The following is a 144,179-nucleotide window of genomic DNA, read 5'->3' on the forward strand; positions in this document are numbered from 1 at the left end:
TGTCGCGCCACATCTCCCTCTACATCGTCCATTGCGGGACCATTAATGTTACTTCAGGTACATTTGTCTCATATCAACGTGTCTGCATTTAACTAAAGAATTATTACATGGTCAATTAATATATTCAAATACAATTTAATTACAGCTATGGGCGTGGGAACGTATACCAACAATGCGCCCGGATCGAGTGCACCCGTTAGATCACTATCCTGGTCCATATGGAGCTCGGTATGTATATGAAATAATCGTCTATAATACTAATACAAATCAATTGACGACTTCATGACACAGGCTCAACTTCGTTGCCGCAGGTGGAATGTTCAATTTGATGTACACAGAGTGGCAAGGCATGTTGTATCTATTTTTCGAGATCAGTTGACGGGCTTACGTGCCCGAGAGGTACACTAACATCCTGTGATGCTTTTGTGATTGGACTTTGCCGTTATTGCAATGTATTTTTCCATGAAAATTAGGGTCATATGTTAGTTGCTCGGTTATGTCATTCAATCATTATTGGTCTTGCAGTTCGTATGGCAGCCATACTCGGATGATATTCTCGCTTCTCTGCCTGCATATTGTACTGCAGGACGCCGCATTTGGAGATCTGTCACGTATCTCATATGTTGGGAAGTTGTCGAGCCACATCTTCCGAATCGGGTAATGAGACAGTTCGGATATCATCAGCCCGTGCCTGATCTAAGATTGACCGAAAATCAACAGGCACTGCATTCTCTTGATCGTCGTGGCAAGGGGAACCAAGACTGGATAACTTCACATGGAGCATATGTTGACGTGTGGACTGATCGTCATTCACACGTGGAAGATGGTGTTGTAGCTGACGATCTTACATATCCATCCGATGAGTACCGTCAGTGGTATCGCGAGCGGACAGTGCTATATATTTCAAATCCTACTAGGCAGCTCAATTTTCCGGAGGGCTTTCAGGGTGATAGCGCCAGAACCCAATATCTGGTAAGTTTTTCTTACATTCACACGTGAAATAGATTGTCGGACAAGTTGTCGATGCAGATCGCATACACCTATTAATCGATATTTGCACTGTAGATGGATGCTATGACTCAGGTGTATTACATGGCAGAGACCTCTATAACACAGAGTGACGAACAGCACGCGAATTATTTTAATGCAATGAAGGATTTTGCATCCATGACATTGGAAACTGTAGGGGAGTCATCCCGACTCGCATTTCGACCTCCACGAGTGCCACAGCAAATTCCACAGTCAGCCGACCCCCGTCGCGTTGAAAGAGCTCCTAGGAATGTTTACGGAGGACAGCATGGCGGTGGACGCCGTCGTAGATTCCGATCACCAGAACCTACCGTCCAAACTGGAGTTGATGGAAGGTCACAGGCTACTGAGCACCAGGGCACCTCAACGGGACCTATTGGTCATTCCAGGTCCCCAGTACTTATGGCGGAGTCTACGCCCAATACAGACGAGCAGCATGGCAGTGGTGAACAACACGTGGGAGGTACAGATACAGGCCAAAATACCCAAACACTTGATCAAAGCCTTGAGTCACATATTACGCAAGTCGATATAGTGATGCCAACCCAGCCACGTCGCACACAAAGAGTACACAAACCCAGAGGATGTGGCACTCATGGAAAACTTGGACATCATTGATGAACATTAACTGTAATTGTGTGCTCGTGTTATGAAAAATATGTCTAAGTGGCAGTGGGAGAAAAATGTGTGGGACTTGTAGTAGTTTAATGTTCTGTACTTGGACATCTGATCGGAAATATTGTTTAGATTAAATGTTGTATATTTTGGATTTGTTGGCAGGGAGTTTAGTCCACATTTAAGGGGAGATTCTGTCAAATTTTTTTCAAAATATAGTAGATGTATATATATAAACATATATATCCATATATATATATATATATATATTTATGGAGGAGCATTCCTACAATGTGCATTTTCATGAATGTTCAAGTGAGTTTCAGTGATAAAATGTTTATAATAGCTCATGGAGTCATTCAATGTGCATACGGGACCTAAAGGTGTCCTTTTGATGTAAATGTGTAGAAAATCATCAAAGAACGTCACCCCTTCATCGGGTATTTTAGCTGTATGTAAAATGATTTAAGATGGTTATGTGCTTGTTTTTGGGTTTTGCTGGCAGGAATTTTAGCCTTTTTTCAAGGGGAATCTCTGCCGAAATTTTCTTAACTCATTATGACAATTGTGTTTGTTATGTTTTGTATTGCTTCTAATTTGTGTTGAGTAAATATTTGTAATCCAGGCATCATGGCTCGCACACGAAGGACAGTGATTCGCACTCCTACACCTTCATCGGGTGAGGAACATACACCCTCTTTACAAGAGGGGTCGCCTGAAGAGGAATCTCCTTCTCCTCAGTCCCCACCTCGTTCTAGGCATAAGACGACATCTACCAGTCGTGACGAGCCACCTCCGGACTACGATACCACACGTTTCACATCAATCGAGAATCAGCAGTGGTACGAAGCCGGTTTAGACAAAGAAATAATAGTTGAGAAGCACTTGGCGCCGGAGGTGGATGACCATTACAAGATCTCCACGGCCTTCAAGCGACTTGGTTGGGAGGACATCCTCAATTTGCCCAAGCATTACTATCCTAACCTGATTCGAGAGTTTTATGCCAATGTGGAATACAAACAGAGCCATAGTGGCAATCTGATCGAATCCTGGGTCCGAGGCAAACGAGTGGCTCTCACTCGAGACAAAGTTGCCAAGTGGGCCAAACTCAAAGACTCTGGAGAAGATATCAAATTGACTAAGGAGTTCAAGGCACGTGACCCATGGCAAGTGGGAGAAGCTGTGGCACGTCTTAAGGGTCAATACCGTGAGCGAGGAAGTTCGAAAAAGCTCACCGTATATGCCGATTCCTTCGAGCATAGGTACCACCTGATTTTTTATCTTTTTGCCTTCAATGTGGTACCCAAAAAAAGTGGAAAACGGGAGCTCCGCAACAGTGACCTATACTTCCTCGACAAAATGATGCATGGTATAGGTAATCATATGACTGGAATTCCTCTGCCCAGCATCATTATCAGTTACATGAGGACTACAGCTCGCATGAGGGCCGGTGATACATGTTTCGGGTTCCCTCGTCTCCTCTCCCTTATTTTTGAGAAGTTCAAGGTTCCTCTTGGAACCGAACGAGCAGTGGTGACTCGGTCTGCTGAAGAGGTCAATGCCTCTATACTCAAGGTTTTAGGCATTCCTACGGATTTTGGAGCTGCTCTAGTTCGGCACACAGGAGAAGCTTCGACCTCCACTCAGCCTCCACCTCACACTGAACCACAAGAGCAAGCTCAACAGACGGAGGCACAGCAGACCCTTCCTCCTCCCACTCCACGGCCACAGCCTCCGCCGCGATCCAAGTTGCAAGACATCCTCAATGCCATCTGCTGCATGGAGACACGTGTCATGGAGCGCATTGACCAGACCGAGCGGATGATGACTGAGCGACTAGACAGGCAGGACCGTCGTCTTCGAGCGATGGAAGATCATTTCCACATTCACCGCTCACCTACTCCTACCCCTCATCAAGAGGAGGGGCCTACTGGTACATCTCAGGGAGCTGAGGAGGCAGTGGACCCTCGTTCTGCGCAGTCATGAAGACCTTTCGAGGATTCCATCTTTTATTGCTTTATTTTTCTTTTATGATGTTCGGTTCAAACTTTGTTGTTTTCTTATTGGATTTTCTTGTACTACTTACACTGTTTAGTACCCTTGATGTTTCAAGCATGACAGAATTTGGATGGTCGTGAGGATTAAGGGCTTGAAACTGCATCACCACTTACCAAGTGGGAAGTTTTGTTTTCTTGTACCTTCATCTACAATGAGGACATTGTAGATTTTAAGTGTGGGGGAGGGATTACTTTATTGTGTTCTGATTGTGTCTTGAAATGCATGAATTTGATTGTCTATGGCTTAAACTTTTATTTGGAAATATTGTCTTGAGGTTGTTGGCAAGGAGTTTTGTCCATTTTTATGGGGAACTCTGTCAAAATTTTTCTAAAATTTTTTTCCAATATTAATGGCCAAAATGTTCACATTTTAAGTGCTCAAACTCTTCCATTGGATAGAATGCTACATGTACTGTGATCAGGTTTAGTCCTTATTATGTTTGGAAATAATTATTATGCTTAGAAAGTATATTCGGTTAAATAAGAAAAATTATGCTTACAAATTTGCAAGGTTAATGATATTTCTCATTTTGACTTAATTTTATAAGTAAGTGATTGATATAGTCAAAACAAGGCCAAATTCTTCCTTTAATGATGTTAGAGGGAAAAGAAATCATTTCAAAAAAAAAAAGAGAGAGAGAGAGAAAAAATATGCATATTAATCTTCTACTCCAATGATTCACATACCGAGTAACCGGGGGTTGGCATCTACAAATATCGACATTCGTGTAAAAAGGTATCAGAATTAAGAGTATGCTTAGCAATTTGAATAAGTGAAATGTTGAGTAACCGGGATTCTTCACTTAAAAGTGTCGATTTTCGCGTAAAAAGGCATTTTCACTATTAAAATAAAATGGAGTATGAATACATCCCTCTCATTAGTTAAGTTTTTATGCTATAAATGCATAAATGTATATAAATATTTAAACAATAAAAATTATAAATTACAAATAATATTAATTATACATTTATACATAATATTAACATATATATTTATAAATTATAATTTATAGATTTATATAATATTCATTTATAATTTATACATTTTTATTAATTATACATTTATAAATATATTTATATTACGTATTATATATAATATAATACATTTATACATTTACAGATTTTTTTATCAATACATAAATACATTTATTTACAACTATTTATAAATGTATTATAAATGTCATTTAAGAAATTTTACTTTTCCACTAAATAATAGCCAATTAGAGAAATTGATTAATCAATTATTAGTAGTATCAATAACAAAAAAATAAAATACTATTCTTGTTCATTCTTATTTTTTATTTCACTATAAATAATAATTGCTAACTTTTCTTTTTTATGTGGTAGATAATATGTTACTTTTAATATAAGTAGTTGAGTAACTACGAATTCTCAATTAGTTTATAGATACTTAAATTATTGAATAACTAGATTAATACACTTTGCAAAAATTGTTGACGTACTAGTTTAATACACTTTACAACATCAGCTACATATATTTTTTAACAACAAAGAGTTTATGGTAAATTATTAAGAATGCTTTTAACAAATAAAAAAATTTAAAAAGTAATTTGAAAATTATTAGAATTTTTTAATGCAATTTTCTAGGACCCTCCATTTATCGGATGCAAGATAAAGTCCAACCAAAAAGCTTGCTAGATTGGTTAAGATTTATTCCCCCAAATTATTATCAACTATTGATGTCAATATTATGGGATTTTTTTTTTCCAGTTGTGATGAATTTAGAGCCTTAAGTAGTAAAATTTGTAGAAATTTGCATTTTACAATTTGCAATGAATTCATAAAGCAACAGAAAATGGCATTATGGAAATGCGAGGTAGATGACCTCGCATTTCAGAAATGCGAGGTACACATAACTCGCATTTCTGAAATGCGAGGTCATCTATTTTTTTTGATTTTTTTTTTAAATTCGGTGGTATAAAGATTAAGGAGAGTTCGCATTCATCAAATGCGAGCTCAAGGAACTCGCATTTGATGAATGCGAAGACCCCAAAAACAGAATCCAGTACACAAATTACCCCCTTTGTAGAAATTTTTTAAAAATCAGCACAATTTTAGAAATTTCTCGATTATGTAGTCACTAATTAAAAAGGTTGATAATCTAGCTATCGCTCTGTAGTTTGTAATCAATCTAAGGCTTTGTTTCACAATCCAATTTAATCCTTAAACTTAATGAGTTCATATATTTTGACAAAAAAAATAATGGGTTCAGGTTTTAATATATTTAGATGCATTTGATAACAAAAAATAAAACATTTGAATGAATTAATTGGCACTGAATTTCCTAAACATACTTTGCTTCAAAAATTAGTGATAAGCTATTCACTTATCACTTAATATAATATATACTCAAATGTATCAAATTAGTACTTAACAATTCAGTAATTCAACGGAATTCAGGTTTCAGATTTTAGAAGTCAGTTTTCAGATTTTAGTTTTATCGAACGTACCCTAAGACAAAAATTTAGCTACCAAAACATGGTACCTGATTTAAAATGGGACTACTGAATTGGAGGAAACAAATAAATCATCTACCAAATGTATTAAATATAAAATAAAATCATTTGATGTTGATATCACTTAATCCACCAAACAATCCTGGCTCTGTATCTGCTCCAAAGTCGACTCTAGAGGGTGTTGTTTAGGATTCCTTTGTCAGGCGTTTCCAGACCTCACAACCTTTAAAAAAAAAAAAAAAAAAAAAAAAGACCTCACATACTTTTGTGAAGATGCTCACAAGATGCCTGGATAGACAACATACAAGGTTTACATCATAATTTTATTAATTTAAATCACCTTCTGTGTTTACATGCCTACGTAGAAATTTCCTCAAAGTGCAAACTAAATATTTGTACCAAGAATAGGTATTTTCATGAGGATAAATCTTTCATGAGTCCACGTATAAAATGCAACTCTAAATCACCATATTCTTAAGTGATAGATATAAATATGGAAATCTTTTAATCAAAGAAATGGGTCATTCTTTAGTTTGTTTCTATTGCTTAAAATATATGTCTTTTAATATAGAATTTTCCATCTTTCATAAATGAGTGAATGGCCCAAAAGGTCACTAAACTATTGAAAATGGCACCCTTTCGTCATCAAACTTTTTTTGTGGTCCAAAAAGTCACTAAACTCACAAAAACGCACTAGCGAGGTCATTTTACTGATTTTTAGCAGTTTCTCATCCGGTGGCACTGGCAATGTGGAGTGGAGGAATATTTTTTAAGGGGCAAAAATGTCCAATAAAATATGACAGACCTGTTTTGTCCCCGCAAGCCGTGCCCTTAGATCTAAAACTTCATTGAGCCCTTCTTTCGTCTATTAGACAAATCTTCTTTCATCTTCCCCACTCTTGCGGCTCACCACTTCAAAATCTACTCTTGTGGCTCTCAGAATGCCATGACTATAATAGACTCCGACAAGACTCTTATTTGCCTCCGCAACGCCTGCAATTTCGTCGGCAACCTCGTCAGGTTAAAAGGGCAGTTTCTTTTCGTCAACACCAACACCCTTTTCGACGAAATCATCGAGGAAATGACGAAAGCCATTGGGATTAAGAATGACAAGTCGTGGCGTCTTGAGGGCTTTTTAACAAACAGTTCGAGTCCCAAAAAGTTTCGCGGCCGGAATAAGAAGTTGAACTTGGGAGCCATTCACGCTCCTGATTGTGTGGTGATTTTCGATACGGAGAGGAAGTCTTCGGTTATTTTGGAGGCTGAATGGTTGCAAGTTCCGATTGTGGGGCATGTTGATTCGAGTATGCCGTGGGAAACTTATAAGAAGATTACTTATCTGGTGCGTGCCAATGATTCAGTTCAATTTGTTTACTTGTTTTGTAATTTGATCACTAAAACTTTTTTGTATGAGCAAAGAAAAATGAAGACTGCACAAGGGGCAGATGATTTAACCGCTGGGACTCGGTATGAACTCTACTAATTTTACTTTTTGTGTTCATTTTTTAAGAAAGAAGATTTCTCTCTGAATAGATGAAAGAGAGACTCAATGAAGTTTTAGATCTAAGGGCACGGCTTGCGGGGACAAAACAGGTCTGTCATATTTTATTGGACATTTTTGCCCCTTAAAAAATATTCCTCCACTCCACATTGCCAGTGCCACCGGATGAGAAACCGCTAAAAATCGGTAAAATGACTCCGCTAGTGCGTTTTTGTGAGTTTAGTGACCTTTTAAGCCACAAAAAAAGTTTGATGGCCAAACGGTGCCATTTTCAATAGTTTAGTGACCTTTTGGGCCATTCACTCTTCATAAATTGATAGTATTATACATTAGAGAGAATTTTGATGCATGTTATATGTACAAAATTTAGAGTTGAAATTCAAATTGAAATAATATTACATATATTTAGATCCTCTGATATATATATACAGTCAATATTAATCCATTCTCAACACAATAGCAAATGTACAACCTATTCCTACACTATGCGCAGGAGGACCAATTGGATTGTGGAGAACTAGAGTAGGAGAACCCTTAACAAGTGACCATTGCACCTATTGGATTTTTCTCAAGGAAAATCCTATAAAAATGCAGGTAGGGAGTTTAAAACCTGTCACCCTACATCAAGAGAAATCCCGACACATGAACTATAACTATTGGCAAAAAACACATGAGTATAATGGAAACAATTTTGATACATATAAAAATATATGCGAAGAGGAGGAGAATAAATAAACAATCAAATACTCAAAAATTTTATGAACTCAAAATCTCACAACTTGACTTGACTCAACTTTTCAAATAACAATATACTAGCCTATTAATATTTACAGACGGTTAAACTTTCGAAACAAATACAATTGTAAGTCGAAACTTATTTGGAAATTGACTTGAGATTTCCTAAACTAATATGGAAACTAAACAAATAGGACGCAAAGACAAGAAACTAAAAGAATTAGAAAACTAAATACTAAAATAGATTGGTTTAATTTCCTTCATTATCTCCTTTAAACTAAATCTTCATTATGGTTATTTCCAATACCATCTCGAACTTGATTCTCCATGAAGAATTTCGCCTAAATACAACATTCAACCCAACTTATGATTGGGTTTCAACTTCATCTTCACACGTAGTAGTGGATGAAACTTGTATTTTTCAAACAGTTTCTTAACTTGATCATTTTTGTCAAAAAATTCAAACATATTCACCCATGCTCTACCAAATATTTCATAACTCAATTCATCAATATCATCAAGAAAATCTTGCAAAACAAAAAAAATATAGTTGCCACTGCTAATATTTTCAACATCACCTTACTTTTTTGTTGATTGATTCACATTAACAATCGCATCAATTTTATCACTACCACTATTTTTAACTAAATCGTCCACTCCATAATTGATATCAACCAATTCAACTATTTGATTTTTTTTGTCCTTCAAATAATTCATCAAGATTTTCTATCTCATCACAATCTTCAATCACAGCTTCCAAATCACCAACGACTTCACTTTTTTTTTTTCACAATCACATGTGAAATTTCTTTTTCAGCCATAAATTCTTCATCTTTAAGTGCATCCACAATTTCTGCAATTTTTTTTCTTTGCCTCATCAAAAAATTCTTTTTCTTTTTTATCATCACAAATTTCTTCTCCATCATGACCATAAAAATTCATCAAAAATTTCCAAACCTCCTTTGCCGTTTGTGCATGTATGAATTTTTTAGTTACATGCAACTGGACTTTGTTACAGAGATAATGAAATGAGGTACGATTTAACTGTCCAATTCTTTAACTGCACTACTCGATAATTTCGCACCTTGTGCAGGTTCCGTGAACCCCTTTGGACAATATTCCAATGGCCAATAGCTTGAAAAATGTCTTCATCATCCAACTCCAAACATCAAAATCGTTTTTACTATCAAAGTTAAAAATGTCACAACTTGGTAAATGATAGGAATCCGTACTTCAACTTCACAAATAAGCCTCCAGGATCAAAATTCAGAGCTTTGATACTACTGATTGGCACAAAAATACACGAGCACAGTGGAAGCTTGAAACATATAAAAATATTTGGAAAGAGGAGGATAATAAACAAACAACTAAATACTCTATAATTTTATTAACTTAAAATTCAACAATAACAATATCAAGTTGTAACCTTTCACTTGCCATGACTCACAACTCTTAGAAGCTTTCCCTCTATCTTACGACTTGATTCAGCTCCACTCTTCAAATAACAATTTATTAGACTAGTAGTATTTGTAGACTGCTAAACATCCTAAACAAACACAATTATATACTGAAACTTATTTGAAAATTGATTTGAAATTTCCTAAACTAATACGGAAACTAAACAAAGAGAACACCAAAACAAGAAACTAAAAAAATTAGGAAACTAAATACTAAAATAGCTTGATTTAATTTTCTTCAATAACCATGCAAGAAAAAATTGTACCAATGCAAATTTGAGATCAACCTCCATGATATAACTGCAGAATGGAAGTATGAAGGTCAAACCTGGTTTGTAGCAATTAGATAAACATGATGACAAGACAGGCCAGCAAAAAAAGACATGGCTGCAAAACTAATGTCAATGCCAGTGTCTCTGGGTAATCTCTTAACAATCCAATCACCCCATCTCCATCTCCTAACAATGTGATGTAATGTTTTACATGAGAAGATAAATGTGAAGGTAAATAAAAGCAATCCTGTAAATAGAAACATAACAGAACGATAATTTATCTGCATTGAAGAAAAAATCAAAAGAAAAATAGTTCGTAAATTCATTTTAATGCCAGATGGAATTGCAAAGTTGTGATCATATATACCAGCCCTAAGCAATGACCAATCCTGGGGCAGTGATCGAATTGTTGGATGTAGTCGTTACCAGTTGCACAAGGACAACTTCTTGGTGAGCATAAATGTTACAAATCTTACAATACTTTAACTTCACCTCTCTCCCATTTATGACAACAACCCTTTATCTCCTTCTCCTTTTGCCATCTTCAATTGTTCCTAGATCACGTGAATATTGATTATTTCTAGGAATAATTCCAGCATCAATTGTACTGACAAGTCCCAACTTGATAAGAACCTGCATTATTAAGGTCAATATTTATGTGGTTTCGTTAGCAAAAGGGCATCCAATTACGTGCATAACTTTCACAAACATATACGTGTCAGTGTGTCTGCGCGCGCGCATTTAATTTCAGAACTAACAATTGTTGCCAGAATTGAAGATGCTATGGTGATGGCCGGGTTCACTTGCAACATGAAGAGCAAATGTCCAACTTGATAGACCAATGGAACTGACAGTTGGAATCAGCCCTTTTGGATCCGGACCACATATTAGTCTCCCTCTGAACAAGAATACCTGCATTTGGAATAAAATGACAACCATCAAATCCTCAATTTCTTTCTTTGTTTTACAATAATTTTCCAAAACCCATTTCAATGATATTTGAATGTAAAGTGAGATCAAATGATGAATTACATTATTTCCAGGCCAAAAACCTTAAACTCTTGTTCATTCAATTTTCTTTGGAAAAATTGGATGCATTTTTCGTGAAGGACCCTTTCCAATCTGGTTATTTTGCCCCAAAAAGAGGTGAGAAGTTTCTTACTTTCTCCCATAAAACTAACTCGAACTTCAGAATTCTTTTGGGATGACAAACTTTCTGTGGATTGATCAATTTCTAACGAAGTAGAATTATCTAAATCTTGACGGAATGACAAATTCATGCTGTCTTCTTTCTCTTCAGTCGCCATTCAATCCGTTCTTTCTGACTTGTACCATCTTGATTAAAAAAAGGACTCTAATTTGTAAATAATGACCAACTGGGATGAAGGTTACCAAAAAAAAAAAAACCAATGGAAAAAAAAACTTGGATGAAACTTTTGGCTGGAAAAAAGATTTCAAAATGCTAGAATAGGTTATAGATTGTGAGCAAGGTTTGTAAAATCGGGATCCTACGTAGGATCGATTTTAGTTTCATAGAATCGGATCGTAAGATCTCACCAAAAGTTCATAAATTTACTAAATTAATGAATTTAAAATTCATATACCATTTTGTATCTCCTAAAAGATATCAAATAAATAAATTACTCATAAATATATAGCATTTTTTACTTACTATATGACAAGTAATAAAGAAGAGAATATAAACCTGTTATCTATCATGATTTTAAGTCTTAAAATCAAATGCTTTACAGTTTACATAATCATAATATCCAAATATAAAATAATTATCAACCTCCAATGATGAAATCTAAACACATGGCTGCCATCTAAGCAATGACATCTGTTGGAATACCTTGAATCAGGTCTTTAATCTATGACAATTCGACTATGTTACGTGTCGCTGAGCTGTTCGGGGTTTCAAAACGCTAGAATAGGTTATAGATTGTGAGTAGGTATTGGGCCCAATGGCCTGGACCTGTGTGTTTACAAGAAGTGGCTGAATCATGAATGGAAAGAAGCCCATCACCTCAGTGGTCCATTTTTTCCACTGTTGATGATGGGTTGGGCAGTTAGACAACTACTATTGAATCTGTTTCACAGGCCTGTTTTAGAAGTGCAGAATTTGTTCAATGCAACATCTACACTTTACTTTTGACAAAAAAGAAAAAAAAAACATCTACACTTTACTCTAAATTAAAAAACCTCAAATTTTAGAAAAACATCAAAAAAAAAAAACATTAAATAGGGTACCAGTATCGGAGGTGAGCATTGATGGTAGGTGGCAGAGATTGCTACTGTTGGGGGAGGAGGAGGGAGGAAATTTTTTTGGAAAAATATAAATATTTTCTTAAAACAAAATAGAGTAAGCTATATTAAAATTTTAAATAAACATCTGGAAAACACAAAAATCCTAGCTCACCCAATTAATCATTGACAAACACAAATGTTATTACACTCCACTATAAAGATGTTTACCTAACTCCGTTTGTTTTCTTCGATTCACTATTAGAGATCAGTACACGGCCCGATTTGGCAAATGAGATGGGCTCTAATCTGGACTGTCTCAAACAATTTTAAATGGGCAACCCAATTCAAACCAGCCTCATTTGGTAGATTAGGGCCACAGACGGCAGGCTGCAGTTGTAGTTACCCTGATTCCACCAATACTAGTTGTGAATACACTAATACGAGAAGGAAATAAGAGTTTGTTTGATATAAGAGTCTTATAAAAAGAGTAATTAAGGGGGACAAGAAATAGATAAATGTACGAAGAGTAATTAAGAGGAACTAGAAATAGATATGCATGTTGGGAGAGGGGGGAGGGGGAGGAGATTAATCTATCTTAGATAAAATGTGTTAGTGCCTTTAGGATTATTCCGAAAGTTTTGGGGGTTGTACACAAAGGGGCTGCACCTCCCCAGCCCCCCTGTTCCATCCTTGGTTGAATCATAAGGGATTTGTGAGGTATTAACAACATACACATGCAAATTTGGTGAACTTAAACAAAAATATAGATTATCAAAATTGTTGAGGTACATCAATTTGATTTTGACTATTACTTATTGTGATTTTTGGTTAGTTGTCTTAAATTGCGTTGAAGACAAATTTTGTTTTAATCGAAATATTGGGGACCAAAACTGTACTTTTGTTGCACATTAAACTTTTGATTTCTTGGTTTAATTTATCAATGACCTTGTCTGCATAACTTTTGGAAATAATCTAGAATTCTGCTTCAGGCTGGCTGCTGCTGCACTTGCCTCAATGATCTTGTCTCCATAATTTTTTTAAAAATAATCTACAATTCTGTTTCGTTTCGGACCGGCTGCTTCTGCTGCTGCACTTGCACTTGCACTTGCGAAGATGTCAGAGTCATTAGTTGGCCCGCAAATATAGATGTCACCTAATCATGATGAAATATATGAAAATGTACACGGTAAAGCGTCAATAAATAGATTAACTTGAAATGTTCATTAATTAAATATTCATTAGGGATTAGTGCCACCTAATTTTTTTCATATATATGTCCAAAAATCCAAAAAGATTCATCAGATAGCACTCGTCAATGTGTCAAGAATAGGACCAAAAAGAAATATAATCTTTTATATAAAATACCAATATAACCCTAGTTTCCCTCAATAAGAAAAATAGTTCAGTTATAAAGGGGTTTCAGGGTAGGCTTGTACAGGAGATATAACCAAGGGTGTTTGCTTATAATTAACCAAGAATATTGTGTTACATAAACTGCGGAACGGTTAGATTTTGTACATAGTCATACCATAAACCAGAAATATTGTTCTACAATTGTTCCAAAATTTACATAATTTTAGTGTCCATTTGACATGAACTTTAACAAAATGCCAAGAAATTGGAAAAAAATTGACAATTTTGGCCATAGGTTACTGAGCTAATTTCTCCTCATGTTGAACCTGAATCTCAAAGTTCTTTCTATGCAAACTGATTTTAAGAAGCTTGAAATGCTAAGCATGTTATCTCATCAGGCCGGACAACTAAATTAAGATTTTGAATAGATTAAGTAACCAATGGAGCACTTTACCCTAGTTTTAGATATCAACTTCATGTTTCCAACACCCCCCCCCCCACTCCCCCCTCCCCAACAAAAACAAAAAATGTTATGATTAAGTTCTCAAACCACTTGAACAAAGACTTAGGGTCTGTTTGATAACATAAAAAAGTGCTGAATCTGAATTGTTTCAGACATTCAGATGTTTTGAGTGTTTGATAAATGAAAATCAATTTGCTAAACTTGTTAAGCAGTGTTGAACCTGTGTGTATTTTTTTCAGCACAAGAATCCTAACTGAATGCTTAATTCTGATAAGAATCAATAGAATTACTTCAACTACCTTATCTTATCTACCAAATCTATCCTTGTTTGTTAATTATGTTCAAAATTCTTATTTAATTAAATAACCTAATATTCTCTATCTAACGATTTTTAGTTTCTCTTTCTCCCTTTTTAATGACTTTCACATCTTCTCCATACTCCTCATATAATATATTTCATCTTTTATATTAATTTGATTTAAAAATAAATATTGTCATTTTCATACCTAACAAATTTAAACTAATTAAATCATAGATTTTATTTTTATTTTTGAATGAAAGGATATAAGGGCAAAATTGTCAAATTAAACTTATTAAGCATTCAGCTATAAATATTTATCAAACAATATAAATAGGTTTAGCATTAAAATTCAGACATTCATATATTTTTTTCAGTGCTTAAAATTCAGCAAATTAATTGTTTCAGTATTCAGATTTCAGAATTCAGACTTCAGAATTCAGATTCAGTTTTATCAAACGGAACCTTACACAACATGTTAATTAAAATTTTCTTAAGTGATGATTTTCTTATGTGACTTAAAACATCCCAAAGGATTTGTCTCGTAACATTTAGAATTGTGTCCGTAATAGACCTGATAGATCATAATTTGTTGCTAAATTAATAATTATTTTTCCTTTGATTTTAGCCAAATATTATTTTAATTGATAGATTCTACTTATATTTGGTTAATGGTACCAATTGTAGGAAGGTGGAGCAAAAAGAAATAAAAGATGTGATTTTTCAAGAGTTTCCCAATTCAAAATGGAGTCTACGTAGATTATTGGCGGAAGATTAGGAGGAAGTTTATTTGGTTTCAAAAAACTAAAAATTAGGAAAATGATAGGATGGCCGGCCCGTGTGATTAATACTCGAAGGAGTCAGCAGCGTGAGTGACTCTTTGGTGGGCGCCAAAAATTGACAGGTTGTCAGCCTGTGCAATAATAAAAACTTGCTCAACTAAAGTTAATTTCTGTAGATAGTGGTAAGCAGGGTCGAATCCACAGGGACTGGGTGTAACTGTTTCTTTTCAAATTCATAGTAACAAAGGGGGTGTTTTTGTTCAGAAGGTGGCGATCTAAGAAATTCAAATAAAATCTAAGAAGCTACTAAAAATTAAATAACAATTTACTAAAATCAAATAAATAATAATTAAGGTTCTAGCCAAGAAATAACTTCAACAATGGTTCACCTAATTGATCATCGATACAAAAGCAATTCCAATTATTTACTAATAAATAGGTTATAACTGTCAAACAAGCAATGACAGCCAACCCCTCCTTACTGTGTCGGTGACTAAGGTACGCCCGTTAATCACTGCTCTAATTGAGAAATAATCCTAGGTACGCCCGTAAGATTTAATTCCCCAATTGCCTTACGTATTAGAGGAGCCCCATTCTAACCAAATAACACACTATCAGGGTTATTTTAGATTAGTCCGCGTATTCTCCTGACACAAACCTAATCATGCCAGTTGTCACTATTTTGAGGCAATCAAACAATTACGGATTTAATGTCCCAATTGACAATAGATTATTCAATTAACTAATTATCCGGATCCAAGACAATCAATTAATTAAATAATCATAAGTACTGCAATCAAGGAATATGCGAATATCAATAAATAAAAGGAAAAGAATAAATTAAATTGATCTCACAATTTTTAGGCGAACCAAGGCCTCTGATGTTCCTTAACTAGAGTAAGGAAATTAGTTCATCCTTGATGAACAAAGCCCACAGGAAATTGTAAAGAAAGCCGCGGCCATTGTCCCTTGAAATTGGAGAAATTCAATTCGTCCGTACAAAGAAAGAATAACACGTTTCCAGAGAATGACTAAATTGATTAGCCCTTGTCCTGACATATGGAGGAAAGCTACTACGAAAGCAAGAAAAGAAGAATCAAAGTTCTTCCATTTGATCCTGACATGCGTAAGAATCAAAAGCAAAAAGAGATCCTAAGGTAAAAGTGAACAAAAGCTCAAGGCTCCCTGCTCCTCTGCCATCCCTGGTTTTTATCTAATGCTTTCTCTTATCCTCTTGTGCGGCAGCCCACACCAGGAAAAAACGAGGACTTCGGCCCACTTGTCCAAAAAAGGGCCTGCGTCTCTTTTGTTCCCAAAAATGCCCCTTGTATGCCTTCCATTTGAATTCTTTCCCAATGACGGTTAAATTGACCTTGGTTGTGGTATTTTCGTTCTACTCCCTAAAATAAATGCAAATTATGAAAAGTGAGTAGAATCGAATAATTAATCCATATCAAGTCAGGTAATAGGAGAAATTAATAATAAAATAAATGATAAAATTGCAACCTATCAATTCCCCCCACACCTAAACCATACTTGCCCTCAAGTATGAGAACAGCAAACAAGTGCCAATATTTGATAATGGTCATTGCTCCATCTACCACATTGCCAAGATAGCAAGAAAAACATATATCAAGCATCAGTGATCAATACCCAAGAAACATCACCCCGATTAACTTCTAAATCACAAACTCCTTCAATTCTAGGTTAACTAATCTAAGAAAAAGAAATGGCACACAACATTTATCAGCAAATGATCCAGTTATTAACCAAAATCTCAACATTAAATCCACAAATCGGCAAGCTGATTTTTATCACACACTAACACAACTTTCACTTCTTTTTTTTTTGTTATTTATTTATTTTTTTTTCTTTTTTTTTCAATAGCACAAAGGACTTAGTCTCTAGCCGTCGGAGCCTTTTGACGCGAACTCCAATATTTGCCAGATGAAGGAGCCCGGTTACTTAGCTCCTATCGCTATACGACCACGTACTCATAAAAATTACTACCTTTTGAAGCGAGAATCGACACTTTTGGTGAAGACCCCCGGTTACTCGGTAGTAACTAATAGCGGAGTACAATCAACCTTATTTACAGCCACATAGCACAATAACGCAAAATAACACTGTTAAAAAATAAGAATAGGAGCAGTTAGGCTCATTATTGCCCAACATGGAGTATTAGAGTTAATATTGGACCAATTCACATGAAAATGCCAACAATCATTCTCTCTACCTAGAAAAGTTAACAAAGAAATCAAAAGAATTAAGCAATCACCGATATTCACCAAAAAGATGTTTTTGGATTCAACCACATTAACTTGATACATTTTATTAATAAAACTTGGCAACAGTGAAGTTAGAGGCAACAAACCAACATCAAACTTTGGCAGTCATAGGAGAGCTAGACAGGTGAATGACAAAAAAGTAACGAAAACTAGACAAATGCCAAACTAAAAATAAAGGAAAAACACCTAAAAACTAAAAAGTACTAAAAACTAGAACCACAACTGATCCCCCCCATACCTAAACAATACATTGCCTTCAATGTGACAAATTAACATCAAAAGTAGGGGAGAGGGTAACAAAACTTCCCTGAAGTGGGGTCAAAGTGGTGGGTGATACCCAAAATGAGGCATAAGACCCGCACGCTGCATGAATGCTGCCAAATTCTCCACCCGTCAATTTGTTTGACAGGTGGTGATGGCGGACAGCGTCTGTAGTAGTGGCGGCGACGAGCTGGAGCTTGGGTGAGCTGTGCGACGGAGAAGGAGAAGACCGCAGGGTCTGCGCACGGCTGCGAGCGTTGCCTAGACGGAAGAGCTGCTGGCTAGGCTTGAAGGAGAGCTGGTTGTGGAGTGGTCGTGCGGCCGTGAGCAGGGGCGAGACGCGCGTGGGAGCTGCGCTGCTGGATGGCTCGCCGTGCGCGAGGTTGGATGGCGGAGTTGGCGGCTTGGGCGGCAACTGGAGAGAGAGAGATTCGGAGGAAGAAGGAGAAGCGGCGCGCGGCAGTGGCGTCGAGCAGCGGGCGGCGTGCGAACTTCAGGCGACATAGAAGGAACAGGGGAGAAAGAAGAAAGAAAGAAGAAAGAAGAAAAAGAAAGAAATAAAGAAAAAGAAAGAAAAGAAAGAAAGAGAGGAAAAGGAGGAAAAAAAAAAGAAATTGGATTTCTTTTTTTTTCATTAAAAATATTTTTTTTTGAATATTATTATTATTACAAAACTCATTTTCGAAATTCAAAATTAGAGACTAACACGAAATCAATAACCGCCCTCGAGTTTTTGTTTTTTTGAATACTTACCTTTCCTGAGAACGTGATGTGGGCACGTCAAGAGGGAAGGAACCCTTCTGTCTATGAGCTTTCCCTACGACTTGACGCGGGCGCGTCATGACAGAAGAACACCTACAAATCACCAAAAAAGAAAATTTAAAACGTGAAATCAATCAAACTTAAGGAAAACATATTTAAACTATCACACAAAACCAAACAAACAATTAAAAGAGATTGGGTTGCCTCCCAATAAGCGTCTTTTTTTAATATCTTTGGCTAGACATTATTATGTTTTGTTCATGGAGGATAAAATCTTGTGGCTCGTTTTAATGTTTCTTCCTCTATATGGTCCTGATAGCCCTCGTAAATAGAGTAATCCTTAGGCACACGAGTTATGGGCTTCTATGGACTAGTAAATGACGCCAAACAAGTCAACGATAATTTGCATTCTCCATTCACTCCCCCCTCACGTGCATTTATTGGTCCAAGATATCTTGTCATCACTACTCTTAATTTATTCCTGTCATGAAATTTAAAATTTTTTGGTATAATAAAGTCAATTTCATTAACAGGAATTAAAGAATAAGAATCAGGAGAATATTGATTAAGGACTAGAGGAGATGTCACCGCATTTGGAGATTGTTCACTGGATTCATTCACCTGGACGAGTTGATACTGGGGCTTCATTTCTTGCACTTTAGCTTTCTTTTCAACTGCATCTTTAGATCCGTTTCCTTGAAACTCTTGCAGTTCCATGTCATTTGGCCGGATAATTGCACTCTCATCTTCTTCAAGGTCGATATTGGTTTGTGAGGGCAATTCTTCAAGGTGAGAAGCTAATCGCGTTATCCCGGATGTCAATAGTTGCACTTCATTCGTCATCGCTTGGGTCTCCTGCTAAATTCGATATGCATTAGCAACTAGTAATTCAATCATCTCTTCAAGAGACATACCTAACACGGATGATGGTTGTTGAGAGTCTTGCTGTTGAAAATCCATTGGTCCGGTCGCATAATTAAAATTGAAATTTGCCCACCATTCTAGATCATACCTGTTTGAGTAAGGGTCATACCACGTTTGATATTGAGGTGAAAAATCTCCAAAAGTATTGATTGGAGCACTTAGGCCATCTTGAAATGCGGGGCATATGTCGGTTGAATAACCTGAGGCAAAATAAGTTTCATAATTTGCAACAGCCCATTGATCATTAGGAAAAACACGAGTCTCATAACCCCATTCAGGAATAAAGTCCAGTCTATCATCAAAATACGAAATGTTAGCAGCCATAAACTATATAAAAAAATAAGAGAAAAATAAATAAAAAAATAAAAAACAAGATGAACTCAAAAAAAAATAAATTAATCTGGCATCAGTCCCCGGCAACGGAGCCAAAAATTGACAGGTTGTCAGCCTGTGCAATAATAAAAACCTGCTCAACTAAAGTTAACTTCTGTAGATAGTGGTAAGTAAGGTCGAATCCACAGGGACTGGGTGTAACTGTTTCTTTTCAAATTCACAGTAACAAAGGGGGTGTTTTTGTGCAGAAGGTGGTGATCTAAGAAATTCAAATAAAATCTAAGAATCTACTAAAAATTAAATAACAATTTACTAAAATCAAATGAATAATAATTAAGGTTCTAGCCAAGAAATAACTTCAGCAATGGTTCACCTTATTGATCATCGATACAAAAGCAATTCCAATTATTTACTAATAAATAGGTTATAACTGTCAAACAAGCAATGACAGCCAACCCCTCCTTACTGTGTCGGTGACTAAGGTACGCCCGTTAATCACTGCTCTAATTGAGAAATAATCCTAGGTACGCCCGTAAGATTTAATTCCCCAATTGCCTTACGTATTAGAGGAGCCCTATTTCTAACCAAATAACACACTATCAGGGTTATTTTAGATTAGCCCGCGTATTCCCCTGACACAAATCTAATCATACCAGTTGTCACTATTTGAGGCAATCAAACAATTACGGATTTAATGTTCCAATTGACAATAGATTATTCAATTAACTAATTATCCGGATCCAAGACAATCAATTAATTAAATAATCATAAGTACTGCAATCAAGGAATATGCGAATATCAATAAATAAAAGGAAAAGAATAAATTAAATCAATCTCACAATTTTTAGGCGAACCAAAGCCTCCGATGTTCCTTGACTTGAGTAAGGAAATTAGTTCATCCTTGATGAACAAAGCCCACAGGAAATTGTAAAGAAAGCTGCGGCCATTGTCCCTTGAAATTGGGGAAATTCAATTCGTCCGTACAAAAAAAAGAATAACACGTTTCCAGAGAATGACTAAATTGAGCCCTTGTCCTGACATATAGAGGAAAGCTACTACGAAAGCAAGAAAGGAAGAATCAAAGTTCTTCCATTTGATCCTGACATGCATAAGAATCAAAAGCAAAAAGAGATCTAAGGGAAAAGTCAACAAAAGCTCAAGGCTCCCTACTCCTCTGTCATCCCTGGTTTTTATCTAATGCTTCGTCTTATCCTCTTGTGCGGTGGCCCGCACCAGGAAAAAACGAGGACTTTGGCCCACTTGCCCAAAAAAGGGCTTGCGTCTCTTTTGTTCCCAAAAATGCCCCCTGTATGCCTGCTATTTGAATTCTTTCCCAATGACTGTTAAATTGGCCTTAGTTGTGGTATTTTCGTTCTACTCCCTGAAATAAATGCAAATTACAAAAAGTGAGTAGAATCGAATAATTAATCCACATCAAGTCAGGTAATAGGAGAAATAAATGATAAAATTGCAACCTATCAGCCTGGCCGCACAAGGGACAGGAGGTATCAGCTTTTCTTTATGCTGTTTCTTGCCGAAAAGAGAGGAGGCAATTCCTTCAATTTTGGGGTGGAATCAACGTGAAAAAGGATTTGCACTTTCCTAAGTCTTTGATTTTGTTTGGTTTCTAAAAGACAATTAAGGAGAAACCAACGAGGCAAACCGCCGTTGTTGACTATTGGCTTTTGGCTTTTTACCTTGGAAAAACACAATTGGAGAGAAAAAGGAGTCTCTCTCATATGTCACGAATTGGTGGCAATTGTAAGTTTCGAATAGCTTGTTCTCCATCAATGGAGAACTAGCTTCTTAATTCTAGTCAAGGGGGCAACTGACAAATTGGTTCAGCAATTACTGTGAGATCTAAACCGCTTTTAATTATTTTTTTCATTTATTGGTATTTATATGATTCTTGCTTTTAATTGTTATAGCTCTTGTATATGATTGATTAGTGCGCAATAATTAATTATTCATATAGGCTATTTTGCTAAATAGGGGTAATTGAATCCGTAATTGTTCGTTATCTCTATCCCTGGAGCAACTGGCGTAATTGGTTTTATGTCAGGGAAACATACGATCTAACTGAAACAAACCCTCGTAGCGTGTTTGTTAGTTAGGATTAGGCATTTCTAATTCTTAATGCAATCTAGAAATTAAATCCTACGGTCATACCTAGGGTTATTTTTGGATTAGAGAAATAATTAACAGTCGTACCTTAACTACCGAGAAATTAAGGAAGGGTTAGTTGTTTATCGCGTGCATGACAACTATAACCAATCTATTAATAAATGTAGAATTATCAGTGAATCGATGATCAGTGCATGAACCATTTCTGAAGTGTACCCTTGGCTAGAGTTTCCCCGATTATTTCTTCCAATTAATTATTTTGCACATTTAATTTATTTAGTTAGCAATTCATAAGCATTTAACCCTAAAACCCCCCATATTTCGAATTCTAGAGGAAACGAATTATCCCCAATCCCTATGCATCGACCCTACTAACCGCTATATACAAAATCTGTATTTTTCTTGAGTAGATAATTATTATTGCACAAGTTTGGCACCTGTCACTTTTTGGCGTCGTTGCCGGGGACTGGTGCCTGATTAATTTATTTTTTTTTAGTTTATCTTGTTTTCATTTTTTTTAATTTTTTTAAATTTTTTTAAGGGTTAAAAACAAAAAAGCCTCCTGTGCTAAACCTAATAAACAAATAAACCCCATGTGGTTTCAAAATATACAACGCGATACCTCATGCTTTGGACTAACTTGTAACCCTGACGGAAATCGGTAAAATTAACGGGAACTGATGAAAGGACCAAAATACCGTTGTATAAATAACCAAAAGCATATTGAACACAGTCAAATTATTCTTTCTCCATTCTCTCTTCCTTCAGTCTAGCAACTTTCTTGGCCAAAACTTTTGCAAAAGAACAAACATGCACCAGTTCACTCCTCATTCAAATTAAAAGCATTACAGTATATTAAAAGCATTACTGTTGGCCTGAGCCGCAGCAAAAGAGAATTCTCCACAAAAATGCTTCTCAAGATCTTTGTACCAAATCGAGGGGTCATCTTCCTCGCCTAACATAGTGATACTAGCATCTTCATTGTTAATATTGCGGTTGCTATTATCATCCCTGTTCATACGTACATATTGACTCAAAGGTCGCCAACAAGCTGACACTGTTTTCCCCAACGACGAAGACATGTTTCATTTCCCTATATCTTCTTGGCTCCTGGCTTTTTTCAAGACTGATGATTTTAAGCCACCAATCCCACTAATTCCCTGGTATCGTCGAAATTCAAGGAAAGCGCATATAAAATTTTGATCAAGAAACAAAAACCCAGTAAGAATTGTAGAGCTGAAATTAAGGACTGGAGCAGTTACTGCAGCAAAAGAAGAATTCAGGGGGGAAATAATATCACAAAAGAGAAAATTTAACAGAAGCCCACTAAAACCCAAATGGAAATATCGATAAAAAAACCGAAGCCCAGACAGGATTGATCAATGTGATGAGTAGCAGGCGTTAGAATTCAAGGCTGGAGCAGTTAATGCAGACAAAGAAAAAAAATCAGGGACACAAATTCAAGAAAAGAATGAGTCTGGAGTCTTTTCGTATAAAAGTGGAGTGGAAAAGAATCAGAGAGTGACGAGCAAGAGAACCCAAATAGGGATTCTCATGAGTGCAGACGTAAAAAACTGGAAAGATACTGGAAAGGGGAGTATGAATGGATGTACGATTGCTGCTGGTTGTTTGGTTTTTTTGGGAGAAAAGGGGAAACAAAAGAAGATTTCTTTTTCTCTCAATCAAGTAGAAAATCGATTTCTGTACACAAGCATCGCTAGGAGTTTTATTGGGAGTTAAGGGGTACAATAGGAATATTTGCTAAAAATTAAGTATAAAGAATTTGTATTTAGCTTTCAGTACATCAGTCCCGTTAATTTTACCAATTTCCGTCACGATTACAACTTAGTTCAAAACATGAGGTATCGCGTTGTATATTTTGAAACCATAGGGGGCTTATTTGTATATTAGGTTTAGCACAGGAGGCTTTTTTGTTTTTAACCCTTTTTTTAAATATATAGTTTATGGCTGCTAACATTCCGTATTTTGATGATAGACTGGATTTTATTTCTAGAAGGGGTTATGAGACTCATGCTTTTTCTAATGATCAATGGGCTGTTGCAAATTGTGGAACTTATTTTACCTCAAATCATTCAACCGACATGTGCCCTGCATTTCAAGATGGTCTAAGTGCTCCAATAGATACTTTTGAAAATTTTTCACCTCAATATCAAACGTGGTATGACCCTTATTCAAACAGGTATGAGCGAGGATGGTGAGATGATTCCAATTTTAATTATGAACAAAGGCCAATAAATTTTCAACAGCTAGAGTCTCAAGAACCGTCATCCATGTCAGGTATGTCTCTTGAAGAAATAGTTGAATTAATAGCTACTAACACATCAAATTCAACAAGAGACACATCAAATTCAACAGGAGACACATCAACTTCAACAGGAGACAATGAATTTTCATTAGGAGACACAAGCGAGCATGCGTAACCTGGTAGATCAAATGGATCAATTGACATTTACGATAACGCAATTGACTTCTCGAATGAGTGAAGAATTGCCCTCAACGACTATTATCGACCACGAAGAAGATGAGGGTATAATTATCTTAACAAGTGACATGGAACTGCAAGAGTCTCAAGAAAAAGAATCTAAAGATGCAGTTGAAAAGGGGATTGAAGTACAAGAAATGGAACCCCAATATCAAAGTGTTCAAGTGGACGAATTCAGTGAACAATCTCCAAATGCGGTGATATCTTCTCCATTCCTTGATCAATATTCTCCTGACTCTTATTTTTCAATTTCTGTTAGTGAGATTGAGTTTATTATACTAGATGATTTTGAATTTCATAACAGGAATAAGTTAAGAGTCACGATGGCAAAATATCTCGAACCAGTAAGTGCTTGTGATGGAGGAGTGTGTGAAGACTTAAGATCATTACTTGTTTGTTTGGCGCCATCTACTAGCCCATGGAAGACCGTAGCTCGTGTGTTCAAGAATTACACTATTTACGAGGGCTATCAGGATTACATAGAAGATGAAGCACTGAAACGAGCTACACGATTTTATCCTCCGTGAATAAATATGACAATGTCTAGCCAAAGACATTAAAAAAAGGCACTGCTTGAGAGGTAACCCAAGGCCTTTATTTTAGTTTTCTTATGTTTCCAGAGTTTTTGTTAAATGTTAGTTGCATTTAATGATTTGTTACTTTTGTGGTAGGAAACTGACAGTTAGACGTGCCCACGTTAGGTGGTCACGCCTAAGGAAGGAAGTTTTAATTTGGCGGATAGAACACTACCCAACAGTTAGGCGTGCCCACGCCAGATGATCACGCTTAAGGAAAGTAATTTTCGTCGGCGGTCAGAAGACTCTATAGTAATTAGATGTGCCTACGCCTAGTGGTCACGCTTAAGGAATTCAATTTTAAAAAATTGATCAGAAAACTCTCTAGTAGTTAGGCGTGCCCTCACGCTTAAGGATCTTAATTTTCGTGAGGTGGTCAGAAGATTCAAGGGCAGTTAGGCGTGCCCACGTTTAACGCAATGGTTTAAAAAAAAAATTCCTTTCTTTTCTTTTTCTTTCTTTCTTTCTCTCTTTTCTTCTTCTCTCCCTTTCCTTTTTATTCCTTTCTTTTTTTTTTCTAGCTGCAAGACCGCAACCAAAGGACTTCAAATTTCACTGCCACCGTTGCACTGTTCAATGTGGATCGTCAGTTCCTGATTATCACTGCTAATCGCGCATAATTCTTCCTCATCTATCGTGAGCCACCTGACATCCTTAGCTGCCGATCATAACCTTCATCGTCATCAGTTTTGCCATTGAGCTCTACATGTCTTTTGCTTCTCACCTACAGCTGTGCCACAACCCCCCTTTGATGATCAGGAAAGTTTCATTGTCCCTTTTTGTTTTAAATTGTATTCTTTATTGCTTACATTGGGGACAATGTAAGATTTAGGTGTGGGGGGGGGATAGTATATTGGTATTTTATTGAAAAAGTGCAAGTGTAGGTATTTTTGTTGGAATTTTTTGTTTGATTTAGTCGAATTTTATCCAATTTTTGCCTATCTTTGTGCATATTTGTGATTGTTCCTATTTAACGATGGTTAGATGTCTCAAATTTTTCTATTGCCAAGATTTTACACTCTAAGGTGTTAAATATGACATGGTTGAGTTTAAGGGTATCTTTTTTGTGAATATTTGAGATTTTGTGACTTTTGCACTTTTTGGTTAACTTCTCTAAGTATTGTAAATATTTGTATAGCATTTTTTTATGCAAATTGGTTCAACTATTAATCTTAGTTCTCCATGTTTAGGAAACGAAGCGGGTTTGTGTGGTATTTAATTTTATTTTTGGTGCTTATTTATGAATAATATTAGACTATACTCCGCTAGTATCGTTGCTGAGTAACCAGGGGTCTTCACCACAAGTGTCGACTTTCGGGTCAAAAAGCGACGATAGCTATGAGTATGTGGTTTTTAAGCGATGATGACTGAATAACCGGGCTCCTTCATTTGGCTACTGTCGGAATTCGCGTCAAAACGCTTGAATGGCTAAAAACTAAGCATTCTCCCTGAAAAAAAAATCAATCAAGTGTGGGGATATTTTAGAAAAAAATGTGTTAATAGTGAAAAATGTGAAAATGTGAATGAATTGCTAGCCCGCTGATCCATGAATTTTAATGTTGCGATTTTGCTTAATAGTCGAACCATTTGCTTATGGATGCTGGTTGAATATTTTATATTCTTACATTAGTTAGCCATAAATTGAAAGAGTCCTTGATCTTGAAAGCTAATTTGAGAGATATTTCTTGCAAATTGCCACTAATACTTGACATGTGTTTTAATTGTATCTTGACAATAGAAGATTTGAATAATACCATTGTTTGAATTTGATTACTTGATTCGTGTTCTCATGCTTGAGGACAAGCATGGTTTAGGTGTGGGGGAAATTGATAGATCATAATTTGTTGCTAAATTAATAATTATTTTTCCTTTGATTTTAGTCAAATATTATTTTAATTGATAGATTCTACTTATATTTGGTTAATGGTGCCAATTGTAGGAAGGTGGAGCAAAAAGAAATAAAAGATGTGATTTTTCAAGAGTTTCCCAATTCAAAATGGAGTCTACGTAGATTATTGGCGGAAGATTAAGAGGAAGTTTATTTGGTTTCAAAAAACTAAAAATTAGGAAAATGATAGGATGGCCGGCCCGTGTGATTAATACTCGAAGGAGTCAGCAGCGTGAGTGACTCTTTGGTGGGCCTGGCCGCACAAGGGACAGGAGGCATCAACTTTTCTTTATGCTGTTTCTAGCCGAAAAGAGAGGAGGCAATTCCTTCAATTTTGGGGTGGAATCAACGTGAAAAAGGATTTGCACATTCCTAAGTCTTTGATTTTGTTTTGGTTTCTGAAAGACAATTAGGGAGAAACCAATGAGGTTAGCCGCCGTTGTTGACTATTGGCTTTTGGATTTTTACTTTGAAAAAACACAATTGGAGAGAAAAAGGAGGCTCTCTCATATGTCACGGATTGGTGACAATTGTAAGTTTCGAATAGCTTGTTCTCCATCAATGGAGAACTAGCTTCTTAATTCTAGTGTAGGGGGCAACTGACGAATTGGTTCGCCAATTACTGTGAGATCTAAACCGCTTTTAATTATTTCTTTCATTTATTGGTATTTATATGATTCCTGCTTTTAATTGTTATAGCTCTTGTGTATGATTGATTAGTGCGCAATAATTAATTATTCATATAGGCTATTTTGCTAAATAGGGGTAAGTGAATCCGTAATTGTTCGTTATCTCTATCCCAGTAGCAACTGGCGTAATTGGTTTTATGTCAGGGAAACATACGATCTAACTTAAACAAACCCTCGTAGTGTGTTTGTTAGTTAGGATTGGGCCTTTCTAATTCTTAATGCAATCTAGAAATTAAATCCTACGGTCGTACCTAGGGTTATTTTTGGGTTAGAGAAATTGTTAACGGTCGTACCTTAACTACCGAGAAATTAAGGAAGGTTTGGTTGTTTATCGCGTGCATGACAACTATAACCAATCTATTAATAAATGTAGAATTATCTGTGAATCGATGATCAATGCATGAACCATTTCTGAAGTGTACCTTTGGCTAGAGTTTCCCCGATTATTTCTTCCAATTAATTATTTTGCACATTTAATTTATTTAGTTAGCAATTCATAAGGATTTAATCCTAAAACCCCCCCATACTTCGAACTCTAGAAGAAACGAATTATCCCCAGTCCCTGTGGATTCGACCCTACTCACCGCTATATACAAAATCTGTATTTCTCTTGAGTAGATAATTATTATTTCATAGGTTCGGCACCTGTCAAGACCACAAAGCAATGAAGGCTTTCAGATAAATTATTCAGTAGTGTTGCCTCGGCAAGAAAAACAGGCAAGAAAGGTGATGAATGTTGAGATTCTGAAGACAAGCTTCAAATGTCCAAATGTCTGAATGATACGTCTAACTGGCTATGAATGCAGACCATACATAAGTTAATAACAATAAGGCTCAAAAAAATAACAATAAAGAGAAAAAGAATGTTCCATGCCCCCTGTCCCTCCCAATATCAAACGTGTTATCTTGTTTTTTTTTTTTCTCTTTATCCATTACTATTACTATTACTATCACTATATTAAAAGTATGACGAGATTTGGCATTATGAGTTGTAAGCACTTTTTTAATCTTAATTTATGCTGTTTCCATATTACCCCAAGTTATTGTATTTTAATTGTGGTAATAATTAAAATATGAAACATTCCAAATGAATATATCTCAATAATAATGGTAATTAAAATGAAAAACTCCCTATTAAAACTATTTAGCGACCCTTACATTTCATCTCCAATTTTTATGTGCATCAAAGTTTCTTATTCGAAACATTTTCTTACTGAAAATAGTTTGACCAATTTCATTAACCACAATTTTAAGATTGTAAAAAAATATTAGTATAAAAAAGTAGACGCTCTTAGAACAAAAGAGAATAAGAAAAGAGTCTATATTCATTTAGAGAATCTTGATATGAATATCATGAGACAGGTACATAATTATGTGCCTTCTATCAGTATAAAGAAATACTAAAAGAAAACCAAAAATAAAAGAATCCAACTATTTCTATCAATTGAAACTAAATAGCCATTTTAAGATAGTTAAGCTGTATAAATCATTATGTTCTTATCAACCACAATAACACTTAGAAAAAAGTCATTAATCCAAATTCAACAATGCACCTCATATTATTCAATTCAAATTCACAAAATTTTTTTGAAAAGTTCAACTGGAAAGATATAAAGTAAAATGTTCAAGCGAAGTTGGATATGAGCACGATTCATATATTTTATTCTTAAATAATTAATTCATTCTAACTATACATTCTAACTATACAATTGCATTTCATTTGTCTTAGCAAGGGAAAATAATATTTAAAATGTTGATACAAATTTTTTTATTTCTTAAAATTTGTTGATTTCATTAGAAACTTTACTTTGGGGTTTATTTTTTAGTAAGAAAAGGCACGTCTAGACTCTGGTTCGTAAACGAGCTTTCCAAAAAGGTAAAGAAAAGGGTGAGCGTGGTGAAAATAATTAGAATGACAAAATCTAACTAATCAATTTATTTATTCTAATACCCCTTTAGAAATTGATTTTACGATTTAAGTCTTTATTTTACTAATAATTATGAATTCTATTTACTAGGCTCACACTTGACATGTATGCATATATTTCCTATTTAGCAATATTTTTTGTACAATATTTAAAAAATAATATTATGATTTTATGGTAAAAATATTGCGAGCATACAACATCTTTGGTGAAAAATAACTGAATTAGGAATTATTTATCAAAGCTAAATCCATAATTTACCAAAAAGATCATCATAAATTAAAAAAGAAAACTAAAAATAAATTCAAAAATAATTGATCAAAGAGTTCATATTTAGATGGTCTTTGAAATAAAAATAATTGGTTAACGAAAATATGACATGTTTCACCTTCAGGGATTTCATCACAAACGGGGAATGGGATGCCCAGTTGCTCGGTCAATATCTCCCTCTGGAGCACACGCACTGGATTTTGCAACACCCGGTCCCGAAGGGGGACGGGCGCGATGAGGTGGTTTGGTCTCTGACAGCTTCAGGAAGGTTCACGTTGGCGTCGGCATTTCAGTATGTTCGTCAGGCTCGAAATGTTTCAGTGCTTCACTCTCAGGTATGGCATCCTCGGATACCGCTGAAAATTTCCTTCTTCATGCTGCGATTGCTCGGGGGAAAACTGCCTCTAACTGATGCCTTATGGAGGGTGGGAGTTCAAATGGCCTCCAAGTGTGTGTGCTGCCAAGAGGGGGCGACGGAGTCGCTGGAGCATGTTTTTTCGGAGGGTCAGGTGGCGATGGGAGTTTGGGAATACTTTGGTTCCATCTGTGGGGTTGTCCGAAGAGGGTCATCACTCCGGGCTTGGCTAACGGCTTGGTGTTTATCGTCTCCTCGATCGGATAAACGTCGGCTTCTGTTCGCTGTTCTTCCTAGTGTTATTTGTTGGCATATTTGGAAGGCACGGAATAAAGCAGTCTATGATGGGGCTCACATGAGCGTGGCAAGAGTGTGTCATGAAGTTTTCAGAGACGTGATGGGGGTGGCAGAGGCTCAGTTTAACCAACGGCTGGGATTACACTCGTGGTCCCAGCTATATGATTGGTCTAAGGAATTGCCGCCTCGATACTCTTTCCAGTTAGTGGGATGGAAGGCGAAGGGGCCGGGTATACTAACTTTGAATATGGATGGGTGCTCCAAGGGCAACCCAGGAGTGTGTGGTGGGGGGGGGGAGTTCTGCGGGATGTAGCAGGGGTTCCACACTTTGCCTTCTCGGCGTACTTCGGGGTTGGTTCGAGCTTACGTGCCAAGGTCTTGGCACTGGCGCTGGGGCTTCGGTTGTACTTGCAGAAGGGATTTTACAACGTCAACGTGCAGGTAGATTCTCTCGTCCTGGTTGGGATTCTACAGCGTCGGCTTCTCTGGCCGTGGGCGATACGCAGGGAGATGGATGAGATTTGGGACATGGTGGTGGATGAGACGCGGGTGTCACATTGTTTCAGAGAGGCCAACAGGGTGGCAGACTGTCTGGCAAACGTGGGCGCCTCGACTTGTCACCCGGTAGTTAGAATATATGATCAGTTCAGTGCCCTCCCACAATTGGCGCGGGGGAAAATTAGGCTAGATAAGTCAGGTGTTCCTTCTGTTCGAAGAAGGAGAGTAGGCTAGCTCTAAGGGTAGCTGAGACGGGTGTCAGGGTGGCTTTGTATCCATGGTATCTCGTTTTCAATAATTAGAAAAAAAGATATTATTAGTAAAAAAAAAAAAATATGACATGTTTTATTATCATGTAAATAATCAAATTTCACAAAAAAAAAAATATAAGACATGTTATATTTGGGTTAATATAATCACGTGCAAAGTACGTGAACTTTTACTAGTTTATTAAATGGATTGTTGATTGAATTCTTGGTGTTAATCTCAAAATTAAATTAAAGTCCTACGTCATTGACATAAGCAATTATATATAACGTGCAAGATTAATCAAAATAATTTGGCAATATGGTGTGATTGACCCGGTTGCGAAATTAGTGCTGCTAGATGTATTAAAAGATTATTAAGAGCGTAATTAATGCTGTATTATTCAAACATTTGGACTAATGACTAAGGGTCTTGCAATGGAGTCGTTTTCTATAATTTTTTTTTAAATAATCCAAGAAATGTCCATTGACTATTTGTCATTTCTTTTCTATATACTAGCAATCTGTGACCAGAGAAAGAGAAGAGCACTCGATTGTGAGGTTTTGCAGTTCTTATCTCCTTTCACATTTGAGCGTTGTCTCATCATCTCTAAATTGAGATCTCTGCTGGTTCTCTTATTAATCTTTGATTAGATCGCCTCCAGCACTAAAGTATTACTTGCATTTCTTCCGCTTTGGATTGGATGATTTCCGTCCAATTTTTAATTTAATTGAAATCACATGGAATTATGATATAGGTTTTTAAATCAGAAAAAATTAAATTAAATATTTAGCAAACCACAAGAAGTTTTTGATATTTTACCCTTTTAATTTTGATTGAGATATGTGATTCCTCTGTTTTCTAGTGCATGAGCTGTGTGAAAATTGAAAGTTTAACAAACGCCAAACCATGACAAAACGTTTTTGCAATTGACTAAATTGTAAACAGCCCCAAACGTTTCAAGATTTTAATGATTAAAGGGAGCCCTTTTTGATTGGTTAGACAGCCGCAGGAATGCTGAATCGTGTATTTATCAAAATATGATTACAAGTAACCCATAATAATATTATCAATACATAACACTCCAGTACAATTAACAACCACCAAAATTATCAGAAGAAATACTAATAATTAATTCCAAGGTAATATGATCTAATCTTAAATAGGGGTACCTACTTCCTACTAGTTATCATAAAAGGGTCATAAACTGAAATTATAAAAATGAAACTTATAGTCCAAAGCATTAAAACTTCTATTTATTGGAAAACACCATACCTGAAATCGAATTGTACTCATATAGTTTTTACAAATTATTGTGTTTGGATAGCACATTTTTTCATAAATACTATTTTATATGTGTCACAATTATAATTCCCAATTAACTTGTTGTGCAGTGGGGTCGTTCTGATGACATGATTGCTAAGAGCGTGGTCAATGCTGTACCATTCCAACAGTTGGACTAATGGATAACGCAGTGCAGTGGGGTCTTTCTTTTTCTTTCAATCATCCAAGAAGAATCCAATGACTATTTGTCATTTACTTTCTGGACACTAGCAATCAACGTACAGAAAAGAGGAGAGCACTTGTTTTTGAGGTTTTGCAGATCTTCTCGTCTCCTTTCATATTTGAGAACTGTTTCATCTCTTAAATTGAGATCGATACATTCTGGTTCCCTTGTTGATTTTCCTTTTATTAGATGGCCTCCACTAGTATCACTTGTATTTCTTCCACCTTGGATGATCTGCAAGCGCTGGAGAACGGTTATCCAGAATTTCCAAATTGGCCGCAGGAGTACCTGAGACGCAAGCTAAGACATCTGAGAACATTTCTTCTGTGTGCGAGAAAATACAGCAACGATGATGTGCAATTACCATTTGACAACAAAAAGAACCAGGCAAATAATCATGCAAGCCTAGAAGCTCTGGCAGTTCGGATTGGCGAAGCCATTCCCAAGTGGGCAAAGGAGATCCAATCTTCTTATCAGCCTTGGAAAGTGGTCCATCATTTAGAAAAAGACTTGGGATCCTTCGAACAAGAAATTTGCGAATGGTACGTCGTTTTCTTGGGTTCCTCGTCACGGCAGTCCAGTAATTCGGTCGTTCGAAAAGATGACCTTATGGAATTCATGGATTCTCTTCTGGAGAATCTAGTGAATTTTCGTCCAAGGAGTCGGCTGGCACATCAAGTTCGACTAATTAAAGCCCTTGAAGAGAAGCTGGCGTTCATGAAAAACTTCATCCGTTTTCTCACACTGCATGACGTTGAAAACACAGAATTGGGACCCTTGTTGGTTCACACTGAAGCTGTGGCTGTCAATGCAGCAGGCCTCTCTTATAAGTTCCAGTTTAAGAAGGGTTTCGGATCGCCCGAGGATATCAAGGAAAGCATTTCGGAACTGCCGCAGAAGATTATTCCTGTTGAACCGCAAGTCCTTGAGACTTGTATGCAGGCCCTGATTGCTTCAAAATTATCAAGACGATCATACGGAGATACAGATGAGCACATATTGAGAGACTTCTACCATTCTCTCCTGTGTAATCTTTGGGAGATACTAAAGTGACAGGTTGTCAGCCTGTGCAATAATAAAACCTGCTCAAACTAAAAGTAATTTCTGTAGACAGCGGTAAGCAGGGTCGAATCCACAGGGACTGGGAGTAATTGTTTCTTTTCAAACTCACAGTGACAAAGGGGGGTGTTTTTGTGGATAGGCAACTAAAAATAATTAAACAATCCAACTAAAAATAAATAATTAACTAGCACAAGTTTAGCAGGAATGAAATCAAGAATAAATAAATTCTAGCCAAGGACGCAACTACTCTGGCACAGTCCAATCATCCGATCATTGATGCAAGAGATGTTCACTTAATGTATTAATAGGCTAGTTATAGTCTGACGACCAATTTTTCCTTAAATTATTGATAACCAAGGTACGACCGTTGATTACCCCTAATCAGCAAATACTCCTAGGTACGACCATAGGAAGTAATTTTCCAATTGCATTAATAACTAGAAAAACCTAGCCCTAATCAATAACACGCTACGAGGGTTATTTAAATTAGATCGCACGTTCCCCTAATGTGTAAACACACCAGTTGCCACTAATATTAATCAATCAAACAATTACGGATTTAATTGACTAAATTGGCACGAGATTAATAAATCACATTGAACATCGGGCCCTTGACATCCAATTAATAAAATAATCCCATGAAAATTCAAGCAGACAACGTGCAAATATTAATAAATTAAGGAACACGTGAAAACTAATTAGATCTCACAGATTTTCGGGACTGCGCCGTCGAGTTGACCCTTGACTAGATGGAAGGCTTAGCCACGCCGCATAATGAAATCACCACACGAATTAATAAATTGCAAAGGCATTGCGTTTTCTATTAGGAAGTAAGGAATAAAAGGTGTTTTTCCCGTTGGGGAATATTGTCGAACACCTGGCGTGTGTCAGAGGCCAGTCAGGAGAAGGAAAGAAAAACTAAAGACTAGGCTAAAAACTAAACTAAAAGATAAACTAAAAACTAGCCCTGTCTTCTTTCCCTACGTTCCCTATTTAAGGAACAAAAGAAAGATAGACTAAAGCTATCTAGGTGGTCCCCACACATGTGGACAAAGCCTCCCAAGTACTTCTTGTTCCAAGTCTCTTTTACGTAGCTTTCTTTGAAGAGTCCAAATGACTTATAGCTTTGTAGTCCCCACCAATCCAAGGGCCCAAGGATTGAAGCCCTTAGAAGTCTCCATATTCTTCATAAAATCCCTCCTTTTTGGTAGTTTTCTGTTTCATTCCTGAAATTAAGTCCAGATACCAAATATGAGTAGATATCAGCAATTAACACGATATTTATCAGGGATAAAAGGGGAAATTAATAATAAAATTACTAACAAATTATACCCTATCATAAAGCATGGTACTTGTCCTGTGATTTTGCGTCAACTACAAATGTTTTACGAGGGGCTAGACTCCTTGAGAAACATTTTGAAGGAGAAGCCAAAGGAGTTCGATGAGAAAGTAAGAGATCCTACTCGAGTCGTGAAATGTTATGGAGGAGATTTTATTTCCCCACTCTCTCTGAATGCAATCAAAGACGCTATACAAGCCAAGGATATGGATATCGTGTGTTCTGAGTTATTCGAAATAATTAAGCTCATCGATGCAGTAATCACAGAGAAGTGTCCAGAATCATCATCATTCAATTTTCCTAAGACCAATGGACTGGGCTTTGTTGATTCCCTTCTAGAAAAGATGATGGATGTGACAAGTTCTGAGGCTGGCTCGATTGCTTTGATCGATCATCCAATTCAAAAAGTCCAGGAAGAACTTGTTTGTTTACGTTCTTTGCTGCGGAAAATTGTGGGCCTGCAAAATGAAGATGAGGAGGTCCAGTCAATTTGGAATCGTATTGTTGGGGTGGCATACAGGATAGAGTTTCTTATTGACTCCTTAATAACTGGAAATATCATAGATTCTTCTTCAATGTCCATTCATTCCATTTTAGAAGAAATGAACATCATTAAAGCTGCGGCCTTGAAGATTTGTGATAGCGAAAGACTTGGTGGAAAAGTTAAGGAAGTAACGAAGAGATTCGATCACATGCCACAAGAAGGAAGTAAGCCAATAGTCAATGATGTGGTGGTGGGATTCGAGGATGAGACAGCATCGATAATCAATGGACTCAGACATGGATCATGCCAAGTGAAAATTGTTTCCGTTGTGGGTATGCCAGGACAAGGTAAGACAACTTTAGCCAGAAAAGTTTACAATAGTTCTTCAGTTACGTCCTATTTTCATAAGCGGGCTTGGTGTACTGTTTCTCAAGTATACCACAAGAGAAATCTGTTATTTGAAATTTTGACTTGCATTGAATCCAAGCTTCCTGAAGATGTTTTTAAGATGGGTGAAGAAGATCTGGCTCTTGAAGTCAAAAGGCATTTGCTGAAAAATAGATATCTCATTGTTTTGGACGATGTATGGGACATTGATGCATGGAACGGATTGGAAGCCTCATTCCCTGATGCTAGAAATGGAAGTAGAGTTATCTTGACAAGTCGGCTCCGTGGTGTTGCTCCGCAAGACAAACTCGACCATGAACCATATTCTCTTCGTCAACTCACTCCTAATGAGACCTGGGATTTGCTAAAATTGAAGTTATACCCTGGACAAGATTTGGCTCCTCCAGAACTACGTGAAATTCGACAAGTAGTCATGGAAATGTGTCAAGGACTACCTCTTACGGTTGTCATTCTTGCCGGAATTCTCTCAAGGATGGACCGATATGGTTGGAAAGAAGCTGTGGAAGGTTTAAGTTCAAGGAATGTTTCTAGTACAGAACAATGTACCGCTACATTGGAGCTGAGTTACAAACATTTACCTGATACTTTGAAGGCATGTTTTCTTTATTTTGGAGCCTTTCCAGAAGACCGTGAACACAATACCAAGAGGTTGATTTCTCTTTGGGTCGCAGAAGGTTTTGTTCAAAAAACTCATCCCAAGAGATCAGAGGATGTGGGAAATGATTACCTGATGGAACTTATTAGCAGAAGCTTGGTCATAGTTTCGAAACCAAGATCCATTGATGGGGTCAAAGCTTGTCGCATTCACGATTTGTTATATGAGTTTTGTGTGACAAAAGCCAAAGAAGAAAAGCTTTTGCAGCAGGTACGTAGGTATGATGACTTGTCTGCTTTCACTGTGCCATGCTACCCACGCCGCTTATGCATTATTGATTCTAAGCTCGAGCACTTTGACAACTTGAGGTTATTTTCTCCTGCCATACGCAGTCTATTATTATTCAGTCACAATGAAGACAGTATTAGTTTTGACCTCCGATTCATTTTTCACATCATCAAACTTGTTAGAGTGTTAGATTTGAGCCAAACTGGACTCGACCCCTTTCCTAGAGAGGTAGAACTGCTTGTTCACTGCGCTACTTGGCGATTCTAGGTCGAGGTAAAATCAGTCTCCCATCATCAGTATGCAATCTCCCGAACTTGGAAACTTTGATTTGGCGAAATTCTTCAACTCATCGTTCAGTTTCACTACCAGATACCATATGGAACCTGAAGAAACTAAGGCATTTACAGCTAATTGATGAGGTCGATAAGCATTATTGTTTTTTTTTCCCTAGAGACAATCTTGACAACTCGTCACAGTTGCGTGACTTAGATTTCTTGTCCTGTTTGTCTCTCGATCCTGAGGAAAACATCAGCAGCTGTTGAGAAAGTTTCCAAATATCCGCAAGCTGAGATGCTCTGTCAATCTCAAGCCAGATGTTCAATATCATGTAGTAATGGATTGTCTAAGTCAGTTGGAATCACTCAGTCTGAGTTGCGTTATTTATGGAGGTGACCGATATCAGTTAGATTTCCAATTTCCTTTGACTATTAAAAAATTGACCCTATCTTATTTTCGCATGCCATGGAGCAAAATGGCAGCAATTGGAAATCTACCCAATCTTGAGGTGCTCAAATTACTCAAACAAGCCTTTGAGGGGGAAATATGGGAAATGGAACTAGAGAAGTTCCCTAAAGTTCGTTTCTTGAAATTAGCTTCCTTGAACATTGCGAAGTGGACAGCCTCCTCCGAGTACGACGAGCAGGACTATTTTCCTGGTCTCCAGAAGTTAGTATTGGATCGCTGTGGAGCATTGCAGGAGATCCCTTCTTGTTTGAGAAATAGTTCTGCCCTTGAAATAATTGAGGTGTCAAAATGTCCCAACTGTACCAGTTCATTAGAAGAAATTCAGGAAGAGCAAAGAAGCAACGGAAATACCGATCTGAAGGTCCTTATCTCATAATGGACGATTGATCTCCTCAAGTAAGTTTTGTAAGTCCTTTACTTATGTACTGCTACGGGTTATGTGTATCTGTTTAGCATCAAGATCAAGTTGTTCTTTTTCTTAATTAGTTCTGGAAAGCAGCAAGTTTTTGGGGGAGATCCCTTCTTGTTAGGAAAATCTATCAACTCTTGAAATACTTGAGGTGTCTAAATGTCCCAACCGTACCAGTTCATTGGAGGAAATTCAGGAAGAGCAATTAAGCAGGGGAAATACACTGATCTGAAGATCCTTATTTCATGATGGATGATTGATCTTTTCAAGTGTGTTTGGTTTGGTTGGGAAGCCACTTCATTCTACTTTTCTTTATTAACCCTTTACATCTGCACACATACTGGTTATGTTGTGTCTTGTTTTCTTTGCAAATTTCTTGTTATTCCTGTGGCCGAATCTTGTACTCGGACATATACGTACCCCAAATACTCTCTGGAAAGCAATTTTTCAATAGTTGTACTCTGCTTCCACAACTGAGTTTGCAAATTTTCCAAGAACTTATTTGTCTTTATTGGTTTGAACTTTGAATTACAATAATATACTATTAACGAAATAACTTTTGATACCAAGATTGATTGTTGTACAAAATGAAGGAAGAAACCCAACATTTAAAAAAAAAAAAAAAAAAAACCCTTCTATCCATCCCTAACATTAAAGAGAAACCAAGTTAAGAGAGTTAATTGTGCTAACTTCACTTGAGCCATAGCCCTAAAATGTCTCTTTATTGCTTTAGAAAGATTATGAAACTTTTTGTAAAGATGTTTATCAAACGTTTTAAATTGTTCTAAAATTATATCTTAAAAATTACTGTATAATTTTCAAAATACAAAAGGCCTCCCAATTACTGTAGAGGGCAAGGTATAAGTGGAACATTTTTTAAGAGATTTTAGCATAATTTTTAGGGCCACCCCACCTTATATAGTTTCACGGGAAATGATGGCACCAAAGATGGACCTGGAGCTGGAAGGGATCCTCCAAGTCCAGATACTCTTATCCAAAGATTTAGATAATTCTCCTGTTCATCCTTAAAATTCTAAAAATTTTCAAAAAGCCCTTTAAATTTGAATATTTTGGAGCCGCAACTATATATTCTAGTTTGCCAAAAATCTACTCATATTATCTCTACCTTACCCCTGTATACTTTTGTTGTGGCTCTACAAGTGAAACACATTACATGAGGGAGTAGCTAAAATTGATTTTATAGTATCCAAAAACATAAAAAACAGTTTAGGTGACCGGAAGGGGATACTACATTCTCTCATGCTGCGTTTGGATTCAAAAATTTGACGAATAATTTAAAATTCTCTCAAATCCCTGTAGTTGTTTAGATTATTTAGGAGGTATTTGAATTTATAAGTCATCAATTATTCTAATATTATATATATATATATTGATAATTGGTGAATTACAAAGTCAAATGCTTCTTTATCAATCCAAATAACTAAAGTGGTTTGGATGAATTTTAAATCTTTCGTTAAATTCGCCAATCCAAATGAAGCCATAAAGTTTTTTCACGACTCTATTGCATTGAAAACAACTTTGCAAGTGATCTAACAAACAATAAACAAAAAATTGTGCAAATAATAAATTTATTCTAGTAGTTTCAAAGAAATTGGATGGCAAGAATTACTTCAATACTTGTAAAATGATTCAAACTCGACAGAATTCAAAAATTCAATTCAAAATGCCTTTGATCTATCGATGCTGAGTATGTTAGAGGCGAACTGCCAATTTATAATTTGAAAAATATACATAAATACCTAGGTTGAAGATTCAAAACATTTTCATCTTAATTTAACATAATAAATAGTGATGCATTTCCTCCTAATTGTGGTATGCTGATGACAAAATTAAAGTAACCAAACTTGGAAAACTTACATAAGCAAAGTTTAGCTAGCGCCAAATGCAGCAAAATGTTTGAAACGATGAGGAAGTATGATTATGTAGTCACTAATTAAAAAGGTTCATAATCTATGCTATCCCTGTCCATCTTGTAATCAATCTCAGACTTGAAATTCAGCTACCAAAACATGGTACAATGCAATTCTAAATGGGACTAGTAAATTGAAGGAAACAAGGAAATCATCTAGCAAACGTACTAAATATGCAATAAAATCATTTGATGCTAATATCACTCAATCCACCAAACCATCCAGGCTCCACATCTGCTCGAAAGTTGACTCTAGAGGGTGGTTGTGAAGCAAGTAGAACCTCCTTAATGTTGTTTAGGATTCGTTTGTCATAGGGGTTTCCAGAGTTCACATACTTTTGGTGAAAATGCTCATAAGATGTCTGCACAAGGCATAATATAGAAATTGCATCATAATTTGTTTAAGCAGCTATTTAGACTGGCCTTCTATGTTTATGTGCCAAAGCAGAAATTTCCTCAAAGCTGTGCACTTTAAATAATTGTTGTACCAAAAATTCAGTACTGTTCTCAAAAGAATTTCCCGTTAATTAATATATTTGACATACATGAAATACAATCATGCAAGAAAAATATGCATGAATTCAACTTTGAGATCAACCGTGATGATACTAGTACTGTTGGCATAAATGAAAGTATAGAGGGCAAACCTGGTTTATAGCAATTAGATAAACATGATAACAAGAAAAGCCAGCAAGAAAACACATGGCTACAAAACTGAATAATGTCAATGCCACAGTCTCCGGGTCATTTCTTAGCAATCCAATCACCCCATTGCCGTCTCCGGGCAATTTGTGATGTAGTGATTTGCATGAAAAGATAAACATGAAGGCAAACAAGAGCAGTCCTGTCAATAGAAATGTTACATGAAGCCGATAATTCCTCTGCATTTTGAAAGAAAAAAATTAGAAAGTTATAGTTAGTAAACTAATTTTAATGCCAGAAGGACTTGCAGGCTTGTGATCATACATACCAGTCCCACACAATGCCCGATCCAGGTGCAATGGTGATCGAATTGTTGGATGCAATTGTTACAAGTTGCACAATGACAGGTTCTTGGTGGACGATAAATGTTACAATACTTCAACTTCACCTCTATCCCATTTATGACAACTACCCTTGATCTCCTTCTGCGTTTACAAGCATCAATTGTTCCTAGATCATTTCTAGGAATTATACCTGGATCAATGGTACTGACAAATACCCAGCTCACAAGAACCTGCATTGAGGGCAATATATAGTTACATAAGGGCATTCGGTTACGTTCACAACTTTCTCATACAAGTGTGTGTGTGAAATTTAGTTTAGAACTAACAATTGTTGTCAAAATTGAAGATGTTACGATGATGGCCGGATTCCTTATATCACTTGCAACATGAACCGCAAATGTCCAACTTGATAGACTAATAGCAATGGCAGTTAAAATCAGCCCTTTTGGATCCGGACCACAAATCAGTCTCCCCTTGAAAAAGAATACCTATATTCAGAATAAGACGTCCAACATCAAATCCTCCTCCTTTTTTTTTTTGCGTAAGCATCAAATCCTCCATTTCTTCTTTGATTTAAACCAATAAACTAAAAGCTTTATCAGGATTCAGCATAGTACAATGATAAGAAATAGCTTTGGAACGTAAAGCAAGAGCAAATGGAGGATTACATTGTTTCCAGGCCAAAAATGGTAAACTCTTGCTTGTTCAATTTCGTGGCCACCTCGACAAAATCGAAAAGATTTTTCTTGAACCACCCTTGATAGGGTGCATTTTAGTGGGTATTTTGGGCATTATTGCACAACTAATTGACTAAATACTTTCATTAATTGGGTGGATTCTACTGATATTTTGTTTTGATGCTAATTGCAGGAAAGGACGCTGAAAAGTACTTAAAATCAAAACTTAGAAGATTTGTCGCTGTGGGGTCCGCTTGAGAAGCTGAAGAAACCTAATTGTAATAGATTTTATTTTAATATATTTCTAGGGAGTCTGGCTGCAATTTTGGACAAGTAACAATTCCCGGCTATTGGGGATACTATTTATCTCTCGCGCGGCTTAGGTTAGAGGGGGAGTTCTTTTTCTCTTTGTTTTGTTTTTTTCCTGGGCTCTGGAAGGAGACTAGACAGCCGCAGCTTTGTAGAGGGAGCAGGAGACATTAGCACCTTTTGTTGACTTTGGGGATTCTATGAAGTATTCATTGTTCTTTGACCAAATTGAGAAGTGAAAAACAATTACAATCTTCCAATCTCTCGTGTGTTTTCTTGCGTGAGAGAAGAGAGAAGTTAAAGAGAGCCGCAATCGTGGACTTTGGTCATTGCTTTTCATTCTGGCTTTGACCGGAGGAAATTGAAGCAATCGTAATCCATTGTCGTTCTTTTCTCTCTTCGGTTGACCGAAGTGAACGAAGGTCAAGTCTTCCGTTTGCCTAGATTAAAGAATTGACGGCTTCCTCCAGCTTTGCCGCATGGCCTGTACTCTAATTATGAGGAGCTAATTCTCCAATTCTAGTCAAGGGGATAACTGACGATTTGGTTCAGAAATTACTGTGAGATCGAATTTATTTTAACTATTTCCTCCATTTATTAATATTTATATATTTCCTGTTTCTAAGTGTTATAGCCTTATGTGTGATTGATTAGTGCACAATAATTAATTGTTCATATAGGCTATTTTGCTATATAGGGGTGATTGAATCCGTAATTGTTCGTTACTTCTATTCCAGTAGCAACTGGCACAATTGGATTTGTGTCAGGGGAATATTTGATATGGCTTGAATGAACCCTCGTAGCGTGTTTGTTAGTCAGGATTGGGCCTTTCTAATTACTAATGCAATCTAGAAATTAAATCCTACGGTCGTACCTAGGGTTGTTTTTGGGTTAGAAAAATAGCTAACGGTCGTACCTTAGCTATCGATAAATTAAGGAAGGGTTGGTTGTTTAGCGCGTGCGAGACAACTATAACCAATCTATTAATAAGTGTTGGAATTATTTTTGCATCAATGATCAGTGCATGAACCATTTCTGAAGTATACCCTTGGCTAGAGTTTCTCTTAGTTATTTCTTTTAATTAATTACTTTCTGCATTTAATTTGTTCAGTTGGCTTTTGATACCAGAACCCCCCCCATTAATCTTGATTTGAAAAGAAACAAATATCTCTCCAGTCCCTGAGGAGACGACCCTGCTTACCACTGTCTACTAGTTAGGGAGTTCAGTTAAACAATTAATTCAGGTATATCGGATTAAGCAAACTCTTCGGGAACAGGGTGAATCAAGTAACCCATTGCACACCTAGAGTCCCTGCTCCAGTACTCGAATTGATTACTGACTGTTTCAGGTGGTAGTTAGGATTTATTTATTATTATTGCACAGGTTCGGCACCTGTCAATTTTTGGCGCCGTTGCCGGGGACTGGCGTTTGAATTATTTGCTTCTTTTTAAATTCAGTTTTATTTTGTTTTATTTTATTTTTCCTTTTTCTTGGTATCTTTGCTAGTTTATGCCCCGTTCTTCTCGCACAGGTGACTTGGTATACGATCCTGAGGTCGAGAAGGCAGCGCGTAGGCGAAGGCAAGAGACCAAGAGACAAAAAGAAGGGCATTTACTTTCTGCAAACGAGCCAGTAGAAAACGAATTTAGCATGGCCAACACCCAGACATTAAGGGAGCTGGCTACCCCAGACCTGACTCATCAGCCCTTGTGCATCACGTTCCCAACTCTGGCTGAAAATACTTCTTTCGAGCTGAAATCGGGGTTGATTCAGCTCCTGCCTTCTTTCCATGGTCTTTCTGGTGAAGAACCCCACAAACATGTCAAGGAATTCGAAGTAGTTTGCTCTAGCATGAAACCTCCTGGGGTCACTGAGGAGCAAATAAGACTGAGAGCCTTCCCCTTCTCTCTCAAGGATGCAGCGAAGGATTGGCTATACTACCTACCTGCAGGTAGTATCACCACGTGGGCACAATTGAAGAAGAAATTCCTGGAGAAATTTTTCCCCGCATCCCGGGCTGCAAGTTTGAGGAAGGAGATTTGCAGCATCAAGCAGTACTCCGGGGAGTCATTGTACGATTTTTGGGAAAGGTTCAACAAGTTGTGCGCTAGATGCCCACAGCATCAGATTAGTGAACAACTGTTGATCCAGTACTTCTATGAGGGACTCCAGTCAACTGACAGGAGTATTATTGACGCTGCAAGTGGAGGAGCCCTGGCGAACAAGACACCGAGGGAAGCATGGGACCTTATTGAAGCCATGGCAGAAAACTCTCAGCAGTTCGGCTCCCGTGAGAGCAATCCTACCCGTAGAGTCAATGAGGCAGAGACGTCATCCATCCAGCAGCAACTGTCAGAGTTGACGTCTGCTGTCAGGCAATTGGCCATGAGAGACACACCGCGAGCGAAGGTGTGTGGAATCTGTACTAGCATGGACCACTGCACGGATTCGTGCCCCATTCTGCAAGAGGACGGGGCGGAACAGGTAAATATGGCAGGAGGCGTGCCCGCGCCCCGCAGGCAGTATGACCCGTATTCCAACACATACAACCCCGGTTGGAGAGACCATCCCAATTTCAGCTATGGGAATCGACCGCAAAATTCACTCTCAAATCGTCCACCAGGGTTTCAGCAACCATGGCAACCGAAACCCCAACTTTCATCCTCCAACACAGGGAGTTCTTTGGAGGATATCGTCAAAAGTCTGGCTACTACTACCTCCCAGATCCAACAAGAGACTAGACAGTTCCAGCAGGAGACCAGATCAGGCATGAAAGATATGGATGCTCGAATAAGCCAATTGGCAACTGCCATCAATCGCCTGGAGTCCCACGCTCATGGAAAATTGCCATCTCAACCCGAGATAAATCCCAGGAATGTAAGTGCCATGACACTGAGGAGTGGCAAGGAACTGGAAGGGCCTAAAGTGGAAAGTTCAAAAAGCAAAAGTGAGGAGGAGATAGAAAAGGAAATCGAAGAGGAAGGGCGTATTCGCAAGGATCCTAAGGTAACCTTCACTTCTCCGCCCACTATTAAATCTAACTTACCTCCTTTTCCTTGCAGGCTGGAGAAGACAATAAAGGTAGAAAGGGAAAAAGAAATCCTGGATGTGTTCCGCAAAGTTCAAGTAAACATCCCCCTATTGGACGTGATCAAGCAGGTACCCAAATACGCAAAGTTCTTAAAAGACTTGTGCGTTAACAAAAGAAAACTAAGGGGTGATGAGAGAGTGATGGTAGGAGAGAATGTATCAGCTGTACTTCAAAGGAAACTTCCACCCAAATGCGGGGATCCAGGTATGTTTACTATTCCCTGTAAAATTGGACATTCTAGTATCAAAAATGCCATGATAGATTTAGGAGCTTCTATTAATGTGATGCCTAAGTCAATCTATGATTCTCTAAATTTAGGATCATTAAAAGAAACGGGGATAATAATTCAATTGGCTGATCGTACATGTGCTTATCCGGATGGGATAATTGAGGATGTTTTAGTGCAAGTAGATGGATTAATTTTTCCTGCTGATTTTTATGTGCTTTACATGGATGATAGAAGTGCCCCAAATCCATCACCCATTATATTAGGAAGACCATTTTTGAGTACTGCCCAGACTAAAATTGATGTTAGTAAGGGTACTCTCACGATGGAATTTGATGGAGAAATAGTCCACTTTAATATCTTTGATACAATGAAACATCCTGTTAACTCTCAGTCTGTGTTTGCTATCTATGCCACTAATCCCTCTGTGCAAGAATTTTCTAAATTTGCTTGTAGGGGTAAATTCAAGGTTGCTGCGAACAAGTCCTATAGGATGAAAGCAATCCACGAGGTGAAAATGGAGAGAAAATTTAGAGAAAAGGTTGCACTCAATGGCCACGTGGATCCTGGAGGAAGGCCACCAATTACAAGAAAAATTCAATTACATCCAGACTAAAGAGTGGTGCTATGTCTAGCCAAAGACATTAAAGAAAGGCGCTACTTGGGAGGCAACCCAAGACTATTTGTTTCAGTTTTCATGCATTTTTGAAGTTTTAGTTAAGTGTTAGTGTCAATTAATAGTTTGATGTTTGGTGGCAGGAAATTAGTAGTTAAGCGTGCCCACGTCAGGTGGTCACGCTTGAGGGGAAGGAATTTTCGTTCAGGTTCTGCGGACTCCATAGCAGTTAGACGTGCCCACGCCAAGTGGTCACGCCTGATGGAAGAAATTTTCGATCAGGTTCTGCGAACTCTATGGCAGTTAGGCGTGCCCACGCCAAATGGTCACGCCAGAGAGAAAGAAACTTTTGTTCAGAATCTGCGGACTCTATAGCAGTTGAGCGTGCCCACGCTAGGTGGTCACGCTAAAAAAAATAAAAATAAAAAAAAAGCGAAAAGACGAAATTGCCCTTATTGAAAAAGAAGAAAAAACCGTAACCCTACTTCTTCTTTTCTTCCTTTTTCTTTCTTTCTTCTTTCTTCTTCCTTTTCTTTTTTTTCTTCTTTTCCTTCTTTTGCTTGGCCCGCCGCCGCTCCTCGCCGCCCGCCGCCGCCGCACCTCGCCTCGCTGTTCGCCACTTCCTTTCTCCCCCTCTGAGATCAGCCCGCCGCCTGCCGCCACTACCATTGCCGCACACCGCTGACCAGCCAGGCGCACCAGGTCGCTGCCAGTCCGCCGCTGCGTCTCCTTCCTGCGCGCACAGCACGCCGCGCGCCACGCCATTCCGCGCGCGAGCTCCGCCGTCAGCCTCGCGCGTTCTCTCTGCCATCGCACGCACAGCAACAGCGGGCAGCAGCCTCACTCGCGTGCTCACGTCGCAGGCAGCCAGTCCACGCGAGCTCCAGCAGCCTCGCGCAACCCCTCTGCCCAGCCGCGCCTCACCACCAGCAGAGCTGCAGCAGCCAGGCGCGCAGTCCGTGCGCGCAGACCGCGCGCACGCCGCCCAACAGCTCGCGCGTACAGTGCCCATCCCTCCTCCGGGCCCAAGCCCAGCTCCAGCTCTCAAGCAGCTCAGCTGTGGACCACTGTCCGCGCGCGCAAACCAGCAGCCTCCAGCCTCCAGGGGGCGCGCGACCAGCAACGCAGGCGCCTGTCATCCCAGCAGCAGACCAGGCCAGGCCCGCACACTCTAGCCGCCACCTCTGCCCTAGCGCCAGCCGTGACCCACTGCCAGTCAAAAACTCCGGTGATTTCTTTTTCAAATCCCTGTCACTTAGCTGAGGCCAGATTCTTAATTTTTGTTTAGCAGAGGACAGATTTTTACTTTCTTAGCTGATGCCAGATTGTCAATTTCTTGCTTGATTTTGGTGTGTTGTGATATATCCGTGGGTGATTGCTGACCAATTGTCAAATGTTGTGCTCAATCAGTGATATTTGGGGGGAGTTTTTACCCTGGTTGCCTGTTTCATTAGTTTTTGGGGGAATTTTACTGTGTTTATCTAATTAATTGATTTTTGGGTTGAATTGGTAGTATTTGGAGAAAATTTTGCTGCTCGCAGGCTTAATTAATTTTTGGGGTGTGTTCATAGGCCGTTTCTGCACTTGTCTGTGATTGGGAGCTGTATTTAGTTGTCATTTACTTTGTTGGCTGTTTGTTGACCTCTTTGGAATACCATTCCATTGCCTCCACCCTGCCCTCTGATTTCAAATGACTAACCCAAAAAAAAAAAAAAAAAATAAGGGCAAGAACACGCCCGCCTTTCCCTTCACAGCCGTAGTTCATTTCTGCCCCCTCCATTTTAAGGGAAGTGTAGTTGCCCTAATACCTCTATTTTGATCTTCCTTTACTTACATTGAGGGCAATGTAAGATTTAGGTGTGGGGGAGAGTTAACTATGCTTTAGAGGTGTTTTTAATTGTCTGAGTAGTTTTCTTCTTTAAACGGTGATGAATGCAATTGAGATATGAGTATAAGTAGGAAGTTCATGCCATGGGGTGCTCTATTTTCCTCGATAATGAATTGATTGATGAATATGCTGAAATTGACATAAATTTGACCATTTGTGCGATTTTTGGGCCTAATTTTTCGTTTGTTGAGTGATTAGCGCACATGGTTTGTCATTCTAGAACTTGCTCGGTTATGCATGTCAAGACTGCATTTAAATGAGTTTAATGCATTGAAATGATAGGGCACTTAGGAATGAGCCATTTTTGGACTTTCTTAGAACCAACCCTTGGATTATTTACCACTTGGATCTAAGTTGAGCCTTAACCCTTATTCTTCGCTTGAGACCCCAGCTTTTAGCCGTGAAACCTCTTTTTAGACTTTCTTTCTGAACCTCGTGTGAAGAAGTGCTTTGATTTTGTTATACAGAATTTTGGAATAGTATCTGAGAGGCATTGCACATGTCAATTAAAAAAAAAAACCCACAAAAAAAAAAGAGGTGGAAAGAAGGCAAAATGCAAGAAAGCAACGAGTAAAGTTGATTCTTATGGTGCTGGTTGGGAGTTGTTGAAAAAAAAAGAAAAGAAAAAAGAGGAAAAGGAAAAAATATAGAAAAAAAGAGGAGAAAGGAAAAGTCGAAGGTCGTGGCAAGTGCCAATTTACTCTACTCGTGTGATGGTTGAGATGCCTTGAAGTTCCCAATGTGTAAAGCATCTGTGTAATGAATTTCTGAGCACTTTCTTTATACTTTTACACCCTTTTGACTCCTTTTTATCCTACCATCTCACCCTAGCCCCATTACAACCTTGCAAAGTCCCTTGATTGCTGCATTTAAATTCATGCATAAGTGGTGGAGATATGATATATGAGCAAGCTTATGGTAGTGTCATTCTATTGTGTTGTTTTGAGAGCCATCTAATATACATTTCATATACACTTTGGAGTGAATGAGTGCACTTTAAACTGCGAGAATTGTTGATTTGGTATATTCTGATTTCGATAAGGTTATTGGGGATCTTGGAATGCCATTCTTGGTATGAACTGCTGTGATTTGCTTAGCATCTTGATTGTACTTCTGAGTTAATTATGCTTGAGGGCAAGCATAGTTCAGGTGTGGGGGAGATTGATAGGGTGCATTTTAGTGGGTATTTTAGGCATTATTGCACAACTAATTGACTAAATACTTTCATTAATTGGGTGGATTCTACTGATATTTTGTTTTGATGCTAATTGCAGGAAAGGACGCTGAAAAGTACTTAAAATCAAAACTTAGAAGATTTGTCGCTGTGGGGTCCGCTTGAGAAGCTGAAGAAACCTAATTGTAATAGATTTTATTTTAATATATTTCTAGGGAGTCTGGCTGCAATTTTGGACAAGTAACAATTCCCGGCTATTGGGGATACTATTTATCTCTCGCGCGGCTTAGGTTAGAGGGGGAGTTCTTTTTCTCTTTGTTTTGTTTTTTTCCTGGGCTCTGGAAGGAGACTAGACAGCCGCAGCTTTGTAGAGGGAGCAGGAGACATTAGCACCTTTTGTTGACTTTGGGGATTCTATGAAGTATTCATTGTTCTTTGACCAAATTGAGAAGTGAAAAACAATTACAATCTTCCAATCTCTCGTGTGTTTTCTTGCGTGAGAGAAGAGAGAAGTTAAAGAGAGCCGCAATCGTGGACTTTGGTCATTGCTTTTCATTCTGGCTTTGACCGGAGGAAATTGAAGCAATCGTAATCCATTGTCGTTCTTTTCTCTCTTCGGTTGACCGAAGTGAACGAAGGTCAAGTCTTCCGTTTGCCTAGATTAAAGAATTGACGGCTTCCTCCAGCTTTGCCGCATGGCCTGTACTCTAATTATGAGGAGCTAATTCTCCAATTCTAGTCAAGGGGATAACTGACGATTTGGTTCAGAAATTACTGTGAGATCGAATTTATTTTAACTATTTCCTCCATTTATTAATATTTATATATTTCCTGTTTCTAAGTGTTATAGCCTTATGTGTGATTGATTAGTGCGCAATAATTAATTGTTCATATAGGCTATTTTGCTATATAGGGGTGATTGAATCCGTAATTGTTCGTTACTTCTATTCCAGTAGCAACTGGCACAATTGGATTTGTGTCAGGGGAATATTTGATATGGCTTGAATGAACCCTCGTAGCGTGTTTGTTAGTCAGGATTGGGCCTTTCTAATTACTAATGCAATCTAGAAATTAAATCCTACGGTCGTACCTAGGGTTGTTTTTGGGTTAGAGAAATAGGTAACGGTCGTACCTTAGCTATCGATAAATTAAGGAAGGGTTGGTTGTTTAGCGCGTGCGAGACAACTATAACCAATCTATTAATAAGTGTTGGAATTATTTTTGCATCAATGATCAGTGCATGAACCATTTCTGAAGTATACCCTTGGCTAGAGTTTCTCTTAGTTATTTCTTTTAATTAATTACTTTCTGCATTTAATTTGTTCAGTTGGCTTTTGATACCAGAACCCCCCCCCATTAATCTTGATTTGAAAAGAAACAAATATCTCTCCAGTCCCTGAGGAGACGACCCTGCTTACCACTGTCTACTAGTTAGGGAGTTCAGTTAAACAATTAATTCAGGTATATCGGATTAAGCAAACTCTTCGGGAACAGGGTGAATCAAGTAACCCATTGCACACCTAGAGTCCCTGCTCCAGTACTCGAATTGATTACTGACTGTTTCAGGTGGTAGTTAGGATTTATTTATTATTATTGCACAGGTTCGGCACCTGTCAACCCTTTTGAATCCAATTATTTTCTCCCAAAGAGAAGAAAGCAATTGCTTGCTTTTTGCTTGAAGACTAACTTCAGAATTCTTATCTACCTTCTTTCCTGATGACATAGTACTTTCTGTAGGTTGATCAATTTCTAATGAGGCAGAATTATCGATAGCTTGAGCGACTGAAGAATTTACGCTGCCGTCTTTCTCTTCACTCGCCATCCACTCCATTCTCTCTTGCTTCTACTATCTAGACTCAAATTAAGAACTTCAATTGGCAGATGATAACCAACCCGGTTGAAACTTGTGACTGGAAAAGATATTTCAGAAAGCGGTTACTATTTTTGTGTCCATTAGATCCAAGCCATCGGGTTAAAGCGTGCACGCACTACCCGGATGCAATATAAAGCAAAACAAGCATGTCAAATTGGGCTCGGGGAGGAACCCACTGAAATGGATGGGTCAGCGGATTCCCAAAGGATGCTAGATTGAACCAGTAGATCACTATAATAAGGGTGTGTTTGGACGTGAATATTTGAAATAATTATTATAGTAATTTTTGTGATATGATGTATGTGATATAAAAAGATAATTGAAAAGATAAAAATATATTTTAAAAAATGTGTTTATGATGTAAGCAAATAATTTTTTAAGGAATAGCTGCAATCGAAACACACCAATAGTTTTTAATACAAGACATGTCGTATGACATCACAAAATAATGTTATTATAGAATGCTAATAATTGCGAGAGTTGTGACAAATAAAAATGTAATTAGTAATCTACCCATCCTTAGTTTTATTATGAATCTTGTTAGTTAAGAAGTTATGATTATACAATGTCATTCAAAGTGATCTTTGTTTTGAGAATTAATTGTTGTAATATTTCATTTTGTTAATATATTTCTAATTTGTAAAATAGATTTTGAGGAGCAACAAGTTTTAGTAAAAATTTCCAAATGAGTATTTGTAAAGTGTGTGTGTTTTAGGAAAGGCACGAGTGTCCACCAACACCACTGAAGTGTCCACCAACACCAAGTCACCAACGCCTAGATAGTTCCCAGTAGGAAAGGCATGAGCAAAACTTTTCTCAACAATGGAATACTGCAATTCGCCGATTGTTGCACCAGACTCAACCCAAGCACTATTTCCTTCAATATAAACGCTAATTGACTTGAGATTTCTCATATCAAGCATGATGAATGGAACTTCAGACTTATAGGATGTGACCTCGAAATCATGGCCGCCACTTCGAATCCTCATTTGTACTCCATCTCGTTTGCAACATATGACTGTTGCTTCAACGTGATATATAGTATTCTAGAGGAGTGATTATTTGATAGATTACAATTTTATCATTTATTTTATAATTAATTTCCCTATTACCTGACCCGATGTGGATTAATTGTCAAATTCTACTCACTTTTAGAAATTTACATTTATTACAAAGAGTAGAATGAAAATACGATAACAAGTGCCAATTTGACAGTCATCAGGAAAGGAGTTCAAGTAGCAACCCTTATTCCAGGGGCATTTTTGGGAGTAGGGGAACTTTTCCCCTTTTGATAATTGCCGAAGAGAGAAGAGACGGAAGAAGACCTGGAGCCTCCCTTTGCTTCCCATGAAAATTAGATAGGAATAGATAGAAACAAGAGGAGACTACTTTAGCTTCAGAACTTTGACTTTTCTTTTGGTCTCTTAGTAGCTTTTCTTCTCGCATGTCAGGAGCAATTGGAAGACTTAATCACTCTCTGTAGTTTACGTTTTCTTTGATTAATCAAACGAATTGAGCTTTCTCAATCGGAGGACAATAGCCGCTACTTTCTCTACAGCTTTGTGTGGGTTTTTCTTATCAAGGATGAACTAAATCCCTTTTTCTAGTCAAGAAACAACAGAGGCTTTGGTTCGTCTAAAAATTGTGAGATCGATTTAATTTTATCTTTTCCTCTTATTTATTGGTATTCGCATATTCTCCGCTTGCAGCGCTTATGGTTGTTTAATTGATTGATTATCATGGATCGGGATAGTGAATTGATTTAGTAACCTATTGTCAATTAGGGCATTAAATTCGTAATTATTTAATTGCTTTGAAATAGTGACAACTGACATGATTGGATTTGTGTCAGGAGAATACGCGGGCTAATTTAAAATAACTCTGGTAATGTGTTATTTGGTTAGAATAGGACTTCTCTAATACATAAGACAATTGGGGAATTAAATCTTACGGGAGTACCTAGGATTATTTCTCAATTAGAGCAGTGATTAACTGGCGTACCTTAATGACCGACACAGTAAGGAGAGGTTGATTGTCATCGCTTGTTTTGCAATTATAACCTATTTATTAGTAAATAATTGAAGTTGCCGTTGCATCGATGATCAATTAGATGAACCATTGCTGAATTTATTACTCTGATTTTAGTGAATTGTCGTTTAATTCTTAGTTAGCTATTTGTTTTTAATCGAACTGTCTTAATTGGCATCTTTTATACAAAATCACCCTCTTGTTACTTTGAATTTCAAAAGAGACAAATACCCCTAGTCTCTGAAGAGACGACCCTACTTGCCCTTTATACAAATCAATAAATCCTCGTGAATAAGTAATCCCATTCTGGTATATCGGATTAAGCAAATTCTTCGGGAACATGGTGAATCAAGTAACCCATTGCACACCTAGAGTCCCTACTCCAGTACTTAGAATCGGGTTCTGATTACTTTAATTGGCAACTAGGTTTATTTTTATTATTGCACAGGCATCGACAACCTGTCATTATTGCCAAAGGTTTTGTTTTTTCCTTCATACAGAGAACATAAGATTTTGGATTGAAGATTCGACGATGGGTAAATAAGAAGAGTTGTTGGGGAGATAAAAGAACATTCAGAACTGAGATGTTTGATGACATGAAGCTATCAGGAATCGAACTTGAGTATGATGATGGAATTAGTAAGGAAAACAAGGCAGTGAATAACAGAACTTTAGACATTTCTGTCACCATTTCTGTGATATTCTGAACTATGATTCCCCTCAGACACAATGTAGACTTAAAAAAACTATGAATTGCTCGTCTTATTTATATCCATTACAATTGACCGGGACTGATTGTCATATAAATAAAGAAATACATGCAAAGTTGGTCTGCAGGCCTGCTTTAAAAAAAAAAAAAAGCTGTATTCTCTCTCTTGCATTGTAAGAAATCGTGATTGTAAGACTTATTCTCAAGTGAAGACACTGGCTAGCTCTGAATATGCAGTTCTGGTCATATAAGATTTTTTGCATTCCCAATCTTGTATCAATTAAATATACGAGTCTGCCTAGTTAATAAAATTTTGTTAATTTGGGGCTCTCTTATCTTGTCAATTTGGGACAAAAATTTTGGTAGTTTTAATCTCAATAACTAGGCAAACTTGTTCTTTGCTCAAAACATATATACCGTCAAGGTTTTTTTTGGAATGTCTATTACGAAAAAGCCATTTATTTTGTCCTTCTTTCAGGGTTGCCTCCAGCAATAAAGAGTCAAACGTCGAACTTGTAGAACCTTTGATGTAGTCTCACCAAGGAACCATGCATATTAAGGTTAATATCTATTATTGTCTCATTTAATTTAGATTAATAGCTTTTATGTGATCTTGTCAACTCACATTATGTTGCTTGATTTTCTTGCATGCAAAATTCCATGACCAATCTGTCATTAAATACGTACATTACTAGTTACCAACTCAGTTCACCTTTAGAATAAGTGTCATTTGCTTCAAAGTCTTTCATGTTGGCTTATGCTAAATAAGCCTTAAAAATGTACAAAATCTGAATTAGAATGTGTTTGAAAGCATGATGATTAAGTGGTTTCAATATGACATCTATCCCTCATTCTTTGTTTTGGTTCTTCAGTTACATGCACTTAGGACACAACACAAAGAATAAGCCAATTTTATTTTGTCCCATAAAAGTAGTAAATTCTCTATGCTAAAGTATCAGCAACTTATAAGATTAAGTTTAAATGTTGAATTGAATTATAAAACAAGGCCTAAATGGTTTCAATATGACATCAATCCCTCATTCTTTGTTTTGGTTCTTTAGTTACATGCACTTTAGGATACAACACAAAGAATGTAAGCCAATTTTATTTTGTCCGTAAAAGTTGTAAATTATCTATGCTACAACTTAGAAGATAAAAGAGAATGCTAGAATTTTATACTAACCCCTAATTTTTGTATCTTTATTGTGTACCTTTAGCGTATAGAATAGAAAATTTCGGTCACTTCCTTACAAAAAGGTCGTATGTTCAAATCCAATTGTCAATATAAGAATGTGTTGGTAGACAATATGTACCTGTACGGTTGTGTTAGTGGGTAATCTGTAAGAATCCCTGTAAACAATCCATGATTTTAGAAACATGTCCTAACCCGTGGTGTTGATTAAAGCCAACCCCATCCAAACTTTTTGCTACCAAATTTTTTTTTTTTATTTACTTGAATTCTCCTACTTTGCCTTTGGGAAGCAACAAATTATATCCACTTAAATGGATTTGGATGATCCAAATAAATTCAATGGTTTTAAATAGACAACCATCTAAACCCAATTATGTTGGTGGCTTTAAATGGATTATCCATATCATCCATATATATCCACTTAATTTAAAAAAGAGAAAAAACACATTGTGATTGCAAATATTTATAAAAAAGTGGGATGGAATTTTGTGGGTCCACGTATTATTTACTTCATAACTTCCTTATATGCCAAGTTGTCAATAGCATTAATTGCATTTTATTCACTTCTAGTTCTTAGACTTCTTCCATCCTTTTCAAAATTGTATTTTAGTCTCTACACTTTTTTTTTAATTAAACTCTTATATAGTAATGACAGCAAACTTGCACATTCTAAAGTAAAGAAAAACAAGAATGTATCATACAGTGTGAAAGTAATTTTTTATTTTTTATTCTTTTATTTATAATTAGATTTTTCTAACGAGTGTCCCTGCGACATTGGTTAAGATATATAAATGACACCTTCTTTTTTTTTTTTTTTTTAATAAGTGGAAGATCTTGAATCTATGACCTCCTACTTATAATCCTTCTCCCTTTATCATCCAACCCAACCCTCAAAAAAAAAAAACACCTAATTTACTAAGTAAATATAAGGTAGCTTGTATATCAATATTATAATAATGAGTTTCATACATTTCTAGGTACTATGTGCTCATGTGATGAAAATATTTTATTTATCAAATAATATAAGACCTTTTATTGGAACTCTATTTTTATTCAAGGCATCCCTCTTGAACAGAGTGCAAAAAATTGGAAAAATAAACTTCCTTCCATTGTAAAGCCATATTCAATTCACCCAAAAGTTATAATAATGTAGCCAAGTTAGTATTTGTTCATTACTTTACGAGATGATACTTTAAGTAATGATTTAAGGTTAAATTGACCACGGTAGTTACATTTTCTTAGAACTAAAATAATTTAAAACTGCTTTTATGAAGAATAAAATGGAGTAATAGCACAAGCATTTGTTATTACCAAAGTTTTCTTGGTGATTTAAGGATAGAATTTGGGGGATCTATATCTTTTTGGAAAAAAACATTTGGATCTTAAATTTAGGATTTGGGAAAGTAAATGGATAAATGGATGGATCATGGTTTTACACTATCCATTTAAATGACATCCATTTATTAAATGGTTTTAATTGGATTGGATCAATTTGATCCACTATCCATTTAACTAAAACTATTTATCGACCATATATCCATTTTGCCACTTTTATATCTCACTATGTATTAACATGAAATCTTATTTACCATAATATATTAGTCAATAGCGTACCGTGTCAGTTTACATTTAGAATTTCATTTCTTCAACTTGTAAAGTTTGCCTGGAAAATTTATTAAAAAAAAAAAGAACAATATTGTCATTGTTTCTGATACCAATTTTAGTCGCAACGGATCTTCTGTCCCACACCCTGTGCCATTCTCTGTCCCACTTTTTATTATATTGATATTTCTCCTTCATAAACATCATGTTTTAGCTCTTTTTTGTTTCCTTATGATCCAATAACTATAAATTCAGTAATACACAAAATTTAACAAACTCAAAAAATCAAAATGTATAAAAATGAGATTTTTTATGAATTTTCTGCTACATTTTTAATTTTCTATTATATATTACTTTTTTGAATCTGTTGTATTTATTTTTTACTGAATTTATAGTTATTGGATCATAAGGAAACAAAAAAGAGCTAAAACATGATATTTATGAAGGAGAAATAACAATATAGTAAAAAGTGGGACAGAGAATGGCACAGGGTGTGGGACAGAAGATCCGTTGCGAATTTGAGTGGCGTGATCTGTCAATAATCTTTTGTCTCTATAACTTTTGAATATAACCGACGGTCGTGCTTCAGGCCGGCCGCTGCTGGCGCCTCCACTTGCGACAATTTGTCTTCTTCATTAGTAATGGGACAACAATGATATAAACTATAAAGGCACTCAAATAAAATAAAGGCATTCAAATAAAATAAAGGTAGTAAAACCGGTCGTCAATTTCAAGATAGCTAAACTAAACACAGGTTTGTATAGGAGTTAATCAAGATTTTAGTACTATACCAAACGGGATTTGGTGTAGTGAAGCAGAAAGATGATAGAACGCGTAGGCTTTGTAAGGAGTAATTGCAAAATCCTCAGCTTCTTCCTTCTCTTAATACTAGACTAGATGTACACGAATGGAGTAAATAATTTTATCTTTCATAATTTCGCATCTTTCAATGGAAGTACTCATTCATAGGTGAACAATCTTGGATACAAATTTTGAATCCTTTGAGAAAATGGAGAGTCTGAAAGGAAATGCGCATGCTAAACAAATATTGAGATCAAGGCATCTAAGCTGAATTCTGGTCCGGATACAAGCTTTCAAGGAAACTTTCACATTAACCAATGAAATTAAAATTGAGTGCAGGCGCAAGGTCTCTTTCAATCAGAATAATTGCTTGACAATAGTCTGATTACTGTAATAAAAAATTTATTAGGTTGCAAACTGATAATATATATAAAAAGGATTCAATATTGACGTATTGTCATTGTTGTGAGACCACTTTTCTTGGTTTAATCTATCAATGATCTTGTCTGCATAATTTTTTGAAATAATCTACAATTCTGCTTCAGGCCGGCTGCTGCTGCACTTGCACTTGCACTTGCGAAGATGTCAGTCACAGTCATTAGTTGGCCTGCAAATATAGATGTCACCGAGTCATGATATTAACCAGCTACGTGCGCACATCAGGAGTACTATCACTATGTATATATGCGATCTAGATAATTTTTTTTTTTGATAAACGATATAATATCATACAATGAAATATGCACTAATGTGGCAGAAAATACTTTAATTATATCACAGATATAATAAATCTGAAGAATCACTACATTGTGAAACTCAACAAAGTTGAAATTTAGAATATTTATGTGTGCCAACGCTATCTGATTTACTATCCAACTGGTTTAAACTCAAATTGGATGCTGAGATCTAATAAAATGACCTAAGAAATTCCAATGATCTAGAAAAATTCACCCTAAAGTTGATGAAACATATGAAAGTATTCATGTTAAAACATCAATAAATAGATTAACACGAAATGTTCACTAATTAACTATTCATTAGGGATTAGTACCACCTAATTTTTTTCATTTACATGTCCAAAAATCCAAAAAGATTCATCAGATAGCACTCGTCAATGTGTCAAGAATAGGACCAAAAAGAAATACAAGCTTTCATATAAAATACCAGTATAACCCTAGTTTCCCTCAATAAGAAAAATAGTTCAGTTATAAAGGGGTTTCAGGGTAGGTTTGTACAGGAGATATAACCAAGGGTGTTTGCTTGTAATTAACCAAGACTATTGTGTTACATAAGCTGCGGAACGGTAAGATTTTGTACATAGTCATATCATAAAACAGAAATATTGTTCCAAAATTTACATAATTTTAGTGTTCATTTGACATGAACTTTAACAAAATGCCAAGAAATTGGAAAAAAATTTACAATTTTGGCCATAGGTTACCGAGCTAATTTCTCCTCATGTTGAACTTGAATCTCAAATTTCTTTCTCTGCAAAATGATTTTAAGAAGCTAGAAAATGCTAAGCGTGTTATCTCATCAGCCCGGACAACTCAATTAAGATTTTGAATAGATTTAGTAACCAATGGAGCACTTTACCCTAGTTTTAGATATCAACTTCATGTTTCCAACACCTCCCCCACTTGAACAATGATTTACACAACATGTTAATTAAAATTTTCTTAAGTGATGATTTTCTTATGTGACTTAAAACATCCCAAAAGATTTTGTCTCGTAACATTTAGAATTGTGCTCGTAATAGACCAAAAAGCAATGAAGGCTTTCAGATAAATTATTAGTATAAGCAGTGTTGCCTCGACAAGAAAAACAGGTAAGAAGGGTGTTGAATGTTGAGATTCTGAAGACAAGCTTCAAATGTCCAAATGTCTGAATGATACGTCTAACTGGCTATGAATGCAGACCATACATAAGTTAATAACAATAAGGCTCAAAAAAATAACAATAAAGAGAAAAAAAATGTTCCATGCCCCCTGTCCCTCCCAATATCAAACGTGTTATCTTGTTTTATTTTTCTCTTTATCTATTATTATTACTATTACTATATTAAAAGTATGGCGAGATTTGGCATTATAAGTTGTAAGCACTTTTTTTATCTTAATTTATGCTGTTTCCATATTACCCCAAGTTATTGTATTTTAATTGTGGTAATAATTAAAATATGAAACATTCCAAATGAATATATCTCAATAATAATGGTAATTAAAATGAAAAATTCCCTATTTAAACTATTTAGCGACCCTCACATTTCATCTCCAATTTTATGTGCATCAAAGTTTCTTATTCGAAACAATTTCTTACTCAAAATAGTTTGACCAACTTCATTAACCACAATTTTAAGATTGTAAAAAAAAATATTAGTATAAAAAAAATAGATGCTCTTAGAACAAAAGAGAATAAGAAAAGAGCCCATATTCATTTGGAGAATCTTGATATGAATATCATGAGACAGGTACATAATTATGTGCCTTCTATCAATATAAAGAAATACTAAAAGTAAAGCAAAAATAAAAGAATCCAACTATTTCTATCAATTGAAACTAAATAGCCATTTTAAGATAATTAAGCTGTATAAATCATTATATTATTATCAACCACAATAACACTTAGAAAAAATGTCAATAATCCAAATTCAACAATGCGCCTCATATTATTCAATTCAAATTCATAAAATTTTTTGTGAAAAGTTCAAGTGGAAAGATATAAATGACAGGCGTCAAACCTGTGCAATAATAAATACCTGCTTAAATAAAATACAAATTCTGTATATAGCGGTAAGCAGGGTCGAATCCACAGGGACTGGGGATAATTTAATTTCTTCTCAAGTTCCAGATATGGGGGGTTTTGAAAATGATAGTAACTAAATTACTTGGAATAAATTAATTAAAATAAAATAACTACAACTCAAATAACTAATTATCACAATAAAAATAATAATGGACGAACTCTAGCCAAGAGACAATTTCGGAGATGGTTCACTTAATTCGATCACAGATGCAAGGATTATTCCAGTTACTATCTGATAAATTAGTTATAGTTGTCATACACGCGATAAACAACCAACTCTTCCTCAATTTGTCGATAGCCAAGGTACGACTGTTGACTATTTCTCTAATCAGGAAATAACCCTAGGTACGACCATAGAAGTTCAATTCCCTAATTGCATGAATAATTAGAAGAGCCTAATTCTAACCAATCAACACGCTACGAGGGTCTCTTTAAGTTAGCCTGTCTATCTCCCTGACACAAACCCAATCATGCCAGTTGCCACCAGTTTAGAATAATTAAACAATTACGGATTTAACTACCCTAATTGGCTTCAGGTTATTGAATTAATCTAGAATCCGGGCCCTGGATAATCGAATAATAAAACAACCATATGAACATAAAGCAGAAGACAGACAAATACCAGTGAATAATGGGGAATAAATAAAAACTAATTCGATCTCACAAATTTAGTAGAACCAAATCCTCCGTTGTTCTTGACTAGACAAACTGTAAAATGTTCATGCGAAATTGGATATGAGCACGATTCATATATTTTATTCTTAAATAATTAATTCATTCTAACTATACAATTGCATTTCATTTGTCTTAGCAAGGGAAAATAATATTTAAAATGTTCATACAATTTTTTTTATTTCTTAAAATTTATTGATTTCATCATAAACTTAACTTTGGGGTTTATTTTTAAGTAAGAAAAGGCACGTCTAGACTCTGGTTCATAAACGAGCTTTCCAAAAGGGTAAAGAAAGGGGTGAGTGTGGTGAAAATTATTAGAATGACAAAATCTAACTAATCAATTTATTTATGCTAATACCCCTTTCGAAATTGATTTTACGATTTAAGTCTTTATTTTACTAACAATTATGAATTCTATTTACTAGGCTCACACTTGACATGTATGCATATATTTCCTGTTTAGCAATTTTTTTTGTACAATATTTTTAAAAAATAATATTATGATTTTATGGTAAAAATATTGTGAGTATACAACAACTTTGGTGAAAAATAACCGAATTAGGAATTATTTATCAAAGCTGAATCCATAATTTACCGAAAAGATCAACATAAATTAAAAAAAAGAAAACTCAAAATAAATTCAAAAATAATTGATCAAAGAGTTCATATTTAGATGGACTTTGGAATAATAATTGGTTAATGAAAATATGACATGTTTTATTATCAGGTAAACAATCAAATTTCACAAATATATATATATATATATATAAAAGACATGTTATATTTGGGTTAATATAATCACGTGCAAAGTACGCGAACTATTACTAGTTTATTAAATGGATTGTTGATTGAATTCCTGTTGTTAATCTCAAAATTAAATTAAAGTCCTACTTCATTGACATAAGCAATTATAATAACGTGCAAGATTAATCAAAATAATTTGGCAGTATGGTGTGATTAACCCGGTTGCGAAATTAGTGCCGCTAGATGTATTAAAAGATTGTTAAGAGCGTAATTAATGTTGTATTATTCAAACATTTGGACTAATGACTAAGGGAAGTGCAATGGAGTCGTTTTCTATAATTTTTTTAAAAATAATCCAAGAAATGTCCATTGACTATTTGTCCTTTCTTTTCTATATACTAGCAATCTATCACCAGAGCAAGAGAAGAGCACTCGATTGTGAGGTTTTGCAGTTCTTATCTCCTTTCACATTTGAGAGTTGTCTCATCTCTAAATTGAGATCTCTGCTGGTTCTCTTATTAATCTTTGATTAGATGGCCTCCAATACTATAGTATTACTTGCATTTCTTCCGCTTTGGATCGGATGCTTTCCGTCCAATTTTCAATTTAGTTGAAATCACAAGGAGTTATGATGTAGGTTTTTAAATAAAAAAGAATTAAATTAAACGTTTGACAAAACACAAGAAGTTTTTGATATTTTACCCTTTTAATTTTGATTGAGATATGTGATTCCTCTGTTTTCCCAGACAATAAATATATTAAAACTTTATCATCTTATTATATTAATAGGTTTTAAATTATAGAAATTACATAGATAAGTGATATTCCATATATAACTAGGAAGATGTGTTGTTATTATTATTCAAACTTTTAAAATTTTCAAAATTATAGTACGACAAAATTTTATTATTTATAAGGTTATGTGAAAGGTCAAAATATTTTTCACAATATTTTAAAATATATAAATACAAAAAAATTTTAAATTATACATATAATCATGTATTATACAAGTATATTATGAGTACTTACTAACTAAGATGCTAAGTTTTAATCATTAATAAAACATTTTATTATTATTTCAAATAAACTTCCTAGTATTGGTTTGGTATAAGTTTTTTTAAGCAAAATAATACATTTGCGCCATAAATTAGTAAGTTTTGGTCATTAATCAAATTTACTATGTTATAAGTAAGAATTACTATTTATGTATGAAAACTTACTATTACTTGAACTAAACTTACTCTCCCAAAAGTATGTTTGGGATATAAAATAGTAATTTATTTTTTAAAAAAGTAAGTTTCATCTTTATTCCAATTTACCTTTTGAAACACAAAAGTTACTAATTATTACGGTTAACTTACTATTTTAGATAAGAAACTTGCTTCCTTATTTTTAGGCATTATCCTATTTAGGTGAATAGGTCAAACATGTAATCAAATAGTCGCTAAAAGTATAATAACCTGTTATATCAGGTAAAAACTGTTTAGTTACCATAACTATAGTTACTACAACATTTTCCAACTTCTATTTGTACCATTCAAGCAGTTGGACTAGTGGATAACGCATGTGCAGTGGGTCTTTTTTTCTTTCAATCATCCAAGAAGTATCCAATGACTATTTGTCATTTACTTTCTGGACACTAGCAATCAACGTGCAGAAAAGGGGAGAGCACTTATTTTTGAGGTTTTGCAGATCTTTCTCGTCTCCTTTCACATTTGGGAACTGTTTCATCTCTTAAATTGAGATCGATACATTCTGGTTCCCTTGTTGATCTTCCTTTTATTAGATGGCCTCCACTAGTATCACTTGTATTACTTCCATCTTGGATGATTTGCAAGCGCTGGATTATCCAGAATTTCCAAATTGGCCGCAGAAGTACCTGAGACGCATGAGACACATGCTAAGATATCTGAGAACATTTCTTCTGTGTGCGAGAAAATACAGCAACGATGATGTGCAATTACCATTTGACAACAAAAAGAACCAGGCAGATAATCATCATGCAAGCCTAGAAGCTCTGGCTGTTCGGATTGGAGATGTTATTCCCAAGTGGGCAAAGGAGATCCAATCTTCTGATCAGCCTTGGAAAGTGGTCCATGATTTAGAAAAAGACATGGAATCCTTCGAACAAGAAATTTGCGAATGGTACGTCTTTTTCTTGGGTTCCTCGTCACGGCAGTCCAGTAATTCGGTCGTTCGAAAAGATGACCTTATGGAATTCATGGATTCTCTTCTGGAGAATCTAGTGAATTATCTTCCAAGGAGTCGGCTGCCACATCAAGTTGGACTAATTAAAGCCCTTGAAGAGAAGCTGGCGTTCATGAAAAACTTCATCCGTTTTCTCACACTGCATGGCGTTGAAAACACAGAATTGGGACCTTTGTTGGTTCACACTGAAGCTGTGGCTATCAATGCAGCAGGCCTCTCTTATAAGTTCCAGTTTAAGAAGGGTTTCGGATCGCCCAAGGATATCAAGGAAAGCATTTCGGAACTGCCGCAGAAGATTATTCCTGTTGAACCGCAAGTCCTTGAGACTTGTATCAAGGCCCTGATTGCTTCAAAATTATCAAGACAATCATACGGAGATACAGATGAGCGCATATTGAGAGACTTCTACCATTCTCTCCTGTGTAATCTTTGGGAGAAACTAAAGCATGGTACTTGTCCTGTGATTTTGCGTCAACTACAAATGTTTTACGAGGGGCTCAATTCCTTGAGAACCATTTTGAAGGAGAAGCCAAAGGAGTTCGATGAGAAAGTAAGAGATCCTACTCGAGTCGTGAAATGTTATGGAGGAGATTTTATTTCCCCACTCTCCCTGAATGCAATCAAAGACGCCATACAAGCCAAGGATATGGATATCGTGTGTTCTGAGTTATTGGAAATAATTAAGCTCATCGATGCAGTAATCACAGAGAAGTGTCCAGAATCATCATCATTCACTTTTCCTACGACCAATGGACTGGGCTTTGTTGATTCCCTTCTAGAAAAGATGATGGATGTGACAAGTTCTGAGGCTGGCTCGGTTGCTTTGATCGATCATCCAATTCAAAAAGTCCAGGAACAGCTTGTCTGTTTACGTTCTTTGCTGTGGAAAATTGTGGAGCTGCAAAATGAAGATGAGGAGGTCCAGGCAATTTGGAATCGTCTTGTTGGGGTGGCATACAGGACAGAGTTTCTTATTGACTCCTTAATAACTGGAAATATCTTAGATTCTTCTTCAATGTCCATTCATTCCATTTTAGAAGAAATGAACATCATTAAAGCTGCGGCCTTGAAGATTGGTGATAGCGAAAGACTTGGTGGAAAAGTTAAGGAAGTAACGAAGAGATTCAATCACATGCCACAAGAAGGAAGTAAGCCAATAGTCAATGATGTGGTGGTGGGATTCGAGGATGAGACGGCATCGATAATCAATGGACTCAGAAATGGATCACGCCAAGTGACAATTGTTTCCATTGTGGGTATGCTGGGATGCGGTAAGACAACTTTGGCTAGAAAAGTGTACAATGATTCTTCAGTGAAGTCCCATTTTTATGAGCGTGCTTGGTGTACTATTTCTCAAATATATCAAAAGAGAAATCTGTTGCTTCAAATTTTGACTTGTATTGAGTCCAAGCTTCCTGAGGATGTTTTTAAGATGGGTGAAGAAGATCTGGCTCTTCAAGTCAAAAGACGTTTGCTGAAAAACAGATATCTCATTGTTTTGGATGATGTATGGGACATTGATGCATGGAACGGATTGGAAGCCTCATTCCCTGATGATGGAAATGGAAGTAGAGTTATCTTGACAAGTCGGCTCCGTGGTGTTGCTCCGCAAGACAAACTCGACCATGAACCATATTCTCTTCGTCAACTCACTCCTAATGAGAGCTGGGATTTGCTAAAAGGGAAGTTATATCCTGGACAAGATTTGGCTCCTCCAGAACTATGTGAAATTCGACAGCAAGTCGTGGAAATGTGTCAAGGACTACCTCTTACGGTTGTCATTCTTGCCGGAATTCTCTCAAGGATGGACCGATATGGTTGGAAAGAAGCTGTGGAAGGTTTAAGTTCAAGGAATGTTTCTAGTACGGAACAATGTACCGCTACATTAGAGCTGAGTTACAAACATTTACCTGATACTTTGAAGGCATGTTTTCTTTATTTTGGAGCCTTTCCAGAAGACCATGAACACAATACCAAGAGGTTGATTTCTCTATGGGTCGCTGAAGGACTTGTTCAAAAAACTCAGCTCAAGAGATCAGAGGATGTGGCAAATGATTACCTGATGGAACTTATTAGCAGAAGCTTAGTCATAGTTTCGAAACCAAGATCCATTGATGGGGTCAAAGCTTGTCGCATTCACGATTTGTTATATGAGTTTTGTGTGACAAAAGCCAAAGAAGAAAAGCTTTTGCAGCGGGTGCGTAGGTATGATGACTTATCTGCTTTCACTGTGCCATGCTACCTACGCCGCTTATGCATTATTGATTCTAAGGTCGAGCACTTTGACAACTTGAGGTTATTTTCTCCTGCCATACGCAGTCTATTATTATTCAGTCACGATGAAGACAGTATTAGTTTTGACCTTCGATTCATTTTTCACATCATCAAACTTGTCAAAGTGTTAGATTTGAGCCAAATTGGACTCGACCCCTTTCCTAGAGAGGTAGAACTGCTTGTTCACTTGCGCTACTTGGCAATTCTAGGTCGAGGTAAAATCAGTCTCCCATCATCAGTATGCAATCTCCCGAATTTGGAAACTTTGATTTGGCGAAATTCTTCAACTCATCGTTCAGTTTCACTACCAGATACCATATGGAACCTGAAGAAACTAAGGCATTTACAACTAATTGATGAGGTCGATAAGCATTATTGTTTTTTTTTCCCTAGAGACAATCTTGACAACTCGTCACAGTTGCGTGACTTAGATTTCTTGTCCTGTTTGTCTCTCGATCCTGAGGAAAACATCAGCAAGCTGTTGAGAAAGTTTCCAAATATCCGCAAGCTGAGATGCTCTGTCAATCTGAAGCCAGATGTTCAATATCATGTAGCAATGAATTGTCTAAGTCAGTTGGAATCACTCAGTCTGAGTTGCGTTATTTACGGCGGTGACCGATATCAGTTAGATTTCCAATTTCCTTTGACTATTAAAAAATTGACCCTATCTTATTTTCGCTTGCCATGGAGCAAAATGGCAGCAATTGGAAAACTACCCAATCTTGAGGTGCTCAAATTACTCAAACAAGCCTTTGAGGGGGAAATATGGGAAATGGAAGTAGAGAAGTTCCCTAAAGTTCGTTTCTTGAAATTAGCTTCCTTGAACATTGTGAAGTGGACAGCCTCCTCCGAGTATGAGTACGAGGAGCAGTACTATTTTCCTCGTCTCCAGAAGCTAGTATTGGATCGCTGTGGAGCGTTGCAGGAGATCCCTTCTTGTTTGGGAAATAGTTATGCCCTTGAAATAATTGAGGTGTCAAAATGTCCCAGCTGTACCAGTTCATTGGAGGAAATTCAGGAAGAGCAAAGAAGCAATGGATATACCGATCTGAAGATCCTTACCTCATAATGGACGATTGATCTTCTCAAGTAAGTTTTTTAAGTCCTTTACTTATGTACTGCTACGGGTTATGTGTATCTGTTTAGCATCAAGATCAAGTTGTTCTTTTTCTTAATAGTTTTTCTTTTTCTTTTTTGTAATTAGTACTGGAAAGCTGCAAGTTTTTGGAGGAGATCCCTTCTTGTTTGGAAAATCTATCAACTCTTGAAATAATTGAGGTGTCTAAATGTGCCAACCGTACCAGTTCAGTGGAGCAAATTCAGGAAGAGCAATTAAGCAGGGGAATCCTTATTTCATGATGGATGATTGATCTTCATTCTACTTTTCTTTTTTAATCCTTTACTTCTGTACACATACTGGTTATGTTGTATCTGTTGAGCATCAATCAAGATCAAGTTGTTCTTGTTTTCTTTGCAAGTTTCTTGTTATTCCTGTGACCGAATCTTGTATTGGGACATATACGTACCCCAAATACTCTGTGGAAAGTAATTTTTCAATAGTAGTGCTGTGCTCGCACAACTGAGTTTGCAAATTTTCCAAGAACTTATATGTCTTTATTGGTTTGAACTTTGAATTACAATAATATTCTATTGGGAGATTTCCGGTAGTTAACAAAATAACTTTTGATACAAGCATATACCAAAATTGATACAAGCACATTCCAAAATTGATTGTTGTACAAAATGAAGGAAGAAACCCAAAAAAAAAAAATTTCTTAAAACCCTCCCTAGATTCTTTCTGTTAACTACTAGACTTTAGATTCGAACCTTGAATCTAACATCAAGGAGAAGCCAAGTTAAGAGAGTTAATTGTGCTAACTTCACTTGAGCATCGTCATAATCCTAAAAGCTCTCTTTATTGTTTTAGAAAGATTATGAAACTTTTTGTAAAGTTGTTTATTAAACGTTTTAAATTGTTCTAAAATTGATATCTTGAAAACTATTGTATAATTTTCAAAATACAAAAGGCCTCCCAAAATAGGTAACATTCAGGAAAAATGTAGAGGGCAAGGTAAAAGTGGAACATTTTTTAAGAGATTTTAGCATAATTTTTAGGGCCACCCCAACTTATATAGTTTAAGGGGAAATAATGCATGGCATCAAAGATGGACCTGGAAGGGCTCCTCCAAGTCCAGATACTCCTATCCAAAGATTTAGATAATTCTCCTGTTCATCCTTAAAATTCTAAAAATTTTCAAAAAGCCCTTTAAATTTGAATATTTTGGAGCCGCAACTATATATTTTAGTTTGCCAAAAAATCTACTCATATTATCTCTACCTTACCCCTGTATACTTTTGTTGTGGTTCTACAAGCGAAACACATTACATGAGCGAGTAGCTAAAAGTGAATTTATAGTATCCAAAAACATAAAAAACAGTTTTAGGTGACCGAAAGAAAATAGTACATACATTCTCTCTCATGCTGCGTTTGGATTCAAAATTTGATGAATAATTTGAAATTCTCTCAAATTCCTGTAGTTGTTTAGATTATTTAGTAAGTATTTGAATTCATAAATCACCAATTATTCAAATATTTAATATATATTTTGATAATTGGTGAATTATAAAGTCAAATGCTTCTTAATGAATCCAAATAACTGAAGTGATTTGGATGAATTTCAAATTTTTCATTAAATTCGTCAATCCATATGAAGTCATAAAGTTTTTTCACGACTGTATTGCATTGAAAACAGCTTTGCAAGTGATCTAACAAACAATAAACAAAAAATTATGCAAATAATAAATTTATTCTGGTAGTTTCAAAGAAATTGGATGGCAAAGAGCTACTTCAATACTTGTTAAATGATTCAAACTCGACAGAATTCAAAATGCCTTTGCGCTATCGATGCTGAGTATATATGTTAGAGGCAAACTACCAATTTATAATTTGAAAATATACGGTTGAAGATTCAAAACATTTTCATCTTAATTTAACATAATAAATAGTGATGCATTTCCTCCTAATTGTGGTATGCTGTAATGATATCACTGATTTTGATCAGAGTTAACTGGAGGTAGGGAAAAGTGACCAAGAGAATTGGGAAGGGAAGAAACAGAGAGGGAAGGTATATTGAAAGGGATTGAGAAAACTGAACTTGTTCTGTTTGATAGCGTGCCCCATCCGTCCTCTTTTAGGCTTATTTATACAAGATTCGTCCTCTAGATCCTTCTGTGTTCTAACCTCCCAACTGAATGAGCATGCATGCAAGCATGCTATTTTTGGATGTCTAACAGAGTAACTAACTTCTGGATCGCTAACTAACTTCCTAATAAGGAAAGCATAGCAGATACATTTCTGCTAAAAGTATTTATAATATCTAGGGTCATTACAATACCTTCCCCTTAAGAATCCTAGTCACTAGGATTGAGCTGGAAATTTGGAAACTGTGATTGTATCACCGTGACATCCTCCCAAGTTGAGTCTTCAGTGCCTAGGTTCATCCACTTGATCAGCACTTGAGTCACCTTCTGTTTTTTTCTTATGATTTCACGAGTGGCCAATACACTTTCTGGTGCAATCTTGATCTGTCCCTCAGCCATAGTCAAAGGTAACTCCTGAGTTATAACATGATTCTTTGCAGATGGTTTGAGCAAGGAAACATGGAAGGTAGGATGTATCGAAGAGCCAGCAGGTAACTCTAGTTTGTAGGCTGCATTACCAACTTTTTGAAGGACCTTATATGGCCCATAATACTTGGAAGATAACTTCAGATTCTTCCTGATTGCTACCGAAGTTTGTCTGTAAGGCTGCAATTTCAAGTATACCCAATCACCAACCTGGAAATTCCTTTCAATTCTGCCCTTATCCGCGAACTGCTTCATACGATTCTGAGCCCTGATGAGATTTCCCCTCAGCAATTCATTCCATTCCCTCCTATCTCCCAACCACTGTGCCACAGCAGCTACTGGAGTTTCTAAGGCATTCAGGCCTAATTGAGAGGGTGGATAACCGTACAGAGCCTGGAAAGGAGTCATTTTCAAGGCTGTGTGATGGTTGGTGTTGTACCACCATTCAGCAGCTGCTAATAAGAACTTCCATTTGTGAGGTTGTTGGAAACATAAACACCTCAAGTATGTCTCAACGCATCTATTCAGCCTCTCTGTCTGCCCATCTGTCTGAGGGTGGTAGGCAGTGGAGTAGTGCAGCTCAGTACCTAGCTTCCCAAATAATTCCTTCCAGAACATGCTAGTAAACAGCCTATCCCTGTCTGATACAATGCTCAGGGGTAACCCATGCAATTTGTAGACATTATCAAAGTACATGTTAGCTACTGACTGTGCTGTATACTTAGGAGGTAATGGCAAGAGGTGGCAGTATTTGGTGAACCTGTCAATGACTACCAGCATTCCTTCATATCCCTGAGACTTGGGCAATCCTTCCACGAAGTCCATTGAAACATGCTGCCATGCTTGCTCGGGTACAGGAAGTGGTTGCAGTAGGCCTGGTGTTTTGCAATGTTCTACCTTGCTTCTTTTACACACATCACATTGCTGCACCCAACTTTCTACCTCCTTCTTCATTCCTGGCCAGAAAAATGGCCCCTTCAACCTCTGATAGGTTCCTAGGTTTCCTGAGTGCCCTCCTAGGGGCGAGTCATGAAGGCAAATTATCAGCTTCTGTCTCAAGCTCCCTGATGCTCCAATGTAAACCCTGCCTTTATACCTGAGTAATCCCCCACTAAAAGAGTAATTGGGAAGAGAGTCAGGTGTAATGGTCAAGGCTTCGGTTAGCTTAGTTACGGCACTATCCCCCTGGTAACTCTCCAGGACTTCAGATAGCCATGCAGGTTTCATGACCGAGAGGCTGTGTGTAGAGCTGTCTTCTTCATAGCTTCTTCTAGACAGTGCATCAGCCACAAGATTTTCCCTACCTCTCTTGTACTGTATTTCATAATCCAGTCCCAGCAACTTAGTAAGCCATTTTTGCTGTAGGGGAGTGGTTATCTTCTGCTCTAGTAGGTACTTTAAGCTCTGGTGATCTGTCTTGATAATGAAATGATTCCCCAACAAATAATGCCTCCACCTGGATACAGCTGTGATAAGGGATAACAACTCCTTCTCATATATTGACAATCCCAAGTTTTTAGGCCCCAAGGCTTGACTGAGATAAGCAATAGGCCTTCCCTGCTGCATGAGTACAGCTCCTATAGCCTTATGACTAGCATCTGTTTCCAGAACAAATGGTAAGGAAAAATTAGGGAGTGCGAGGACAGGTGTGTTGCTCATCAGTTGTTTGAGTTTTTGGAAAGCTAGTTCAGTATGTTCACTCCAATGGAAGTTTTCTTTCTTCAGCAACTCTGTAAGTGGCTTGGCAATGAGCCCATAACCTCTCACGAACCTCCTGTAATAGCCTGTAAGTCCCAAAAATCCTCTCAAAGCCTTTACTGATGTAGGTGCAGGCCAGTCCATCATGCTTTTGACTTTTGAGGGGTCAGCCTGTACTCCATTACTACTGATAATGTGTCCCAAATACTCCACTTGGGACTGTCCAAAGATGCATTTAGAAAGCTTGGCAAATAAGGAGCAAGATCTGAGTGTTTCTAGGACAGTTTTGAGGTGTGAAAGGTGAGTGTTAGGGTCAGGACTATACACAAGGATGTCATCAAAAAATACTAGCACAAATTTTCTCAAGTAAGGTTCGAATACATGGTTCATCAGGCTCTGAAAAGTTGCTGGTGCGTTAGTAAGGCCAAATGGCATGACTGTGAATTCATAAAGTCCAAGGTGAGTTTTGAAGGCTGTTTTTGGAATATCATCTAGGTACATTCTGATTTGATGGTAACCGGCTCTTAGGTCGATCTTAGTGAAGATCTTAGCACCATATAGCTCATCGAGCAAATCATCAATGATTGGTATTGGAAATTTATCTTTGATAGTCAGGTCATTTAGTTGTCTGTAATCAACTCAGAATTGCCAAGTTCCATCTTTTTTCTTAACTAACAGAACTGGAGATGCAAATGGACTATGGCTGAGCTGAATAATGCCACTACTAAGCATGTCTTTTACCTGTTTCTCTATTTCATTTTTCTGGTTGTGAGGATACCTATAAGGTGCTAATTTGAATGGTTTGGCATTGGGTATTAAAGGAATTTGGTGGTCACAATCTCTGGAAGGAGGGAGGGATTTTGGCTCCCCAAATACATCTTTGTAGTCCGCAATTAGAGCATCTAGGGGCTGTTGAAAAGCAATATCCAACTGAGTTACAGAGTGTACCTGAGTTCCACTCATCTTCAGCCCGCAGGCATGCTTCCAGATTTTGGTGCTTAGTCCTTCCTTCTCAGCATTATCTTTAGGAAGCTTAAGTACCGCCTCCTTCGACTCTCCTTGTAGCCAGATCCTCTCCCCTTCCTTATCAAATGTCATGTTCAACTGCTTGAAGTCAAAGGTGATGGGGTTGTGTGCAGCCATCCAATCCACTCCTATGATCATATCATACGGTTCTATGTTAATGATAAACATGTCATGAGTGAATGGTTTACCTTGCATTTCCCAGTTCATGTTTGGAATCATCCTACTACAGGTCAAATACTCTCCATTAGCCACCTTGACCTTGAAGGGCTTGATTGTCTGGACCATCTCTGGAAAGAGTTGAGCCACAGTATTTTTGACAAAGCTGTGAGTACTTCCCCCATCCACCAAGATTGACAGGGGGGTTCCTTTGAACAGCCCCTGCAATTTGATGGTATTGTAAGTCATTTTTCCTGTCAGTGCATGTATTGCCATTTCCACTCCTCTGGCCGACTGAGCCCCTTGGTACTCAATTACCTCCCCTTCCTCCAGATCCTCAGGCCTATCTTCTACTGCGACCATCAAATGAATCTCCTTCTGCTTGCACTGGTGACCTGGACCAAACTTTTCTCCACACTTGTAGCAAAGGTGATGTTCCCTTCGGTACTGCAGCTCTTCTGGTGTGATTTTCTTGAAGTGTTGGGGTGTTTTTTTGACAGCATTGGCAATGACAGGTTTGGTAGGTGCCATAGTTTGCTGAGCAGCAGCCTGCGTGGAATTTCCCCAACCCATGGCCCTTTGATGAGGTTTGTGCTTCCTGTGGTAGGCTTCAAAGACATTCTCCTGTAGTCTGGCCAACTCAAAGGCTTTGGACAGTGTCCTAGGGTCGTGAGCTTTCACCATTGATCTCAATTCATCTGGCAAGCCACTCAAAAAACAGGAAATGTAGTAGTTTTCTGGAAGGTGTGGGGCTCGAATCATTACCTCTGATAACAGCTCCTCAAATTTTTCTTGATATGCTAGTACTGTGGAAGAGAGTTGCAACTTGTTGAATTCCTCTACTGGATCCATCTGTCCTAAGGTTCCAAACCTCTTACACAGCTCTTCAGAAAACTCCATCCATTCCACCTTGTTACTCCTAGTAGATCTGAATCCTTGATACCACACTGCCGCCTTCTCCTCCAAGTGGAACTCTGCCAACTCCATCCATTGCTCCTTGGGAATGTGCAGAAGCTGGCAATATTTCTGCAGTTTCCTGATCCATTCCCTAGGATTGTTTCCCCTAAATGCTGGAATTTCCAATTTAGGCGTACTAGCGAAGAAGGCACTCCTAGTGTTCCTTTCTCCTTGATCTCTACTCCCCAGGTCGGAGCTTCTGGAGTAACTTCCTTCTGGAGATCCTAATATGCCTTTCTCTTGATTTCCACGGTTTAAGCTGGAGAGCTGCTGCGAGATGGCTAACATGAATGCATCTAGCTTATTACCCAGCTCAGCACTCACTGCATCCAACCTCTCCTCCATGCTTTGCTTGTCTGCCGCCAAAGATTCCAGAATTCCGTGAATCTTGCTTTCTTGCCTGCGGAGCTGTTCCTCCATCGTCTTCATCCTTGTTCCATCCGCCATTGTGATATGTCGATCTAAGCTTCCTAGTCCAAGGACCGGAAGCTCTGATACCACTTGTAATGATATCACTGATTTTGATCAGAGTTAACTGGAGGTAGGGAAAAGTGACCGAGAGAATTGGGAAGGGAAGAAACAGAGAGGGAAGGTATATTGAAAGGGATTGAGAAAACTGAACTTGTTCTGTTTGATAGCGTGCCCCATCCGTCCTCTTTTAGGCTTATTTATACAAGATTCGTCCTCTAGATCCTTCTGCGTTCTAACCTCCCAACTGAATGAGCATGCATCCAAGCATGCTATTTTTGGATGTCTAACAGAGTAACTAACTTCTGGATCGCTAACTAACTTCCTAATAAGGAAAGCATAGCAGATACATTTCTGCTAAAAGTATTTATAATATCTAGGGTCATTACATATACTGATGACAAAATTAAAGTAACCAAACTTGGAAAACTTACATAAGCAAAGTTGAGGTAGCCCCAAATGCAGCAAAATGTTTGAAACAATGAGGAAGTATGATTATGTAGTCACTAATTAAAAAGGTTCATAATCTATGCTATCCCTGTCCATCTTGTAATCAATCTGAGACTAGAAATTCAGCTACCAAAACATGGTACAATGTAATCCTTAATGGGACTAGTAAATTGAAGGAAACAAAGAAATCATCTAGCAACCGTACTAAATATGCAATAAAATCATTTGATGCTAATATCACTTAATCCACCAAACCATCCAGGCTCCACATCTGCTCGAAAGTTGACTCTAGAGGGTGGTTGTGAAGCAAGTAGAGCCTCCTTAATGTTGTTTAGGATTCCTTTGTCATAGGGGTTTCCAGAGCTCACATACTTTTGGTGAAAATGCTCATAAGATGTCTGCACGAGGCATAATATAGAAACTGCATCATAATTTGTTTAAGCAGCTATTTGGACTGGCCTTCTATATTTATATGCCAAAGCAGAAATTTCCTCAAAGCTGTGCACTTTAAATAATTGTTGTACCGAAAATTCAGTACTGTTCTCAAAAGAATTGCCCGTTAATTAATATATTTGACATACATGAACTACAATCATGCAAGAAAAATATGCATTAATTCAACTTTGATGATATAAGTACTGTTGGCATAAATGAAAGTATAAAGGGCAAACCTGGTTTATAGCAATTAGATAAACATGATAACAAGAAAAGCCAGCAAGAAAACACATGGCTACAAAACTGAATAATGTCAATGCCACAGTCTCCGGGTCATTTCTTAGCAATCCAATCACCCCATTTCCATCTCCGGGCAATTTGTGATGTAGAGATTTGCATGAGAAGATGAATATGAAGGCAAACAAGAGCAATCCTGTCAATAGAAATGTTACGTGAAGCCGATAATTCCTCTGCATTTTGAAAGAAAAAAATTAAGAAGTTATAGTCAGTAAACTAATTTTAATGCCAGAAGGACTTGCAGGGCTGTCACCGTACATACCAGTCCCACACAATGCCCGATCCAGGGGCAATGGTGATCGAATTGTTGGATGCAATTGTTACAAGTTGCACAATGACAAGTTCTTGGCGGACGATAAATGTTACAAATGTTACAATACTTCAACTTCACCTCTATCCCATTTATGACAACTACCCTTGATCTCCTTCTGCGTTTACCAGCATCAATTGTTCCTAGATCATTTCTAGGAATTATACCAGGATCAATGGTACTGACAAATACCAAGTTCACAAGAACCTGCATTGAGGGCAATATATAGTTACATCAGCGAAAGGGCATTCGATTACGCTCACAACTTTCTCATACAAGTGTGTGTGTGTGTGTGTGAAATTTAGTTTAGGACTAACAATTGTTGTCAAAATTGAAGATGTTACGATGATGGCCGGATTCCTTATGTCACTTGCAACATGAACTGCAAATGTCCAACTTGATAGACTAATAGCAATGGCAGATAAAATCAGCCCTTTTGGATCTGGACCACAAATCAGTCTCCCCTTGAAAAAGAATACCTACATTCACAATAAGAAGTCTAACATCAAATCCTCCATTTTTTTTTCGCGTAAGCATCAAATCCTCCATTTCTTCTTTGATTTAAACCAATAAACTAAAAACTTTATCAGGATTCAGCAAAGTACAATGATAAGAAATAGCTTTGGAACGTAAAACAAGAGCAAATGGAGGATTACATTGTTTCCGGGCCAAAAATGGTAAACTCTTGCTTGTTCAATTTCGTCGCCTCGACAAAATCGAAAAGATTTTTCTTGAACCACCCTTTTGTATCCAATTATTTTCTCCCAAAGAGAAGAAAGCAGTTGCTTTCTTTTTGCTTGAAAACTAACTTCAGAATTCTTATCTACCTTCTTTCCTGATGACATAGTACTTTCTGTAGGTTGATCAATTTCTAATGAGGCAGAATTATCGATAGCTTGAGCGACTGAAGAATTTACGCTGCCGTCTTTCTCTTCACTTGCCATCCACTCCATTCTCTCTGATTTATACCATCTGGACTCAAATTAAGAACTTCAATTTGTAGATGATAACCACCCCGGGCGAAACTTGTGACTGGAAAAGATATTTCAGAAAACTAGAAGCGGTTATTATTTTTGTGTTCGTTAGGTCCAAGCCATCGGGTTAAAGTGTGCACGCACTACCCGGATGCAACATAAAGCAAAATAAGCCTGTCAACTCACTGATCCATTTTGCACACATCTGTCAAATTGGGCACGGGGAGGAACCCAAAGAAATGGATGGGTCAGCGGAATCCCAGTGGATGCTAGACTGAACCAGTGGATCACTGTAATAAAGGCGTGTTTGGACTGGAGATCATTTGAAATATTATTTTGATTTGCATCATAGCTGCAATCGAAACATCAGTCATAATTTTTTAATACAAGATATGTCGTATGACATCACTAAAATTTTTATTAGTAATTTTTACTTAATTTAATGAGTTATAGAATGCTAATAATTGTGAGAGTTATGACAAATAAATATGTAATTAGTAATCTACCCATCCTTTTTTTATGAGTAAATCTTTCCTATACTGACGGTGTATACACTATCATCGTTGGATTCATAACATGTGTGCAATAGTTGAATTTCAAATTCAAATTTTGCATAGTTGTCAATCATCCAACGTTGATAGTGTATACACTGTCAGTGTAGGAAGGATTAATCCTTTTTTATTATAAATCTTGTTAAGAAGTTGTGAGTATACAATGTCATTCAGAGTGATCTTTGTTTTGAGAATTAATTGTTGTAATATATCATTTTGTTAATATATTTCTAATTTGTAAAATAGATTTTGAGGAGCAACAAGTTTTAGTAAAATGTTCCAAATGAGTATTTGTAAAGTGTGCTCTAGGAAACATAAACAATAAATTTAATTTGTAAATTTAAGTAAGGATTCATAATTAATATTTGAAAATTAATATATTTAATATAAAGCTTTACTCAATAAGAATAAAGGCAAAATGCCCCAACATTAAATTCTATAAAAATAATGACTTTGCAAATATATTGTTAGGATCTAAGCGCAGAACAAACGACTATTGAGAAATCAATAATACAATAATTTAATAATAAACAAGTCACAAGTATAAAAGATAAATAACACATAGAATTTAGCGTGATTCAACTCTATCATTGAACCTACATTCATAGAGAAAAACTCACTCTTTTATAAGAGTAAAACCTTATACAAGAATATAACTTGAATCCAAACTCAACTCTTATATATCATTTCTCATCTCCCAAGAACTCTCTCTCCCCCCCATATATAAGGGGCATGTCATCCTTATGTGCTATTTTGTAGTATGCTAACCTCCACCTATTAATAAGATACATTATTTGACCAACACCCAAGTAATAACAGAAAATAATTGCTTTTTCCTAATATCATATATGAAATAAGAAATAATTTCTAATTTCTAAACTCATACAAATAGGAATAACTTGACAACTAATCCAAGTAACTAAACCATTAGGAAACTAGTTACTTATACACAAAATGAGAAACCTACCTAAAATAAATTAAATCAATTTCCTAACATATAACTTTAAGGAAATGTCTTTAATTACATTTCTAATTGATAAACATGATGTTTTAGCACACTTCAGAAAGAGCTTCATTGGGGAAACATCTAGTTTTCTTTTTCATATCTTCATTTTGCATGGGAAACAAGAGGAATGCTCTGCTCATGGTAGAAAAAATTGTCTGGATCAACTGCACCTTTAATAAGTGCCAGCCTCTCAAAGTTATTCTTGAAGTACATTGATCCCCATACCTTAGCTTCAAAGTAAGCAATCCCATAAACGTCATTTGAACCTATGTCAAGATCTTTGATGTTCACAATAGCACCTCTTGGTTCTTTTAAAATGTGAGGAGTCATGAACTCGCATAGCCCTTCTATCCATTTCATGTACTTCTATGAAGATCTACCAGAATTATCGTCCTTCCAGGTCACTACTTATGGGAGTTCATAAATCACACTTTTCCTGTATGGAAATGGAGTTTTCTGAGTCTGATATTTCGTTCATAATCCCACCATAAGGATGAAAGGTTATAATTGTAGGAAGTCTACTTCTGAACACCATTTCCACATCTCGTTGTTGTGGTTAACTTCCTGAGCAAGGAAATATTAGGAGAAAACAGAAAGGAAATAGAACAGATTGGAGAGAGAGAGAGAGAGAGAATGAAAGAGAGTGAAAGAATATGATCTGAATGGAGTAAGAATGAATTGATCTTCCAAAAACTGTCTGAACCAATACATCCTTCAGTTATTTATACAAGATTGTGCTTATTTGCATGCAGACGTCCAGCTAACAGAAAAGATTCCTTCTAACTAACTCCTCCAGCTAAGATGCCAGCCTGGCATAACTGACGAATGATCTGCTTGAATTATGCCAGGACACAACATTGCTTCCCTCTTCAAACAATCCTAGTCCCTAGGATTCAATTCTGGAAATTGCACTCGAATAAAGGACCAATCTTCCCAAGTGGAGTCATCCTTATTCAAATTCTCCCATTCAATCAACACTTGCTCAACCTCTTGACCCTTCCTGTAAATGACTCTCTTGTCTAGAATGGCCTTGGGAGCTACCTTGAATTCTCCTTCCGCAGTTGCCTCGGGAGGTGTAGGGTGGATTTGGCTCCCATTGGCAGACTTCTTGAGAAGAGAAACGTGGAACACAGGGTGCACTGAACATCCATCTGGCAACTTCAGTTTATAGGCCACTGACCCCACCTTCTGCTCAACCTGGTATGGTCCATAATACCTGGCAGACAACTTTAGGTTCCTTCTCAAAGCCACAGAAGATTGTCTGTACGGTTGTAGCTTTAGGTACACCCAATCTCCCTCCTCAAATTTCCTATCCGTCCTGCCCTTATCAGCCAATTGCTTCATTCTATTCTGTGCCTGCAACAAGTTTTCCTTGAGTAAGGTATTCCAGTTCACTCTTTCTCTGGACCAATCCTCTACTGCAGCAACTAGTGTCTGCGTAGGTGATAAAGTGAGTTGTGAAGGTCTGTATCCATAGAGGGCCTGAAAGGGAGTCATGGTCAGACTAGTGTGGTAGTTGGTGTTGTACCACCATTCAGCTGTAGGCAGCCACTTCTTCCACTTGCCTGGTTGTTAAATGCACATACTCCTAAGGTAAGTCTCCACACATCTATTGACTCTCTCTGTCTGGTCATCTGATTGAGGATGATATGCAGAAGAGAAGCTGAGTTTAGTGCCTAGCAATTTGAAGAGCTCCTGCCAGAAAATGCTGGTAAAAACCCTGTCAAAGGTTATCTGCAATGCTTTGAAATCAAATGTTAGGGGACTGTACAGGGGCGGAGGGAAGGGGGGGCCAGGGGGGGCAACCGACCCTCTTCCAATTGTTAAAAAAAAAAATTTCTAAGTAAAAAAAATTTTATTATTATATTTTGCCTCCCCAAAAATTAATCAAAAAATTTACTTTGCCCCCCCAAGGGCCCAAATAATAATATTTGAAAGTCCAAATAACAGAGAATTATTTTCTTAACGTATGGAGTGCAAAGAAAAGATAGCCAGACGCCAGTTAGTTAACTTGGCAATTGACTGCCACAATTCTTCTTCCTAAGTAGAAACGTCAAAGTAGAAAATAGAAACGTCAAAGGCTTGAGCCTTGAAGAACTTTCTCCTGTGAAGGCTTGAAGAAACTTTCTCCTGTGAAGACCTTCCCCCGCTGGCTAAGGATTGTACATTTGTACCATTGCATTTTGCATGGTCTAGCCGTCTAGGTAAATTTTTTTTTAACAATTGGAGGGGTATAAATTTTTTTTTTTTTTACTTAGAAATTTATTTAGTGAAATGTGGGTGTAAAAAAGTTCGCCCGCTAGTTGTTTGATGAATTGATCAAGAGGGACTTGTATTATTTTTCGTACTTGTAGCATTGAGTTTTATTGGGCAAATAACTTGTCGCATTGAGTTTTAGTTTTCTGCTTGTCATTTTACTGATTTCATTTTATCATTGCTTTATTTATCATGGTTTTCTAGATAGCAGGCAGTAAGACCTCCTGAATATTTGTTCCTCTAGAATTGCCTATCTTTGTTTCTCGACATTGTGCTGAGAATTTGCTATGCAATTTAAGGAGTTTAAATTGTACATATTTATTATGGTTGGTTTCCGTTTATACTTTATAGTAATGCTTGTTTAGACTATAGAAACTTTTACTGGCATGGATAGTTATTGATTATTTTTCGGATTACAGTAGTTGATGAGTTCAAGTAGGTGTTAGTTGTTCAAGTTCAACCGATTTAATAACAAGCTATGAAAACTTCCTTGAGATATGTTTGAAATGAGAACTTGTTCTGCTCTAATGGAGATCTTTTATCATTTGTTTGCATTTTATTATTGAATAATACTTTGTGCATGTCACTTATGTCTACTTAGGTTGCAAATGTTCTTGCTGCTTTTATTCCATCTCTATAGGCCATAATCAGCATTTCTCAATCAATTTTATTTCGATTATAGGTTGTTGTTTGTTGCAAATATAGTGGTAATGGCCAACAGGACAATTGATTCTTTTTTCAAGAAAAAATGTCTAGAACCAAGTGGAAGTGGTGAAATTCCTTGTCCTCTTCGTGATTCTTCTCCTAAGCATCAAACAAAGAAATTTTGTAGAGCTGAATCATTAGAGTTTGATATTTCATCCACAGAACGTGATCCTGGAAAGAGAAAATCCATTTGGGAATATCTAGAGTATCAAAGGGATGATGTACGGAGAGCATATATTAAGTTTGGGCCATACCAACCTGAGCTTCCGATTGAATCAATGGTTGTTGACAAGAAGGGCCGACGTTTCCTTTTCTCTTGGTATAAATTGTTTCTAGATTGGTTCGAATTTTCTCCAACAAAGAATGCTGCCTTTTGTTTTCCTTGCTCACTTTTTTCCAAGCCAACGGACCGTTTTGGATCAATGGCCTTCACAACTAGTGGATTTAGATCATGGAAGAAGGTAAATGATGGAAAAAATTGTGCTTTTTTAAATCACATTGGAAAAGATCCTAATTCATCACACAAAGTGGCAATGCAATGCTATCATGATTTGGGAAACTCATTGCAACATCTTGACAAAATTATTGAGAAGCAAAATTCTGAGCAGATTGCAAAAAATCGGTTGCAACTTCAAGTTTCCATAGATGCTGCAAAATGGTGTGCATTTCAAGCGGTGGCTTTTAGGGGTCATGATGAAAGTTTAGATTCTAACAATCGAGGTAATTTTATTGAGTTGATCAAGCATGTGTCTTCTTATAATGAAAAAGTGGCTGTTGTGGTTCTTGATAATGCTCCTCGAAATGCATCTTATACTTCTCCTACGATCCAAAAGGAGATATTGTCTATTTGGTCGATCAAGATACAAAAGCATATTCGAGAGGAGATTAGTTATTCAAAATTTTCTATACTTGTTGATGAGGCTCAAGATAGATCAAAAAGAGAGCAAATGGCTATTGTTCTTAGATTTGTGGACAAGCAAGGCTATATTCGAGAGAGATTTTTTGACATTGTTCATGTGCACGAAACCAATTCCTTGACTTTGAAGAAGGAGATATGTGATGTCCTTTCTCGCCATAATCTTACTGTGCAAAACATTCGTGGCCAAGGATATGATGGAGCTAGTAACATGCGTGGAGAATGGAATGGACTGCAAGCATTATTTATTCAGGAGTGCCCCTATGCATATTATATTCACTGTTTTGCTCATCGACTGCAATTAACATTGGTAGCAACATCTCAAGAGGTAATTCCTGTGGAACAATTCTTTACAAACTTATCTCTTCTTATAAATTTAGTTTCATCTTCTTGCAAACGGGTGGACCAACTTAGAGTTGCTAGAGCTACTAGAATTGCTAAATTGATTGCTATTGATGAACTTGAGACTGGTAGGGGTCAGAATCAGATGGGTACCTTAAAACGGCCAGGGACTACAAGATGGGGGTCTCATTTTAGTTCTATCTGTAGCTTATTCACAGAATATGAAGACATTTGCTATGTCCTAATTGATGTTATCAATTATAGAAATACATCAACTCAAAGAAGTGAAGCTGACAGAGTTTATGATTTCATGACATCCTTTGATTTTGTTCTTGTTATGCATATGATGAGGGACATTTTAGGATTTGCACAAGTACTTTCTCAAGCTTTACAATGCAAATCTCAAGATATTTTGAATGCCCTTAAATTGGTTTCAGTAACAAAGGATCGACTTCAAAGTTACAGAGATAATGGATGGAATGAATTGTTCACCAATGTAAAGACATTTTGTGATGCACGAAATATAGAGATGCCTGATATGAATGTCATTTATAAAGCAGGTCGAGGAAGAATTCGAAAACAAAATGATCCAATTACCATGGAGCATCACTACAGGATTGATGTGTTTTTGGCAACGGTTGATTCTCAAATACTTGAAATGAAGAATAGGTTTAAAGAAGATATAATAGAGTTGCTTATTCTTAGTTCAGCATTGCACCCCAAAGATAATTTTCAGGCTTTCAATATTGAACAAATTTGTCAACTTGCAAACAAGTTTTATTCAGCTGACTTCACAGATCAAGAGAAGTTGCACTTAAGAACTCAATTAGAGCTTTTCCAGATTGAGTTTTCCTGTAATTCTAAACTTCAAAATTTGTCATCACTTCAGGAGTTGTGCCAAGTGTTAGCGAAGACAAGAAATTCAATGTGCTATACTCTTATTGATAGATTGATTCGTCTTATTTTGACTCTTCCTGTTTCAACAGCTACAACAGAGCGTGCATTTTCTGCTATGAAAATCATCAAGACTTGTTTGCGTTCTAGGATGGAGGAAGACTTTCTTGCCAACTCTATGATAATGTATATTGAGAAAGAAATTGCTAGAACTTTTGATGTAAATTCAATCATTGATGACTTTGATAAAATTAAAAGTCGTCGTGCACAATTTCATATGTCTCACACAGTCAAATAGATTTGTAAATATGATGATATTTTTGTATATGTGAAGCGTATAAGTAATTTTCATTCTATATAAGGTTGTTTCTAATCTTGTGGTATATATGTTCACATTATTTTTTTTAAATATATTTTACTTTCATTGTTATAGACTCGCCCCCCCCCCCCAAAGTTAATTCCTAGCTCCGCCACTGGGACTGTATTTCTTCATCCAATTGACTCCAATTATCATGTCATAAGGTTCAAGTTCCAAAACAAATACATCATGCTCAAATTGGTGGCCTTGGATCTCCCACTTCATCTAAGGTACCCACTGATCGCAATGCAAGACCTTCCCATCTGCAATTTTGACTTTGAAAGGTCTATGTTTCCTGATTTTCTCAGGATATAATTGCGCAACCGCAGGTCGGATAAAACAGTTAGTACTCCCTCCATCCACTAAAACTGATAGCTGCTGGTTACCATACAGTCCTTGCATTTTGATGGTACTAGAAGATAACTCACCTGAGACCGAGTGTAGAGCCAGTACCACTGCTTGATCTGCACTGGTACCCCTATACTCTATGACCTCCTCCTCCTCTCCTTTATCTGCTTCCTCCTCATCTACTAGCAGCATGTGAAGCTCCTTGTTCTTACAAGTGTGTCCAGGGGAGAACTTCTCCCCACATTTAAAACACAAATGGTTGTCCCTCCTGTACTGAAATTCTGAAGGCGAGATTTTCTTAAAGACAGGCTGTGAATCACTCATTTTCTTAGTTTCTTCACTATTATTTGGCGGCATCCTCCTGTTCCCATTGGCACCAATGTGTCCCCCACTGAAACCAGATGGCAGCGGACTCCTGTAAGTTACTCTATTGTTTTTGGAGAGTGCTTCCAAGAGGTGTTCCTGCCACCTAGCCTTCTCAAAAGCTAGTTGAAGAGAGCCTGGTTTGTGCATTTTCACAGCAGACTTAATTTCATTCTTCAATCCACCCAAGAAGCAAGAAACGTAATAAGATTCTGACAAATTGGGAACTTTGGCCATCACTAATGCTCTTAGTTCCTCAAATCTCTCCTGGTAAGCTACTACAGATGAGGTTTGCTGCAGCTTGTTGAACTCCTCAATGGCATCATCCTCTCCCAGTTCTCTGAATCTTCTACAGAGTTCTTTCTTGAATTCGTTCCAACCAACTCCTCCCTTGTCTTTTTTGAAGTTCTGGTACCATAAATCAGCTCGCCCTTCCAAGTGCAGTTCTGCCATATCTACCTGGCTCTCTTCCGAGATTCTACAAAGGTGGAAGAATTTCTCGCACTTCCTCACCCAATCTCTAGGGTTGTTCCCATCAAATTGAGGAAATTCCAGCTTAGGAATAGCCACTGTGTAGTGATTCCTTGCTGTTACTCCACCACCAGTTCCCCCTTCACCCATTCTCCCAGCTTGAGTTCCACTGTTATGGTTAGGGCTCCCCAGAATCCACCTATCACCATGCACACCTCTCGCAAATGCACTGAACTGGTTATTCATATCAGCCATGAATGTTTTCATTTCCAGTCGATTGGCTTCCAATAGTGCCTTCACATCTTGGAAGGTATCTCCCACCTTTTCCTCCAATGCTGCCGTAGAGTCCAAAACGGTCTGGATCCGTGCTTCCTGTTTTCGCAGCTGTTCTTCGAAGCTCTTCATCCTCGTCCCTTCGGCCATGGCTAGTTGCCGCTGATAGTCCAAGGACCACCAGCTCTGATACCACTATTGTGGTTAACTTCCTGAGCAAGGAAATATTAGGAGAAAACAGAAAGGAAATAGAACAGATTGGAGAGAGAGAGAGAGAATGAAAGAGAGTGAAAGAATATGATCTGAATGGAGTAAGAATGAATTGATCTTCCAAAAACTGTCTGAACCAATACATCCTTCAGTTATTTATACATGATTGTGCTTATTTGCATGCAGACGTCCAGCTAACAGAAAAGATTCCTTCTAACTAACTCCTCCAGCTAAGATGCCAGCCTGGCATAACTGACGAATGATCTGCTTGAATTATGCCAGGACACAACACTCATCTACTGCTTTATAAGGTAGAGGTTTATGAACTAAGTCCGACTTGCTTTTGAAGAGATAATTAGGTACTGGTTGTATCCTATTCTTAAGGGCTTCTATAGTTTCTCCTCTTTGATACTTAGAAAAATGGAGTACGGTTTCAATCCAACTCATCTCAAAGCAATCTTCTTTTCTTAATCGCATTTCAGGGAAGCTTTTCTCCATCACTTTAAGAAGCTAATCGGCTTTGCCAAGGAATAATGACTGAAACATTGCTTTTGTTGCAGTTCCATTTCCAGATGATACGGTTATGAAAATCAGTAGATCTTCACTTAGCTTGTGTGTTATGCCCTGCCATTTGTCGATAAGATCTACGGTGCCTTGCTCATAAGTCTTGGATATTTGGAAAATAGTGACTACAGGTGGAACATGCACGAGCTTGATTTTCCACGCAAGGATAACCCCAAAACTTGCTCCTCCACCTCCTCTAATGGCCCAAAAAAGATCAGTTCCCATCGATTCCCAGTCAAGAATTCAACCATTTACATTAACCATGATTGCATCAATGACATTATCAGCAGCCAGTTCATACTTTCTGATCAGGTTACCTACACCACCACCACTGAAGCGTCCACCAACACCAACGCCTGGGTAGTTCCCAGTAGGAAAGGCATGAGCACAACTTTTCTCAGCAATGGAATACTGCAATTCGCCAAATGTTGCACCAGACTAAACCCAAGCACTATTTCCTCCAATATCAACGCTAATTGACCTAAGATTTCGATCAAGTATGATGAATGGAAATTCAGATCTATAGGATGTGCCCTTGAAATCATGGCCGCCACTTCGAATCCTCATTTGTACTCCATCTCGTTTGCAACATATGACTGTTGCTTGAACGTGAGAGTATTTTAGAGGAATGATTATTGCCAAAGGTTTTGCTTTTGTGCTTGATACAGAGAACCTAAGATTTTGGATTGAAGATTTCATGATGGGTAAATAAGAAGAGTTGTTGGGGAGATAAAGAACATTCAGCACTGAGATGTTTGATGAGAAGTTATTGACAGAAAGGCAATGCATGAAGCTATCAGGAAGCGAACTTGAGTATGATGATGGAATTAGTAAGGAAAACAAGGCAGTGAATGACAGAACTTTCAAACATTTCTATCACCATTTCTGTGATATTCTGAATTATGATTCCCCTCAGACACAATGTAGACTTAAAAAAGCTATGAATTGCTCGTCTTATTTTTATCCATTACAATTGACCGAGACTGATTGTCATATAAATTAAGAAATACATGCAAAGTTGGCCTGCAGGCCCGCTTTAAAAAAAAAAGAAGCTGTATTCTCTCTCTTGCATTGTAAGAAATCGTGATTGTAAGACTTATTCTCAAGTGAAGACACTAGCTAGCTCCGAATACGCAGTTCTGGTCATCTAAGATTTTTTGCATTCCCAATCTTGTATCAATTAAATATACAAGTCTGCCCATTTAATATAATTTTGTTAATTTGGGGCTCTCTTATGTAGTCAACTTGGGACAAAACTTATGGTAGTTTTAAACTTAATAACTAGGCAGACTTGTTCTTTGCTCAAAACATATATGCAGTCAATGTTTTTTTTTTTTTTTGGAATGTCTTTTACGAAAGAGCCATTTATTTTGTCCTTCTTTCAGGGTTGCCTCCGGCAATAAAGAGCCAAATATCGAACTTGTAGAACCTTTGATGTAGTCTCACCAAGGAACCATGCATATTAAGGTTAATATCTATTATTGTCTCATTTAATTTAGCTTATAGCTTTTATGTGATCTCGTCAACTCATATTATGTTGCTTGATTTTTTTGCCTGCCAAATTCCGTGACCAATCTGTCATTAAATACATACATTACTAGTTATCAACTCATTTCGCCTTTAGAATCATTTGCTTCGAAGTCTTTCATGTGGGCTTATGTTAAATAAGCCTTAAAAATGTACAAAACCTGAATTAGAATGTGTTTGAAAGCATGATGATTAAGTGGTTTCAATATGACATCTATCCCTCATTCTTTGTTTTGGTTCTTTGGCTACATGCACTTAGGACACAACACAGAATGTAAGCCAATTTTATTTTGTCCCACAAAAGTTGTAAATTCTCTATGCTAAAGTATCAGCAACTTAAAAGATTAAGTTTAAGTGCTGAATTGAATTATCAAACAAACCCTAAATAGTTTCAATACTCATTCTTTGTAAATTCTCTATGCTACAACTTAGAAGATAAAAAGAATGCTAGAACTTTATACTAATCCCTAATTTTTGTATCTTTATTGTGTACCTTTGGCGTATAGAATAGAAAATTTTGGTCACTTCCTTACAAAAGGTCGGATGTTCAAATCTAATTGCTAATATAAGGATGTGTTGATAGACAATACGTACCGGTAAGGCTGTGTTGGTGGTCAATCTGTAAAAATTCTTGTAGACAATCCATGGTTTCGGAAGCATGCCCTAACCGACGGTGTTGATTAAAGCCAACCCTATCCAAACTTTTTGGTACCAAAATATTTTGTTTATTTACTTGAATTCTCCAACTTTGTCCTTAGGAAACAATAAAAAAGGTGGCGAGTATGTTTTCCCTTTTTTTTTTGTAAGCCTTTCAATATTTTGTGGTCAATTTCACTCTTTCATTTTTTTTAAGTATTGACTTGGAACATTTAATAGACTCAAATCTAGTAACTTTTAATTCAACAACTCTTCATCAGAAGGGTTCTTGTCGTCATGACGCGCCCGCGTCACCAGGATGCATGGTAATGAACAATTTCCAAACTCCCCATCAGAAGGGTTTCCACCCTTATGGCGCGCCCGCGTCAACCTAGCACGTGGTAACTTTGAACTCGATAGACATTCATCAGAAGGGTTCTTGCCTTCTTGACATGTCTACATCATGTTCAAGGAAAAGGTAAGTATTTAAAAAAAATTAAAAATTTAAAAAAATATATTAAAAAATAACAAATATTAAAAAAAATTTCGTTTACGATTAAATTTTTAAAGTTCAAATTTTAAAATTTGAATTTAAAATTACAAAAAAAAAATCGCAACCTTTCTTTTCTTTTTCTTCTTTCTTTCTTTTTCTTTCTTTCTCTTTTCTTCCTTTCTTTCTCCCCTATTTCTCTTGGTTCTCTCTCGCACGAAATCCACAAAGCCGCCGCCGTCCTTCTCGTGTCTGCCACCATCACGCCGCCGTCTCTCTCTTTCCCCTACCACTCATCTCACTCCTCGCCTTGCACCGCCATCCTGCATACACCAATGCGTACTACAACTCTCAATCTCCCTCGACCTACTGCCGCCACTGTCGCAACGTGACTTGCGGCGCCTGCTGCACTGCTGAGTCCCGAACCAGGTCGCCGTCCCAGCTGACTGCCACATCGCTCGCGGTGTCGACAGCTACCCACACGACACCTCTTTCTCGCCTCTATCGCGTCGCTGCCATCACCGCACACGCCATCCTCCTCACCAAGCCGCGTGCCATCCTCGTGCTTTAGGGACCCATTTGGTTGGGAGTCGCCGTCACTGCCACCCAGATCGAGATGCAAGTCGATGTCCTATTTCTCCCAACCTGCTACTTCTCTCGTCGCATATCGCTTCTATTAGTCGTCAGTGTGGAGGTATTCACCCTTCTCAACTCTTAACTGATTGTTTGAAGCATCAATTGTAGGGATTGATTGTTGGACTCACTTGAGGATTCCTCTACTGCATTATTACTTGATTGAGTCGAATTGAATTGCTGAAAGTTATCTGAATATTGATTCAATTGCTGACTTATGTGGGTATTTGTTGAGCTTTTGTTGGCTCAAATGTGCATCTAACTATTCAATTGAGAGACAACAGCCTTGTTCAATTGATTGTTGCAATAGCCATAGTTGCTACAACTGTTTTACAGGGTTCATATATTTGCTGGAAAGTTTGTTTCTCTTGTTAATTGGGTTGATAATTGGAGACAATGGTTAGGCCGAGGTCTACCTCCACATCTAGAAACCCTAACACTCAACCCACTCCACCTCAACCCACCATTCTTGTGAATGAACCTACCAACCAACCTTCCTCTTTGGGTGTGTGAACACATCTAGATAGGCGTAAGGGTGTCCATGTTGCTACACCTTCTCACTTTGGGGATCATCTGAACTTCACAAGGGCCACCGATAAGCAGTGATATGTTGTGTGCTCCGAGTGGCTTATCATCTCCTGCAAATGTTGTGAAAAACTTGTCATGGGTGCACTGGGCATAAGGGAAGAGGTTGAGCGGATATTTACCGCCATTGGTTGGCGACCTTATCTTAAAATTTTCTGTTGCGTCTTTGTCGAACTGGTTAGGGAGTTTTACTCTACTTTGAGTTTGACTTGCCTACGGGGTATACTGTCGATACCCCAAATGTGATTCATTTTCGTCTAATGGGTCAAGAGTTCAATTTTCCCATTACTCAGTTCAATTTGGCATTTGGATTCATTACTCGGGAGTATGTTGAGATGAGGGGGTACGCTGAGAGTGCTTGTGACTACATAGAACCATTTTTCTCTCACTACCACGATATTTGGAAGGAAATGTTTGTCGACGGGGACCGTTACGACTCTTGTTTGGTTAGAATAGGGTTTCTCTAAATTTTAAAGCAATTGCGAAATTGAATTCTACAGTCGTACTTTTTTTTTTTTAAATAAAAAACTTTATTAATATAAATAATAGAAAGAGCAGGACCAAGAAATACAATGTCAACCTGGGTAACCACCCCTTACCGGCCTAGCCACTCCTCTCCTCCTAACTGAAGGTATGCCAGCCTTGTCTAACCGAGTTTCTCCCCGCGCCAAACGAGGAAGTTCACTGAGCTGATTGTAAATGGTGATATGCGGGTGGGTGTCCGACGCACCCACGTTTGCTAGACAGTCTGCCACCCTGTTTGCTTCTCTGTAACAATGGGCCACATGCGTCACATCTGCAACCATGCCCCAGATCTCTTCCACCTCTCTTCGTATCCTCTACGGGCACAGCAGACGACGCTGGAGAATCCCCACCAGGACCAAGGAATCGACCTGTATACTGACGTTGGTAAACCCCTTCTGCCCGCACAAACGTAGCCCCGTTACCAGTGCCAAAGCTTCTGCCCGCAGACTCGATGCTTCCCCAAAGTACGCCGAGAAGGCAAAACAGAGAGACCCCGCTGCATCCCGTAATATCCCTCTGCCACCACTCACTCTTGGATTCCCCTTGGAACACCCATCTGTGTTTAGCGTTAGCAAATGAGCTGCCGTCGCCTTCCATCCCACTACCTGATACCTAAAACGGGGTGCTTGATGTCGAGACCACTCATATAACTGGGGCATCGTAAGTAATTCCAACCGCTGGCCGAACTGAGCCTCCACCACGGCCTTCACGTCGATAAGCACGTCACGACAAACTCTTGACACACACATTTGAATACCTTCAAAGTGCGCTTTATTCTGAGCCTTCCAGATGTGCCAACAAATGAAAACGGGCAAAATAGTGAACACAACCTGTCGTCTCTTCGACCTGGGCTTCGACACCCACCAAGACATCATCCATGCTCGAACATCTGAACCATGTCGAGCAATCCCGCAGATGTTACCGAAATAGCTCCAAACTTCCATCGCAACTTTCCCGGCCGAGAATACATGCTCCAGCAGCTCCACCGCCCCCTCAGGGCAGCATAAACACTTCGAAGCCAACTGGACGCCCACCCTCCACAAGGCATCAGTTATAGGCAGCTTTCCGATAAGCAGCCGCAGCATGATGAACGAAATCTTCAACGGGATTTGAGGATGCCAAACCTGACCGTGGATCACTGAAACCGCGCTAGCCTGATGGACATTGTCAAATGCAGATGCTAACGTGAACCTTCCTGAAGCTGTCGAACTCCAGAACACCTCATCCTGCCCTTCTCCCCTCGGAACTGGATGATGCTTTATCTGATAGGTGAGATGCCTCGGGAGAAATTGGCCAAGCGCCTGGACATCCCATTCCCCATTTATGACGAAATCCCTGAAGGTGACTGTTTGGTGTACCGGAACCTTAATAAACAGGCCTCCATCGCCAAGCCAATTATCATACCAGAAGTGACAAGTCCCCCCGTTCACCATCCAAACCATGCCCACCTCTACCTGACGACTGATATTTAACATTCGCCGCCAAGTCGGTGAATCAGAGCTTCTCAACTCCACCTGGCAGGGGTGGAGACCCCTGCAATACTTTGCTCGGATATAGTCTGCCCAAAGCGATGTACCTGTCCGAAAATTCCACCATAGTTTGCACGAGAAAGCTTCGTATACATCCCAAAGCCTCCTGAACCCCGCACCCCCCTCCTCAACCGGGAGGCATAACTGAGACCATCTAATCCAATGAAGCTTCTTTCCTTCCCCTGTAGCTCCCCATAAGAAGTTTGCGCAAGCCTGTTCAATTCGCTTAAAAACTGACACGGAACACACCGCAGCCGACAATAAATGCACCGGGATAGATGAGAGCACATGCTTTATCAACACTAACCTGCCCCCCTGTGATAACATCCTAGATTTCCACGAAATGATCCGAGCTACCACTGCCTGACACACTTCTCCAAAGTATGCAGCTCTGCATCTACCCGTGTACAACGGGAAACCAAGATAGCGAATCGGAAACTCCTGCCGCGTAAAGTACGTAATCCGCTCAATAACCCGTCGTCTAGCTGGTGAAGTACCCCTGTGGACCATGTAACCACTCTTATGATCATTTACCAGTTGGCCTGAGGATTGCTGGTATGCCTCGAGCACTTGCATAGTACGCTTCAAGGCCGGAGCCGACCCATTGGTAAAGATGAGCACGTCATCCGCGAAAGCAAGGTGCGTCACAGCAGGACAACTTGGGAAGCCTCTATACCCGATATGCTGAAAGGCTAGGGCATTTAACCCCCGCGACAACATTTCCGACCCAATAATGAACAAAACTGGGGACAACGGGTCCCCCTGACGTAATCCCCCACTTGATTTGAAAAACCCGTGAGACTTACCATTAATAATAATGGAGAACCAGACATTGGAGATGAGCCTCCATACCAGATCAATCACCGTCTCCCCAAACCCAAACGCACGCAACATGAAAATAATGTGCCCCCAGGACATCTGATCATAAGCCTTAGTCATGTCCAGTTTTAACGCTACGTTTCCCCCTCGCACCTTCTTACCAATACCCCTTATCAATTCTTGAGCCAGCAAATAATTATCTGTTATAGACCGGCCTTTAACAAATCTCGTCTGCTGGGGGGAAATAAATTTCGACACTACCGAGGCCAGCCGACCCACCAAAATCCTTGACAAGACCTTGTTAAAGAAATTGCAGAGGCTGATCGGTCTGAACTTCGAGAAATCCTGGGGATTCGCCTGTTTAGGGATCAGCACTATCGAGGTGGAAGTAATGAACTTAGGCAACTCACTTCCACAGAAAAAACTCAGCACTGCTCTGTGAACGTCCTGGGCAATGATATCCCACGCGAACGTGAAAAACTTGCCTGTGAAGCCGTCCGGGTCAGCAGCGCTCTCGCCGTCCATGTCAAACACTATTCGTCGAACTTCCTCCATGTCTGGGGCCTCTGCTAACAAAGCGTTATCAGCAGTCGAAACTATTGGCGGGATTAAATGTCCCAAGTCCCCCGGATTGAAATCCAAAGACCCTGAGAAAAGATCGGAAAAATACTCGACCGCCTCCCTTGCTATATCTTTGTCCCTGTCCACCCATGTCCCCGCTGTTGTCTTCACCCGATGAATCGCTCCTTGTACTCTCCTTTGCTTGACCACCGCATGAAAATACCTCGTGTTTCTATCCCCAGCACTGAGCCACTTGACCCACGCTTTTTGCCTCCAAAACTGTTCCTCAATCGTCAGAGCCCGATTTAATTCTGCTTGCGCTTGATGTATCTCCTCGTTCTCCCCATTAGAGCCTCCATATCTCGTGTCACCCTCTAGCCTTTCCAGTCGATCCTCCGCTTCGTTAACAGCCGACCCAATGTTACCGAAATGCAGTTTATTCCAGTGCTGAATCGCCCTCCGAGTTGCAAGTAACTTTGAACACAACACTCGTAGTGGTGACCCTTGAGTCGTCGGTTCCCAAGCTCCTCTAATGACCTCCAGTAGGCGTGGTTGGGATGTCCATGCATTCAAAAAACGGAATGGCCGCGGCCCATTATCAAGCCTTGAAGAAAAGGACACTTTCAGAGGAGCATGATCCGACGGGTGTCTCGGAAGATGCACAACTGAGATTACCGATGACCCCTCAGCCCATGCCCCATTAATAAGCATCCTATCTAGCCGCTTCCAAATTCTTGCCCTACCTCTCCGGTTATTGCACCATGTGAAACTCTGGCCTGAGAACCCAACATCGAAAACCTCGGCCTCCTCCATGAAAGCCAAGAACTCTAAACCTTCAGAAACCGAAAAAGGCCTCCCCCCTCGCTTCTCATTTGCACCCACAATAACGTTAAAATCCCCCCCAATGAACCAAGGCAGTGATGAAGGCTTATCAGATAAAAGTTTCTCCCATAAGCCCCTCCGTCCCTCAACTGAGCACAGCGCATGCACAAATGAGAAAACCATCGGTCTCGGAAGCCATGGGTGATGAATATGCAGCGAAATGTGCTGTGAGGAAGAGCCCACCACCGAACAAACGAAAGGGGAACTATAAAAAATCCACAAATCCTCGGACTCATTTACAAGAGCATAATCAAAGGATAATTTCAAACGAATAGACTCCAATCTAGAAGCATCCAATTTTGGCTCAGAAATGGCCACAAACTGAACACCGTGCTGCCGAACAATGTGTTTCAAGCGTCGTAAATTGGGAGGTTTAGACACTCCTCTAATATTCCACATCAGGGCATTAATCATAACAACATACCTGGGATGAGCTAATGTTGGTATTTAAGGACCGTAATTGTCTGTCCGATTTGAACCGAGCACGCAAGCCTTTCCCTTTTCTTCTTTTGCCACTCTTGACCTCCTCCACAAGAGGATCAACATTTAACTCCACAAGAGAGGTATTCGGACTTGTCTCACGCCTAAACACAAACCTTGGCGACAAGTTGCCTGCCACCTGCGGTAGCTCCATCCCACTCCCTTCTGCACTGTCATCACTCTCCTCCATAGAGGATGACTCGTCCTCTGCGACCATCACATCCCTAGTCCTCCCGTCCCCAGATAACTCAATGCAAATGCTGTCAACAAGTCTCAGATCCTGTAAGGCCTCTTTCCCATGCAGCAACCCCCCCATTGATTTTTCCGATGCAGCCCCCTGGGACTCCACAGCAGTCCCCGTGATCTCATATGTAACTGCCAGAGCCTTGTCCCGTGGCTGATTTTCACCTTCCACTCGAGCCAAATCCTGCGTACCCACAGTCTGACGGACATCCTGGCCCCCCACCAACCGTCCGTTCAAAGAAACCGCCGAACCCACCTCCCTCTCCTCTTCGCATACAAGCACAGCCAGGCGGTCAATTTCTTTCTCTGCCGCCATTTGTATAGCCTCGTCGACTATCTGCTCCACTCCTTTAACATCGCAACCCTCTGGCAACCCTTTCCCCCCCTCCTGGGCCCTTATTGGGGTTATCCCCTGCCCCTCCTTCGACCCACTTTGAGGAATCTCCCTGATGCCCCCCAACAGGTCCCAGCTGCTGGTGCAGCTCTTCTAAAGCATCTGTGTTGTTCCCTGCCAGCGCTGTGACCCCAGCACCCTCTCCTGGAGCCTCCCCAGCAATATCGCTGACCCCCCTCATAGTCGCAACCTCTGTGGACCGCTCCATAGGAGCACCATCAGCAGTCCCCACCTCCAGAGGGCCCCGCGACTGATAAACCTGGTTTCGCTTTCTCCTGCCTCCATGGATAGCATCCGTTCGCAATGTCGGATTCTTTATTTTACACTCTTCGATCGCATGCCCCTGATGGAAACAATGGCTACAATACTTGGGGAGCCCCTCCGGCATCAGATGCTGCCAGAACCCCATCCTTTCCCCAAACGAAATCCAAATCCTGCTCGGCAGAACACGTTGCAAATCCACTTCAATGCATACTCTAGCAACGCTTGGCCGTGACCCGCGCGCTGTTGCAGCGTCAACACACAGCGGCCTTCCCAAACACTCCACAATGGGAAACAGAAACTGCTTCTGAAACAGATGTATGGGTAGTTTTGGTAGGGCAAACCACACAGGTGCTAACGAAGCCTCCCTATCCACATGAAAGTCGATTGTCCACTTAAAGACTCGCATAGGGACATGATGGACGTACTATATGTTTCTTGCCCACACACGGAAGAAATCTGCTTCATTCTCCAGCCGAATCAGAACATGTCGTCGATCCAACAATCCAAGTGATACCTCTCCCTTCAGATCTAAAGCCCGGAAGAATTTGCGAAGTTCCTCCATCAGCAGCCGGCTCTTGGAAAATTTCCCTACTAAAGCAAACTGAAAAAGCGCGGCAGCGCTCTCCATGTCCGCCATTGAGAAGCTCACCGCTGGCTCTCCTCGATGCGTAGTTGTTACTGCTTGAATCCTCGACCCCTGTTGTGCAGCAGCTGTAAGCGCCGCAAAGGACTTCGCTTCAAACCCCAACCCTGGACGGGCCGAAACGACAGCCGCAAAGGAAGGCTTTCCATCCCTCACGGCGGCCGAGAGAGCAGCCATGGCGACCCTCAGCCTAAGCTGCTGTCACACCCCAGCGCCGCAAAAAACCCTAAGCTAGTACTATTTTATTAAGTGTTATGGTAAAAGCTGTCTATAGGGCAATAGCTAACAATCGTACCTTAGCTATCAATAATTATGGAGAAATTGATTGTTATCGCTTGTTTAACAATTATAACTTATTTATCTGTGGAATTATTCTTGCATCGGTGATCAATTAGGAGAACCATTTCCGAAATTGCTTCTTGACTAGAGCCTGTCCAATACTATTTACAATTTGCCATTTAATTTTATTTAAGTGCAATATTCGATTAGCATAGCTAATTGTTCATTTCTATAAAATCTCCCCATAATTTGAACTTTAGCAGAAACGAATTACTCCTAGTCCCTGTGGATTCGACCCTACTTATCACTATCTACAAAAATTATATTTTGTTTGAGCAGGTATTTATTATTACACAGGCTCTACAACCTGTAAAAAAGTAGACTTCCTTCCATTGTAAAGCCATATTCAATTCACCCAAAAGTTATAATAATGTAGCCAGGTTATTAATTGTTCGTTACTTTACAAGATGATACTTTAAGTACTGATTTAAGGTTAAATTGACCACAGGAGTTACACTTTCTTAGAACTAAAATAATTTAAAACTACTTTTATGAAGAATGAAATAGAGTAATAGCACAAGCATTTGTTATTACCAAAAGGTTTTTAGGTGATTTAAGGATAGAATTTTGGGGATCCATATCTTTTTGGAAAAAAACATTTGGGTCTTAAATTTAGGATTTGGGAAAGTAAATGGATAAATGGATGGATCATGGTTTTATACTATCCATTTAAATGACATCCATTTAGATCCATTTATTAAATGGTTTTAATTGGATTGGATCAATTTGATCCACTATCCATTTAACTAAAACTATTTATCCACCATATATCCATTTTGCCACTTCTATATCTCACTACGTATTAACATAAAATCTTATTTACCATAATATATTAGTCAGTAGCGTTCCATGTCAGTTTACGTTTAGAATTTCATTACTTCAACTTGTAAAGTTTGCCTGGAAATTTTATATATAAATATATATATACACACACACATAAGAAGAATAATATTGTCATTATTTCTGATACCAATTTTAATAGCGTGATCTCTCAATGATCTTTTGTCTCCATAACTTTTGAATATAATCGACGGCCGGCCGCTGCTGGCGCCAGCACCTGTGACAATTTGTCTTCTTTAACATATCTAGTCTATTGCGGAATGGGGGACTTTTCAATTGGGTTCTGATTGCTGATGTGGCGGGCCTCTATTGGCCGATTGGTGGTCGTCTGCTTCGTGTGAATTCACTCGCGTGAATTGGTCGTCCAACCAATTGTTTCTTTTCTTTGTTTGCTTGGACCTCTAGCTTGGAAGCCTGCCGCTAAATTGTGGTCCCACGTCCTTTGTTTTTTTTTTCCTTTCCTTTTTTTAATTGGATTGGAAGTGCTTGTTAATAACCTTTTTTGGATGCTACAGCGCCTTTCATACCCTTATTGGATTGGAATTACCTCTAATTACAAATTATTTGAAATTCGTTGTTAATAACCGATTAATAATGCTGTGTTTTTAATCATTCAACAAAGCATGTTTAATTAGCATTTTTCCCAATTATTAGGAAAAAAAAGGCTTTTTGTGGTTGCTCAAAAAATCACATTTAATTATCAAATTTTTTCCAATTAACTGTTCGTTAACTGATTAATAATTTCAATTTTTATTACCTAACAAATCACATTTAACTATCAACCTCTTACAATTATTAACATATTTGTAGTTTCCAAATAAATCACAATTACTTATCAATTTCTTGTAATTGACTTATATTAATTATTAACACGTTTTTTTTTGGAATGAGAGGGGAAGGCATTCGACTATTTATTATTTATCTTTTTTTATTTGGATTCCATTTTTTTACCCAATAAATCATGTTTAATTACCAATTTTTTATTCTTAATTGTTAATAACTAATTAATGATGCCATTTTTTTCCTTTCTCAACAATAGATTGTGTTGCCAAAATACTTGGTATCCCAATTCTTTACAATTATCAGTAGTGCTTTCCCTTGGTTTCCAGATAAATCGCAATTATTAATTATTAATTTTTGTTGTAATAATTGCTTATGTTATGCTTGAAATGTATTAATTATTATATATTATCATTTTTTTTGTGATTGCTTTTGTTATCCTCCAATTGTGAAAGTTGTTTATTACTTGGTCACGCCACATACCATGTTTAATTATCGATTCTAGGCTATTAATTGTTCTAATTATTTATTTACCTATTTTTATTTGGGTTCCTTTTTTTTGTTACCAAATAAATCATATTTAATTATCAATTTTTTTCAATAAATTGTTAATAACTAATAAATAATACCATTTTTTTGTTACCCAACAAATCACATTTAATTCATAACTTTTTTGCAATTATTAGCAAATTGTTTTTTTGTGCTTGTCAGAAAAATCACATCTAATTTCCTTTTTTTCAAATTTCATTAAGAAAATGTCCTCTTTTGTTTTGGGTTGCCCAACAAATGAAGTTTAATTATCAGCTTTTTTCAATTACTCTTTTATTAATTCAGTTCTAATTTGGCAGTTTAAATCACATTTAATTACTAGCTTTTATAATTATTAATACTTTTTGTTACCCAAAAATTTCGCATTTAATTACCAATTCTATGTACTTATTGGCCAAGAAATATGCTTGTCTTATTCTTTTCTTTCGTTACTTTTCCTGTCGTAACCAAACTTCTTATTGCTAATGTGATTGACTCATTTTTACAAACAAGCCTGCATTTTGTTTGTTTAGTTCCAAAGCATGCTTTCTCGAGTTCCTCATCAGGCACTACTTGTCACCAGCTTGTTTTTGCCGACAAGTGACTGTACTTGAGCTAATTAATGCCTACCTTAATTTTCTATATTACCCATCCCTTGTGGCTATATTTACGCTTCCGCTCAATAGGCCTTGTAGCCTTTTTTTCCTTTACTTGAGGTTATGTCTGTAAATCTGTAAAAAAATCGTCTTTTTGCACCATTGTCTACCATCAGCTTCCTTTTGCTGTCGTTGATTGACATTGTTTAGTGTTTTGCATTTGCACAATGGTTACAGAGTTTCTCTGGTTTTCCGCGGCGGATTTTCTACGGAGCATCATCATGAACAATGGTAATTGTGCATCTTCTGCATTCTTTTCCCTATTGCATTACTCTTATTTCTTTGTTAGACAAAGAGAACTACCTCATACGGATTGTTCTTCGTTTTCTTTGGCTATTTTGAACCTTCGTTTTCCCTAATTTATTAGTTTGGTTTTAATTTGCACTGGTGCTGTCGTTTTTGCTTCCTGGTGAGCATGTTGGTTTTATAGTTCGCTTTCATTTGTTGTTCTTTAATTGTTTAGATATTTCAGAATTGCTATCATGCTGCTTTGTTTTTTATTTCTTCCTTGCTTCTCAGCTTTCTAATGCACTGGTTCAGCTGTTTTTTACTTTTTTGTCTGCCCCTTTTAAATTATTATCACCAAATTAGCTTTTTTTTTTCTCTCCCCTTTTTTTTCACCTTTTCTTATTACCTCTTACATGATTGTCATTTCTTTGATAGTTTCTGCTGTTATTCACTTCTGTGGTGTTGAGCTTCTTCGTGTTCACAGGTTAGTTATTCTGATTTTGTTCTCCTTTTGCTCTTTTCTCTATATTTTATCTTTAATTTGTGCATCTTTGGCATGCATTTTCTGATGCATCAGTACTTATGGCCTGCTCCAGTTTTACCTTTTTTTAGTTTGGGACTTTTTGACTTTCTGTACCTTTTGTGATCCTTATACTTGCATATATGAGTTATTCTATTGTTTTTGGTGCTATATTTACATGCCTGAGTATTTTTTATGTAAACATTCGTTCTTTGCTCAGTTGTCGGCTATTAACTCCTTTACCTCCTTGCTGTTCATTTGTTTTTTGCCTGCTTTGTTTTCTACCAGTTTTCGATTTACATTCTTTTTTGCTAAGTTAGATATTCCTTTCTTTATATAATCCTTCGACATTTTGTGCTCTTAGTAAAATCGATGGATAGAAATGCTACTCGCCGCAAAAAATACGCAGAAATGCCACCTTCGAAAAAAATGAAACTTCTGCAACGTCAAAAAGAAAATAGAGCTGCCAAGAAAAAGAATGCACATTTACTCTCACGTATTCGTAAGGTTCCACTTGGTTATATGGAATCGGGTGTTTCTTTCCCTGATTCACATCATGAAAAACTTGATGGTGCGAATCACTCTTCTATGCATAGTGAAATGTTAGGAGGTGAAGCCTTGAAGAGCGGTCATGACAGTACTTATGTCATTACTGAGGCATTACAATATATGTCCTCTCGCGAGTCTGCTCCTTTTATTCCTCACGTCCATTCTGCTCCCTCTTCTGAGACTGCAAATGACATGCCAAATGCAAGTATTCTTGCAGGTATAGTAGGAGATGTCCTTCTTTTGCTGCTTTCTTCTTGTCCATTTCTTGGTTTTTAGACCGCTTTCGCTTCCCTACCTGCTGGTTGCTGATTCTACATTTCGATTCTTTGTAAATAAATGCATCTTCATTTGCAATCTGCAGAGTTTCCACTTACTGTTAAGGCTGATCTTAGGAGCTGCAAAGGAAATTTTCTTCCAGAAAAAAGAAAAAAATTGAACCTTCCTTCTTCCACTGTTGAGCCTGATTTCTGTCTACCTAGGAGAAAATTAGGAACTCTATACCTGTAGCATTGCATGATGGACTAGGCGATTGCTTTAATCGTTCTGATAGCGTCATCCAAGCTCTCAACTTTGACAAAGAGGATTTGCTTATGAACAATCTTTTTGAAAATCCAGCTGAGTATTGTTCTTCAGCCCATGTTTCTGTGAACTCTGAAGAGCTTTATCCTCTCACAACTACAAGTGAGACAGGTCAATTTCTGTAACAAAATGATGCATCATTTAAGGAGCAAGATTCTATAATTAGACCTACTTGCTCTGTTCCTGTGCTGTCAGTTGACAGGCCCAATAGCTCTTCTCGAATTTCTGAGAGCATCCTGCAACCTTCTTGCATAGGCAAAGATCCTCTACTTGCTCCTGAGCTTTTTGAAAATGTTGTTGAGTACTCTTCTTTGCCCAAGGTTCATATGAAATCTGGTCAACTGTAATCTCTCTTTAATGGTAGGCACCAAATATTTCATTTTGGAAAAAATATGCCACCCTCTGAGAACCACACTTGTGAAACAACTTCTGCTTCTCAAGGTACATTTTTTAAACATCAACTATTCTCAACACAACCCTGTTGAGTATTCTTTAATTCCCACCGCATGCTGATTGTGTTTGCTGAAATGACATTAGCCCCTTTTGGTTAGCTTATTTCTTAATACGGTTGCAGAAACCTCCTCTGTTCCGGAGAGACAATCTACCCATTCTATTGGAAAAAATGATTCTGTGAGGAAAGCAACAACAATTTCCCACTCTTCTGGTTTCTCATGTAAAGTTCAACCTTCGACCCAAAATCGCTGTTCTCGTCACCGTGTGAGGAAGCAAACTCCGGGTTGGCATTTTATTCTTCGATAGCTATTTCGGGTATTTTAGATGCCATTGCTAATTAGCCTAATAGAGGCACAGCTCAATTCGCTTCTTAGCTATAGTTTCGAAATAAATGCAGCTGCACCTAAAAGAGGGAGGCAGCGACGAATTTTTTCGATCAATGAAATACTCCACGAAGCTTTAACTCTTCCAGATGCTCCTGATTATGAGCATTGTAGAGCCAAGAGGTTCTATTTGGAACCTCCTAACTTTTGCTGCTCTGGAGGAGATATTTCTATTGTGGCTCCATCGATGCCTTATGATCTTAAGCGCCTATTTATCGAAAATGACAAGGAAAGTGCTCATTTTAGAAACAATGTTCGGTCTTGTAATAACAACTTGGGATTCACATCCTTTGCTGCAAAATATGATCCAGAACTGACCAAGAACACGAAAGGTGTTTATACTTTCCGTGTTCAAGATCAGGTCTATCATATCCTTAATAGTTTGATGCAGTCATATGAAAAACCTTTCGTGAACACAACATTGTTAAAAGGCATGACATGCTATTACTTCGACATAGCGGGAATCTAATATTTGATGTCATTCACTTTTGTGAACTACAAAAACAAGTTTTTTTGCCTTGGACCGTTCCCCTACCAGACCAGTTGCATATGAATGTCATTGCATCAAGAGGTCAAAATACCACTGTGTCTATCTCATATCCTCATCCATATCATATATTATTTTTAATGTAACACATAATCACTAATTACAGATGATATCCACATGACCGCTGGACAGCAGCAAGTTACTTCCTCGCTAAGACCAAATTTCTGTCAAGATCTATCTGATTCGGTTTGCTTTTATCAAATCTTTAACTCGGCAACTCCAAATAGTTTGGTAAGCTATTCTATGTTTGCCTGCATTCTCTTTGTCATCTCAACTTTTTGGCAAGCAATTTCCTTTTGTTTCTTCATATCTTCTAATCTACACCTCTTGATAATAGAAAATTTCGCGCTTTATTGATCACTTCATCAATGGTATCAAGACTCCCATGTTACTTGTCAACACTGGACATAGAAGTACTCAAATTGGTGTAAAGAATAGACGCCTTCACCAAAACTGGAGAGATTTCGTTCTTCAGCATCAATTGCAGCACAACGAAACTCTTGTCTTTGTTCCGAAATCTGAAAATATATTTACGGTTTGATCTTCGATGATACCAGAGTTGAAAAAATTTTTCTTTGGTATCACACATTCAATGTTTATTCGGATGCTTAATGAATTTAGCTGAACCATGCAGTGTAATTTACCTATCGATTGAATACATTACTGGTAGTTTTCATTTCTTCTTAACTAAACTAAGCAACCACTAGATCACGATCCTTAATACATTACTTCTTCTTTGAATCAACTAATTTTACCAAATTCGTTATTCAACTGGGCATTACTGGGCATCATTACATTTGCCCACCGCGCATTGCGTGGGATCCCTCCTAGTCATTGATAATGGGACAACAAAGATATAAACTATAAAGGCACTCAAATAAAATAAAGGCAGTATGACCTATTTTCCACAAGGCAGCAAAAACGTTATTGCATAGGAGGTAAAACCGGTCATCAATTTCAAGATAGCTAAACTAAACACAGGTTTGTATAGGAGTTAAATCAAGATTTTAGTACTATACAAAACGGGATTTGTTGTAGTGAAGCAAAAAGAAGATAGAACATGTAGGTTTTGTAAGAAGTGATTGCTAAACCCTCAGCTTCTTCCTTCTCTTAATAATAGACTAGATGTACAAGAATGGAGTCAACAATTTTATCTTTCATAATTTTGCATTTTATCACACAATCCTCCTATTGTTTAAAATATCCAATTAACCTATCTACACTACAACAAATATGGTCTTTCTTGACACGCTTTTTAGGACACTTATTGGTTTTGTCATTATAGCACTTTTATTATGACACTTGTTATTAATTCAATAATATATACTTTAATTTTTTTTATTTTATCCGATATAAAAAGAATAATGTGTCTTTAGATTCCTTATCATGACACTTGAAAAAATATGAGATACACCAAAAAGAAAATTAAACATAAATGATGTCATTTGATTTTGACAGAAGATTCCTTTGCCAAAACACTCAGTGAAATCTGAAAATTTTCATTTTGCGGCCAGCGAAATTTTGGTTCTTCTCATCTATCTCACAAACTCTCTCTCTCAGCAAACTACCTCTCAAAACTCCCCCATTTTGGTTCTTCCATCTTCCGCCTTCGCCGCCCCACTCCCCCATTTTCAGATGCTAACTCGGCAGCTTCTCTACCCTCCTCGTCAACCACGACACCTGCACCAATAAGCCTTCGCTCTCTTTGCTAGGACAAAGAGAATAAGAAAACAGATACTTGTGCTCTTTCCTTTTCTTCTTTCGTTTGAAACCCATCCCCATGCTTTTCCTTACTGACTAGATATTCAGGTTGAGTGTGCCGAGGAGTAGAGTAGGCAAAGGTTGCTGCCATTGTCTCACTGGAGTCCAACCACTACAGCGGAAATCATCACTGTAAAGTTTCCTGCACTCTTATACCTTTTTTCCCCCTTAATTGTATTTTTTTCTTCTTTGTTTGCAATCATGTCGGTTATGCTTTACTTTCATCTTGTTAATCGATTTTAAGTGGTTGGAATTGATCATAGGTTTGAGTAGAGTTTTAGATTTAAAATTCAAGCTCAGGCCGTATAAGGAATTGATGAAAAAGAAATTTCAAAACTTTTCATGCTCACTACCTATTTGTCGGAAGGTTCGAATGAAGAAAGAAGGAAATTTGTAAGGAAGTGAACTGAGAGATGAGAGTAATTGGAGAGTGATGAGAGTGAATAATTACTTCTATGATATGACTACTATGAATCTTATTCTATCTTTTATTAATTCACTCCAATTTGTGCTGAAAGAGAAATTTTGTGTATTTATACATGAGAATCATACCCATGCCATGCTTGCTGAGGAAATCAAGGAGAAAACTGCAAAACTGAGGTCAATATTCTGCCATCAGATATCTTGTAGAGGATGGTTCGTTATTTTGTGATACTTCTGATGCCATCCCACGTGTAACAGGCATCTCAAAGGTGAAGAGCTAGTAGGACTAAGCATGGAAGACTTGGTTAAACTCAAAACCTTCTTTCAAGGTCTTTCAATTGTTGCATAGTGTTGACGTACTATGTTTTTTGGATTTCAAGGTGACAAATTCATGAAAGAAATTGGTATTCTCAAGAAAAAGGCTAGTGACAAATTACCCTTATCAGCTGTTTCTATTTGGTTATCTATCAATCATTTTCTGTTATTCTGTATTTCATCGCATAACAAAATGGGAAATCTTCAATTTGAGAATCTGGAGATAAAAAAGTGTTATTGGGCTTTCATAGTATTGAAGATCATTTGTAACCAACAATAATGCTGTAGGAGCAATTTACTTAAAGATTCCAATGGAATATCATTTGGTTGACTGCATTTAAATGTGTGTTCTTGGTTGCTAACTTATCTTCGCAAAATGAATTGCAGGAAGCATTATTCAAGGAAGAGAATGCGAAGTTGAGACAGAAAGTGCATGACGTGACAGTTTCCCTTTTCCTTTATTTCTTTGTTTCGCCCCTCTACATGAGCATGCTGCAATCTTTTGCCTTTCTGACTGCTAATTGCACGTAGCAGGCCCATCGGAAGACCAAACACCTCTGCTGGAACAAGGGCTTTCATCTAAGTCAGTCACCCGCTTAAGCGACCAAGCCGGAAGTTGTCCTCAGGACCTCAACAATTCGGACACATTTCTCCAGCCGGGGTATGTTTGTTTTAAGTCAAACATGGATCGGATAATTTGTTACAAGAATAAAACGAATTACATATGTGGAATATATCCAACATTTGGATCTTATATCTGGACAACATGCTGCATATCAGTTGAATGTGTTTGGTTTTGTACAATAGATGGCTAGTATTTAAGCAAGAAGAACAAAATGAAACTAAAGTAAGATTTCATTTTCAGAATGCATGATTCAAGGCCATGTGATCGTCTGGCAATGACTTGAAAAGAAAAGTGAACAGCTGGTAAGCTATCACAAGGCAGTCTTTAATGCTCTTGGATTGAAGTTTTTCTTTAGTAGCATGGCAACTGCTAGCTATGTAGAGAGATTAGAGTCAGACAAATTCGAATGCACAAATTATTGTATGTGGAAAAAAGGGGAGGTTTGGAGAATTGTTGTTGGTTGTGCGTTAATGATACGTTGTATGAATAGGTGTTTGCGGTTGCATAAAACAGAGCTAGCATGCATGTAAGTATCTTGGCAATCATTTTATAGAGAAACCTGTTTAACTTGGGGTTGAATTTTTGAAGCTTACCATGTCCCAACTGAATTGCAGGGAGGATGAGATTGCGGTTGCAGAAGATCGAACATATAATTTGAGCATAACTGGCTTTATGATACCCAGAAATTGTGGTTTATGTTGCATTATTTTTTAGTTTGTGCACAAGAGAATCTTTCAAGTTTGTACTTGTTAGGGATTTGCTATGCTAGTACTTGTTACTGACTTTTAGTTCAACAAATTATATTTGAGCATTGACTTTTGCTTTTAGATTACTATATGTATTCTGTTCTTTGGGATAATTTTACAAGTCCTTTGGGTTTCTGATTGACGGAATGTATAGCAGGGAGCACTACCTGTAGGTTGCTTCTATATCAAAAAAAAAAAAAAAAAGGAAAGAAAAAAAAAACTCCTGGCAGTTAGAAGTGTCAACTATAGGTGTCAAACAAATTCATTTAATTAAATTTACCCATACCCGCCCATGAATAGATGGATATGGGTATCTTAAGTTTTTGCATATGGGTATAAATGAGTTACCCATTTATTAAATGGATATTATTGGATAACCCATCAAACCCAATTAATTCATTTAAAATTATCTTCCTCCAAATCTCATCTCTTCCCCCGCCCATTTTCTTTTTCAGATTTTTCATTTTGTTATGATGTTAACATCATCATCATCATCATATTTATGATGATGATGATGATGATGATTATTATTATTATTATTATTATTTGTTAGTTTTATCTTATCATTTTAATTTATCTTAGTTTGTTAATTTGCTCATTTTCACTATTACCAATTTATGACAAGTTTTAGACTCCTTTCCTACCTTTTCAAAATGAAATTTTAAATTTACACACAAAAAAATGTTAGAAGTTCAAAATTTTTGGATTAAATTTTATGTTAACTTTTATAGTACCTAGTTCAAATTTTTGTATTTTTATTGTTCAATTATTAAATAGTATGTAATTTTACAACATAGAGTATAGATGGGAAAAAAATTAGTAATTAGGCTTGTTAAGCATTATAAGTAAATATTTAAAACTAATAATGGGTGCAAATAGTGGTATAAATTGATAATTTAGTTTGCAAAAATGAATTTAAATGAGTTTACGAAAAGTTAAAATAAATGGGTTATAAATGGATAATTAGGTTACTCAATTCATTTTTTGACTTACCCATTTATACCCATTTAATTAAATGAATATAAATAGGTTGACTCACTTATATCCATTACCCATGTTACCCAACTCAAACCCGCCCAAGTCACCCATTTTGACACCTCTAGTGTCAGCATAGCCCAGTTAAAAAAACTCCTACTTGCTCTTGACTATAGCTATCCTGACACTTTCGATTATTAAGAAAAGGAATTTTTGTTGGCAGATGAGATGTTATAACAGCATTAGTCTTCCTATAGTCACGGTGATCAGACTATATGCACACTAGCTAGAAACGTGGAATATGTGAAAATATGGAATTGCCATTTATTCCCCTTATGGCTTCGCATTTGGCCACATAATCCCCTATTAATTTTATGTAAAGTGATTAGAGACTTGTTGTGCTTAAATATTAACTAATGCTTGGAGATACTTTTTTTTACGGGGTCAATTTTTCCACTTTACATGATGCTACAAAAGAGTTAAATGGATATTGTTGAATACAGTGTAGAACTAAAAACTTTTAGTTTAGGGGAGGCCAAAAATCCAACATATAGTAATAACACATATTATAGCATATAAAGCATGGTAAATTTAAAATGAAAATTAAGGATTTCAATAATAAAAGACAAAGTATAAACCAAACTACAAAATTTGGATTCCCTACCATTCTATTTCCTATCAATGCGAGAAATAACTATCTAGTAAACTAATAGATCAATAATTCATATTACTGGCTTTGTTTATTTTTTTCATATATTAATAGAAGCAACAATCATTACGTAGTTCTAAAACAACAAACTCAAAATAAAAATAACTATTTCAAAATCAATAATACAATTTAAAATATAATACAAGAAAGTTTGAAGGAAATAAAAATAAAAACTTGCCTTGCAAAACTGGAGTTTGGGAACAGTTGATACTTGAAGCATAATAATGGAGCTTAGAAAGAGTCGATCCTTGAGAAGCTAGATAAAAAGATGTGACTTTGTATTTTTTAACTAATCCTCGTACATTCTTAATTCAAGTGAATTCTGTTACCTTTTATTTCCTTTATTTACTTTTATGTAGCGTTTTTTCAGTTGTTATTTTTTCGTTGTAAGCTGTGGATGAATTGAGCATTTAACAAATAGTTTGAACTCAACACATTAAAAGCTCGATTTGAGGGTGGATTTTTGTCAAGTTCGAGTTCGAGTTCAAACAATATAATAAGAGGAGGAAATAATATAATATCGAGTCTGTAACATAACTTGATCTCAAATTTAGAGCTCATATAGGATTCGAGTTCGAATTTGAATTTATTTAATATTTTGAATCGAGCCCAATAGATCAAAAGTTCGATTCGATTCATTTATAAGCCCATTTGTACTAATGCTACACTAATACGAGAAGGAAATAAGAGTTTGTTTGGTATAAGAGTCTTATAAAAAGAGTAATTAAGGGGGACAAGAAATAGATAAATGTATGAAGAGTAATTAAGAGGAACTAGAAATAGATATGCATGTTGGGAGAGGGGGGAGGGGGAGGAGATTAATCTATCTTAGATAAAATGTCTTAGTCCCTTTAGGACTATTCTGAAAGTTTTGGGGGTTGTGGGGGGAGCGAAGGGGCTGCTCCTCCCCAGCCCCCCCGTTCCATCCTTGGTTGAATAATAAGTGATTTGTGAGGTATTAACAACATACCCATGCAATTGGTGTACTTAAACAAAAATATAGATTATCAAAATTGTTGAGGTACATCAATTTGATTTTGACTATTACTTATTGTGAGTTTTCGTTAGTTGTCTTAAATTGCGTTGAAGACAAATTTTGTTTTAATCGAAATATTAGGTGGACTAAATATTGGGGACCAAAACTGTACTTTTGTTGCACATTAAACTTTTGATTTTGGTGGGATAATTGATTGAGTTAATTCTCCTTTAGCATTTCTGGTTCAAAATAGTTGTTGTCTTTCTCCTTGGCATTTTCTATATAAACGGTGATTTGAAATGGAGCTTGTTACGTGAACATTTGCCCCTTGGCATCTTTCAATGGAAGTACTCATTCATAGGTGAGTCTGAAAGGAAATGCGCATGCTAAACGTACAAATATTGAGATCAAGCTTTCAAGGAAACTTTCACGTTAACCTATGAAATTAAAATTGAGAGCAGGTGCAAGGTCTGTTTCAATCAGAATAATTGCTTGACAATAGTCTGATTACAGTAATAAAAAATTTGTTAGGTTGCAAACTGATAATATACTATATAACAAGGATTCAATATTGACATATTGTCATTGTTGTAAGGCCACTTTTCTTCTTGGTCTGCATAACTTTTGGAAATAATCTACGAATTCTGCTTCAGGCCGGCTGCTGCTGCACTTGCCTCAATGATCTTGTCTCCATAATTTTTTTTAAAAATAATCTACAATTCTGTTTCGGACAATTTGCTGCTGCTGCTGCACTTGCGAAGATGTCAGAGTCATTAGTTGGCCCGCAAATATAGATGTCACCTAATCATGATGTTAACCAGCTACGTGCGCACATCAGGAGTACTACCACTATATATACCAAAAATCTTGCGAACTAGATAACTCCTTTTTTTATTTTTTATTTTTTATAAACGATATAATCTCATACAATGAAATATGCCCTAATGTGGCCGACAATATTTTACTTATCACAGATACAATAAATCCGTAAAATTACTACATCTAATAGATCTAGAAAATTACAAAAATTACATTATAAAACTCAATAAATTTGGAATTTAGACAAATCACGAACAACCCAATGAATATCTATGCATGCCAATGCTATCTAATCCACTATTCAACTTGTTTAAACTCAAATTCGATGTTGAGATCTAATGAAATAACCTAAAAAATTCCAATGATCTAGAAAAATTGACCCCTGAGGTTGATGAAATATATGAAAATGTACATGGTAAAGCGTCAATAAATAGATTAACTTGAAATGTTCATTAATTAAATATTCATTAGGGATTAGTGCCACCTAATTTTTTTCATATATATGTCCAAAAATCCAAAAAGATTCACCAGATAGCACTCGTCAATGTGTCAAGAATTGGACCAAAAAGAAATACAAGTTTTTATGTAAAATACCAGTATAACCCTAGTTTCCCTCAATAAGAAAAATAGTTCAGTTATAAAGGGGTTTCAGGGTAGGTTTGTACAGGAGATATAACCAAGGGCGTTTGCTTATAATTAACCAAGAATATTGTGTTACATAAGCTGCGGAACGGTAAGGTTTTGTACATAGTCATACCATAAACCAGAAATATTGTTCTGCAATTGTTCCAAAATTTACACAATTTCAGTGTTCATTTGACATGAACTTTAACAAAATGACAAAAATTGGAAAAAATTGAAAATTTTGGCCATAGGTTACTGAGCTAATTTCTCCTCAAGTTGAACTTGAATCTCAAAGTTCTTTCTATGCAAACTGATTTTAAAAAGCTTGAAAATGCTAAGCATGTCATCTCATCAGCCTGGACAACTCAACTAAGATTTTGAATAGATTTAGTAACCAATGGAGCAATTTACCCTAGTTTTAGGTATCAACTTCATGTTTCCACCCCCCCCCCCCCCCCAAACACAAAAAAAAATGTTATGATTAAGTTCTCAAACTACTCGAATAAAGATTAACACAACATGTTAATTAAATTTGCTTATGTGACTTAAAACATCCCAAAAGATTTTGTCTCATAACATTTAGAATTGTGTCCGTAATAGACCAAAAAGCAATAAAGGCTTTCAGATAAATTATTAGTATAGGCAGTGTTGCCTCGAAAAGAAAAACAGGTAAGAAGTGTGTTGAATGTTGAGATTCTGAAGACAAGCTCCAAATGTCCAAATGTCTGAATGATACGTCTAACTAGGCATGACCATGGTTCCAGAACCGCTGATTCTAGTTCTTCAAAGAGGTAGAACCAGAACCGCACCATATAAGATGGTTCTAGTTCTGGTTCCAGAACCACCAGTTCTGGTTCTTCAAAGAGGTAGAACCAGAACCGCATAGTTCTGATTTTGGTTCCTTATGGTTATGGTTCTGGTTTCCGGTTCCGGTTTCCGGTTCTGTATGGTTGTATATAATTTTATTTAATTTCTTATCCTTACCAATTTTAATACGAATATAACAATCTATTTAAAATTTCAAATAAAATGTAAAAAAATAAATACAAAATAAAGATCATATTTTAATTTTATTATTATTCTACAAAGTAAGAAGTAATAAATAGATAATATAAATTTTATGAAAAGTACATTACATTGTCAAATTAAAAATATACATTACACTATCAAATGGTTGTCATGTGTTGACTTTCTTGAGTTGGACAATCATCAATGTTGAAGATTCCATTTGAAGAAATATTGCAAAAAATATTTTTTTGCTTGCTTGATTTTGAAGATGAGCTACTACCATCAAAACTTGTCATTTGATAGCAAATAAGCAAAAAAAAAAAATTGCAAGTAATAATTTAATACTTACAAATTATAATGATAGATATTAGATGAATAGAAAGAATTAAATAATTAATAAAATATACAGAAAGTCCATAAAATTTAAACTTTCTTAAAACCTATTAAACACAACTAATTTTTTTTGAATTATCTCACTAATTATATTAATTATTTTTAACGGTTCTAGAACCGGCGGTTCTGGTTTTGGTTCTATTTTTTAGAGAACCAAAACCGGAACCTTTATCCAAAGTTCTACCACGGTTCTGGTTCCGGTTCTAGTCCGGTTCCAAATGGTCCGGTTCCTGTCTGGTTCCCGGTTCCAAATGGAACCATGGCCATGCCTACATCTAACTGGCTATGAATGCAGACCATACATAAGTTAATAACAATAAGGCTAAAAAAAATAACAATAAAGAGAACAAAAATGTTCCATGCGCCATGTCCCTCCCAATATCAAACATGTTATCTTGTTTTTTTTTTCCTCTTTATCTATTACTATTACTATTACTATATTAAAAGTGTGATGAGTTTTGGCATTATAAGTTGTAAGCACTTTTTTATTTTAATTTTTGCTGTTTCCATATTACCCCTGAGTTATTGCATTTTAATTGTGGTAGTGATTAAAAATATGAAACATTCCAAATGAATAAGTCTCAACAATAATGGTAATTCAAATGAAAAACTCCCTATTAAAACTATTTAGCGACCCTTACATTCCATCTCCAATTTTAATGTGCATCTTTCTTATCCGAAACAATTTCTTACTCAAAATAGTTTGACCAATTTCATTAACCACAATTTTAAGATTGTAAAAAATATTAGTATAAAAGAAATAGATGCTCTTAGAACAAAAGAGAATAAGAAATACTAATTATGAATAATTATTTGGAGAATCTTGATATGAATATCATGAGACAGCTACATAATTATGTGCTTTTTTATCAGTATAAAGGAATACTAAAAGAAAAACAAAAATAAAAGAATCCAACTATTTCTATCAATTGAAACTAAATAGCCATTTTAAGATAATTAAGTTGTATAAATCATTTATATTCTTATCAACCACAATATCACTTAGAAAAAATGTCAATAATCCAAATTCAACAATGCACATTATATTATTCAATTCAAATTCACAAAAAAATTTTTGAAAAGTTCAACTGGAAAGATATAAAGTAGAATGATTAAATGTTCATGCGAAATTGGATATGTGCATGATTCGTATATTTTATTCTTAAATAATTAATTCATTCTAATTATACAATTGCATTTCATTTGGCTTAGCAAGGAAAATAATATTTAAAATGTTGATACAATTTTTTTATTTCTTAAAATTTGTTGATTTCATTAGAAACTTAACTTCAAGGTTTATTTTTAAGTAAGAAAAGGCATGTCTAGATTCTGGTTCGTAAACGAGTTTTCCAAAGGGTAAAGAAAGGGGTGAGTGTGGTAAAATAATTAGAATAACAAAATCTAACAAATCAATTTATTTATTCTAATACCTCTTTAGAAATTGATTTTACGATTTAAATCTTTATTTTGCTAATAATTATGAATTCTATTCACTAGGGTCACACTTGACATGTGTGCATGTATTTCCTGTTTAGCAATATTTTTTGTACAATATTAAAAAAATAATATTATGATTTTATGGTAAAAATATTGTGAGTATACAACAACTTTGGTGAAAAATAACCATATTAGGAATTATTTATCAAACTGAATCCATAATTTACCAAAAAGATCGACATAAATTAAAAGAAGAAAACTCAAAATGAATTCAAAAATAATAGATCAAAGAGTGATAGAGCGGTTATTTGGCACATTTTGCACTGTTATTTTGTCCTAATTTTAGCTACTTACTGTGCTAAGTATTGAGGTTTTGCTCATATTTCATATTTGTATGAATTACAGATGATTTGCGTTAAAAGTAATCTCTTGAGGCAAATTTCCAGAAGACCCTTCATCTTAGAGCGTGGCCCAGCCAGAAAAGGCGGACGCTACCGAAAAGCCGAACCCCGGTCCACGTGAACTGCGAGGAGCACGGGATTAAAACTCCAAAAGGCTAGCTTTTGTTTCAGTCAATTGGGTCAGACGTGACTTGGCTCTTAGAGGCTTCAATTAAAAAAAAAGAAAAGAAAGGGCCAGACGTCGGGGGAATGAGAATGAGGAAACTAGGTCCACATGGACCAGCTACACGGGATAAAAACTCCAATGAAGAGAAGAGCTCTGCTCCGCGTGGATTTCCCCTGCGGCGCTATATAAGACAACAAAAAAGGGGACGCAGGGGGAGGTAGATTAGCTTTGATTTTCTTTTCGAGAGGGGTCAGGCGATTGCAAACTTTTGTAGCTTTTCGGTTGTGACACTTTGACTCCTTGGCTTTTGTTTTAACTCTGCACAATTTACGTTAGCTTTTGTTCGTACACTTGTGGCTCCAAAGCAAAGACGAAAGCAGGGCCTTCTCTTTTGTTATTGCAATTAATTCCCCTTTCCCAATTCTTCGTCGAATAATAGAATGATTTCAATTAAATCACGCGGGATTGGCACGATGAGGAGCGGCTAATTTTCTTCTCTACCCAAAGGTTGACGTGAGGGCGCGGTCTATAATAACTGTGAGATCTAATCGAATCTTCATTAATTCTTCCAGTTTATTGCTATTCGTGCGTTTCCTGAATTAATTGTTCATGGGTATTTTATTAATTGAATATCAACGGCCGGGTATTTGATTTAATTTAATAGCCTACTGCCACGTTAATTAAATAGAATCCGTAATTGTTCATTTAGTTAACACCTCGTGGCAACCACCATAATTGGCTTTATGATGGGGGAGCGTAAGATCTAGTTTAAATAAACCCTCTTAGCGTGTTTATTGGTTAGGGTTGGGTTCTTCTAGCGTTAATGCAACTGGGTAATTAAATTTCTACGGTCGTACCTAGGGTTGTTATCCGGTTAGAGAAGCAGTCAATGGTCGTACCTTGGCTATCGAAAAGGTAAGAAAGAACTAGTTGTCAGAGTTTGTTGATAACTATAACCAATCTAGTAATGAATGGATGAAATATCTTTGCATCGATGATCATTTAATTGGACCGTGCCTGAACAGCTGATCTTTTGGGTAGAACTTTTATTAATTGCTATTTTTAATAAATTGTGTTTTGTGAGTTAGTTTTGAATTTTGTTTGTTTTATTTCATTTTTTATTTTCCTCCCATCAAAAACCCCCTCATACTCTGAACTCGAGAAGAAACGAATTATTCCCAGTCCCTGTGGATTCGACCCTACTTACCGCTATATACAAAATTTGTAATTTTCTTGAGTAGGTATTTATTATTACACAGGTTCGGCACCTGTCAATTTTTGGCGCCATTGTCGGGGACTGGTGCCTGTTTAATTTGTTTCTTTTTGAGTTCATTTTATTTTCATTTCCACTTTTTTTCCCTCTTATTTTTTTTCTTTTCTTTTTTTTTCTTTACTAGTTTATGGCTGCTAACACTCCGTATTTTGGTGATAGACTGGATTTTGTTTCCAGGGAAGGCAATGAGGCTTGTTTTTTTGCTAAGTTTGCATATTCAGAGGCACTAAACTCTATTAGAGAAAGAATGGCTGCTGCAACCTGTAAAATTTGTTATGCCAGGGATCATTCAACCGGTATGTGCCCCGAATATCAAGATAATCTGAGTGTCCAACTCAATAATTATGGAGATTTTTCACCCTGGTCTCAAACGTGGTATGACCCTTATTCAAATGGGTATGAGCAAGGATGGTGGGATGATTCCAATTTTAATTATCAACAAAGGCCAATAGATTTACAACAGCTAGAGTCTCAAGAACCGTCATCCATGTCAGGTATGTCTCTTGAAAAAATAGTTGAATTAATAGCTACTAACACATATCAAATTCAACAGGAGGTACATCAACTTCAACAGGAGACACAAAAGATGAGTAAAGAGATGAAAGAAGGAAGGCGTGAATGGGCATCTAAAATGAGCAAATTGATTTCTCCAGTTTATGAAGAATTGCCCTCACCGACTATTATCGACTATGAGGAAGACGAGAGTGCAATTATTCTGACAAATGATATGGTACTGCAAGAGTTTCAAGAAGAAGAATCTAAAGATGCAGTTGAAAAGAAAGTTGAAGCGCAAGAATTGAGACCCCAACATCAAATGGTGCAAATGAATGAATCCAGTGAACAATCTCCAAATGCAGTGACATCTCCTCCATTCCTTGATCAATATTTTCCTGACTCTTATTCTTTAATTCCTGTTAGTGAGATTGATTTTATTATACCAGACGATTTTGAATTTCATGCCAGGAATAAGTTAAGAGTCATGATGGCAAAATATCTCGGACCAATAAGTGCTCTTGATGGAGGAGTGAGTGAAGATTTAAGGTCATCACTTGTTTGTTTGGCGCTATCTATTGATCCATGGAAGTCCGTAGCTCGTGTGCTCAAGAATTACTCTATTTACGAGGGATATCAAGACTACATAGAAGATGAAGCGCTGAAACGAGCTACACGATTTTATCCTCCGTGAATAAATATGACGATGTCTAGCCAAAAACATTAAAGAAAGGCGCTGCTTGGGAGGCAACCCAAGGCTTCTTTTGTTTTAGTTTTCTTATATTTTTGAAATTTTTTGTTGAGTGTTAGTGTCATTTATTGGGTTTTTGTTTTATGGCAGGAAACAGGAAGTTAGACATGCCCATGCTAGGTGGTCACGCCTAAGCAGTGAAGTTTTGGAATTGACGGTCAGAAGACTATAGCTTCCAAGGTGTGCCCACGCCTTCCAGCCATTGCGCCAACGAAAGTCAAAGAATGACCAGGACCCTCTCTAATCCCACTTTCTACTTTTCTCTTTTCTTGTCTTGTATGGTCTTATCAATTTCCATTGTTTCAGCTTCTACTTTTCAATTTTCTTTGTTTTGTCTTAGTCCAAGGTTTCCCCTTTGTCCACCGCCGCTAGAAACTCTCTCTCTCCTCCTCGCGCCATCCATCGCACGTCGCTGCCTTCCCCACCGTCACTATCTCTCTCATCAGACAGCTTTCTTTGCTCACATTGGATTCCTGCCACCTCACCCTCCTCTGCCTTAGTGTCTCACTGCACCCTCTCGGTGGTCAGGGAAGTTTCTCTCCTTTTCTCCTTATACTTCATTCATCTTTTCTACATTGAGGGCAATGTAGGTATTAGGTGTGGGGGGATGGCTTCCATTATTATCTCCTTTTGCTTTGTTTTTTGAAAAAAAAAAAAAGAGAAACACAAAAAAAGGAGGAAAATGAAAAAAAAGAAAGAAAAAAGAAAAGAAAAAAGTGTAGTTAGTTGACTTCTCTAGTCCTACATTTGTTAACTGCTAAAGCATGTTGCTATAATGGATTGCACAATAAAAGTGCACGGGTATGTGGTTATATATACTGGTTATGCATTTTGTTTCTCCTTGACAATAGTGTTGAATGTTGAATATGCTGGACTTGACCCATTCTTGAAACTTTTGGGAGCTTTTGAGCCTTACTTGAGCATATTATTCTTGTTTGCTCTATTTTTGTTTGATTGAGTGGGTATCGCACATGGTATTGACATTCTAGAACTTGCTATTTTATACATGTCAAGACCACATTTTGTTGAACTGGATGCATTTGAAATGATAAGGGCATTTAGGATTTGACCTTCTTTAACTTTTTACAAACCATGCCTTCATCGCATTTTCCAATAGTGAACCAACTTGAGCTTTTATCCTTTACTTTTACTTGTTAGCCGTGTTTGATAACCCATGAATTTTTAAACCTTCTTGTTCAACCTTGTGTCATTAAGGGATGTCTGAAATTCATTACTTGTGCAAGGCAAATAGATCTATGGGCGCAAGTGTTGTCAAAAAGATGTTGTATGGTGTTGTTTCTGTACATCTGAGATCGAAAGAAAAGCCAAGAAAAAAAAATTAAAAAAAAAAAAGAAGAAAAAAAAGGGGAGAAATCGGTAAAAAGCTGGTGAGCAGAAGACTCTGTCTTCCAGTGCGTGCCTACGCCTTGCTAGACGTCCTCTTCAAAAAAAAAAAAAAAAAAAGGAAACGATTTTCGACACTTGCACAATGAAAACAGCAAATGGAAACACCCTACTTGAGAAATTGCCCCGGTAAAGCATTGTGGTTATGTAGTGGATATTGGACATTCTCTTGACACATTACACCCTATTTTTACCTTCTTATCCCGCCTTTTACCTAAACCCCATTACAATCCTATTAAAGTCCCTTTGATTTGTGTATTTAGTTCACTTTTGAGTGGTGGAGATGTGATAAATGTGCAAGCCTATGGTAATGCAATTCTGTGATGTTGATTTGAGCGTTCCTAGTATTCATATATTTTCTTTGAATTACAATCTGTCCGGTGTGTTCTAATTTTGGTGATATTGTCAGGGATCTGAAATGCTTGTATTAGTATAGACTACTACATGACCTCTGCTCTGTTGGTTGTACTTCTGAGCTCTGAAATGTTTGAGGGCAAGCATTGTCTAGGTGTGGGGGGAATTGATAGAGCGGTTATTTGGCACATTTTGCACTGTTATTTTGTCCTAATTTTAGCTACTTACTGTGCTAAGTATTGAGGTTTTGCTCATATTTCATATTTGTATGAATTACAGATGATTTGCGTTAAAAGTAATCTCTTGAGGCAAATTTCTAGAAGATCCTTCATCTCAGAGCGTGGCCCAACCAGAAAAGGCGGACGCTACCGAAAAGCCGGACCCCGGTCCACGTGAACCGCGAGGAACACGGGATTAAAACTCCAAAAGGCTAGCTTTTGTTTCAGTCAATTGGGTCAGACGTGACTTGGCTCTTAGAGGCTTCAATTTAAAAAAAAGAAAAGAAAGGGCCAGACGTCGGGGGAATGAGAATGAGGAAACTAGGTCCACATGGACCAGCTACACGGCATAAAAACTCCAATGAAGAGAAGAGCTCTGCTCCGCGTGGATTTTCCCTGCGACGCTATATAAGACAACAAAAAAGGGGACGCAGGGGAGGGATAGATTAGCTTTGATTTTTTTTTTCTAGAGGGGTCAGGCGATTGCAGACTTTTGTAGCTTTTCGATTGTGACACTTTGACTCCTTGGCTTTTGTTTTAACTTTGCACAATTTACGTTAGCTTTTGTTCGTACACTTGCGGCTCCAAAGCAAAGATGAAAGCAGGGCCTTCTCTGTTGTTACTGCAATTAATTCCCTTTTCCCAATTCTTCGTCGAATAATAGAATGATTTCAATTAAATCACGCGGGATTGGCACGATGAGGAGCGGCTAATTTTCTTCTCTACCCAAAAATTGACGCGAGGGCGCGGTCCATAATATCTGTGAGATCTAATAGAATCTTCATTAATTCTTCCAGTTTATTGCTATTCGTGCGTTTCCTGAATTAATTGTTCATGGGTATTTTATTAATTGAATATCAACGGCCGGGTATTTAATTTAATTTAATAGCCTACTGCCACGTTAATTAAATAGAATCTGTAATTGTTCATTTAGTTAACACCTCGTGGCAACCATCATAATTGGCTTTATGATGGGGGAGCGTAAGATCTAGTTTAAATAAACCCTCTTAGCGTGTTTATTTGTTAGGGTTGGGTTCTTCTAGCGTTAATGCAATTGGGTAATTAAATTCCTACGGTCGTACCTAGGGTTGTTATCCGGTTAGAGAAGCAGTCAATGGTCGTACCTTGGCTGTCGAAAAGGTAAGGAAGAACTGGTTGTCAGAGCTTGTTGATAACTATAACCAATCTAATAATGAATGGATGAAATATCTTTGCATCGATGATCATTTAATTGGACCGTACCTGAACAGCTGATCCTTTGGGTAGAACTTTTATTAATTGCTATTTTTAGTAAATTGTGCTTTGTGAGTTAGTTTTGAATTTTGTTTGTTTTATTTCATTTTTTATTTTCCTCCCATCAAAAACCCCCTCATACTCTGAACTCGAGAAGAAACGAATTATTCCCAGTCCCTGTGGATTCGACCCTACTCACCGCTATATACAAAATTTGTAATTTTCTTGAGTAGGTATTTATTATTACACAGGTTCGGCACCTGTCTTCATATTTAGATGGTCTTTGGAATAATAATTGGTTAATGAAAATATAACATGTTTTATTATTAGTTAAACACTCAAATTTCACAAAAAAAATAAGACATGTTATATTTGGGTTAATATAATCACGTGCAAAGTACACAAACTATTACTAGTTTATTAAATGGATTGTTGATTGAATTCTTGTTGTTAATCTCAAAATTAAATTAAAGTCCTACTTCATTGACATAAGCAATTATATATAACGTGTAAGACTAATCAAAATAATTTGACAGTATGGTGTGGTTAACCCAGTTGCAAAATTAGTGCTGCTAGATGTATAAAAAGATTATTAAGACATAATTAATGTTGTATTATTCAAATGGACAATGCTTTAGTAATGATAGTTATGGTAACGAAATAGTTTTTATCTGATATAACTGATTGTTACAATTTTAGTGACCATTTGATTACTTGTTGGATCTATCCATCTAAATAGGATAACATCTAAAAATAAGGAAGTAAGTTTCCCATCTAAAATAGTAAGTTAACTATAATAAATTAGTAACTTTTATACCTCAAAAGGTAAATTGGAATAAATATTAAACTTACTTTTTAAATAAATAAATTACTACTTTATATCCCAATCTTACTTTTTAGAGAGTAAGTTTAGTTCAAGTAATAGTAAGTTTTTATACATAAATAGTAATTCTTACTGATAATATGGTAAATTTGATTAATGATCAAAACTTACTGATTTATGGGACACATGTACTATTTTACTTTAAAAACTTATCTCAGACTAGTATTAGGAAGTTTATTTGAAATAATGATAAGTTTTATTAATGATTAAAGCTTAGTATCTTAGTTAATAAGTACTCGTAATATACCTGTATAATACATGATTATAGGTATAATTTTAAAATTTTCTGTTTTTATATATTTTAAAACATTGTGAAAAATAGTTTTACTTTTCACATAACCTTGTAAAATATGTAATAAAATTTTGTCATATTATAAGTTTTTAAGCATTTTCAATTTTTAAAAAGTTTTGAAAGTTTGGATAACAATAACAACAAATCTTTCTAGTTATAAATAGAATACCACTTGTTTATATATCACAATTTTTATAATTTAACACCTATAAATATAATAAGATGATAAAGTTTTAATAAATTTACATCTAGGACACAAGAATTAATAAGAGTTAAAGCCCAAGCAAAAATAATATAACAATAAAAATGAGAAAATTAGTATAACAATTAATACAAGAAAATCAGTATGATATGGACTTTTTTCCTTGGGAGATTGTTCATAAAAATGAGATCCAACAATTAAATGAAAATCACATACATGTATAATATATTGTATAGTTTAAATTAAATTCAGTTTACGTGTAAAACGGTTCTAAAATAATTAGCACACTATGATACGATGTTATTTTAGTAACAAAAATTTTTTTTATTGAAAGTCTCAAATATCCATGACATACATATGAGGAATATTTTACCATATTTGTATCTCATATCTAATCATTACAGTTAATTTATCATTTTTTATATATGTGACATGTATTTAAGGGTGATAGTGTGTATACCGTCAATATATATTTGATAAACTCATAAAATATTGGCAGGAAATTTCAGGCATAGAAAGGTACAGACGATGAGAGGGAGGACATGCAAGGCCCCATTCATTATGTGTCATGTTTTAACCTAACAAACTTCGTCTTGTTTCTCAGGTGAATATTTACTGGTCAATAGTATCCCTAGCTAATTTAATTACACGAACAATTTCGTCCGTCTAACTCATGAAATTAGCAACGACAATACACAAAATGACAATCGTGGAACTTGAATTATAAAAGTAACATCGCCATTTTGTCAAACCGGTATTGCTTGCCGAATCTCCCAATGAACTTTCTCACACTTTCTTAAAAGTAATCCATAATTGTGTATCAGCCCATTGATGGTGCCTCATCCTAGAAATGTGGATGTGACCAGGTGAAATTAATCCGTGCGTAAAAATTAAATCTGTAGTGCTTCATTGGAATCCAATTCTAGATGACCTTTTTTTTTTTTCAAACCCCATACACAGGGTGGGATGCCAACCCAACTTTTATTATGAGAAATAAAAAATACATAGAAATGAACAATATCTTACATCCAGACTGCCTGACAGATTAAACAAAGCTACCTTTCATATCTACCCCTAAGAAAACTAGGAAAACCCCATCTATCTAAAGCAATTCTAGATGACCTTGACATTGTTGAGAATAAATTTTACTACATGTTAAGAAAACACAGAGAAACTAACAGGGCGCATTCATTTGATTAATTACTAGTGTTAAGGGCACACTTATAGTTTAGATTTTTCACATCAATACAATTTATGTAAATTTATTAAGAATTTTGATTTATATGGTTATAGTAATTTGGCAGTTACAATACTTAAAGTGGTTATGAGTTTTATCAAAAAAAAAAAAAAAACAGAGAGAGAGAGAGTAGGGGGCGATAGCTATGAGTGTTGGCAAAATGTGATTTATGTAATTAAGATAAAAATTAGTTTTCATAAGAATAAAATTGGAAGTTCAAAAAATAATAAAATGAGTTTGCATATTGGTGTAGCATAATTTTTTGTCTCTATTAATATTTTTGGACAAACTTAGATATTGATCAATGGTGGAACAAAAAAAAAAAGCACCTCTACCCTAATATTTGAATTTGTTAATGTCTACCTAATATCTTTGAACATAAGAAAATGCATCCACATAGTTTATGTGTACGCTTTAATGTGGACATAGAGATACAAATGTCATTATGTAATTAGGATTAAAGTTTACAAAAGTTAGCCATTCTAAGTCATGTAAAATAATTGAAACTAATATAGGATTAGGACATATAAAAATTATTAGACATATCAAGTTAGCTTAGATTTTCAAGGTGATTTTTTTTTCAATTCCCGATCAAAAGATTAGTATTAGATTATCAAATAATAATTGATACTCAATTAAATAGACTAAGAAACTCAAGTGATACTCAATAGATTCCATTCATTAATTGATTGTTTTGAATATCACCCTTTAAAAATATTTTTGGCACGAGTATCACCGGAATAAATACTTTTGATTGATGCTAAAACTTTTCAAAAATGGAGGACGTAGTGACATCAAGATGTAACCCATGGATGTGAAGGAAAAGGAAATAATTCAAAGATCATAAAAATCTGCTGCCGACAATATCTTGCTTTTGCTTCGGTTAATTGAGATGTAAATAGTACGAGTGATTCCCGAAAGCATGGCATGAGTTGTAAGAGCAACATAGTTGTTTTTGCCAAAGTAACTCCTTGTCCGCGGAGGAAGGCTACTATATTAATTTGTTTCTTTAGCGAGCTGGAAAGATGACCAAGATGAAACTGAAATCACCATTGATGTGAGAATTATGTTGTTGAACAATATATAAGAAACTCTACTAGCAATTTTTAATTTCAGACGTGACTGTTAAAAAATATACATAAAGGTGATCTAAATCGAACCACAAATATTATTTTCATTGGGCAAGTCACATTACAATTAGGAATAGGATGTGGTCTCTTTCATTGGGCAAGTCACTAATGTTGACCAAAGACTAGGGACAAGGATGCCAAGGTCGGCGAGTTACGGAGGGCCCATCATACGCCCTGAGAAGACGAGGTTTAGCTAGCTTTTGGGCCGGAATTGCCTTGACTATATATAGTCTACCTTCGTATGAATATCATACATATATTAGCTGTTGTTTGCAGCTTATATGATCTTATTAAAGTAGCTTCCCTAGCCATGGAAACAGGAGATCCAAATCTAATCTCATGAGTGCAACAAATATTATTATTTTTCAGGGAAGTGTTCCGGGCAGTACAAATATGGTTTTTACACTCGCCAACGTATGAAAGCACGTAATCCCAGTTCTCCAGGCAAAATGCAAAGAGTTCTTTCAATGTTTATATCCAGTAATTAACTATTCTTTGTTGTGAAACAGGCACCCAAAAATACCGCTTATAAATCAAAAGAAAAAGGAGTTGTACTATACCATTACCAAAAAAATCACGTTAAAGACTTCTTGCTTTATGTGTATTTTTTAACAGTCACATTTGTACACAAATTTGCTTTGAAAAAAAATAAAGAAGATGAGAGTGGCAATTAATGACGTTTTGACCCCTTTTGAGTACTTTCATGACGTTTCTTTGCAATTATTTTGGTAGTGCCCGACAACTTTAGGACCATTACTGGTTGCCACGTGAAATAATTTTAGTTTTGATTGAGAGGTGTGATTCCTCTGTTTGAAAATTGAATTGAGCTGACAGAAAGTTTTTTGCGATTGACCGAATTGTAAACGGCCCCAAACGTTTCAAAATTTTAATGATTAAAGGGAGCCATTTTTGATTGGTTAGACAGCCGCAGGAATGCTGAATCGTGTATTTTTCAAAATATAATTACAAGTAACCCATAATAATATTTATCAGTACATATGGATTTCCATTCAACAGAATTACAATTAACAACCACCAAAATTATCAGAATAAATACTAATAATTAATTCCAAGGTAATCTAATCTAATCTTAAACAGGGGTACCCTACTTCCTTCTAGTTATCATAAAAGGGTCACCAACTGAAATTATAAAAATGAAACTTATAGTTAACGTAGGTATTGATAAACTTCATCTAAAAAACATAGGAGTGAAATTGGAGATTGCGGTGCTTACCAATTTCAATGTGAAAAGCCGGTGTTTGATGGCAAGGCAAATACGCAATTAACATGGCAATCAATAGAGTTCAAAGCATTAAAACTTCTCTATTTGTTAGAAAACACCATACTAGAAATTGAATTGTAATAGTTTATACAAAGCATTAAAACTTCTATTGTGCTTGATAGCAAATTTTTTCACAAATATTATTTTGCTTTTATCACAATTACAATTCTCAATTAACTTTTTATCTTTTTAACAAATATTTTTTATCTTACATATATTATATCACCAGAATTACCACAATAATTATTTCAAATAACATTTCAAGTGTTATTTTAATATTATTCAAATAATCTGGTCATCATAAATATTATTCAAATGTTAGTTTAATATAATTATTAAGTACTAGTTAATCATTCCAAATAATATATTATCACGTATGTGCTGACCTGCCACAGGGGTACTAAACGAACATGCTGCCAGCTGTGGTGCATTACGCCACTAAAACTCTTGTAGAAGAGAGCACTTGTTTTTGAGGTTTTGCAGATCTATCTTATCTCCTTTCATATTTGAGAACTGTTTCATCTCTAAAATTGAGATCGATACCTTCTGGTTCCCTTGTTAATCTTCCTTTTATTAGATGGCCTCCACTAGTGTCACTTGTATTTCTTCCATATTGGATGATCTGCAAGCGCTGGAGAACGATTGTCCAGAATTTCCAGATGGGCAGCAGAAGTACCTGAAACGCATGCTAAGATATCTGAGAACATTTCTTCTGTGTGCGAGAAAATACAGCAACGATGATGTGCAATTACCATTTGACAACAAAATGAACCAGGCAGATAATCATTATGCAAGCCTAGAAGCTCTGGCAGTTCGGATTGGAGATGCCATTCCCAAGTGGGCAAAGGAGATCCCATCTTCTGATCAGCCTTGGGATGCGGTCCATGATTTAGAAAAAGACATTAAATCCTTCGAACAAGAAATTTGCGAATGGTATGCCTTTTTCTTGGGTTCCTCGTCACAGCAGTCCACTAATTCGGTCGTTCGACAAGATGACCTCATGGAATTCATGGATTCTCTTCTGGAGAATCTAGTGAATTATTGGTCATGGATGTGGCCGGCACATGAAGTTGGACTAATTAAAGCCCTTGAAGAGAAGCTGGCGTTCATGAAAAACTTCATCCGTTTTATCAAACTGTATGGTGTTGAAAACACAGAATTGGGACCTTTGTTGGTTCACACTGAAGCTGTGGCTATCAATGCAGCACGCCTCTCTTACAAGTGCCAGTTTAAGAAGGGTTTCGGACCGCCCAAGGATGTCGAGGAAAGCATTTCGGAACTGCTGCAGAAGATTGTTCCTGTTGAACCGCAAGTCCTTGAGACTTGTATCCAGGCCCTGACTGCTTCAAAGTTATCAAGACAATCATATGGAGACGCAGAAGAGCATCTGTTGAGAGACTTCTTCAATTCTCTCTCGTGTAATCTTTGGGAGACACTAAAGCATGGTACTTGTCCTGTGATTTTGCAGCAACTACAAATGTTTTACGAGGGGCTAAATTCCTTGAGAACCATTCTCGTTGATAAGCCAAAGATGTTTGATGAGAAAGTAAGAGATCCAACCCGAGTCGTGAACTGTTATGGAGGAGATTTTATTTCCCCTCTCTCTCTGAATGCAATCAAAGACGCTATACAAGCCAAGGATATGGATCTTGTGTGTAGTGAGTTGTTGGGAATAATTAAGCTCATTGATGCAAAAATCACAGAGAAGTGTCCAGAATCATCATCATTCAATTTTCCCAAGACCAATGGATTGGGCTTTGTTGATTCCCTTCTAGAAAAGATGATGGATGTGACGAGTTCTGAGGCTGGTTCGATTGCTTTGATCGATCATCCAATTCAAAAAGTCCTGGAAGAACTTGATTGTTTACGCTCTTTGCTGAGGAAAATTGTGGAGCTGCACAACGAAGACGAGGACGTCCAGGCAATTTGGAATCGTATTGTTGGGGTGGCATATAGGATAGAGTTTCTTATTGACTCCTTAATAACTGGAAATATCTTAGATTCTTCTTCAATGTCCATTCATTCCATTTTAGAAGAAATGAACATCATTAAAGCTGCGGCCTTGAAGATTTGTGATAGCGAAAGACTTGGTGGAAAAGTTAAGGAAGTAACGAAGAGATTCAATCACATGCCACAAGAAGGAAGTAAGCCAATAGTCAATGATGTGGTGGTGGGATTCGAGGATGAGACGGCATCGATAATCAATCAACTCAGAAATGGATCACGCCAAGTGAGAATTGTTTCCATTGTGGGTATGCCGGGATGCGGTAAGACAACTTTGGCTAGAAAAGTGTACAATGATTCTTCAGTGAAGTCCCATTTTTATGAGCGTGCTTGGTGTACTGTTTCTCAAATATATCAAAAGAGAAATCTGTTGCTTCAAATTTTGACTTGTATTGAGTCCAAGCTTCCTGAGGATGTTTTTAAGATGGGTGAAGAAGATCTGGCTCTTCAAGTCAAAAGACATTTGCTGAAAAACAGATATCTCATTGTTTTGGACGATGTATGGGACATTGATGCATGGAACGGATTGGAAGCCTCATTCCCTGATGATGGAAATGGAAGTAGAGTTATCTTGACAAGTCGGCTCCGTGGTGTTGCTCCGCAAGACAAACTTGACCATGAACCGTATTCTCTTCCTCAACTCACTCCTAATGAGACCTGGGATTTGCTAAAAGGGAAGTTATATCCTGGACAAGATTTGGCTCCTCCAGAACTATGTGAAATTCGACAGCAAGTCGTGGAAATGTGTCAAGGACTACCTCTTACGGTTGTCATTCTTGCCGGAATTCTCTCAAGGATGGATCGATATGGTTGGAAAGAAGCTGTGGAAGGTTTAAGTTCAAGGAATGTTTCTAGTACGGAACAGTGTACCGCTACATTAGAGCTGAGTTACAAACATTTACCTGATACTTTGAAGGCATGTTTTCTTTATTTCGGAGGCTTTCCAGAAGACCATGAACACAATACCAAGAGGCTGATTTCTCTATGGGTCGCTGAAGGATTTGTTCAAAAAAATCAGCCCAAGAGATTGGAGGATGTGGCAAATGATTACCTGATGGAACTCATTGGCAGAAGCTTAGTCACAGTTTCCAAACCAAGATCCATTGATGGGGTCAAAGCTTGTCGCATTCACGATTTGTTATATGAGTTTTGCGTGACAAAAGCCAAAGAAGAAAACTTTTCGCGGCTGGTACGTAGGGATGATAAACTATCTGATATCAATGTGCCATGCTACCTACGCCGTTTATGCATTGATTCTAATCCTGAGCACTTTGACAAGTTAGGGTTATTTGCTCCTGCCATACGCCGTCTATTATTCTTAAGTAGTGGCATGGGCAACGAAGTATATTTTGATTTTAGGTTCATTTTTCACATCATCAAACTTGTTACAGTGTTAGATTTGAGCCAAATTGGACTCGACCCCTTTCCTAGAGAGTTAGAACTGCTTGTTCACTTGCGCTACTTGGCGATTCTAGGTCAAGGTAAACTCGATCTCCCACCATCAATATGCAATCTCCCGAATTTAGAAACTTTGATTTGGCGAAATTCTTCATTTCATTGTTCAGTTTCACTACCAGATACCATATGGAACCTGAAAAAACTAAGGCATTTAGAACTAATCAGTGAGGGCCATAAGTATTATTGTTTCTTCTTCCCTAGCGACAATCTTGACAATTCGTCACAGTTGCGTGACTTAGATTTCTTGGCCTGTTTGTCTCTCGATCCTGAGGAAAACATCAGCAAGCTGTTGAGAAAGTTTCCAAATATCCGCAAACTGAGATGCTCTGTCAATCTCAAGCCAGATGTTGAACATCATGTAGCAATGGATTGTCTAAGTCAGTTGGAATCACTCAGTCTGAGTCGCGTCCTATACGGTTATCAGCAATTTCATATAGATTTCCAATTTCCTTTGAGTATTAAAAGGTTGACCCTGACTTATTTTGGCATGCCGTGGAGAAAAATGGCAGCAATTGGAAATCTGCCAAATCTTGAGGTGCTCAAATTACTCGAGGAAGCCTTTGAGGGGGAAATATGGGAAATGGAAGCAGAGAAGTTCCCTAATGTTCGCTTCTTGAAATTAGCTTCCTTGAACATTGTGAAGTGGACAGCCTCCTCCGAGTATGAGTACGAGGACCAGGACTATTTTCCTCGTCTCCAGAAGTTAGTGTTGGAAAGCTGTGATGCATTGCAGGAGATCCCTTCTTGTTTGGGAAATAGTTCAACTCTTGAAATAATTGAGGTGTCTAAATGTCCCAACTGTACCAGTTCATTGGAGGAAATTCAGGAAGAGCAAAGAAGCAATGGATATACCGATCTGAAGATCCTTATCTCATAATGGACGATTGATCTTCTCAAGTAAGTTTTTTAAGTCCTTCACTTATGTACTGCTACGGGTTATGTGTATCTGTTTAGCATCAAGATCAAGTTGTTCTTTTTCTTAACCGTTTTTCTTTTTTTTTTCTTAATAGCATCAAGATCAAGCTGCAAGTTTTTGGAGGAGATCCCTTCTTGTTTGGAAAATATATCAACTCTTGAAATAATTGAAGCGTCTAAATGTCCCAACTCTACAAGTTCAGTGGACCAAATTCAGGAAGAGCAATTAAGCAGGGGAAATACTGATCTGAAGATCCTTATTTCATGATGGATGACTGATCTTTTCCATTGTGTTTGGTTTGGTTGGGCAGCCACTTCAGTCTACTTTTCTTTATTAATCCTTTACTTCTGTACACAGAACTGGGAATGTTGTATCTGTTTGTTTTCTTTGCAAGTTTCTTGTTATCCCTGTGACAGAATCTTGTAGTGGAATATATCACTTCCCGAGTCTGATGTTTTCTTCCTAAAGATTCAAGTCAATGAAGCTGCTTTTTTTTGTTTTTTTTTGCCTCCTCAAATAAGTCAGGATTTCAAGAATGTTTCGCCCTTATCCGAAATTAAGACTGCTGAGTTGCATATCAAAGGCAGATATATTCGACCAATAGATGCAATTAAATTTGTTCGTGGAATAGAATACATGCCATCGGGCCTCATATTTACCAGGACTCAACAATTTTATTAGCTCATTTTCATCATCTTCTTTTACAATTTCTGATCTTTTCCGACTCCTAATAACAATTTATTAAATCATATAATCAAGCAGGTGCAGAATTAAGAACCCAGCATATTAATATCTGTTACATTGGATAATCAAAAAGGTTTGCAGCCTAAAGTAAAATTTTGTTCCTCTTTTTTTTTTTGTTTTTTTTTTTCTATCGACAGTGGGTATCTGGACCCATGGACTAGTTATTGTAAAATTTTGTTCCTCTTTCTCTAAGCATTTGATGCATTTCTTGTGCACCAAAACTAAAACAAATTCAGGATCCGACTTATCAAAATTGGAATAGATTAGATCAGAGGCTTCAGCAAAACAAGAAAGGGATCACCCAGACAACTTCCTAATCAGAATAAAAGATTAATGATGAAGGACATGGGCCTATTAATAGTAGCATCATCTGATCTGAGTTGAAGTAATTTCTTGGAGTCCAATTGGTTCTTTTCCCACCCTAACGTACCCAAATACTCTGTGGAAGGTAATATTTTAATATCAGTGCTCTGCTTGAACAACTAAAAGTTTCAAGGATCTCTGGTAGTTAACGAAATAACTTCTGATAGAAGCACATACCAAAATTGATTGTTGTACAAAATGAAGGAAGAAACCCAAAAAAAAAAAAAAACCCTCCCATTCCTCCCTACACTCTTTTTACAATTCTACTCCCAACTACTAGATTTTGAAATCCGATTAAAACTTAAGTAAATTTGCCAGATATAACTTGAAATGATCATGTAAATGGTACTCTAATTGAATTTTATCTCTCCCAAATTTAGAGATTGAAAAGTCTATTAAATTATTTTAACTTTATATTATTGCATATAAGTAAAAGGGATGTAATTTTAAAAATGGAAAAAATATTTAAAATTGAGTGCGACGTATTACAAAGATAAAGATTATTATTGCTGCCAAATGCACTTTACATTCTTCTCTTTCACTTTTATTCATTAATAAATTAATATTTAACGATATTTTAAATTATCTTAAAATATTTAGCACTAGTTAAACCTATATAAACCAATTAAAATTGCCACCAACCAAAATATACACTTTTCCCATCTATTTTATTTTATTTATGCATTAATACTTGCATTTTATTACAACGAAGTTTTTCTGTTTATTAACCAAAGCAATACATTTAAGATGCTCTCTATAATATATTTACACATGACATTCAACTCATAAATAATCCTTCAAATTTTGTTACCTCGTTGGGCATTGGCCAGGCCTTACAAGTTTGATAAAGTTAACTATCACTTTTGCCTGTAAATGTTAATGACAGAACTAAGAGTGGTAAGTCATAAGCCCTTTGGACGTTCATTTCCAGATCATGGATATGGACATCCAACTGGATTAAGGAACCACATCCCATCAAAACACATATATCAGTCTTAATCAATTGCAGTAAAATTGTGCCTAATCTGGTTCAGTTCAGAATATTAATGTTGTCTACATAAAATCTTGCTAGATATATTAAGAAAAATAAAAACAACAACAACAACATGAGGAAAATGCACACCTTGGTGGTACTGCTTGAGGACGTGGCATCTAGAATAAATGCAGACCAACAACCTTGGTGGTAAAGATTTAATGTGTTTTTTGATACTGGACAGACCTTTGAGAAATAGATAGGGTACAAACCCAATGCTTGATAACTTGTTCAAATTGAGCTCTTACAAACCAGAATTAATCTTATTTTCCCCATATTTCGAACTTGTGGTTCACAATCTAAACTTTTATTTTGAGCGATTTGGATGTGATAGTTCACACTCTAAACTTTTACTTTGGCGACAATTTTTAGCAGTTTAGGGTGCAAATTGTCGACTCCAATAATTTGAGGGTCCAAAGAAATTGCACTGAAATTCAAACTCTGTGGCCTGAATTCATTCTCACCCTACCCTACGTCTTTGATGGAAATGCATAGTTAGCTGAAGGTCTCTCTCTGATTGAATCGGTTAGGTCATTGCTAGTACTTCAACATGCAACTCACGTACCCCTATATACTAGTAGCAATGCAATGAATGACATTAGTGGAGTTATTCCAATATGGCACCCAAGAATGAAGATTGATGCTAAAACTTTTCAAAAATGGAGGATGTAGTGACATCAAGATGTAACCCATGGCTGCAAAGGAAAAGGATATAATTCAAAGAACTTATAAATTTGCTGCCGACAATATCTTGCTTTTGCTTCCGTTAATTGAGATGTAAATAGTACGAGTGATTCCCGAAAGCATGGTATGAGTTGTAAGAATGCTTTCCCCTTGAGAAACATAGATTCTTTTTGCCAAAATAACTAACTCCTACTCCTCGGAGGAAGGCTACTGTGTTAATATGTTTCCTTAGCGAGCTGGAAAGATGACCAAGATGAAACTGATGTCACATTGTTGACGTGAGAACTATATTGTTGAACGATTTTAAAAAATTTTGCGAGCAAACTTTGGTTCCAAATATATGTTCTGTCATGGTTCCAAATACATGTGATCTAATTGAATCCACGCAAATTTGCTTTAAAAAAAAAAAGGATGAGACTGACACTGGACCCCTTTTGAAGACTTTCATGACGTTTCTTTGCAATTATTTTAGTAGTGCCCCCACAACTTTAGGACTATTACTGGTTGCCACGTGAAATAAATTTAATTTTGACTGAGACATGTGGCTCCTCTGTTTTCCAGTGCATGAGCTGTGTGGAAATTGAAAGTATAACAAACGCTAAAACGATTGAGCTGACAAAAAGTTTTTGCGATTGCCAAATTCAAACGTTTCAAACTTTTAACGAATAAAGGGAGCCATTTTTGATTGGTTAGACAGCCGCAGCAATGCTGAAATTATCACTACATATGGAATTCCATTCAACAACATTACAATGAACAACCACCAAAATTATCAGAATAAATACTAATAATTAATTCCGAGGTTATCTAATCTAATCTTAAATAGTGGTGCCCTACTTACTACTAGTTATCATAGAGGAGTCGTAAACTGAAATTATGAAAATGAAACTTATAGTTAACGTAGGTATTGACAAACTTCATCTAAAAACAAAGGACTAAAATTGGAGATTGTGGTGCTTACCAATTTTACTTAAAGCGATTGTAGACGGCTCTCAATGTGAAAAGCAGTTGTTTGATGGCAAGGCAAATACGCAATAAACATGGCAATCAATACAGTTCAAAGCATTAAAACTTCTATTTGTTAGAAAACACCATACTTGAAATTGAATTGTAATAGTTTATACAAATTATTGTGTTTGATAGCAAAATTTTCCACAAATACTATTTTGCCTGTATCACAATTACAATTCCCAATTAACTTTTTTATCTTTTTAACAAATAATTTTTATCTTACATATATTATATCACCAGAAGTGTCACAATAATTATTTCAAATAATATTTCAAGTGTTATTTTAATATTATTCAACTAATCTGGTCATCATAAATATTATTCAAGTGTTAGTTTACTATTATTAAGTACTAGTCAATCATTGCTTGGCTTGAACCAATGCATTGCATGCTTGATATAGTACTGGGCATTGGTCCCCCGGGGTCGCGGGGTGCTCATATTATACTTTTTTTTTGGGTGTGTTTTTGGGGTATAATTAGTGCTGCAAACGAATTGAACCGCTCGCGAGCGGCTCGAGTCGAAATCGAGCTCAAAATATTAAGCTTGTTAACTCGCGAGCCGGCTCGCGAGCTCGAGTATATATATATATATATATTTTTTATTTTAAGTATATATATATTATATTTTTTAAATTTTAATAGTAAAATTACATATATATCCTTAATATTTTATTATTTATTAAGAAAAAAATATTATTTTATTTATTTTTTAAAAAATAAAATAATTATTTTTTATTTTTTTCGAGCTCGAGCTTGAAATTGTCAACTCGTCGAGTTTGAGCTCGAGTTCAAGTTCAATAAAATTATGTCGAGACTTGACTCGATTAGACCAAAACTTGATTCGATTCGGCTTGTTTGCAGCCCTAGGTATAATAAGTTTTTTTTTTATTATTTTTTATAAGTGGAAGATTTTAGATTTAAAATCTATTACTTATCATTCCTCTCATCTAACCATCCAACCCAACCCTCCTTTGTTTGTTTATTAATTATATGTACATGTATTTTATATTGGAACATGTGTAAAGATTTGTAACATAATTTTTATAATGTAGTATGAATTTGTCATATTTTGTATTATTTTGAATGATTATGATTTTGATATGCTTTTCTATTGGTAGAGTGGTTAATTGTTTTGCATTTTTAATTTTTTGGTTTTTTTAGTGTTTACAGTATATTTATGATTTGTCTAATTGTGATTTGATTATTGGTTCTGATTAATTTTATGCTAGTGAAAGTTGTGAGAGTGGATTAATTAAAGGATTTCTTAGTGTGTACGATAGCATAATTTGAGGTGTATTATTCTAGGTTGTGTTGATTTTTGTAATATTTAGTATTGATTAGTAATGTGTAAATTGTATCAATTTTTTTAATTGTTTGTTGTTGGTACTATTTAACTTGTGAAGAATAATTTGGCAGCTAAAGTTGTTCTTTTGTTTGCGTGTCATATGTTTTTAGCTACACATGGATGGATATAGTGGTATTTTTCTTGTGTCTGAAACCCAAACATAGCGGGCTAGCGTAAGGTGGCAGACCCAAAAAATTCTTGCAAAAAACGTGAGAGGCCCGAAGAAATCTGGGTAGACATATGAAGCAGGCAGCGACCTAACCACTAAAATTACTATTTGCAATAAAAAGACCAAAAAGGCCAAAATCTGTAGAGAAATAACAGCGAAACTAGCACAAAAGGGTAAAATTGGAATAGGGCCACCAAAATTCAGAACTTATGGCCGACAAACATGAAACAGAGATGACCCCACAATGAGTTCCATCACACTGAAAAAGACAAATGTGGACAAAATCAACACTCAAATTACAAAGAAACCAGCGAAAATCACTATTCCCAACCCTTCGGCGCTTTATGTATTTAGAGATTAGCTTCACTCCCTAACTGGCCCTACTTTTTCAGGTTTCAATTTCTAAAAAGTTTTAAGCAAATTTGGAGCTATCTAACTGGCCCTACTTTTGCAGTTTTCAATTTCTAAAAAGTTATAAGTAAATCAAATTTAAAAAATTGTTAAAAATTAATTTTTTTAATGAGAACCCACTAAACCAATGTTGCAGGAATTTTAAGAGAGTAAAACAAAAGGGAGGGGAGCAAAATCTTGAAGAAATTGGAAGACTTATGTTGTGTTTGAATTGTGTTTTTCTAAAAAAGGAATATTATTTTTCGTAAATATATTTTTAAATCATTTTTTTTATCTTATTGCTACCATATATATTTTTTTAATAAAAAATCTAACATATCCAAACCTAAACGGATCAATGAACGCCCTCAAGTGCTTCAGAAAACGTAAAGGAAAATAGGGACAAATTAGAAATTAATTAACCGCGTGAGAATCAATTAAACAGGCAAAACTATTGAAAACAAAAGTTTGATTGTGGGCGTTTGCCAATCGCCTTTTGAATGCAGAAGAGATTCGAGGGAAGACCATCTCGGTCAAAAGAGGGATGGTGGTGAGCTGCCACTGGTCCATTACGCCACTAACACTCTTTAACCATGAAAACCATCAAAGTTTCTCATGTTGACACTATAACCAGTCTATTGTTACTGTTTATAACCCAACTGATACTAGTACTATTACTTAAAATATTATTTAAAATAATTACTGTAGCACTTTTTATGATATGATATATGTGAGATAAAAAGTTGATTGAGAATATAAAAAGGTAGGTTGGAAAATGTGTTTGTGATGCAAGCGAAATATTGTTTGGAATAATTTTGGTATCCAAACACACTGTTTGTAATGTTCTGATGATAAGATTGTTAAGAGCGTAATCAATGCTGTACCGTTCAAACAATTGGACATGAAAATTGGGCATTTTTTTCTTATGGATTAATCTTTTCTACACTGACAGTATATACACTATCAACGTTGGATAAATGGTAACTATACAAAATTTGAATTTGAAATTTAACTTTTGCACACATGTCATGAATCCAACGGTGTGATAGTGTATACACTGTCAGTGTATATAAAATTTATTCTTTTCTTATAATTATATTAGATAATCTTATAATTTTATAGAGAAGTAAATTTAAACTTATTACATGAGGACATTTTTGGATATTCAATTTAAAATTTGACCAAGTCAATATTATTTTAAAATTTTGTTACAAAAATTATCAAATTAAGGGAGATATGTGTAATTTTCAAAACCACAGAGAAGTTCAGTGAAATTGTCAGAAACCTCCATTATCCCTAGAAATTAATTAACCGGGAGGGAATCAACTAAACAGTTAAAAATATTGAAAACCAAAGTTTGATTGTGGGCGCCAAGCGCCTTTTGAATGCTGAAGAGAGTCGAGAGGAGGCAGGGTTCTCGGATGAAGAATGGGGTAAGTATGGCTGGGGACCAGACATGCTTCGAGCAAACCAATAGGATGGTGGTCAAAAGAGGTGGCGGATCTGTTTGAGAAACAGATTAGCTAACGCATGTGCAGTGGGGTCGTTTTTTTCTTTCAACCATCCAAGAAGTATCCCATGACTATTTGTCATGTTGGGTAGAGAGCCCTTGTTTTTGAGGTTTTGCTGATCTTTCTTATCTCCTTTCATATTTGAGAACTGTTTCATCTCTTAAATTGAGATCGATACATTCTGGTTCCCTTGTTGATCTTCCTTTATTAGATGGCCTCCACTAGTATCACTTGTATTCCTTCCATCTTGGATAATCTGCAAGCGCTGGAGAACGATTGTCCAGAATTTCCAAATGGGCAGCAGAAGTACCTGAAACGCATGCTAAGATATCTGAGAACATTTCTTCTGTGTGCGAGAAAATACAGCAACGATGATGTGCAATTACCATTTAACAACAAAAAGAACCAGACAGATAATCATTATGCAAGCATAGAAGCTCTGGCAGTTCGGATTGGAGATGCCATTCCCAAGTGGGCAAAGGAGATCCAATCTTCTGATCAGCGTTGGGATACGGTCCATGATTTAGAAAAAGACATTAAATCCTTCGAACAAGAAATTTGCGAATGGTATGTCTTTTTCTTGGGTTCCTCGTCACAGCAATCCAGTAATTCGCTCGTTCGAAAAGATGACCTCATGGAATTCATGGATTCTCTTCTGGAGAATCTAGTGAATTATTGGTCATGGATTCGGCCGGCACATGAAGTTGGACTAATTAAAGCCCTTGAAGAGAAGCTGGCGTTCATGAAAAACGTCATCCGTTTTGTCAAACTGTATGGTGTTCAAAACACAGAATTGGGACCTTTGTTGGTTCACACTGAAGCTGTGGCTATCAATGCAGCACGCCTCTCTTATAAGTGCCAGTTTAAGAAAGGTTTCGGACCGCCCAAGGATGTCGTGGAAAGCATTTCGGAACTGCTGCAGAAGATTATTCCTATTGAACATCAAGTCCTTGAGACTTGTATCCAGGCCCTGGCTGCTTCAAAGTTATCAAGACAATCACGTGGAGACACAGATGAACATCTGTTGAGAGACTTCTTCCATTCCCTCCTGTGTAATCTTTGGGAGAAACTAAAGCATGGTACTTGTCCTGTGATTTTGCGTCAGCTGCAAATGTTTTACGAGGGGTTAAATTCCTTGAGAACCATTTTGAAGGAGAAGCCAAAGGAGTTCGATGAGAAAGTAAGAGATCCTACTCGAGTCGTGAAATGTTATGGAGGAGATTTTATTTCCCCACTCTCTCTGAATGCAATCAAAGACGCCATACAAGCCAAGGATATGGATATTGTGTGTTCTGAGTTATTGGAAATAATTAAGCTCATCGATGCAGTAATCACAGAGAAGTGTCCAGAATCATCATCATTCAATTTTCCTAAGACCAATGGACTGGGCTTTGTTGATTCCCTTCTAGAAACGATGATGGATGTGACAAGTTCTGAGGCTGGTTCGATTGCTTTGATCGATCATCCAATTGAAAAAGTCCAGGAAGAACTTGTTTGTTTACGCTCTTTGCTGAGGAAAATTGTGAAGCTGCACAATGAAGACGAGGAGGTCCAGGCAATTTGGGATCGTATTATTGAGGTGGCATATAGGATAGAGTTTCTTATTGACTCCTTAATAACTGGAAATATCTTTGATTCTTCTTCAATGTCCATTCATTCCATTTTAGAAGAAATGAACATCATTAAAGCTGCAGCCTTGAAGATTTGTGGTAGCGAAAGACTTGGTGGAGAAGTAAAGGAACTAACGAAGAGATTCAATCACATGCCACAAGAAGGAAGTAAGCCAATAGTCAATGATGTGGTGGTGGGATTCGAGGATGAGACGGCATCGATAATCAATGGACTCAGAAATGGATCACGCCAAGTGAAAATTGTTTCCATTGTGGGTATGCCGGGATGCGGTAAGACAACTTTGGCTAGAAAAGTGTACAATGATTCTTCAGTGAAGTCCCATTTTTATGAGCGTTCTTGGTGTACTGTTTCTCAAATATATCACAAGAGAAATCTGTTGCTTCAAATTTTGACTTGTATTGAGTCCAAGCTTCCTGAGGATGTTTTTAAGATGGGTGAAGAAGATCTGGCTCTTCAAGTCAAAAGACGTTTGCTGAAAAACAGATATCTCATTGTTTTGGACGATAAATGGGACATTGATGCATGGAACGGATTGGAAGCCTCATTCCCTGATGATGGAAATGGAAGTAGAGTTATCTTGACAAGTCGGCTCCGTGGTGTTGCTTCCCAAGACAAACTCGACCATAAACCATATTCTCTTCGTCAACTCGCTCCTAATGAGAGCTGGGATTTGCTAAAAGGGAAGTTATATCCTGGACAAGATTTGGCTCCTCCAGAACTATGTGAAATTCGACAGCAAGTCGTTGAAATGTGTCAAGGACTACCTCTTACGGTTGTCATTCTTGCCGGAATTCTCTCAAGGATGGACCGACATGATTGGAAAGAAGCTGTGGAAGGTTTAAGTTCAAGGAATGTTTCTAGTACGGAACAATGTACCGCTACATTAGAGCTGAGTTACAAACATTTACCTGATACTTTGAAGGCATGTTTTCTTTATTTTGGAGCCTTTCCAGAAGACCATGAACACAATACCAAGAGGTTGATTTCTCTATGGGTCGCTGAAGGTTTTGTTCAAAAAACTCATCCCAAGAGATCAGAGGATGTGGCAAATGATTACCTGATGGAACTTATTATCAGAAGCTTAGTCACAGTTTCCAAACCAAGATCCATTGATGGGGTCAAAGCCTGTCGCATTCACGATTTGTTGTATGAGTTTTGCGTGACAAAAGCCAAAGAAGAAAACTTTTCGCGGCTGGTACGCAGGGATGATAAACTATCTGATATCAATGTGCCATTCTACCTACGCCGCTTATGCATTGATTCTAAGGTCGAGCACTTGGACAACTTGAGGTTATTTTCTCCTGCCATACGCAGTCTATTATTATTCAGTCACGATGAAGACAGTAGAAGTTGTTTTGACCTTCGATTCATTTTTCACATCATAAAACTTGTCAAAGTGTTAGATTTGAGCCAAATTAAACTAGGAGGCATCTTTCCTAGAGAACTAGAACTGCTTGTTCACTTGAGGTACTTGGCAATTCTAGGTAATGGTAGTCCTATCCCAGCATCAATAAGTTATCTCACGAACTTGGAAACTTTGATTTGGCGAAATTCTAGGAGTCATGGTTCAGTTTCATTGCCAGATACTATATGGAATCTGAAGAAATTAAGGCATTTACAACTAATGAACGAGGTCGATAAGAATTATCATTTTAGATTCCCTGAGAACAACCTTGACAACTCTTCACAGTTGTGTGACTTAGATATCTTGTCCTGTCTAAGCCTCAATCCTCGGAAGAACATCAACAAGCTGTTGAGAAAGTTTCCAAATATCCGCAAGCTGAGATGCTCTCTTTATCTCGATAAGGGCTGTGAATATCATGTAGCAGTGGATTGTCTAAGTCATTTGGAATCACTCAGTCTGAGTTGCTTTGTTTACGGCGGTGACCGATATCAACTAGATTTCCAATTTCCTTTGACTATTAAAAAATTGACCGTCTTATTTTCGCTTGCCATGGAGCAAAATGTCAGCAATTGGAAATCTACCTGCAGTGGCCCCGTTCTGGGCCTGGACACGTGGCAGCCCGGACAAGGCCGAGCTGGGCTTCGGCCCTGGGCCCCCGGCAGCCGGCCTGGGCCTCGCTGCTAGGGCTCCTGGAGGGGCGCAGGTCCATCCCGAAGAGGTCGGGGGCAATCCCCCTGAGTGCGGGATATGGGCTATCCTGGGCAAGTCCCGAAACGTGCGGAGGTCGGACTCCTTCATAGGTATAAATAATAACACACCTTCACTGTACAAGGTACGCTCACTATAGGCCAATTACCCCCGGCTGTTACCACTCCCCGTGAACCCTACTCACCGGAGAACTAACTTGGCCGTCGGAGTGCCCTCGGGGACAACCCTCGGGCCCCCCTTCTTCAGTCCATCTTTGTTTGTTTTGCAGGCTTGGGAATAGCTCTTCCATCAGCACCCCGAGCTGATCAGGTCAGCTCTCCTAGGGGAAGTTCCGTGCTTCTTCAGTTGGCGCCGTCTGTGGGAAACGTAAGGTAAGTAAGATTGTGCTGATGGCTAGGACGCGATCCAGGCGCACGGTAGAAAGCATCGGCCCGGGGGGCGGTGAAGGATCCCAGCAAAAGGAAGCCGAGGCGTCTCGGGGCGCCGGAGGCTCAGCCCTTTCAGGGGAGCGCAGGCAGCAGATCTTCCAGTTTGTGACGGAGAACCTCCCCATGCTGGAAGATATAATCCGGCAGGCGAAGGAGGGAGAAGGGGCTGGGGGTGCGCAGACCTCCAAGGCCAAGGGGAAGGAGAAGGGGTCACCCCCTGACCCCTCCGAGGGAGAGTCACGAGAACAGCTCCCCAAGAGAAAACGACCACGGACTCCACCTCGCCCACGAGCCTCGGTAATCGGAGACAGCGAGGGGTACTCTCGCGACAGGTCCGTGGGGAGTAGGAGGAGGAACCCCTCCCCGAGGAAGCCTGGTCGGAATGGGTTGGGCCGTCCTCCCTCTCGGTCTATCAGGAGCCGATCGCGCGACCCCCTCCGCTTGAAGCCTGTCCAAAACGAGCTCGAGCAGATCTTGCGGCCGCGACCATACGAGGACAACTACGCCTCCTCGCCCTTTACCCGGGAGATAGAGGACTACCCGCTACCCCGGAGGTTTAAGATTCCGAGCATCGAGATGTACGATGCCTCCACAGACCCGGAGGACCACCTTTCGATCTTCTTGACGCACATGCGCCTGCAAACCGCCGCGGATGAGGTCCGCTGCAAGACCTTCCCCATGTTCCTAAAGGGGAAGGCGCGGCTCTGGTTCCAGGGGTTGAAACCGGGGTCCATAAGGAGTTTCCCCGAGTTGGCTCGGCAGTTTGCAGCCCAGTTCGTCTCCTCGAAGGTCTACGCGAGGAACGCAACCCACCTGATGTCCATCAGGCAAAGGCCCGACGAGTCGCTGAAAAATTTCATGACCCGCTTCAATGCGGAGAGCTTGCAGGTCAGGGATAAAGACGAGAAAGTGGTAATGGCCGCCTTCACAAATGGGCTCAGGGTAGAGGAACTCTTCTATGACCTGGCCAAGAAGCCTCCCGTGGACCTGGAGGAGCTCTTACGCAGGGCGCATGAGGCCGCTAATGCGGAAGAGGCAGGTCGTCTGAAGAAAGAATCAGATCGGGAGCTCGGAGATCGGAAAGGTCGGGCAAACCCCTCAGAGGGCAAGGACGTCCCGTCCAAGAAAAACGTCTTCGACCGACTCTCGAAGGAGAAGGGCCCTGCTCTGCCGCCCCTCCCAGAGAAGACCTACACCCCCCTGACTCGACCCCGAGCCCAGGTCCTGGCCGTCATGGAGGCGGAGGGCCTGGGAGATCGGCCGCCTAAGATGGGGACGCCCCAGAACAAGAGGAACCAGGATAGGTACTGTGCCTTCCACCGTGATGTCGGGCACGACACGGAGGGGTGCTGGGCCCTGCGCAAGCAAATCGAGGACCTGATCTAGCGAGGCTTTCTAGGACAGTTCGTGCGCCGCCCCGGCCAGGGATCCGGACGCAACCACTACAGGGATAGGCACGAGGGACGGCGACGCGACCTCCCTGAGCTGCGTGACGCCCCTCGGGGCCACTCTCCCGACCAGGACACCCAGAACCTGGCGGGAGTGATAAACACCATCGCCGGAGGCCCCACGGGGGGGGACAGTCATGCAGCTCGGAAGAACAAGCGACCACCCCCCAAAGGGGACGACTCCTTGAAGCGCTTGCGCATGGATGAGGAGATTACCTTCGGACCAAGGGATGCGGTCCCCCTGGCTTCCGGGAACCACGAGGCCATCGTGATAGACATTGCTACCAACAATTACCGAGTGAAGAAGGTGTATGTCGACCAGGGTAGCGCGGTGGACATCATGTTCTACAGGGTGTTCAGGGAGCTCGGCTTAAGGGATGACCAGCTCACCCCGGTCCGGACACCTCTGGTGGGGTTTACTGGACCGCCCATCAGCTCGGAAGGGATGATCACCCTGATGGTCACAGTAGGACAGGCCCCTAAGTGCCGGACTGTTCCCGTTAACTTCGTGGTGGTCAAGCAGTCGTCCCCGTACAATGTGTTTTTGGGGAGACCTGTTTTGAACGCCCTACGGGCTGTTTCCTCTACTTATCACCTCAGCGTTAAGTTCCCTACCCCGGGAGAGATAGCCGAGGTGCGCGGCGATCCGGAGGTAGCCAGGGCTTGTTACCTAGACACACTCCGGGGGCAGGAAAAGGTGGTCGCCCAGACAACCTGTCTGGAGCCCTACATCCCGGGGGATGAGGCCCAACAGCTGGGCACCCAGGATGAGATTGAGGAGTTCCCCCTAAGGGAAGATCGGCCCAACCAGGTTCTCCGCATTGGAGCCTTGTTGCCCGCCAAGGAGAAGGAAGACCTGAAAGCTCTGCTAAGAGAGTACTCCCAGGTCTTCGCTTGGTCGGTGGATGACATGCCTGGGATCCCAACGGACCTGGCAGTCCACCACCTTGACGTCGACCCTCACTTCAAGCCGGTGAAACAGAAGAAAAGGAGTTTCGCCCCTGAGAGGAACGAGGTGATCAAGGCGGAGGTCGGCAAGCTGTTGGAGTCCAAGATCATCCTGGAGGTCTACTACCCGACCTGGTTGGCCAATCCGGTCCTAGTCAAGAAGGAGGACCAGACCTGGAGGATGTGCGTAGACTTCACGGATCTTAACAAAGCCTGCCCGAAGGATTGCTTTCCCCTGCCTAGAATCGACAGGTTAGTAGACTCTACTGTGGGTTTTGATGTTTTATGCTTCGTGGATGCTTTTAAGGGATACCACCAGATAGAGATGGCTAAGGAGGACCGGGATAAGACCTCCTTCATCACCGAGGAAGGGACCTACTGCTACAGGACCATGCCATTCGGACTCAAGAACGCAGGGGCTACTTACCAGCGCCTGGTCAACAAGCTGTTCAAAGGTCAGATCGGCAGAAACATGGAGGTCTATGTGGATGACATGATCGTCAAAAGCCAGACGGACCAGCGGCTCATACCCGACCTTAAGGAGATCTTGGATATCCTACTGGAGAGCCGGATGCGCCTGAATCCGAAGAAGTGCACCTTTGGAGTAAGGTCGGGAAGGTTTCTCGGTTTCCTAGTGTCCCGAGAGGGAATCCGAGCCAACCCGGATAAGCTCCAGGCCATTATGGACATGGCCCCTCCGAGGAACGTGAACGAAGTCCAACGACTCACGGGAAGGATGGAAGCCCTGAACAGATTCCTCTCGCGTTCCGCGGTTCGGGGGCTACCGTTCTTCCAAGTCTTGAAGGCGCCCAAGGATTTCCATTGGACAGAGGAGTGCCAGAAGGCCTTCACCGACCTGAAAGCTTACTTGGCCGAGCTACCAACTCTGACTGCCCCGGAGCTGGAGGAGACCCTATTCCTATACCTGTCCGCTTGCAACGAGGCCGTCAGCGCGGTCTTGGTGCGGGAGGACAGGGGGACTCAGAGGCCGGTGTATTACGTCAGCCGAGCTCTACAGGGGCCAGAGACGCGGTACTCGCCAGCAGAGAAGCTGGTCCTTGCCTTGGTACATGCTGCTCGCAAGCTCCGCTCTTACTTCCAGGCTCACAGCATTGTAGTCCTGACCGACCAGCCCCTACGGCAGATACTCACCAAACCCGAGGTCTCGGGTAGGATGACCAAATGGGCCGTCGAGCTGGCCGAGCACGACCTTAGTTATCGGCCTCGCACCGCGATCAAGGCCCAGGCCTTAGCAGATTTCCTTGCAGAGGGGGCTAACTTAAACTTGACCGAGTTGGCCCCGACACCCACGGACACCTTGGCGGAGGAGCCTTGGGTGCTGTTCGTGGATGGCGCCTCGAGCAAGGAAGGGAGCGGAGCTGGCCTGCTCCTCACCTCGCCCACCGGGGAAGAACTGACCTACGCGCTTCGGTTCGATTTCCCGGCGTCCAACAACGAGGCAGAGTATGAGGCCCTCCTGACGGGGCTGCGAATAGCCCACCAGATGGGCGTCACCGCAATCAGGGTTCGGAGTGACTCTCAGCTCGTCGTCCTCCAGGTCCGCGGGGAGTACGAGGCCAAGGACGAGGTTATGAAGAAATACCTGGCTAAGGTACGGAAGGCGGCGGCCTTGTTCAGAACATTTGAAATAGCACGGGTGCCGAGGTCCCAGAACAAGCGGGCAGACGCCCTATCGAAATTGGCGTCCTCCTCATTTGCC

General features: G+C 37.6%; 12 protein-coding genes and 1 long non-coding RNA gene across 22 annotated transcripts; 8 read left to right on the plus strand and 5 right to left on the minus strand.

The window, feature by feature from the left end:
- Positions 1-7,019: 7,019 nt before the first annotated feature.
- LOC113688524 (small ribosomal subunit protein uS2m-like) lies at positions 7,020-7,826 on the plus strand (the record flags this gene model as incomplete). The annotated part of the gene is made up of 1 exon (XM_072049726.1): positions 7,020-7,826. A coding segment is annotated over one exon (642 nt), but the record flags the coding sequence as incomplete, so codon positions are not given.
- Positions 7,827-35,173: 27,347 nt separating this feature from the next.
- Positions 35,174-37,174, plus strand: LOC113743721 (putative late blight resistance protein homolog R1A-4). Its single transcript, XM_072049727.1, has one exon. It carries the CDS (start codon positions 35,174-35,176, stop codon positions 37,172-37,174), a length of 2,001 nt encoding a protein of 666 aa, XP_071905828.1.
- Positions 37,175-63,170: 25,996 nt separating this feature from the next.
- Positions 63,171-67,119, plus strand: LOC113687416 (putative late blight resistance protein homolog R1A-3). Its single transcript, XM_027205029.2, has 2 exons — positions 63,171-66,955; positions 67,071-67,119. The coding sequence occupies exon 1, from the start codon at positions 63,171-63,173 to the stop codon at positions 66,933-66,935; it is 3,765 nt and encodes a 1,254-aa protein (XP_027060830.1). The 3' UTR covers positions 66,936-66,955; positions 67,071-67,119.
- Positions 67,120-71,830: 4,711 nt separating this feature from the next.
- LOC113687417 (uncharacterized) lies at positions 71,831-73,777 on the minus strand. Its single transcript, XM_027205030.1, has one exon. It carries the CDS (start codon positions 73,775-73,777, stop codon positions 71,831-71,833), a length of 1,947 nt encoding a protein of 648 aa, XP_027060831.1.
- A 692-nt stretch (positions 73,778-74,469) lies between these two features.
- Positions 74,470-76,243, minus strand: LOC113687419 (probable protein S-acyltransferase 7). Its single transcript, XM_072049728.1, has 5 exons — positions 75,947-76,243; positions 75,608-75,769; positions 75,243-75,497; positions 74,920-75,153; positions 74,470-74,646 (listed from the first exon to the last, which is right to left on the minus strand). Exons 1-5 carry the CDS (start codon positions 76,241-76,243, stop codon positions 74,470-74,472), a joined length of 1,125 nt encoding a protein of 374 aa, XP_071905829.1.
- A 2,457-nt stretch (positions 76,244-78,700) lies between these two features.
- LOC113687420 (uncharacterized) lies at positions 78,701-79,318 on the minus strand. Its single transcript, XM_027205032.1, has one exon. The coding sequence runs from the start codon at positions 79,316-79,318 to the stop codon at positions 78,701-78,703; it is 618 nt and encodes a 205-aa protein (XP_027060833.1).
- Positions 79,319-80,787: 1,469 nt separating this feature from the next.
- On the plus strand, positions 80,788-83,232 carry LOC140007040 (uncharacterized). The gene has a single exon (XM_072049729.1). The coding sequence runs from the start codon at positions 80,788-80,790 to the stop codon at positions 83,230-83,232; it is 2,445 nt and encodes an 814-aa protein (XP_071905830.1).
- Positions 83,233-90,231: 6,999 nt separating this feature from the next.
- On the minus strand, positions 90,232-94,747 carry LOC113687421 (uncharacterized). The gene is made up of 2 exons (XM_027205033.1): positions 94,133-94,747; positions 90,232-94,041 (listed from the first exon to the last, which is right to left on the minus strand). The coding sequence occupies exons 1-2, from the start codon at positions 94,745-94,747 to the stop codon at positions 90,232-90,234; spliced, it is 4,425 nt and encodes a 1,474-aa protein (XP_027060834.1).
- A 34-nt stretch (positions 94,748-94,781) lies between these two features.
- Positions 94,782-95,495, minus strand: LOC113687422 (uncharacterized). Its single transcript, XM_027205034.1, has one exon. It carries the CDS (start codon positions 95,493-95,495, stop codon positions 94,782-94,784), a length of 714 nt encoding a protein of 237 aa, XP_027060835.1.
- Positions 95,496-99,026: 3,531 nt separating this feature from the next.
- On the plus strand, positions 99,027-102,365 carry LOC140006390 (uncharacterized). The gene is made up of 3 exons (XR_011813988.1): positions 99,027-99,106; positions 99,539-99,587; positions 102,241-102,365. It is a non-coding gene; the product is annotated as an uncharacterized lncRNA (long non-coding RNA).
- A 1,284-nt stretch (positions 102,366-103,649) lies between these two features.
- On the plus strand, positions 103,650-106,093 carry LOC113687423 (uncharacterized). 9 transcript variants are annotated; one of them, XR_011814285.1, is made up of 7 exons: positions 103,650-104,495; positions 104,577-104,647; positions 105,021-105,071; positions 105,168-105,294; positions 105,499-105,560; positions 105,749-105,784; positions 105,873-106,093. XR_011814285.1 is itself a non-coding variant. In XM_072048701.1 (6 exons), exons 1-5 carry the CDS (start codon positions 104,329-104,331, stop codon positions 105,539-105,541), a joined length of 450 nt encoding a protein of 149 aa, XP_071904802.1. In that variant the 5' UTR covers positions 103,650-104,328; the 3' UTR covers positions 105,542-105,560; positions 105,873-106,093. The 9 variants fall into 9 exon arrangements, 5 of the variants coding, with proteins under 5 accessions (XP_071904802.1, XP_071904804.1, XP_071904803.1 ...); XR_011814284.1 differs by having other exon boundaries at positions 105,021-105,062; XR_011814287.1 differs by having other exon boundaries at positions 103,650-104,027.
- An 18,574-nt stretch (positions 106,094-124,667) lies between these two features.
- LOC113688566 (putative late blight resistance protein homolog R1A-3) lies at positions 124,668-129,141 on the plus strand. Of its 2 annotated transcripts, none has more exons than XM_027206426.2 (2): positions 124,668-128,622; positions 128,680-128,787. In XM_027206426.2, exon 1 carries the CDS (start codon positions 124,841-124,843, stop codon positions 128,600-128,602), a length of 3,762 nt encoding a protein of 1,253 aa, XP_027062227.1. In that variant the 5' UTR covers positions 124,668-124,840; the 3' UTR covers positions 128,603-128,622; positions 128,680-128,787. The 2 variants fall into 2 exon arrangements, with proteins under 2 accessions (XP_027062227.1, XP_027062226.1); XM_027206425.2 differs by having other exon boundaries at positions 124,669-128,622; positions 128,736-129,141.
- A 6,960-nt stretch (positions 129,142-136,101) lies between these two features.
- LOC113687424 (putative late blight resistance protein homolog R1B-16) lies at positions 136,102-139,611 on the plus strand. The gene has a single exon (XM_072049730.1). The coding sequence runs from the start codon at positions 136,102-136,104 to the stop codon at positions 139,609-139,611; it is 3,510 nt and encodes a 1,169-aa protein (XP_071905831.1).
- The last annotated feature ends 4,568 nt before the right edge of the window (positions 139,612-144,179 follow it).

This window comes from Coffea arabica, chromosome 5e (assembly GCF_036785885.1).
Source record: "Coffea arabica cultivar ET-39 chromosome 5e, Coffea Arabica ET-39 HiFi, whole genome shotgun sequence".
NCBI lineage: Eukaryota > Viridiplantae > Streptophyta > Magnoliopsida > Gentianales > Rubiaceae > Coffea > Coffea arabica.

Excerpts from the sequence above, each read along its gene's own strand:
- LOC113687423 (XM_072048700.1), top strand. The coding sequence starts at position 104,329 with ATGAGAGTGAATAATTACTTCTATGATATGACTACTATGAATCTTATT. Across the intron at positions 104,648-105,020 it reads ACTCAAAACCTTCTTTCAAG|GAAGCATTATTCAAGGAAGA; the intron begins GTCTTTCAATTG and ends AATGAATTGCAG. Across the intron at positions 105,063-105,167 it reads ATGCGAAGTTGAGACAGAAA|GCCCATCGGAAGACCAAACA; the intron begins GTGCATGACGTG and ends TGCACGTAGCAG.
- LOC113687421 (XM_027205033.1), bottom strand. The coding sequence starts at position 94,747 with ATGGCGGCAGAGAAAGAAATTGACCGCCTGGCTGTGCTTGTATGCGAA. Across the intron at positions 94,042-94,132 it reads CCAACATTAGCTCATCCCAG|CACGGTGTTCAGTTTGTGGC; the intron begins GTATGTTGTTAT and ends ATTGTTCGGCAG.
- LOC113743721 (XM_072049727.1), top strand. The coding sequence starts at position 35,174 with ATGTTTTACGAGGGGCTAGACTCCTTGAGAAACATTTTGAAGGAGAAG.
- LOC113687416 (XM_027205029.2), top strand. The coding sequence starts at position 63,171 with ATGGCCTCCACTAGTATCACTTGTATTACTTCCATCTTGGATGATTTG.
- LOC113687420 (XM_027205032.1), bottom strand. The coding sequence starts at position 79,318 with ATGACTCCCTTTCAGGCCCTCTATGGATACAGACCTTCACAACTCACT.
- LOC113687417 (XM_027205030.1), bottom strand. The coding sequence starts at position 73,777 with ATGGCGGATGGAACAAGGATGAAGACGATGGAGGAACAGCTCCGCAGG.
- LOC113687419 (XM_072049728.1), bottom strand. The coding sequence starts at position 76,243 with ATGGAGTGGATGGCAAGTGAAGAGAAAGACGGCAGCGTAAATTCTTCA. Across the intron at positions 75,498-75,607 it reads CTTCAATTTTGACAACAATT|GTTCTTGTGAACTTGGTATT; the intron begins GTTAGTCCTAAA and ends CCCTCAATGCAG. Across the intron at positions 75,154-75,242 it reads TCGGGCATTGTGTGGGACTG|AGGAATTATCGGCTTCACGT; the intron begins GTATGTACGGTG and ends TTCAAAATGCAG.
- LOC113688566 (XM_027206426.2), top strand. The coding sequence starts at position 124,841 with ATGGCCTCCACTAGTGTCACTTGTATTTCTTCCATATTGGATGATCTG.
- LOC113687422 (XM_027205034.1), bottom strand. The coding sequence starts at position 95,495 with ATGCGAGTCTTTAAGTGGACAATCGACTTTCATGTGGATAGGGAGGCT.
- LOC140007040 (XM_072049729.1), top strand. The coding sequence starts at position 80,788 with ATGGCCAACAGGACAATTGATTCTTTTTTCAAGAAAAAATGTCTAGAA.
- LOC113687424 (XM_072049730.1), top strand. The coding sequence starts at position 136,102 with ATGGCCTCCACTAGTATCACTTGTATTCCTTCCATCTTGGATAATCTG.